The sequence below is a fragment of the Carassius auratus genome, chromosome 31 (assembly GCF_003368295.1).
Source record: "Carassius auratus strain Wakin chromosome 31, ASM336829v1, whole genome shotgun sequence".
NCBI lineage: Eukaryota > Metazoa > Chordata > Actinopteri > Cypriniformes > Cyprinidae > Carassius > Carassius auratus.
Window position 1 is genome coordinate 11,984,354 of NC_039273.1, and position 144,179 is coordinate 12,128,532.

The 144,179-nt window shown below is 36.5% G+C and overlaps 4 protein-coding genes and 1 pseudogene across 17 annotated transcripts; 3 read left to right on the forward strand and 2 right to left on the reverse strand.

The window, feature by feature from the left end:
- Positions 1-11,213: 11,213 nt before the first annotated feature.
- Positions 11,214-57,744, reverse strand: LOC113050553 (KN motif and ankyrin repeat domain-containing protein 4-like). 4 transcript variants are annotated; one of them, XM_026213600.1, is made up of 11 exons: positions 57,432-57,560; positions 32,575-32,653; positions 25,128-25,195; positions 22,466-24,871; positions 20,811-20,904; positions 18,882-19,115; positions 17,353-17,437; positions 16,958-17,177; positions 15,654-15,796; positions 15,031-15,231; positions 13,042-13,261 (listed from the first exon to the last, which is right to left on the reverse strand). In XM_026213600.1, the coding sequence occupies exons 2-11, from the start codon at positions 32,619-32,621 to the stop codon at positions 13,148-13,150; spliced, it is 3,612 nt and encodes a 1,203-aa protein (XP_026069385.1). In that variant the 5' UTR covers positions 32,622-32,653; positions 57,432-57,560; the 3' UTR covers positions 13,042-13,147. The 4 variants fall into 4 exon arrangements, with proteins under 4 accessions (XP_026069384.1, XP_026069385.1, XP_026069386.1 ...); XM_026213601.1 differs by lacking the exon at positions 57,432-57,560 and adding an exon at positions 56,861-57,382; XM_026213599.1 differs by lacking the exon at positions 32,575-32,653 and having other exon boundaries at positions 11,214-13,261; positions 57,432-57,744.
- Positions 57,745-60,131: 2,387 nt separating this feature from the next.
- LOC113050555 (ubiquitin carboxyl-terminal hydrolase 1-like) lies at positions 60,132-66,606 on the forward strand. Its single transcript, XM_026213614.1, has 9 exons — positions 60,132-60,287; positions 60,669-60,850; positions 60,949-61,075; positions 61,521-61,619; positions 62,794-62,960; positions 63,081-63,730; positions 64,393-64,557; positions 64,659-64,860; positions 65,085-66,606. The coding sequence occupies exons 2-9, from the start codon at positions 60,681-60,683 to the stop codon at positions 65,830-65,832; spliced, it is 2,328 nt and encodes a 775-aa protein (XP_026069399.1). The 5' UTR covers positions 60,132-60,287; positions 60,669-60,680; the 3' UTR covers positions 65,833-66,606.
- A 138-nt stretch (positions 66,607-66,744) lies between these two features.
- Positions 66,745-112,041, reverse strand: LOC113050554 (dedicator of cytokinesis protein 7-like). 11 transcript variants are annotated; one of them, XM_026213607.1, is made up of 51 exons: positions 111,910-112,041; positions 109,302-109,404; positions 108,957-109,132; positions 108,611-108,679; positions 106,437-106,566; positions 104,512-104,724; positions 104,324-104,409; positions 104,173-104,239; positions 102,059-102,208; positions 101,807-101,887; positions 101,545-101,707; positions 101,158-101,300; positions 100,871-100,964; positions 100,616-100,778; positions 94,103-94,220; positions 93,905-93,975; positions 93,535-93,673; positions 92,418-92,519; positions 92,082-92,168; positions 91,766-91,997; positions 91,127-91,291; positions 90,827-90,996; positions 89,959-90,051; positions 89,097-89,186; positions 88,570-88,665; positions 88,320-88,460; positions 87,747-87,860; positions 87,497-87,664; positions 87,228-87,379; positions 86,049-86,218; positions 85,786-85,940; positions 85,132-85,314; positions 84,754-84,910; positions 83,910-84,006; positions 79,183-79,279; positions 78,955-79,089; positions 78,621-78,773; positions 77,707-77,865; positions 77,529-77,629; positions 76,922-77,114; positions 76,684-76,827; positions 75,404-75,535; positions 74,215-74,229; positions 70,553-70,678; positions 70,330-70,419; positions 69,988-70,224; positions 68,835-68,978; positions 68,377-68,483; positions 67,851-68,018; positions 67,330-67,349; positions 66,745-67,198 (listed from the first exon to the last, which is right to left on the reverse strand). In XM_026213607.1, exons 1-50 carry the CDS (start codon positions 111,945-111,947, stop codon positions 67,334-67,336), a joined length of 6,393 nt encoding a protein of 2,130 aa, XP_026069392.1. In that variant the 5' UTR covers positions 111,948-112,041; the 3' UTR covers positions 66,745-67,198; positions 67,330-67,333. The 11 variants fall into 11 exon arrangements, with proteins under 11 accessions (XP_026069392.1, XP_026069390.1, XP_026069388.1 ...); XM_026213605.1 differs by lacking the exon at positions 67,330-67,349 and having other exon boundaries at positions 84,754-84,889; XM_026213603.1 differs by lacking the exon at positions 67,330-67,349.
- LOC113050556 (angiopoietin-related protein 3-like) lies at positions 95,931-99,536 on the forward strand. Its single transcript, XM_026213615.1, has 7 exons — positions 95,931-96,581; positions 96,813-96,923; positions 97,303-97,420; positions 97,640-97,753; positions 97,945-98,040; positions 98,219-98,491; positions 98,576-99,536. The coding sequence occupies exons 1-7, from the start codon at positions 96,069-96,071 to the stop codon at positions 98,749-98,751; spliced, it is 1,401 nt and encodes a 466-aa protein (XP_026069400.1). The 5' UTR covers positions 95,931-96,068; the 3' UTR covers positions 98,752-99,536.
- An 888-nt stretch (positions 112,042-112,929) lies between the features above and the next one.
- Positions 112,930-118,778, forward strand: LOC113051191 (cysteine protease ATG4C-like; annotated as a pseudogene).
- The last annotated feature ends 25,401 nt before the right edge of the window (positions 118,779-144,179 follow it).

Consider the following 144,179-nt stretch of genomic DNA (forward strand, 5'->3'; position numbering starts at 1 on the left):
TTGTCATAAACTCCCAAGCAGACTTTTTATTTTTATTTTTACACAGACTTTTTGTCAATTTGGCATAAATTGTGCAAGTGAATCTTGACTAATGAAGAGAATGCAGATGATAAACCAATGATAAACCATTTCTCTGAAATAGCTCAAAGGTTCATCTCATGAATCTTCAGTTGGAAAGTTTATACTGTATTGGCAGAGTACAACACAAGAGTTACACATTCTGAAAATTTACTTATTTTCATCTTTGTGCCCATATTTCTTTTTCCTTTTCTATATCACAATGGCATAGCAAGGTTTTTTTTTTTGGGGGGGGGGGGGGGGTGGTCAGACCACTAGTAAAAGTGTAACTGGGAATTTTATCCAGTCTCTTTCAATCATTATCCCACAGTAATGTGTAAATTTGTACTTTTGTAATGGATATATGGCATAAGCATATGACATACTGTTCAATACAGTAACTCATCCAAAATGTTTCTATAGTTTACATCAGAACATCCCTCCAGAGTACAGTTATATTGACAACATGACTAAGCAATTTGACTGTCTTATCCATAAACTATGACACAAGGACTTGTCATTCTGATGGCACTCACATGTTCATTGACACAGATATTTACTTTTGAGAGATGAACTAAGGATTTTGAGCAGGAGACTGGCTTTTGCAGGTAATCCATGGTGTTTTGCTATTTGTACGAGTTGTTTTGAGAAATTAACTTACTGTTTTGCAAATCTCAAGGATGATTCGAGAAATGTACCTAAGTGACTGAGAAAAACTGTCAAAAAATACATATTTAAATACATTTAATTAAAATACTGTCCTTCTCTGAACACACCTAAGATGTCTTAAAGTGCTGCCTAAGTAGTCGGCTCACTATGGAGAGCACCTGAACTTGTGTGATTAGCTGAGAGGGAAAAGGATAGGGGATAGGAACATTACACAGATATTTACTCCTTAGCCTCTTGTCCCTTCGTCCCCTGACAGTGAGATCAGCCTGATGTTTGACAGCCCACCAGAGATCACACTGCTCCAATAACAGCGTAATTAATCCTGATGCTCCAACACACACACATCCCCGCCTACTATGTGACAGTCCACTTGAGATTACACAGCTTGAATAACAGAGTAATTAATTTTGACCCAAAACACACACACACACACACACACACAGGAGCATGCACGCATACGTCCATGCAAAGCACTTGCTCACTGTTTGGCAGCCCACTTGAGATCCCACCGTTCAATATCATAGTAATTAATCCATCGACCGGAGACACAGTGGGGTGATCAACTGGAATCAAAGATTGTCTTAACCTTTGATCCCCGCGCTTCAGACGCCATCGATAGGGAGGTGGGTGTGCCTGCGTCCTTCCTCCTTCATCTCCCGCTCTCTTCATCTCTCTCCTGCTCTTACTGCCTGTGACACTCTGATCAATTCCCCATCAAATCTTAATGCAGCGGTTTAACTCAAGTGTGGCATCTTAATTAGGACGATAACTGCGCACTGTCAGGGTCATTGACTGTGCCTGCCACCGGCCGTTGACTCTCATCGACAGGCTGCTAGCCCACCGAACGAGAGCGAGGGAGAGACAGGGCCAGGAATGATGAGACAAGGAGACAAAGAAGTAAAAAGCAGAGACAGGGATTCAGGATCCAAGAGACAGCCTAAAGGAAAGAAGAAAACTGTGTAGATATCATGCTGGAAGTATATAAAAAAATGGCTTTGTAGGTCAAAATGTCAAGTTAAAATGATAAACCAGAATGCATTTGCTGATCACATAAACCCATATGAGTTTCTCTATTCTTGAGAACACAGAAGACATTTTGAAGAATTTTTTGATTCCAGTTACAATGAATGGAAACAGATGCTTTCAAACTTCAAAAATAATGCAGAAGCCCTACACTAGAATTACTAAATATCATAAAAGGTGTCCATATGGCTTGTGTGGTATAAGTTTCCATGCTTCTGAAGCCATGACAGTTTTGTGTGAAGAAATGTACACAAACAATCAGGGTCAGTAAGATTTTTAAATGTTTTTGAAAGTTTCTTATGCCCACTAAGGCAGCATTTATTTAATAAAAAAAAATACTGAAAATATACAAAAGCAAAATCAGGTTAAAATATTATTACAGTTTAAAATAGCTGTTTTGCAATGTTGTCTAATAGATAGATAGATAGATAGATAGATAGATAGATAGATAGATAGATAGATAGATAGATAGATAGATAGATAGATAGATAGATAGATAGATAGATAGATAGATAGATAGATAGATAGATAGATAGATAGATAGATAGATAGATAGATAGACATGAAACAAATAGACATCTGAATCAATATAAAGAGTTATGTCCATTGAAATATTATATAGGATAACAAAGAACATAAATAAGTAAATAAGAAAGGAATAAGACAAAAGTCAGACGGAACCTCATAGGGAGATACAAGGATCAATAAAGGAGACACAGTGTGTGGGAAATAGGACAAAGTGAAGCGTTTGATTTGAAATCTATCTTGCTGTCCACCCCAATGGATCATGAGAGGAATTCTCTTTTAAACATCAAGCAGTGATTTGCTTACTGCTGGTTTGTGTTGGTGAGCTGGCAGAGAGAGAGAGAGAGAGAGAGAGAGAAGGATGGATGGAGAGGGAGAGTTCTCTTCTTTTTTATGTGACAAATAAAGAAATCAATAAATCATTGCTGGCTTTGACAAGTGGTGGCAAGGCGGGCCATTTATCATTGAGTATTTATGAAGTTGTCGCCAGTACCCCCGCCCTCCTCCTCCCTCTGAAATATTTAAACGTGCATGTGTGGACAGCACCGGTCTACTGGGCCGCAGCGAGAGGAGCGATAGAGAGAGAAAGAGAGAGGTGGTAGATATTCAGGCGCGTTAAACAGCCTGCAGCTTTTTCCTCCAGGGCTCCCTAACGCATATTACACACTTCACACACATGGGCCGCGGCCGTCTGAATGCCCCCTTGAGTAGTGATCAGGTCTTTAAAGGCTGTGGAACGTATTGCTGTGATCCCTCACTTTATGTTTGACCCCAGGGAAGAAGAGAATAACCACACAGTCAAGAGTGTCAAGCTGAATACCTGGAGGGATGTGTGAGTCTGGTCATCCCTCACTGAAGCCTCTCTCTGAGAGGCGGAGGGCTTCTAAAAAAATAACTGTATCAGTTAAAGTAGGGGGATAATTCAGAAAGGCCACATGTACACACAGAGTTTAGTTCTTCACTAAGGTGACATACAAAAGTAAAGAACCAAAATAAAAAAGCAGTTGTTACCATGTACCAGGATGCCACTCTTTAGACAGTGACACCCTGGCTGAAGTATCAAACGTTAAAATCACAGAAATAAAATAATTTATGTCTTCATTTTGCAGAATTTGATATTCTACAAAAAAAAAAAAAAAAAAACAGGTTTAAAGTACAAAACCACAAAATATTAAAATGTTTTATCACTATGCCAATAGGAGTGAAAAGTTTGGGGTTGGTAGGATTTTCATAAATTTTTTTGAAAGGAGCCTTTTATGCTCATCAAGGCTGCATTTATTTGACTAATAAAAAACGATATTGTGAAATATTTTTGCAAATGAACCTGTTTTCAGGAATTACTGAATTTTCACCAGTCATTAGTCCAGTCTTAGGTGCAACATAAAATTATTAATGGTGTTCTTTCTTTCAAAAAAAAAAAAAAAATCTTACATTTTGAATTTTACACTTTTGAATATTCATATAGCGATAAGTCAACATATTTATTTTTATTTTAGTTAATGCAGAGAAAATACAAACATAGAGCATTCTCTTTTCATAAACATTATTTTTTAATTTCCCATTAAACTACCCTCCATGCTGAAGAGAACATATTTAACATTACATTGGTCAATTATCAGAATATATATTTAATCCTATAATATTTGTGTTAAATATATTCTCTGTAGCATGAAGGCTAAGATTACATAAGATCAGTTTAATAGGAAGTGAAAAAAGGAAAATGTTTATGAATTTCGCTCTAAGCATCATTTCTAATGTTACTGATATTAAGGCGTTGCTGCAGATATTGACCTATTTATGACATATGAAAACAATTCACAATATAATATTCCTGGGGGAATGAAATGGGGGTTAAATGACCTACTATTAAAGATGAGACTATCTATCGTTGCTCAAAAATGATTTAAATCAATGAGTGACCAAAAGTTAAACACTGAAAGGTAAACTCCAATTAAGAATTATGAATTACCATGTGATGGTGCAGTGTGTTAAATGAGTTCAGTTAAAAGCATCATAATGATCTGTATTTGAAACACTGGTAGATTGCTGATCGTTAATCTTTTATTCATATTCAGGAAATAATTTACTAATTAGTTGTTATCAAAGATAGAGGGTTACCATAGGAACATCTCAAACCATTCAGTTTAATTGTAGTTAATCCTTATTATCCTCAGTTTATTCAAATTATGGTGTGTAACCATCTTAGTGTGTGTGTGTTTATTAATTAAATATTTATTTGCTTGCTTGCAGTTATTTTTCAGTTATGACCATAATGTCATTCTCATGATGTTTAAAGGGCCCCTATTATGCAATTTCCAATACTGCCTTTCATGCAGTGTGCAGCTGTATATGAATGCAAACAATCTGCAAAGTTGTAAATCCGAAAATGCACGAGTTATTGTCTCCCAAATAAAGAATCGACTCTGAACATCTTAAATGAGTCATTAGTAATTCAAATCCCACTTCCGTGACAGCTACACGTCACTGGGTAACACATTTAAATAATTCTCAACTATGTTCTATATTGGCCGGCTGTAAAAACAGCTTGACCCCGACCACATACACATAATTTTACTGATGACTGCATGCTTCTCTATAATCTTAAGAAGTTCAACGCAGATTCTCAAAACACTTGATCTAGAAAGATGGCTCAGTCCCTGGGACAGCAGGTTCCACTGAATCACAACCTGTAAGTATGATAAATAATAGATGTTTATATTTTCTATTGAGCGTTCAAAATATGGAACTATGGCAATGGGTGTATCATTCCTGACAGGCACTGTACGAGGTAGACCAATCACAATAGACTGGGCCATCTGACCAATCAGAGCAGAGTAGGTTCACAGAAAGGAGGGTTTTAGAGAGACTGAATCTTAGAACTGCTTCAAATTAATTGTTTGAGAATCGTTGGAAAATATATGGTGATATTAAATGGATATTATGAGAAAACTAAAGTGTTTTTTGACCTTGCATGCATGCAATCTTACTGTAGGAGACTCTAAAACACTATTAGGAACCAAAATGGCATAATAGGGGCACTTTAATGTATGTTTAAATAGCTTTAGGAATCACTGCTTGTTTTTCTTATCAACATAATGTAATCTTAGGATATTAAATACATTTTAAATATACTTTACATTCACCAATAAGATTTGTTCAACATGTCAAACTTTCAGCATGTACTGTAGCTGCAGTGTTCCAGTGGTATGTCATACAAGGACTAGAGGGCATTTAGAAGCCTCAGATGTTGTTTAAAGGTGAAATAAATAAATAAAAATAGCAAAAGGGAAATAGAATATAATGAGACCAAAAAAAAAAAAAAAAGTGCAGCAATGAGGTAAAAATCTCTTTATATAATCTGTGAGCATATGGAAAATGTTAGCCAAGGGCCTAAATAAAAGCCCTTAAAAGAGCAGAAGCAAAGAGTTCATGGGTGGTGCTGCAGGGGCCCTGGTACGAGCAAGGAGGTGATGTGCAGGATGGGTGGTGATAAAAGATCACATAAGAACAAAAAAGAACAGAAGATGGGGTGAAAAACAAAGACATAAGAGAAACAGGAAAACAAACTAGGTAAGAGGATGAAATAAAAAGAGAGAGCTGGAGGCAATGCTGAGATTTAAACCCATTCTGTCTGAGACTCCATCGGATAACGAGCTGACTAAGCAGAGAGAGAGAGAGAGAGAGAGCACTTGCTATTGCAGATAGAAGAGTAAATTTATATTTGGTTCCATTAACGTTCAGTTAATTCTTTTCAGTTAATTCCATTACATTTTCTTCATTCATCGTAGGGATCAACTGCATCCCTGATTTCGTTTTCCTTTGTCTGGTGATTTTCGAATTCCTCAAGTTGCTTGTATCATTTTCCCAGTCCTGTGTTCCCTTCACTCAGCGCTGTAGGCCCCATGACCCCTTTTATATCCGGGCCCTTATCTTACCACTTCTATCCTGCCCCAGCTGCCAACTCCTTGACTCTTTAAGTCCTACTTTCACTTTCTCTGTATATACATAAATTATGTGGAAAACTGTAAAATATCATTCTATGAATTCCAGGAATAATAGGAAGTTATCAATCATTTCTACTGCGTTGACACCAGGGTCAGAAATTAATCAATTAATTAAGACTTGAGGCAAATACCACATAAAGTGACTCTCAGTTTCTGTGGTATAAATTGGCACTGTTATGTGTTTAAAAACACCCTCATAAAAGAAAGAAAGAAAGAAAGAGCTTCTCAAAATCAACTCTATAGATTAAATAGTTTCATTAATAATAAAAAAAAAAACATTAATGTCTTACATCATGATCTTGACAACAACACAACTCTCAACATGCATTTATGCATGTGTGCATTAGCTATGTGTGTGCGTTTGGCATGCGTGCGTGTGTGCCACAAAATCAGTTCATATGACAGAATGATTTTCAGTTATCATTTATCATGGCAAAAAAGTTCGTTATTATGTGCTAATGAAAGACCAACAGTTGGTTAAAAAAATGTGTTGTATATAGACGTTTCTAAATTAACAGTTTGCCGTCAGGTAGGCTACTTGTCCTTTTTTATGAGCAGGAGCCAGAGGCTGTCTCGTTTCATCTTAGGTCAGACCACCAGAATTATCACGAGCCCCAGTGACGGCTTTCAGCGCGCACCGCGAGCGTCCTTGGCGCAAGGCCAGAGCGTTTGGGACATAGCCTATGCGGAAGTTATTTGAATGAACACCCTGGAGTATTTCAAATTCACATCTACTACGTTTAACAGATTGCTTATTGTTGATTAAGTTAATTAATTAAATCTATTTGATATTTGGCCCATAAATGTTGCCTATAAAATCACTATGGCGACCATAGTTTCTAATTGCTATTGTGTAGTACAGCTATTAAAAAGAATAAACATAAAAAATAGGCCCTCGTTCAAACAGTGTTTGAAAGATGCTTTCATTGTCTTTCTGTTATTTTCTCTCATTGTTTATTTTGTTTTTCTTGTCTTGATTATAGTCTTTTTATATACTACATTATATACTTAGTATAGCAACTTTCAATAGTACCTTTAGGCTACTTTTACAAAATTTTAACAGCAGGCGTAGGCTGTTCTTAACCTTTTTATTTGTCAAGCATGATGAATTCCGTGTCCTTATTTTTGAAAGCCTGTAAAATAATACAGGGAATGGTTAAGATATACTTAAAATAAAAGATAAAATAAAATAATAAATAAATAAATAAACTCCTGTTTAACATGGTTTTGTTTGGGAACAGCGCCCTCATCAGGCCAAGAGTTGGTAATGGAGACAGGGCGGTGTTACCAGTTAACGTACTAAAATGAGAACCTGTACAACCAAATCACATTTCTATTTTATAGCAGGAATCTTTAAACAATATATATACATATGTGTGTGTGTGTGTGTGAGAGAGAGAGAGAGAGAGAGAGAGAGAGAGAGAGAGAGAGAGAGAGAGAGAGAAGATTTAATGATTAATGCATCAGGGCATTTATGCAATATACTCCACTTATACGTTTATTTTTATTTATTTATTTTTTATTTATTTTTATTTTATTTTTTCTGGCCATCCTGTTGCTGAATCCTTTCTGCTTCCTAGTCATCTTAACCTTTGAGTATGTACACACACACACACTATACACACACCCACTCTACCTTCCGCCTTGGTTCGTTCTTATTCATGCGATGACAGATATCCAGATGACTTAGTGTCTACAGATTTCCATCATGAATAAATAAGAGAGAATACACACACAATCTAAATGCATCCTCACTATCAGAAGGAGGGAGATACTTGGTGTCTTGATTCTTTGACACTCACTCACTATCACGCCATGCTTTATATCTGTGCACCTATTCATGCATTAATGTATTCATGTGTTTATATTTGTGCTCAGGAGACTGTGTGTGTGTGTGTGTGTGTGTGTGTGTGTGTGTGTGTGTGTGTGTCTGTGTGTCTGTGTGAACTGATTTTTTTTTTTTTTTTTTTTTTAATGTTTATTTGTTATTTACTTATTCTTGGGTCTGGACAGCATGACCTTTAAATTATGAAGCAGGCCCCATTCTTTCTCAGTGAAAAATAACATCTGTCCTGCAAATGGAGAGCTTGGTGTGTCTGTATAATTTATGGTAAAAGCCTCCAGAGTATGGCATAAAATATGTATATTGAGTCCTAAAACTAAACAAAACAAAACAAAAAAATAATAATAATAAAGCAAGAGACTGGGGCATGAAAGAAATGAAAGAGCTAGAGTGGCTTGAGATAATATTTAGTTAACTCCATGCTCTTTAGTAAAGATGTGTTAATGAGAGTTTGTTCAATAAGGCAAAATGTGTGGCTTTTCTTGCCCACAATATTTATTTTCAGAAGTTTATTATCCACATTTACAGAGACCTGAGGTCACTTGCATAAACAAGACGTAATAACTAGCTTGACTAAGCAGTATTTAACCAAGAGGTGACCAAACTTATTTTTTTGATGCAAATTAGACCAATATTAATTTTTACATAAAGGATTTTAAAAAAATGTAAGACTAACTTTTAAGACTAAGCACTTTATGCAACCTGCCACTGATCTTGACTTCACAACAAAATTCTAATCTCTGCCAAAACTTTTTTTCTTTGCTGTTTGAAGCATTTTATATAATTAAAGGTTTATTGTCAGGGGAAGTCTTTTAAGTTTATATATATATATATATATATATATATATATATATATATATATATATATATATATATATATATATATATATATATATATATATATATATATATATAATTTGAAATATAATTTATGTAATCCTGTAATGGCATAGTAAAAATTTTTAGCATTACATATTCAATGTAATCAATGTTAAAAAAGGAAGATCTGCTTATTTTTTGTAGAAACTGTGATACATTTAGAAAAGTTAGATATAAGTTAGAAACAAGGCTACGTTTCTGTGATATTTTGGGGATATCTAAGCTATACACCAACAGAACAACAGTAACAAGACCCAGAAGTGGGAGACTGAAGGCTGATAAAAAAATCTTGAGATACAACCAGTTAATTATTTTGATATTTCCAGATGTTATACTTTTTTTTTTTTCTCAGTTTTTCAACTGTATTTATTACTGAGTAGATATTCTGATATAGACTCTTCTGACTCACCTGTCATTAAAGCAGTGATCACAAATGATCAGCAAATATGCCATTAAGAAAGTCCAAACACTGTTCTTTTCTGACTTCTTTATTATTATTGTTATTATTATTATTATTATTTTCTGAACGTTTTCTCTTACCATACAAATAATTATTGATACATCCATCAGTTTTGCAGCAGGAAAAGTTTGAAGACACACTAGTCTGGCCAACAGTAACGTATGTGCCATTTGAATTCAGCAGCGCACAAACTGCATCCAATAGGCAAATCTTCTCCACTACTGAAAAATGTAAACCTAATCCAGAGAGATATGAGTTAATATACAAATTTAAGAGGACTGCATTTTAAATATATAGCCTGCTATCATTATATACATTAAGGAAATGTGTATAAAATAAAAAAGAAGATGAAGAAAAGGAAAAGAGGGGGAAAATGTAAACATTAATTAAAGAAAGAAAATTGGATGTCCAAAACTAACCTAAAAAGGTTTCATCAGTTTTTAATGCTGCACAATATTGATTTGCAGTGTCACACACAAAACACAGCAGCATGTGAACTGTCATCAAAAACAAAAATAAATCAGAGAATCATTTAATCAGGAAATACTGTATTCATTAAAACTAAACTTTAAATTACTGAATAATAATTGAACAGACTGTATTCCTGTTACTGTAGCATACCTAAGTGGAGGAACAAAAAGTTGAGAAAAAGTCCTAGGAACAATTTCATACTGAAAGAACTGTGGAGTAGAGTAAATGTCAAATTGAAAAATGTGCCGCCCAAATGCAAAGAAAGAAAGCATGGTTTTAGTGACTGTAGTTAGTGCTGAAGCAGCCATGTCAGGGGGATGCTGTGTGTATTAGGCAAAAGCACTTTTAGACTTCAACGCTGTAGGGCATACATAAATAATTCCTTTGATTATATTATTAATTGTCTTATTTTGCATTACCTGAGTGAATGAGTAAAGAGGTGAGTCCTAATACATAAAGAGAAAATGGCAAAGTTTTACGAAGAAAAAGTATAGTAGCAGCCACAATGAGATAGTAGTCTACAAAATAATAATGAAGTATAGGGTGTGAGCGCTGAAAGCTTATCAAACACAAACTGAAGTTTTTTTACTTATTTACATACGTCATAGTTTCTCTGTGCTGTATGATCTTTCAAATTTACCGCTCTACATGTTTTATGTAAATTACTAATTTACATTAGTACCTAGACTTTGCCGTTGATGATTTCGACTTCCAGTAAACTGAGAATAACTCTCATAAAAAAAATGACAAATACTCTACCATTCAAATGTTTGGGGTCTGTAAGTTTTTTTTATGTGAAATAAGCTTCTTATATTTAATATATATATATATATATATATATATATATATATATATATATATATATATATATATATATATATATATATTATTCTTTTTTTTTCTTGGGCAAAGCAGTAGTACCATTTTAACTAAACATTAGTCTTTATGGTCACATGATCCTTCAGAAATACTTCTAATATGCTTATTTGGCACTCAAGAAACTTAGCTTTTCAAAGGCAATGAAAAACATGGTTGTGCTGCCATTTTGAAACCCTTTTATTCAGGATTATTTGATAAATATATGGTTTAAAATAACAGCATTTATTTAAAATATAAATATTTTGGAAACAACAGACTTAGATTTAATTAGATTCAATGTATATCCGGTTCTAGATATTCTACCACTTTCTAGGACTTGCATGCTACATCTTACCCTTCAAAAACTGTTTTAGGTAGTAAATATTATTTATTATCACACAGAAAAAAAAGCAAAACAAACAAATACAAAATGCATGTTTTTATTAGGTCAATATTTGATCCATGCATACTGTATGCTTGTATATACTCAAAAATATAGAATTGGAAATAAATAGTGATTACATTTCAGGGTAATAATTCACAGCACCTCCTACAAGATACTGTTGCACAGTATACATATATAGGTTTATACTTTGTCCAGCGACTTATTGATTTGTCATTAAACATCTGTTCATAACATCTGGTGAAGTGTTTATTTTAAGCAGGCACAATGTACAGATAATGCAACTACAGTCCAGTCCATTATTATGTGCTGCTTAATTCTGTCTGAAGGGAAACTTGAAAACTCAAACAATTTGCAGGATTAGAAATTGTAGAGAGGTTAATATTGCAGCAGGTTAGAGTATATGGTAAACTTTGACAGTGAATAAATTATAAAGGACAACTCAGGCCTGATTGCTATAATATTTTGTCACTGAAGTTATGAAATATTCCACACCCCCTTTTCCTTGAGCGAAGAGAACAATAAGACAGATAAAACATTTTAAACCATTCAGATGTTATTTTACAAAAAAAAAAAAATATTAAAAGAATATGTCAGCCAAAAATAAACATTTGTTGAAAATATGCTCATCATTAATGTATGTGAATTTGTTTCTTCATCAGAACAGATTTGAAAAAACATTTGCATTACTTCCTCACCAATGGATCTTCTGTAGTGAATGGGTGCCGTCAGAATGAGAACAGCTAATTGAAATTAAAAAAAAAGTAAATGTCCACCATCTAATGTCTTGTGAAGCAAAAAGGTATGAAACAAATCCATCCATCAAGACATTTTAACTTTAAAACATTGCTTCTGGCCAAATACAAGTCCATAATACACAATAATTCCATAATACACAATTCCTCCTGTGAAAAAGTCCATCCCCTGTTGTCCTCTCACATCAGACATATTTGTTTAGAACTCTTTTGCATTGCTGTTGCTTGTGGGCATATTTCTCTCCTGATTCAGACGAAACGTATTCACTGGTTTGAAGTTAAAAACATCTTTATGATAGATGCGTTTATTACAAACACACATCATTGATCAACAGTTAACTGATGCACTGGAGTCATGTGGATTATTTGAACTCTCATTCTGACGGCACCCATTCACTGCGGAAGTGAAGTGAGCAAGTAATGTACAGTGTATTGCTAAATTTCTCTAAATCCGTTCCAATTAAGAAAATACTGATCTACATATTGGATGAGTACATTGACAGCATATTTTCATTTTTGGGTGAACTACTCCTTAAAGTAATTAAATAATTAAAGCAAGCTTCTACTGTAAATCACAATTCAAGTTCTTTCCTTTTTCAGTGCTTGGCTCTTTCTTGGGGTTTAAAGATACTAAGGGAGACATACTGGCATCACAACTGTGTGACTGTAAAACCCCTTTCCCTGTTCCACCTGTAAAGACAAGGAATGGTTCAGTACTGGGCCTGGCCCATAAACCCTCAAATAGGAAGACACATCAGGTTATAATAAGACAGACCTTGGATACATCTCAGGGGAAATATTACAGAAAAGTGCAATCAAAAATAAACATTGTGTGTATCTGATAACTTCTTTAATAACATTCGTAGATTACACTTTGTCGCCTAACAAAAATATAGTCACATTACCTGAAAATAGAAGGCCAAAACATGTAACAGTGTACCATGTCTGTTAAATAGCTACAGTAGCTGTTCTTCAGGACAAATGGGGACCTTCTGGGGACTTTAGGGCAGCCCACACTCCATGGCATCTTTGATTGGCATACCGAAGTACATTACCCATTTCTCGTACAGAGAATCTGCAAATTACTGATAAGTGCTGTCTCTCTATTGTTGACTGCTGGCTTGGTCAACGAGTCAGGTTGAGGCAGTAGAAAGATGAATCTGGCAGAACCAGTTGGACATGAAGACAAGGCCTTTGGGCTCAGAGTGGAGCTGTAGGATCTGTGACCGTGGCTGGATCAGCACGAGCTTTCAGAAGTTCAACAATCTCAGAGTGGGAAGCCTTCATGGCTACTGACAGAGCTGTGTGTGCATCCTATTAGTGATAGAGGGAAAGAAATGAAATGTAAATGATGCTGAAAGGCATAATTTGTGTAGATCCTATTGTGATTGTAAATGGACACATAGACTTTGGTGTGAAAAACGTGTAAGTTTGCCGTTTCTTCTCTTATATGTATACTTATAGTTCTTTGTGACCCTTTACAAACAGACCTTTGACTAATTTTTGGCTCACAGTTCAGCTGAGAACCACTTCAATAAACACCCAGTTTGATTAAATTACGAAAGATGCGTTGTTATAACTTCAGCCTGTTTGGATGAATAACACTTCTGAGAAACTGATAGATAAAAAACTGACATGAAGAGTTAATGGTGCATTCTTTATCAAAAGGAAACAATACTGGGAATTAATTATTAGTATTTAAGAAGTATTAAATAGCATTAAAGTGTGAAATAGTCAAGATTAAGATATTTTTGCAAATTAGGCAAAACACATCTGAATATTGATAATAAAATATACACTGCTGTTCGAAAGTTTGGGGTGAGTAAGATTATTCTTATTTTTATTTTTAGTATTTTATTCAGCAAATTATAATGTTATAAACAATATATATATATATATATATATATATATATATATATATATATATATATATATATATTATTTTTTTTTAAATGCTTCTCTTTTGTACTTTTTATTGATCAAGGAATCATGAAAGAAAAAAAAAAAAATCATGCTTTCCACAAAAATATTAAGTAGCACGACTGTTTTCAACATTGATAATAATAAGAGATGTTTCTTTAGGCCAAATCCGCAAAATAAAAAGATTCCTAAAGTATCCTACTAAAGTCTGTATTAAAAATGCAGTTTTGCAGTCCCAGGAATAAATTACATTTTGAAATATTTTAAAATAGAAAACAGTTATTTTAAATACTAATAATATTTCACTGTATTAATGTTTTTTTTATCAACTAAATTATTAAATGTAGACTTTTTGAGCATAAGAGAAAACTTTCAAAAACTCACCAAACCCAGAACAGTAGTGTATATATTTTATATATAAATATTTTTACTGAAAATATTAAAAATATAAAAATATTATAAAAATATTTTTTCTTAATAATGATACAAGAATGAATTTTTCCTAATAATAATAAAATCCAGACCAGTGAATAGTAAATAACTAGCTAATAAGTAAACAACCATGAAAAAATAAAACTGAAGTAACTACATTTACCACAGAGTGGCAGTGTTGCATTTTCTTAAAATAAAGTAAGGCCTAAACTAATGGCTTGCCAGCTTGATCTGACACTTTACTGAGGCTTTCACAAATGAATGTTTCAGGACCACTGATCTATAATATTATATATATATATATATATATATATATATATATATATATATATATATATATGAGAGAGAGAGATACCATTCAGTATATATATATCTATCTCTATATATATCTCTCTCTCTCTCAATGGTCCGAACTTATTTTATGCATTTCACTTTAAACTGTCAAACACTGTAAAAAGCAACTACACCGTAAAGTATTTCTATCTACTTCAGGTTAAAAACATTGGTTACTATGGCGTTTTTACAATGTACTTTTTTTTAAAAGCATAAACATGAAGAAAAATAGGCCTATCAAATTTCTAGTGAGGATTAAAAATGCTAATGTCTTATTTTTATAAAGAGTATGGGAATTAAGACCTCAAAGTAAAAGTGGTGTTTTTAAATGGCTGGCTCTCATTTGTCAAAGTTAGGTGTCACGGTTATAAGGTTTAATATATCAGTGTCTCTCTCACCTTATCTGTGAGTGATATGTCACACTCTGGTCTGTCCAGTAGTATTCTGACTATTTCAGTATGGCCATGCTCACAGGCACACATCAGAGCAGTGGATCCATCCCGGTCCTGTATGTTCACATCAGCACCGCAGTCCAGAAGAACCTGGACCATCATTGTCCGGCCATGACTAACTGCAAGCATCAGTGCTGTTTGCCCTGACTAGTGGGGAGTAATGAAAAAAAGTCTTATTACTGTAAAATAATCTGCATCGTACCATATAATCAAATAAATGGTGTACTAGATAACAGCTCGCTGCTGCATCAATAAAGAATTTGGGTTGCACTTTATTTTACAGTACGTGTACTTACATGTACTCATAGTGTACTTGTATTGTATTTATCTAAGAAAGTTCTGGTAATACAAGGTAACTATACGGGGTAGGGTTAGGTTTAAGGGGTAGGTTCAGAGTTAGTACCTAGTTATTACATAGTTATTGTAATTACTGTAATAAGTACATTGTATGTACATGAGGAACAGGACTGTAAAATAAAGTGCTACCAGAACTTGTATAACAAATATCAGTAGGCCTACATGAGTAACAAAGTTATGTTTTTTTGCAGTACAAAATACTGCAAAAGTACCTGGCTGGCTCGAGCATTGATTTTGCCCATTCTCAGTAGCTGCTGAGCCACCTCCATGTCCTCAGGACTCTCTGCCGCAGTAAGAGCTGCCAACATTATAGCAGTGTAGCCGGCCTTGTTCTGGTGATCCACCTCACACAGTCCTGGTGAATATAAAATTAAAGAGAATTGGTATATCCAACGGTTTGAAGTGAAAGAGAATAAGAAACAGAAGTCGAGATTTAAACACCACCTGTTTCCTTTCTGTAAAAATAATAATAATAATAATATACCAATGTGTGTATTTCAAACATATTTGATTGGTAAAATAAATGTAAATTCAAATAAGAGCATCTTCTGTGTCTGGAATGGATGTATTCTTGAGTCTATAAGGTAATAATAATATATTATTATTACCTTATATAAATATAAATATATTACCTTATATAAATATATACCATATAGTCCGGACTATAAGTAACTTTTTTTCATAGTTTGGCTGGTCCTGCGACTTATAGTCAGGTGCGACTTATTTATCAAAATTAATTTGACATGAACCGAGAAAAATGAACCAAGAGAAAACATTACTCTCTACAGCCGCGAGAGGGAGCTCTAAGCTGCTGAGTGCTCCTGTTGTCTACCCCTGAGCAGCATAGAGCGCCCTCTCGCGGCTGTAGATGGTAATGTTTTTTCCTGGTTCTTGGTTCTTAATAAATGCGACTTATAGTCCCGGGTGACTTATATATGTTTTTGTCCTCGTCATGATGTATTTTTGGACTGATGCGACTTATACTCAGGTGCGACTTATAGTCCGAAAAATAAAGATTACCTTGAAAATGGTTTGAAATGGGTTTTGCTAAAAGAACATTTTGGGTTTGTCTATACTACTAGGTACTTATACTATATTGACTGGGTTAAATAGAATTGCATTACTAAAAAGAGGCTAAAATAAAATTTTCACAGACTAAAACTAGACTAAATGTCATCAGTTTTCATTGACTAAAACTAGATGAAAATAGTCATGGATAATTCTGACTAAAATAAGACTAAAATGCTCAGACTTTTAGTTGACTGAAACTTGAGTAGAATAAAAAGAGTAGCCTAGGAACGTGACTAAAACTAAAATGACAGCTTAACACAAAAATGTAAATTTAAAAAGGCCGCCAAAAACAACACTACGTGCAGCTCTCTAGATTTTGACAACTGTCTATCAATAAACCCATATTGCCTGACCCCTACTTTAAATAATAATGAAAATTGTCATGAAAACTACTGATATTTCTCAGGTTTATCTTGTCTCAGCTATGAACATGCAGGACTCTCACCTGTGTCTAGTAACAGCTTTACCACACAGAAGTTGGAGTGGGACACACTGTAGTGCAGGGCCATGTTTCCATTACCATCAGCCAGGTTTACTATATAGCGCAGCAGGGTGGGTGTGTGGTAGCCCACCTCCCTCAGGTACAGCGTGACTGTCTCTGCCTGAGATTCCTTCTGACTGGACACGCGGAACCACTCCTGATATAACACCATCAGAACCTGCCTCTGAGATTCAAAAGAGATAGCTCACTAAAGAAGACAGGTTATAAAGTTAGATCTATATTGAGTTGTATTTGTTGTCATGCTGCATAGAAAGGACAAAAAAAACATTTCCTTCTATGTTGATGGTATATGTTGAAGGTAATCAGTCAAATTCAGTGAATCAACATTAACTGCTTACCATGTCTTTATTTGGGGCGGCAACCTCAGCCATGCGATCCTTCAGGAAATGACAAGCAGCCATGAAGTTCTTATCAACTAACTCACTGCAACAACACAGATTTAGCTGTAATTTAAATCACATGAATGCATTAAACTCATTAATAATAAGACAGGACATAGTGTCTTCTGTGCAATTGTTCCAGTCTAAGCCAGAAACTTTCAAACTGTTTACAAAAATAGACATAAGATATTAAATCATGCATCAGTCTTCCATGTGCATCCGCATTATATAAAATCATTGTCAAATACAGTTTGGCTGCATACCTAAGCCTCAAAAGAAAATCTGTATTTGATACATATGAATGTTGGTAACATTAATTGAGAAAGACTCATAATGCACTGGCCTCTCAAGCAAATTGTTACCAATACTTAATTCGCATAAACATCTTGAACATTTGAATGAGACAAACATCTTCATGTAATTCTAGCACATGCGGATTTTGGAAAAGTTCTGTCGCCTGAGGACTATGAATTATAATTTTACATTCTTCTGTGTATGTGTTTTTAGACGCTTTCTGTCCACATAGATTGCCTCTTACACTTTTTTGATACTAGTTGTAGAAGAATATCAAATAGGGGTGCTCCGATCATGATCGGCCGTTAATGCGCATCTCGTCAGTAAAGCCGGTTTTCTAATCAGCGGTTAATTCCATCAGGTGCGTGATTTCACATAGAGCAGCTGTTACTACACAGAGCCGTTGTTAACTGAGAAGATGGGCCAATAAACGCTGAAAATTAACGTGATTTGCGCATCTTCTCTATTAACAACGGCTCTGTGTAGTAACAGCTGCTCTATGTGAAATCAGGCACCTGATGGAATTAACCGCTGATTAGAAAACCGGCTTTACTGACGAGATGCGCATAACGATCGGCCGATCGTGATCGGAGCACCCCTAATATCAAATATGGTTTATTAACATTAACTTAGAACTAATGCATGATATAAAAATGTATATGTATCTTTGTATTTGGCATATGAAAAATCAGAATATGTGGGGGAAATTTCCATAGTCCCGGGTTTCCCATATGGCCAAGTAGCTTTAAATGGTTCAGCCTTTTGTTGTTAAGCAGTGCTTTAAGTGGACCAGAAACTGGGCATATTAAACTTGTCACTCAGTATTTGTACTTTCCTGCCAGACACGATGGGCAGAACAAAAGGCAGGATTGTGTCTGATTCATAACAGAGGCTCCTGCTTTGGGAAACATGCATGAAGGTTCACTGCACACTTTTATGTATTAAGCCAGCTCATATAATGAACTAATGAGCTTTTCACACCAAGCTGAAAAGGTAAAGGGGACCAGCACAAAATAAAACTCCTGTGGATCTTCCTTAAATACTCTTTGAAGTTACTTGACTTTAACACATATATAACTCCCATCAATCGACCACTTAAGCCATAGTGTCTTAGAAACAAAAGTGTTATCTTTTAGCAATAAGAATGTCAAGTCACTTCAGTCTCCTCTTTTCACCCTGGCCCTCCATCTCACCTGGCAGGCTGCTCCTCCTGGGGTCTCGTGGTGGACCGTGCAGCATCAGGCTCTTTAGGGCCCTCTGCCACCTCTGCCTGAACCCCATCACTTTGCTCCCCAGTAGCAGCAGCCTCGTCCTGGGCCGTTTCACTCTCCTCTCCCTGCTCCACCTCAGGCTCCGAGCTATCCACCTCCTCAACCTCGTCCTGATCCTCCTCCCCAGTGGAGTCCTCACTGGAGGTGGTCTCATAGCTGGACACACAGACAAATTGTGTCAAGAGGGTTATTTTGATAGTACTCCATTTTGCATTAGCAAACTTTTATATGTGTTTAGTTACGACTAATATTACCTGACCATATGTGTCTCAAAATCGAATTATGAGATAACAAGCATCAAAGTTTGATTTCAACCATTAATTTCATAATGGTTTCAAATTTTGACATGACCTTACTCAGTCAATATTAAATATATAAAGGTTATATTTTCACAGGAAGTTCTACATCTTAACGAAGAAGGATTTTATGTAGAAAACGGTAAATCTCAAAAAGACTTTAGCTGGGTTTTCACAGGCAGGGTCACATATGTGCTTCAAAATATATGATCACTGCTAATAATGTTGATGTTATGTTTATATTAATAAGATAAAAGGGTATTTTAAACAATATTCTACACAGTCCTGTACTGCTAAAGCCAAAATGAAGACCTCTGTGGGGTCCAAGGGGTTCTTATGTTTGGTGAACCTGTCTGAAGAATGCCACTCTTCATGGTTGTTTTCAGATAGGCAAGAGGAATGGCATCCCCATAATTCCTCTGGGACATGGGTGAATGGAGGCCTACGGGTGACTACACATTTTTTAGGGTGTTGAGTATAAGTGCTTCTTTTGACTACTTCAGATCAGAGACAAGGAGGCTATGCATTAGTTGTGTATTATGCTCTTCTGCTATCGTCTTAGTAATCAAGATTTTCAAATGTGATTAGTCTAATAGCTTATTATACGGCTTATAAATAAGAGAATTGGACAGATAATGAATATGCTGGATAGCCAAAGGGGGTGATTCAGCGTTTTGATACTGCTATTTGTGCTTGGCTGACTGTGACAGCACTAAATAACAGAATTAAATTATATTATGGTGGTTTAGGTCAAAACGGTGTGCAAATTCTGAAATCACCAGCTGTCATCGAACAACAGCAGTGCAGGGCCTTTCTCAAGGTAATCACAGTCTATCAGACTATCAAACCAACTCTGCCAACACCCCCACGCAGTCTTTTCAAACAATATTTCAAAACAGCAGTATAAATAAAAGGTCATACATGTATGTCACTTGATATTATTCATGATATAGATATTCCAGCATGGATTGGCATTCTGATAAGATAAGGTCCTAACTTGTGTTCTGTTTTGCATATTAATTATCATTCCTTATATACTGTATATACACACACACAAATATGTAACATCTGAAGAAAAACTTTGTAAACAAATCATTCACCCCACACGGTGACACAGCAAGAGCGGGGGACAGAATGAGGACTTTGTTCTTCGTGTCATCTCACTAGGCCTCACTCATCATGCAACAACTCTCACAGAAAACAATGCCGATACCTTATGGCCCATTTCTAAAAGAGCACTGTTATAAAGGATGAAACTGATTAAGGGATACAAAGAGGCAGGCCGGACATCTGATGTCATGGATGTTGATGAAATAGACTCATCCTTCAACACTTTACATGAAAACACCTGCAAATGTGATTCTGGGGCAACTAATGTAAGGCATAATGTTCATTTAGGTCCCCCATTAGACTTTTAGGAGTGTCTTAAATTATTTTTAATCACTTAAAACATTATTTAATAACTTCTACATAGATGGCACGTAATTTTATGAAAAGCATTACCATCCATATAAACTATTTGCTATAAAAATAAATATATAAAGTTAACACATACCCTCCATTTACGCCAACAAACTTCAAGTTCTTCTTCGCTCCACCATTGCCCTGCTTGTCAGGACGGTCATTCTTCTTCATGATAGATTTGAGGCCTTATATGTGGGAGATAAAAAGTAAAATGTAAGCCAAGTCTGCATTGGTTCATCATCCTTAGCACTGACTTAACTCACACAGTCCATTCTGTCCATCCAGAAAAAAAAAGAAGTCTAGGAAATATTACTTTTGAATGTCTTTATCAAAAGCAATATGAACAACAAAATGCTTAAATGTACGCTTGCTGTGCTCAACAGAGTGGGTAAGTCAGATGCACTCATTCATAATGTAGCACACCAAACTGTCAAAACAACTGTTACAGTCACAGAGGTACTTATATTTTAAAAGAAACAAAAAAAGAGACCACTATTGTTACCTACCACAATCTCATCAGTCATGTGATCGTAAAAGAGAAAGAACAGTACAGAGCATTTACAGAGATTTGTTCCCTAGTGTTTGTCTGAAACTGTTGCAGAGAACAGAGGTGTGTAACAACCAAAGGAGCCAGCGGATGCAATTACAACAAAACACAACACATCAATCAACAGAGTTTGAAAAGCTTGGGGATTATGAAAAAAGCTCAAAATATCCCATGACACTGTATAAATTACCCTGCACACAACGAGATCAAAATTAGCCTGGAAACTTTACATTTTAGTGACCGTAATTTAGTAAAGTAATCAATGAAATTGCAGAAGAACATAATTAGAAAAAAAAAAAAAAAACATGATTAACTGTGGTTACACAAATAACAATGGATGCCATTATTTATGAGACCGCATCATTTTGCAAGAACAGTAATGTGAGCCAGATGCTTTTAAACCATCAACGCACATCTCCTAAATGATCTTGGCATACGGAAAGCAACTTCAATATGAATGCCTAATGCCACTGGGTCTCTGCATTGCAACAGACGGGTTTCTGTGTCACACATGCATACATAATCAGACAAAAATATGCATATTTGAACGTATTATTTCAAGTTGAATTTAACATTTGTTTCAGCTCTTTAGATTGTCATCTCTAGCTCCCAAAACCTTCCCTTCAAACTCAGTAAGGCCTGTTTCACACAGCTTGTAAGCAGTGTGTATTCAGATGTATGGGTCAACTTCCTATGTAGAATATAATAAACTAAAATGTTTGCTAGTTGTTAATAGACAACATCATGTCAATAGTTTTTGAAGGTAAAAATCTGTAAGTAAAGTGTATTTACTGTGTAGTAAATGCATTTTTTGTATGATTGGACAGACACTGAAACATACAATATTAATAAACTGACAGTTTCTAGAATGTAAACCTTTTTACACTCGAATATATATATATATATATATATATATATATATATATATATATATATATATATATATATATATATATATATATATATATATTTTTTTTTTTTTTTTTTATTGTAACATGGTTGATGCCTAAATACCATAGCTTAGCTTACAAGCTGCACATGCAAGCTCTGTGAAACAGACCTAATACAGTACAAGAAATATCTAATACACAAGAATTATCTAAACATCTAAGTCAAAGAGACAATCACATCAGTCATCATTGTCTATTTAATGAGCTTACTAAGAAGGCACATGACTATGAAATGAGACCTCATCTTACCTGATTGTCGTGCAGCCCCTCCTTTCTGAACAGGTGAGTAAAAGGCAGACAGGGCACTAAGGGACCCTCTCAAATGGCTTTGAATTGAGCTTATTTTGGAAGAATGAGGTTTCTGAGAGCTCTCTCCTTTTGCGTCTTGGCCACCACTTCCCAGACTGGCCCACTGCTCATTAAGAAGGCCCTGTATACGATTAACAACCTGACCGATTGCAGCAGGAGAAGTTGTGGCTTCGGATGCCCTTTGAGACTGAAGGTGGGGTTCCTGTCCTTGTGTTTCTATTGGTTCTAGCTGTGATTGCAAACCTGAACTTCTTTCTTCTTTTGCTTTGTCTGTTTCTGTGCTTTCAGCAACTGGACTCTCCTGAGGTTCAGTCTCTAGGACTGTGGGCTTAGTGACTTCCTTTTCAATTCCCATAGTCTCAACCATGGCACTTTCTACCATGACATATTCTTCAGTGTCACTCTCTATAACAACAATTTCACTGACTTTGGTATCTATAATCTGACTTGACACAATATCTTTGATATCACTCTCTTGTTCTTTGTCTTTTACAGAATCTGTCTTCTCTAACATTTCAGAGATTTCCTGATAACTGTTACCTTCTTTATCCTGGACTACAGTCTCCAATGCCTGGTCACACATGACAATCTCTACCCCTACAATTTTGTCTGCTGTAGTGACTTGTGCTAATACTTCAATGTCTCGAGCTTCCACTATATATGTCTGAGTGCTCGAGCATTTAGAGTCTGTTTCTTTGGGACCCTCAGCTGGTTGAGGTTCTGTTGAGATTCCTTTCTCCTGGACACTTTTGCTGTCTGTACTGACCGATGCATCACATGTGACAACTGGTTCAGATAGCAGCTCTGGCTCGATAGGACCTTGAAGTTTCTGCTCTTTCACTTGATCAATCAGTTCCTGTATTCTCTCATCCTTTTGCCTATTCTCATCCATCTGCTCTCTCAGTAAGGCATTTGTCCTTTCCAGTTCACAACTGGCCTTGCTTAGACTCTCTTCCAAATTTTTCAGTTTTGCTTCCAGCTCAAGGTTAGTGAGAAGATTCTGTTCAGAAGGTTGGGCTGTTGTATTTTCTTTAGTTGCAATTATACTCTGTCCCTCAACAGTCACATTATCTTCTTGAGTGGATGTAAATATAGATGTAGCAACTGATTCCTCTGATTTTGAAATCCCTTGTAGCTGTGTTGACTCTTTTTCTTCTAATAATGTCTCTGATGATCTATCCTGCTTTTCTGCTTGCTCTGAAATACTCTTTGATACTTCTTCTTGAAGTGTAGACTCCTGCAATAATCCCTCTGCTTCATCTGGATCAGTTGGAGTTTCTGCTTTCTCTATGAGTATTACTGGAACAGACACTGGAGCTGGTACTTGTTCCTTCTCTGACTCTGTATCAGTCACTGGTTTATTGGTTTCTACAATATCCTGCACCACAAGATTTTGATCCCCTGACTGTTGTTCTGTGTTTTCGTTGGACTGTACTACTTGAACAATTTCCTGATCAGCTGCAGTATCCTTGTAAATGAAAGGAGCTTCTTTCTTTTCACTTACAACTGGAAGAACTGGCGCATCGGTTTGAGGAACCGCACTCTTATGCTTGGACTTGTGTTCTCGAATTCTTTGAAGCATTTCCTCTCTCTCTGTTCTAAGAGAGCATATTTGAGACCTCAACTCAGGAATGGTCCTGACTTGCTCTTCTAACTCACGCACCCTTTTCAGCGCAGCTGTGATTTGTTGATGCAAGCTGGCCCTCTCCTGGGGAACACTGCCTCTCCTGTCAACTCCATCCATTGGTTGAAAAAGCCTCTCAGCTGAGCTGTTCTGTGATTGGGAACTCTGCTCATCAGTTGAATCTGATCCTTTCCTACGTGGGACATTAATGGGCATGCTGGAGGCTCTTAACAGGTGAGGCCTAACATTGAGGCTCACGGGCTGTTCATTCTCAGATGAGGTCTGTTCTCGAGACTGCGCAGCTGCCTTTGGTGAGGGGAGGTAACTACTCCCAGGCATCTTTGATTGGCTGGCATGGGAGCTTCCACTGGTGCTACTGCTTCCACTAGTGGCATCACTGGCTCGGAACTCAAAAAGCTGCTGGACTTCAGTAACACGTGACTTAGGTTTGGACCCTAAAGTGGAAGTATTGGCCCATGTGTCTTTGGCTAGAGGTCGAGCGCCATGCCCAGGAAGGCTGAAGTTACGTGGCAGGGTGCTATACTTTGGGCCCCTGTTCTTACGCTGGATGTACACCCTCTTGATTGTGTTCCCTTTCTCTATGTCATCTACAAACTTGAGGAAGTCCAGATCCAAGTGAAACCCATAGGGGGTCTCTACAGAATATGGCAGCTGTTTACGCTGTACTCCACTATCTGTGGCCTTGGAAAGAAAGCCATTTGCTGAAAAACAAGTTACATATTAATCATTTTGCTTTCTGTCATAGTAATTCCAATTCAAGCAGCCACTGAATTATTGAGCATATGGAGCATAATTAGTCAACACAACAAAACGTTTATGGTGTTATCATTGTGCAAGGACTTGGAAGACATGAAATGCAAACACTCTTTTTGGTGTCAACTCTTGTATGAAGACAAATGGAAGGAATATCTGCACATTTAAAACTGGAAATGACTACAAACAGTCTGGAGCTCTTACCACTTTTCTTGTCCATTATTTCTGATTTTGCAGTATCATGGGTGAAATCTGTTGTAAACACTGAAAACCTGTAGACAGATCAAAATAAAGATTTAAAGATCTAACATTATTTTTTATTAATCTTCTAATGTCAGTCTCTAGTGTCAAACTCAATTCCTGAAGGGCTGGAGCCCTTCCGAGTTTAGCTTCAACCCTAATTAAACACATCTGATTCAACTAATCAAGTCCTTCAGGTTTATTTAAAAACTACATGGTAAGTGTGTTGGAGCAGGGTTGAAACAAAACTCTGGACAGGAATTGAGTTTGACACTCCTGATCTAATGGATCTGTGCAACAATAATTCCATTATGCATATACTGTAGGACATGTTGATTTATCAGTAAAATATAATACTGACTTCCCATGTAACATGGTTTACATTATTTGTTTGTGTCATTTTAAAACACCACACCACTATTAATACCACAGTGATTTAGTTCATTCTGTTAAATCTACTCCAGATGCTTCACAGTTTATGTGGGGTTGATTTAGGCAATGGAAAACAATTTTGCCATTTTAGATTTAAGATTCTTCAGGGGCTTACGCAAGTCTGCTGATCAAAATACATAATGTTAATACAAACTGAACACACCCTCAGGTTTCAGGTCTGGATATCTACTTGCTGAATGTTCCCATTGTGACCTACCTTAAAATCATCTTAATTTAAATAAATGTGAAAAGAAAGCTTACTGCAGGCCAAAGACAATCTCTCGTGACAGTGATAGAAAACTTACTGCTGTCTTTGGTTTAGCATGGGAACAAACCATTTTCAGCAGTCACTAAAGATACACTCAGATTTTAAGCAGCACCACACTATAGGTTTACCTTTGAGCTTTCCAACAATTATATAATATGTTGTTTATGATTACTATGCCATTTCTAAATGAACACACTGTATGTAGTACTGAAATGGTGTTGGATGTCACTTCACACAATGTATGCATAAGTGTCCTTGAGATGTGATTATACAGTTAAATTATACATGAAATGTGAACCTTTTTCTGGTAAAGATGATCCTTTTAAAACCTTTTGCTTTAATGGGACCATAGTCAAACCCCTCAGGGTGTGTTTGCAGATCTTAACTATGTACTGAACTTATGGGAGAAAGATTACTCAAAGATGTGTCATCTGGCTCTGATTTTAATTTTGTAATCTGAGCCAAAAGCTTGGAATTTGGAGAGTTTGGAAAAGTATATTCTTCAAAGGAACTATGTGACTATGTTTCATGAAATCTGGATCATTGGGTGGCTGCTGGATGTCCAGACCTGGAAAGACTGGTGTAGAATAAAATAGAATAGATGCTATTTGTTTTGCTAAACAAAACACAAAAACTTTTGACCTCTTGAAGTTACAACAAAATGTTCACTATGCACCATCAAGAACAGAGCCTATGAACAGATTAAGTTGTTTCTACCTGTTGGAGATATGCATTTCACAAGCAAGGATAGAAATATGCCTCGGTAGCCTTTTAGAACTGGGCTCTGAGCCACGGTTTGGTTGAGAAGTCAAATGTTAAGCATTCTGAAGCACAGTGGTATAACAGAGTGCCAATACAGCATTTGGTGATCAGACCATCAATCAGCTAGCTCCCATGATTTCTGTTCACAACACATTTACTTTAGAATATACAGTTTTAAAATCGATGTTACTGTCAAAAAAGAAATAGAGTGGTGTGGCATAGGTGAAAAGCTCTAGGGATGTTATCAGAAGTTTGCTGGTTTGGTCACCTCAAAGACCAAACCATGAGCAATCACTGTTGTGGCCTTGACCAAGGCATTTAACCCCCCGTTGATCCAGGGTGACTGATCTTTTAGTAAGTGTACTGTAAAGTCTGTTTGGGAAAGAGTGTCACTGTCATCTAAATCAGTGGTTCTCAACTGGTTTCACATTAGGACAAAGGTTTTATACTGGACATCACGAGAAAACACAACATTGTAAGGAACTACTTAAATTAAACGTATGCATTTAGCAGACGATTTTATCCAAAGCGACTTACAGTGCATTCAGGCTATCAATTTTTACCTATCATGTGTTCCCAGGGAATCGAACCCCCAACCTTGCCCTAGCTTGCTTGCTAACGCAACGCTCTACCAGTTGAGCTACAGGAACACAAACTACTTAACACATAAAATACACATTAAAACCTCAAAACTTAAGAAAATTAGAAATGTTGTAACTGAAACTAAGTTAAAGTAGATTGCACTGGCATCTGCCTAGTCTGACAGATTTGGAAACTGAAACTGACATCCTTGAGTTTGACTTGACCGCTATTAAGAGAAACCAGATGTCATAATGCTAAAGTGTTAAAGTGTCGTTGTTACAGTGGTAATTAAGGAAATATTGAGCATCATAATTAGACTCCTAAGTGAACAAACAGCCTATCCCCAGGATTCAAGGCAAAACCCCATGATAGTGTGAGTTTGAGCTTGACTGACAGCTGAATCCCCAGAATCCGACACACTGCAGCAAGCATGGAAAATGTACAGCTTCTTAAGTCCTCCTGGAGAAGAAGGGACAAGGCAGGGACGGCAGGGGATAAGCGACGTCTCCAACCTAAGAAATGTTTAATGTGATTCAAAATACACTGTCTGTCGTTGAGTCTTAATTAGCCAGAGCTGGAATACAGCTTGTAATTGCGGAGTCATTTATCCACATGGAACTGAAGAACACAACACTGCCTATTTAATTAGATGCTGAAAGAGAGAGAGAGAGAGAGAGAGAGAGAGAAAGAGAGAGAGAGATTGCAAATTATGGCCACTAGAGAGAAATTATATTAATAAGAAGACTTTCATGCAATCCTCTGTTGGCCTCATTTACAAGAATCTGTTTTAATTTATTAGTGGTGAAATTAGGCCATTTGAGTGAGTACATTTCAAGACTTCATGTTTCTAGTTTGTTTCGAGATCGCCTTTCTTTTGAAAGATAGTGTGTTGTGCACCAAATTTTTAGAATCAGCTGTTTGCATTGCATCCTAAAAAATATAAAAAATATTAAATTTGATTGCAATACCCCATGCATTATATACATTTAATTGGTTGACCTTTTTATCCTGCTTTAGCTCACGGATAACCCAACGAAACATGTACTGGTGAGCTTTAATGGAAAGTCACTGTTTATTTAGCTATTCACAGCAGATTTAATTCAATATAACTAATCAAATTGAAGTGAAGGAGTGGAAGTGAGGGAAGGAAATCAATCTCATTTGCTGTCTTTGTAACCGTGTAGGGGCAAAATGCACACAAACAAGTACACACACACACACATACACACACACAAATAATCCACCTGCAACTCTAAAATCTCAGCATCGAATCGAACCAAACAGAGCCAAAGGCAGCGCAAACCGCCTGAACATCCAACAAAACAACATCTGTGGGCATTCTCAAGGCATGCCAGCTGGACAAGCAGGGAAAGACTGTCAATATTCCACATGCCTGTTATTTGTGATCCTCGCCATAACCCTGAGATTTCAGGTCTGAGAATGCACACACACTCACCCAATTCACAGATTCAATATATTATCACAAAAACATAAGAAAACTTAAGGAATTTAAGAGCTAACCAACTGCTTTTACGTTTATTCCTTGCCAGGACAGGTATTTTAACCAAGATGTTCCTTTGATCATTTTAGGCACAGCTGCATGCGAGACACTAGCTATCTTCACAAAGCATGTGGGCAAATATACACATGAGCATCTGAAAGCGGATAGCAGAGCCCCACATGACATGCTGGAGGAAAAAGATATAGTGGTCACCAATTGAAAATGTATTCCTACAAATTATTAATTTTTTCCTTCATTTCAGTTAAATCACTACCATTTACTATTACATTTCCTTGTTAAACTAAATTAAAATGAGTGAACAATTTATTACAAATTAGCCAATATAAATATGAGAATGTATTTTTTTTTAGATGTGGTTATGAATAAACAAGTCATGGGAACTAATACTTAATTTGTGTCCACGATATTTCTTTCTACTTGTCATGTGCATGCAGGTTAAGTCTAAGTTAAGACATATCTATTACTTTAAAATAATTGTCATTGACATCACTGAATCGATGTGTATATTGTCCTCTTGCATTATTGACAAACTTATCCTGTTTAGCACTGTAAAGCTGCTTTGACAAAATCTGTATTGTATAAAGTGCTATATAAATGAAGTTGTTTTCTACAATTAGTATTTTAATTTGATTGACTTTGATTAACTTTTTGGTTGAATGATGCTAACAACACTTAGACTTTTTGCTGGTTTTGTTTGTGCATTCACCACAGACGGTCAAGTGACAGGATACTCCAGTAGGTGGCGACAAGTAACTTGCTGCATTCGAATGTCTATTTTCATACTTAACAGAAAGTGAAAAACAGTACGCCAAAAGAGTAGTAAGTCTGAAATCATAGTAATCAGAAGATGAAAGTATGAGAAAAGTTGCAATAGTACTTCCGCAGAGATTCGTCAGTTCGCATTAAATCGACACTTTACAATCCCATGAAGCCACTGGAGAGGAATTGTGAATACCAGTGAAGCAACACAACTGACACTGGTAGGTCACATGACATGGCAAATGTAGTATGTCTGAATTTCATTACCCATATTCATACTATATATAACATACCTTTTTTAATGGTTGCAATGTATGTTTCGAACCACATGTAGCAATTTGGTATCCAGGTACTGTCATTAAAAGTCAGTGAATCAACAAATCAATGATTTGTTCAGAATGTTGATTCATTCAGCAAATAAACACCGCTGGGGAGTGTTTATTCTGAGATGCACTGCAGATGATTCTACTTTGACCTCATTTGGAACTATTTTCGAGCAGCAACTAGAAATACTAAATTGTAAGTCACTCGATATTAACTTCTTTTTTACTGAACTGTTGTATAAAATCAATATTACACTAGCAATCATTTATGATTATGCCAAAAATGTGCTCTGATTTCCTCTCTAATAGTCACGATCATCTCCCACACTCTTTCTTAGCAGCTCGTCTCTGTTCCAAGCTTTACTGCTCCCATCTAATGACAATAAACAGATAGCGAGTGGGCTGTCTGACAGGAAGCAAAAGCTTGCTGCACTTCCCCTCATGATTGAAGGTTCTAGATCTGCACAAAGGGCTATGCAAAGCTCCATACATCTGGAGGAGGCTGAGAACACACAACATCTGTCCTGCTGAGATAAGAGGAAGCCTGGAGAGAACAGCACTGGAAGGAAGGTTAGACCACCAGTGAGGAAAAGTGTCTGTATTACTGTCCTATTCAATATAAACTTACCAATAATGAGCGGCATAGACACTCTCATACATATGGAAACGGATGCTCATATTTTAATTATGGAAGTCAATCAATTAACAATGAATTTGAATGAGTTACCTGATATGCTAATTATTTTTTTTTAATTTATCTCAACTGCTGGAAAACCGTAGGAAAATATCCATAATATATGTTCAAGTCAGGTGGTATGATCAAATGTTTTAATTTTGAATTTGTTGTTTTTCAATCATTAATATAAAGTTACATTTTTATATTATTTTACATTTACGCATTAGGCAGACACATTTATGCAAAGCAAATTTGGCATATTATATTGTATAGTATTGTATTATTAACGCTTTAGTTTAGGGAACAATTCTCCCTAAGAACGAGTTGCTTATTAGCATGCACACTATTACAATATTGGCTGTTTATTAGTACTTAAAGCACATATTAATACCTTATTCTGCATGACCATATTTTAGATCCCTTAATATACCATACCATACCTTTACTTAACAACTACCTTACTAACTATATATAATATAATATAATATAATATAATATAATATAATATAATATAATATAATACAATTTTATTATTATTAATAAATATTATATTATTTATTATTATTATTACAAAAATAAGACAATGTAAGAATTTCATTTATATCATTCAAAATCATTTATATTATTTTATTTGATATTATATTATAAATTATTTTACTTATATTTATATATTTATATGTACTATCTTTTTGGGGGGTTATAAAAATAAGATATCATGTTATAATTTATATTGATTTTATTTTTGATAGTATATATTATTTTATAATATATTATTATTTGTAGTAATTATCTTGTTAACCTCACTATTTTTAATTAAAAAAAAAAAAGTATATTGATGAAGATGCCCACATTTAAATGATTTACCTTCAGTTTCAAAGGACAGAAAAAAATGGCCTTAATTTATCCCTCAACCTTCAACAGCGTTTGGTTAGGTGAATGAGTGAAAGCAAATAACAGGAAGAGAATGTGCGAGAGAAAGAGAGCTTTCATTAAGGACGTGAGGCAAATGTCTATAAATTATTCAGTCATACCCTGTTTGTAATGCTACAAGCAGACCAGTCCGAGATTCTCATTAGTACTCAAAAGCAAGCAAGCTGAGAGGAAGAAACAGAGACAGAAAATGTCTAACCATTCAGAAACCCAATGTATTTCGGAGGTTTTTTCACAGAGGTGCACACAGAGAACACTGAAGTGAAGGGGGAAGGGATGGATGGATACAGGGAGATGACAGAGAGTGGCTGGTGGTGACAGAGAGGAGGGGGTTATCGAGCTCCAGCAAGTGACAGCCAGGTGCTAGCTCTGTCTTTATGGATCATTCACATCCCACGGGATCCACGACAGCAGACACATACAGACGGCCGGATTCCAACAGAGATTAAACCGATGCCCCATATTGATAATCATTTACAAATGCCAAACAAGTTCTCAGCTGTGAGAGTCAAACACATGGTGGGAGCCAAGCTAATCTACATACATTTTATACAAATATTAAACACCTAGTGGCTCTCCTGTTTTTGCAATCACTCTCAAAACACACATATGCAGACACAAACATATCATAACATTAGATGGTGCTTTTCCTTCGTCTTCCAGGAGGCTCCAGAAAAGAAAAAAAAAACAGCCCTACTTCAATGCGTCAGAAAGCTCTCATCACTATGTTCTCAAAGAATTACATTAAGCAAGGTCTTATGCACACATTCATACACACAAACAAATAATGGAGAGGAGATGAGTTGGCTATATGCCTAAGAGGAAAAAGGAGCCCAACAGTTATTCCTGCACTGCAGTAATAGCAGCAACAGAGCCATATAAAAACCCAGAGACACAGTACAAGCAGACATGTATGGCACAGATGCATATACATACAGAAAAAAAGACATAGAGGGCGATGACAAGCTGAGATTCTCACCTGAACTAACGTGCTACATGGCTCCCAGGCGTATGAGAGTGTGTGCTTCATCGCGATAGATGGAAAACGATAGAGGGACAGAAAAAGGGAAGGAGAGGAAGACAGATAGGGAAAGGGAGAAACACAGACAGCCCCAGAGTGATAGAGAGAGAAGGGGGAGGAAAGGAATTCCTCTTACCTCTCATGTGCTGTGAATGCTGCTCCCCTCCAGTCTACCAAAAACATGCAACCCTCCCTTCCTTTCTTTGAACTTCAACCTGATAAGGCAAGAGGGGAAAGAAGGGGGGAGATGGATTTGAATGCTATGGTAAAAAGAGAGAGAGAGAAATGACAAAAATACACTGAAGAAAAAAAATACCATTCCAAAGTTAGGGTTTTTAATATTTTTTTTAATATTTTCAAAGTATTTTGTTCACCAAGACTGCATTTATTTGATAAAAAAATAAAATATAAAAAATATTGTGAAATATTTGTAACATTTGAAATTACTATTTTCTATATGTTTTAAAATGTAATTACTCCTGTAATCTGTTAAATGTTTAACTTTATTTTCATTTAAAAATAAAAAAGGTTTGTCTTCTAGTAAAATATCGAAACGTTCTTGAAACAAGAATAATTTGATTAATCAGAAATAAGAAAGGTAATAATAATTTTCAAAGAATTTATTGAATTAAGTGCAGTATCAATGTGTTATACTGAAAGCATTTTTTTCAAGCACAAGACTCACTTAATGTATGTAAAGTTTTTAATTTGCCAACAGGATATAAAAAATAATCAAAATTCAAAACCTATTCTCTGCATAATAAAATAAGAAATTAATAGTAATCATGTTAGAGATGTTCAGATATTTTACTGGAAAACAAGACAATGAAAATAAAAGTGAATTATATTTCTATTAATATAATACTGATTAAGGAAATGAGTTTTACAACGCATAGATGCTGGACAATTTATTTGGCTACAGTGAGATATTGGTCCTGGAGGAAAAGAATAATGCATCAGAAAAAGCAGCAAAGAGGAGTCAGAAAGTGAGAAAACAGTCCTCATACTCTTTTGAATGTTCAGTCCACTGCTGCAGTAATTCTCCATGCCCTTCTTTTGACACAGACCATCTGAGAATTGAACTGAAGACGTCCAGTTCCTCAGATGAAATGACCCATGCAGGGGAGGTCTCATACTTTCTCAGCCTTTTCCTCTTGTGTAATTTTTTCCCTACACTCTCTCCCCTTCAATAACTTTTTCTCCCTCAATAACTTTGTAATAACACTGTTTTTCATGTCAGATTTGATGGGGGAGCAGTGTAATCATTAGTACTGGGTGGAGGTTAGCAAAGTAGGTGCGTTTACATGGACACTTTTTGCTTCCATCGGAATGAATTCATTCTGATTGGCGAATCCGAACGTAGTGTTTACATGAACAGTAAATAAAGTGATCGGGTTGATGCGTGCGTTTACATGTCACAAGCTTTTGATTGGATTTACTCTTTTGACATGTGCACACTGCATGAATATACAGAGTTTCCCACTGCTGTTTTAAAAAGCACACATTATATTTATCTACTTCGGGTCCTAATTAGGCAACGACCAGCAAATGAACTGTTGAGCTGCTTAACTTTACTTTAGCAAAAAACGAAAAAAGTAGTAAAAGTGCCCCTTCCTGCACTCAAAATTAGTCGTCTGTTGATGAAAGTCTTAAACGAGGACTGGTGGGACGTGATCGTGTTCAACTTGACATACGCTGAGTGAAAGAGGAGATTTATAATGACAGGACACTTATTTATGACACTTTATTCACCAGGTAGAACACCTTGTTCTGTGCGGCATACGTCATTATGCTATTTCTATGTGACTGCACATGCACAGTACTTTCCCGTTTTGGTTTTCAATCCGATTAAGTGTTTACATGTTCTCTCGCTCGGATTACAAAAGGGATAAACCAACCCTTACAATCCAATTGAAATTTTAGTCGGATCGAGCCGATTCAATCTGATTGACTTGTTTACATGTGACATTTTTATTCTGATTGTGCTTCTATTCCTATTACGATCAGATTAGAAGGGTCCATGTAAACGCAGCTAATGAACTTCAGCACAACTTATCTTCTCACAACACCTGCGCCTCAGCCAGTGCAGCTGCTCGATTGTGAGGTGCGTCGTGCGTGCTATATTAACATTCAAGGCTTAACAAAAATACGCTAGCCGCTATTTTCAGTGTAATTAAATTTATTGAAGCCTGGGGCTCCACTATGACAAACATTTACAGAAAAAATACATAAGAGTGGTTTCTATGAATTATGTGTTATCTTCCAGTTCTTTTGAAGCCATGTGATTTTGTGTGAAAGCAGACTGAAATTTAAGCTGTTATTGACTGCAAAATTATGACATCTGACCTAGTTCTCTTTGGCATGTTCACGAGAGTTCAAGAGATAAATAGCAAAGTCCAGTACTTGAATGAAACATTTATTTGAGTCAGATGTTTTGGGTCTCAAAAACGTTGATTGAATCATTATACGACGGATTTGGTTTGGATAAAAAATAAATAAAATAAAAAATTCATATGAACCACTTTCCTTTTTTCATTTTTACTTTTCTTGCTCATTAAACTATTCCTGTAAGCACCTGAAAGAAACATCTAATGCTGTCAAAATATTGTTATAGCTATTATTACTGAATTATACTTTTTGATATCTACACATTTTAACATGCATTTTTTATTTTAGTTTTTTTTTATGGAAAAAAAGGACTATTGTTTCGCTGCCCCATGATGATGGTATTTCTGTTAGCCTTGAGTTTAGTATGTGTATGTGAAAAAAAAAACAGAAAAAAAAAACAGAAAAAAGACATTATTACACTAAAAGGACATTAAAAATTAATAATATGTCCACTTCCATTTTTATGTTTTACATTGCACAATCAAGTCAATAGCACGTGTCCAAATGCAGTGATGTTACCATTGAAGATGTCTAAAAAACCATGGTATTTCTTTGTATACGTGCTTGAGATGTTCCTACAAATAATCCGGCTTGTATTCTCGTCACAGATCTTGCTATGGAGTATTCCTTTTGGCTTTTTTCATTTGAAGCCAAACAAATTCAAGTGGCCCCTTAAGGAGGAAGCTATTCAACACTGCAATGTGCTTGAGAGGTCTTTCTAATCAGGGAATTGAGATGGCCCTGCCATGACCATATTTCACCTGGGTCAAGAAAAAGTCATCGGCCAGTATCAGAGCCTAGATTAAAAGCAGACTTGAAGAGAGGTGGAGGTGTTGAATGCTCATCATATCTAGTGTACACTGCCAGTGAAATGCATCCTGTAGCCATAAAGTGCTCTACCTACTTCAGTCCACAGTAGTCTTGTAGACACTAATAAATGCGAGCATTCAAACATGCATACAAAACACTCACCCATGTATTTTCACTCTCTCTGATACAAATACAGACAGACAAACTCATGTTGATGCTACTACATGCATGCTGAAAAAAAAAAGATTTTTAGATCTACTGAGAGGCCATTTGGTGGTGTGCATCTTTGGCATTTATTTGGTATTGCGAGTTTGGGCTGATCTTTTAAGCAGTTTGAAAGTCTGAATCTTTACTCCTGCGGTTCATTTGACTGTCTCTTGGCTGAATTAGAGGGAAACGTGTGTTAACACACACGGCTGTGGGTCTAAAGGAAAGGAGAGTGAGAGTGAGCATATAAGCAATCTATATCACTAATGTTCAGAAAATGGGTCACATAAATACACCACGGCAAAACACAGCCATCTTTATCAGCCATAAAAGCCGACAACTTTACACAGCGCAGGGCTGCGTACACACACTTGAGAAACTTATGGCTCTATCTATTATTTCAAGGTGCAGGATATCGCATTGGCCCTAACATATGTCAGAGCCACATATTTGCACTTTTTACAGCATATTTTTCCATGTATAGTGTTAACAGTTTTAGCCAGACGGCATGCCCAAAGACCGCCCAGAGGCTCTTCATTCACTGAGTTATGTCTGCAAAATACTCTAGACTTACTATTTTTAGTCAGGCAGAATTTATGATCACATTCTCTGCAGGCTTTTTCAGTGTTTAAATTTTTTTTTTCTCCATGACGGTTTGCTATTTTAGTATTATCTGTTATGAAAAAAAAAAAAAAAAAAAAAGTCAGAACTGTCCTTTTTGGGTGAACTATCCCATTAAAACTGCATAATAGCTGCTATATCAATGTATTTAGTTCTGCAAAAAAATTTATGAAAATAAAAAAATAATATTTTAACAATATCCAGTGTAAACCGGTGACATCAGAGACATACTGCAAAATAAAGGCAAAATCAACACTGGTGCAAATAATAATATTAATAAATAATATCAATAAAATGCAACAGTAAGCAACAACGGATAGTGATCTAAGCCAAGACAAACATTTTTCTCTTACAGAAAGAGCAGCCTCTTGCAAAGAAAATTGAAGTAGACTGTACATGTTCCCCGGTGAAAATACAATTTCAGTAAACACTATGTAAACTGCTCTAACAATTGCAACAGCGAAGAAGCTTCTCAATACGTATACTTGGGGGACTCTTAATAACATATATATATATATATATATATATATATATATATATATATATATATATATATATAAAGAAAAATACTATAGAATTCTAATTATTGGTTACTGGTCAGAAGTGTATTTGATTTCTTACCCAAATTGTAATCTACCACAATATAGTGGATTGTGGTATAATCAAAACATACTTAAAATTATTTAGATAAATCAAGTAACCAAAATGATTAAATGACAATGAATGAAAAATGTATAAACTACAGTGACAACACACTGAGCAGTGAAAGCCCTCCGCTGGCTTTAACCACAATCCTGTATCAAATTCTGCTCCCTCCTTAAGGCTTCACTGCACACTGGCATCTGTTCCATGTGGCTCTCTCAAAGAGGAACTGATGTTGAAGTGAAGTTTTTACTGAGTATTTACTGAGACTGGAATATAGTAGGATTGGAAGGAAATACAATTATCTTTTATCTAAAAAAATAAATAAAAAATCATATTAGTTTTATAGCATAAAGTTTCAATGTTTTAAAATATTTCATACAAAAAATGTGTAATATAAAGGAGACACACTGCTTTCAAACTCTAGGTGACACAAGGGTGAAGCCATAAGATTGCAGAAAAGGTGGAATCTTAGCTAACAAGGAACGTTCACGCAAATTTATAAACAAACATTAATATCTTACAGTAATATTAATAGAACGTGTGTTCAGAGTTATTTTTTTTAAAGCTGCCAGCCACCGCCAACATTTTTACAAAAATGTCATGCCCCTGAGAATATTTTATTGCATGAAAACAAAACAAAAAAACAGGCCTATGCTTAAAAAACAGACATATGCTTTAAAAAAAAAACAAGAATCCTAGCATCATACATTCTTTATCAACAAATTTGATAAAACAAAACAAAAGTTTCATAAAACAAAACAAAAAAACAAAAAAATGTCAGATTCAAAATGATGATCAAAACATAGAAGAAGTAGATCACTTCCCTCAACAAACCCAAAGCTTGCGCAGTCCTTTAGCACTCTACATTTCATTTGGTAACGTTAGGTACTTGTGATTTATATGCCGTTTAATGTATTATGATTGCATTATTTTACATATGCATCTGCTTACATACGCGATCAGTTGTTTCATGCTTCTTCACTGTGTTTTGATCCAGAGACTAAGTACTCTTTCAGAAGATGTGTAATGGCTTCATTCCACATAACCGTGAAAACATGGGAATCAAGAAAATGCCATCAATGAAGGGGAAGCGTTGTCTCATAAATGTTGAAAAATTCCATTAATCGCAGTGAAAGAGTTATCAATAAACGTATGACTTTTAGCACAAAAATGTTATTTAGCTACATCATTTTTGAAACAATTTAGTTAGACGTCTAATGGTTTCTTAATGTTAGTACTTGTTTCAGATAGATCAGAGAACATTCAAAAGTGATGTTCCCATAATGTTTGCAAAATGATACAATTATAAACTTTAATATTCACATTATAACATTTTTATAACTTGAAGCAAAACATTCTTAGAACATATTTTTGTTAGATGGGATGTCCCATTAAAGGAGAGCGATAATCTCAAGACCCTCAAGGAGAAGGAGAAAAGAAAAGAACTAACATGACTAACTAACACAGAATAACACACACACACAAACACAAGAAGGGGAAAAGTGTGCTTGTGGGAATGGCTGGAGCTGAGGGAGGAGTGGAGAGCTGAGCGTGTGATAAAGAGAGGTTTGAACGGGTTTTCTGGGGAAGAGAGCAGTGTGAGGAAGACTGATAAGAACCTCAGGCTGTTTGTGTTCAAACTGCCATGTCTGGACCAGACCAGAATACAGACTAATGGAAACATCTGAGAAAGAGAAAGAGAGACCACAACAATAAAACTGTGTGGCCCTGTTAGGAGTATCTCGCATAGATTAAGTAATTGGCATGGAAAAGAGGCAGGCAGGAAAGCAGTTACACAGAAATTTGGGTTGTTTACGATTTATGGGGAAAAAAAAATATATATTCCACTGCTCTGCATGATACAAAAGAATGTGCTATAAAATGCTAAATGCATTGTGCTATACAATGCAAATACAATGAATTATACAAACACATTTGCCAAAACATTTAAGAGTCAAGACAGGGAAGACAAAAGGGCTAGGATTAGAATCCAATCTGGGCCACCATGGGCATAGGAGGCACATTAAGGCAGGGGTATTGATTTTCTCCCAAAAAGTGAGAGAGCAAAGCATCTCCAACATCCCCCTTTCCACCCCTTTAATAGAGGTGATGCCATTCTATGGCATATTACATATATTACATATTTCACCATACTGTAAGTCCATAAGCCGATGAGACAACAGTGAGAATACAGCAAGAATACACTGAGGGGTGAATGACTCAAAATAAACTGTGTCCACTGACAGCAGTGTTTATTTCCATGCACTGTCTGGCTTGTTTTCGCACCTAATTCACTAAAGCAATTAAGCAAATTAAGTAACAGCAAAATCACTGCCAAAAAAATGCACTGTATAATTTGAACAGCACAATTCTACAAACTGCAGTCTTTATCTGAGTACTGTACAAGTTTACTACAATTATTTTAAAAAATACATAGCACACCAACATATAAATAAAAGGGGTTCATAAATTTGCATTCACTGCTGGTCTGCAAAATATCATGGACAAAATCTAGGAATCTGCAGAATCAGAGGGCAAAAAAGTTCCTCGCACAGATTTTTCTTGTGTTCAAGATGTTGACCAACATAAAGTTGCTTAGTTTGAAAGTGACTTTTGTGTGATCTGTGCTTCATGCTAACACTATTAACTTGAAAAACAGTGTGTATTGATGTCTTTCCGTGGTTGAAACAAGATACATTCTGATGATTAATTCATGTTTATTTTGTTCTACTGCTAGTAGAGAGGAAGAGATTATTGGTTCACTTGCATTTTGAACTAAGGCACTGCAGTGATCCGTCAAGACACATTAAAGAGCCACAAAATGGAATCTATTGTTTACATTTCTAAGAAATGATGAGACTTTGTTTATACCAAAAGTGACCTGCTCTGTCTTGTCTGTTGGCACATTTTCAGCCTCCTCTTTGCTCTGCGATGTATTTTTCATTGTGTGAAAACGTGTGGTGTGACAGTGCCATGGCTTTTCGGACATAGAAGCATTATCTAAGGGGAGCAGGTCTTTGTGAAGTGTCAATTGCAGAGGCCATCCGTGGCACCTTAACATCACTTCAAGTTCAAGTTTTTAAGACACAGATTTCTGCACAAATTATGTGCAATTGTGCATTAAATACACCACTGTGTGTTTGACTGAAGAAGAGAGAAGACAGAAAGAAAACAGACTCTTTTCGTCATCTCCTAAATGGACAGGCTCTGTTTTGTGTGTGCAAAGCACATTCTGGAACTCTACAGAACTGCTGCTGGGGGCTGTTTATGCTCTGCTGCTGAGAATGTTGCCAAATTGCTCCCACTATCAATAATCATGAGTTTCCCAGCCAGGCATGTGTGTGGGGCTCTTAGCCTCAGCATATGTTCAGTGGATTAACCCTATTTTGACTCCCTTCTTTTCTTTTCTCAATGAATTTCTTATTCTTCAATTCTCTACATGTACTTATTATTTTTCTTTTGGTGAAGATTTTTATACTGTACATTTTCCTGTATAATATGTATAATAGAAATATCAAATTCCAATTCAAACGTTCCAGGCAAAAAGCATATTGCAGTATTTAAATAACAGCTTTACAGTTATTCTTGGCATTGTTTTTATTTATAAATAAAATAACAGCTTTACAGTTATTCTTGGCATTGTTTTTATTTGTGATAAAGGAGTAAATGCACACCGTTTTGGTTAATAGAGGCTGTCAGGCTGAGCACGAATAGGTTCCACTTATTTTAGTGTGAATGAGATTTACATAATGTAAATAAAAGATATCCATTGTACAATCATCTCAGTTACTATTTTAAATCAATATCTATCAAATCATTATTTTAATTAGAATAAGATTTTAAATAAAATAAAAATGATGTGTTAAAGAGTGTAGTAAAACGAAACAGCCAAACAGATATGCACTTATCCATCCTTTGGGAATTCCTTTTGTTTATGCTGTTTTTTCATTGAAAAAAAAAGAGCACTGAAAGAATTAATCTAGAAAAGTAAACAAGAATTTTCTTTAGATCATAGCTATTTAATGGATCCCACATGAGTAAACAAAAAAATTGTAAATAAAAGTGTTTTTTTTTTGTTTATTTATTCATACAGAGAGAAAAAAATATTATATATAAATATTATAAAAAAATGTAAATAAAATGTGTTTTATTGTATTTATTTATTCATACAGAGAGAAAAAAAATATTATAAATAAATAAATAAATATATTTAAATATATATACATACACACAGGTTAATGGGTTGCAGATAGCTCAGCATGAATAGAGATCATCCAGTCATCTAATCATGTCTTAGAAAGACAGACAGACAGACAAGCAAATAGACAGAATGATGAAAGGTCATGAGCAAGCCTCAAAATGTATTCAAAAACAAATTTATAAACATAAATGGGCAGCAGCAGTCTAAGCAGTCTAACTTACTCTACGTGCATGCCATGTCTGTGCCCCATTGATTTTCATTCGTGTTATCTAGATGTGAACATGGACAACAAAGTATGGAAGCTTGTTTGTGACTTTTTATCTCCCAATTCTGACTCTTTTTTTTCCTTGCAATTTTGAATTTATATCTCACAATTCTGTCTTTTTTTCATAATTGCAAAAGATATAGAATTATGAGATATAAAAGAATTGCTCTTTTTTATGAACTATCCTTTAATAAGTTGAACACATGTAGCAACGTATATATGCTAGGCAACTTTCTCTGAACTTTCAGTACTGATCAAAAAATATATAATTTGATTTTGTCATCCTTTTTTTGTAGAAGTAAAAATCTTAGTAGAAGCATTAATCAAATCTGTAAGCTAATAAATTAAAATAAAATAACTTTAAATAATACTTCATGTTCATGCATTCATCAATGTAAACATGGGATAAGCTGGATAATGACAAGTCAGTGGTCATTATTCTAAAGTAAACATTATAATGCGATATTGACTGTCAGCCTGTATACAGTATCATCCTTAATACCAAAATATGGCCTGCGAGTCACCATGGAGAGATGCTTTGGGCTGCACACACAGGGGCGAAGGTGGGATAATAAATGTGTGTGAGAAATGGGGCTGTCTCTTTGTTAAGATAAAGATGCTCTCAGGAAATGCGACCTGATGTCAACAGATGAAGAGAGGTGTATGTGTGTGAAGGCAAACTCATATGTTGCTTGGGCCATTTTTCCATCCCTCCCGCTCGATTTACTTCTTGACATTATACTGCTGTTTTCCAGGCCATTCCATGATAACTTACTGTCACTCTTTCCCTCGTTCTCAAGATGTGTATCCCCGTGCTCTGTCTGCTCCTCTCTAACCCTAACAGCCTGTCCATTACTAACATTCACAATGGGAATACTAAATGAAATTAAATAGTTAAAGGGACAGTTCACTCAAGAATTTAAATTCTGCTGCCATCTTTTACTCGCATCCATGTAATTAAAGGGATAGTCTCAGTAATTCCTTTTTTTTTTTTTTTTTTTTTTTTAGTTTGGTTCCTAACATTCTTTAAAATAATTTTTATTTTTGGGTGAACAGTCCCTTTAATAATAGCCACTTTTTCAAATATAATGAAAGTAAATTTGCTGAAAAAAAAAGCACCATAATGCACCATAAACAATGCTAATTTATTTATGAATTCCAAAGTTACTTTCAAATAAATGCTGTTCTTTTGAACTTTCTATTCATCAAACAATCCTGAAGAGAGGTATCTTGGTTTCCATGAAAATATTAAGCATAATAATAAGAAATGTTTCTTGGAGACCAAATCAGCATATAAAAGTGATTTCAGAAATGATCATGTGACACTATTGACACTAATGGCTGCTGAAAATTTTGTTTGTTATGAAAGTAATAATAACTTAATAAAAAATAACATAATATTAAAATCGAAAGTAGTTATTTTACATTGTAATAGTATTTCCCACTATTACTGTTTTTACTCTATTTTTTATAAGATAATGCAGCCTTGGTGAACAGGAATTTTAAATATCTTACAAACACTATACACTAATTTCTTTAATGCATACAAATACAGTATAAATCACTGGTTAAACACATGCATATTCTTTAAAAAACGCTGATAGCTTAAGATAGATTGCTGCTCATTTGATGTGGTGAAAGAAGTGTGAGAGCAGAGAATAGCCCTTGAACTGCTGTCATTGCATCATCCTACCTTTCACCAAAAGAAACACACACACACACAAACAAGCAGCTGCAAACAAGCATGAATGCTCATATAAAAATGCGATGACAGACAAGCAAAGTCCAGGTAGTTCACATGAGCTGTATCAACATATCTCTAAGCTCTGGCCACTAAGAAAAAGGCCACAATACAAATATACAAACAGACTGACGTTAGCAAAAAATACTGAAAGATAGGGCTGCATAAACAAATCAAAAATAAATATTTATGACAGAAGTGCGATAATGTGTTTTTGAAATGCTTCAGCACTTTGATGGCAGTTTTGAAAAATACGACAGACAAAAATATGCCTACAGGAGGCAAAACAATGATTCGGTTAAAAGCCCCTATATGCTCTGAGAACTTTTTATGCGACTAACTACTTGCTACTTTTCAGACTTGCAAATTTGCTGTCAACAGAATCAATCTCAAAACGCTGCATGCTCTTTTGTGTGCTTCTCGCAATTACGAGAGAGAAGGAGTGAAAGAGAAAGTAAATTGATTTTCCCCTCTTAGCGAGTGGGAGTCATTTATCTGGTTTTGGTACCTCTTGGCTGTCAGCGGACATTTGCACAGCTAGTGGCGCAGAATGTACAGGATCGAACTGCCTGAAAAAAGCTTGCATACGAGTTCTCAATTTTAACTGCTACCAGAGCTACTTAAACTACAGTACAACACAAACAATTAAATTCCTAACGAAACATGCATTAGACGTGAATGTTTTAATTCTCAAAATGGAAGGTCTTGTTGCTCAGCTTTTTACCTTCTAGCATTGTGGGAAATAAGAACCTGGCTACATTTCAATGGGCAGTACACAAGACCGCTCGGAGGGAACTAAAATGTTGTGATGCAAGAGCTCCTGCCTGATGTTCTCTTCTTTTGCAAAGAGAATTTTCTAATAAACCGGAGAAGTTTTTCTTGTCTGCAGAGATTGGTTTTCAGGTTAATTAAACCATCTCCAATACCTAAAGCACCTCCAATGCGTTTCAGAAACAAATTGCTCACAAGTTATTGGGAAAGTACAAATGAATATTAATATATTAATATGCTTTAGAAATATTTCAACGTTACTTCTTGAAAAATGAAGCTTGGAATTTCTACAAATTTCTACAAAGTTGCAACCATAACTTTCCCTCTTTGACCCACAGCTCACAGGCTTTGGCTTCCTTCTCCTCCATCAGACAAGCAGCATTGTGTTGTTCTTTGATCTGCCTACTTCATCTTTCTCTTTTTTTTCTCCATCTTGGCTATCCTTATTGTTCCAAAGGCTGGAAGATTCCAGAAGTGAATTATTCAGATCGGAGGCATGAGAATGTTTAAGAAGTTAGATCCAGACACAGTTTTTAAAGGAATCTTCTCTCACACCTGGCACCATTCGACTAACAACCTGAACTTAAAGTGCTCTCTGTTATCTGAAAATGGCATTTGCGGTATATCTGGAAATGTGATAACATACTTGCTGGAAAAGGGTCTGGATGATTCCTGCTTTGGACACGTCTGAGGAAAATATTTGACATCTTAACAGTTGACATGGAAGGACCATTGAATTTCTTGCTTTAATAAATCACACAGTGCTATTGATTCTGCTTATGGATCAGTCGGCTAGCTGTCTGCATAGAGTAACATATGCCAGATATTATGGTATCTAAAGAAGCCATTTTCAAAGCAATAACTACAGCGTTTTATATTAGCATTTAAAGGAACACACCGTCCATCCTCTCATAATTCCTGGTGATAGATATAAAAGAAAGTAGGTGGAAGAAGGGGAAAACAAAAAGAAAAGGCCATTTGAAATGCAAAACTTCTCTAGCTTAAGAGGAAATAACACAGTACAGAGTTCCCAAATTCACATTCGTGTAGTCCGGCCCGTCTCTAAGGAACTGTGGGCAAGGCTTCTATTCCATTTCTGCTGATGGTGATACGTCTGATCATTACGTCTCCGATTGACAAAATAAGAACCACTGAAGACAATCCCATCTAAGCCAACACTAAACTATGTTTTAGAGGACTATTACAAAGCAGCTGTACAGCAGATATGTACAAATGCATATGCAGTGAACATTCAAGTATTTTGAGAAATCAAAAAGGAATATAAAATGTTTAAATAATTGCTAAATGTCCCCGAATATATATTTTAAAACACAGAAAAACAAAAACAATGACTGAGATCTAAGGTCTTCCAATAGCAGAAATATGACTGTGGTTCTGATAATTCATAGTAATAAAATCTTTAAGGGATCGTTTTGTTCAAATGAAGACTTGCTATTCTTTCCTAGCCACAGAGGAAAGACTAGATCAATTCTTCATGTACTGGCATTGTCAGCAGGTTTCTTGACACTGTTTTAACCAGCAGGTTCAAGCCACGGGAAGCTGCTTGTTTCTAATTTCACAATTACACAGTGCTTAAAATAGAAGCTATCATCAAGTTCCTAAACTGTAGGCGTAACACTGTCCTTTTCCTGAACTTAAAGGGAAATTCAAGAGTCATTAGGAGGTCAGAGGTCTGAAGTATACATACTTTATAGTACTGATTTGACCTTATAGCTTGTGCACAATAAGTGATCTGATTATTCAGGATAAGATATTTTAAAACATGGAATACATAAACATTACTAAGTTGTCAAGATGACTTATTGAATCAGCAATACATTTAATAATAATTGATACATTTGTCCTCTTTTAGTACACTGGTCTAGCTAATGCACAAAAAAGAGGAGATGGCTCTTTTTTCAATTAATAGCTGCTATTTTACAATTTCTCCCATTCATTTCTTACTCTAATTATCTCTTATATAAACATAACTATCAACAAATGAATTCATTAATTAGCCTAGAACACAAAAGTGGTTGGGAGTGTATTCGGTCAATTTGTTCTCACACACAGGCATAAACACATTTACTATTTGTGGTCTGGGGTTTAGTTAGTGTTCATCTGCAACAGGAAGCATCTGGCACCCTGAGGATCTTCCATACTGAAAAGTCTGATGCATTTTTAAAAGGCCAAAGCAGAGCTAGAGGCAGTGCAGCACGCTGCATCTATATCTTTTCTTCATCACTCTGTCTTTCTCTTGCTCTCAAATCCAGTGATGCCATCTTATTCTTATCAGAGCTGCTTTCTGAAGCAATTTCAGTTTCCCACTCATGTTGCTATCTGTTTTCTTACTGTTCTTTCCCTCTGTGTCAAATCCATCTCGAACCGTCTCAAACTGCTGTTCTAGATAGTACAGGTTAGATCAAGGTTTTATTTCAGAGAGGAAAGATTTGTTATCTAAAGGCAGATCGATGGTTGGAACAGCGAGAGCGGTCAAAAGCAGGTGGCCACATACTTTCTCTGCGGTGGTGACCGTAACTCTGAATGGAAAACAGATTTGTTGACCTAAATTACAGCTTGAATTCCTTTTCTACAAGGTTTTTCTGTTAGTTCGTGGGAAAGGGCACATATTAAACAAAAACATTTTGCAGTGTAGACTTCCCTACTTTGTCTCTTAGAGTTCTGGTCAGAAATATATATATATATATATATATATATATATATATATATATATATATATATATATATATATATATATATATACACACACACACACAGATTTACATTAAGTCATTTAGCAGACGCTTTTATGCAAAGTAACTTACAAAGGAGGAAAATGGAGGCAATCAAAATCAACAAAAGACTAAGAGCATTACACATAGCAAGGGCTTTTAAATAATATAAAAAAGAAAAAGAAAACATAGAATAGAAAAAGAACAGAGCAAGCTAGTGTTAAAGGTTTTTTTTTTTTTTTTGCTTTTTTTAATAGTATAATACATGAAAAGAAAACAGAAAGAATACAAAAAGATTAGAAAGCTAGTTAGAGATATATAAGAACAGAATTAGAATAGTGAGTGCTAAAGTTAGAGGGTCAAATAAAGAAGGAATAGATGTGTTTGTAGCCGATTCTTGAAGATGGAAGATGCTTATATATATATATATATATATATATATATATATATATATATATATATATATATATATATATATATATATATATATATATATTCCTTCCTGCTGGATTTCAGAGGACACTGGACGCTTGTTATTACTTCAACTATTGGCACTCAGAAATATTTCTCAAGGCTAAAACCTCATTTTTAGACTCGATATGGTCAGGTATTTTGTTTATTTTCACTTCACCAATTAAAAGTGTTCAGAAAAAAATTAAACCTGGATCAACTGTTGCATGTCGCCAGTCATCTCACAGACTGACAGTACTATTGTTAGTGTTAACTAATACTAAAATGATTAAAAATACATAATGATAAAAAAATAATAATGACAAAAGCAATATTCAAAATATTAATAAATACTAAAATAGTGTATAAATAATACTACAATAACTGACATTCCATCTAGAATGCTGTGAACACGTACAAACAGGATAAGAGAAAGAGTGAAATGTTCCAATAATATCTTGGAATGTTCCCGTTCAAATATACAACACAGAAGCAGTGTTCTAAGTTAAATAAGCATAAAGGAATAACTGATTTTTGAACAATACTCATGTTATTTTAGAAAACAATATCAGTCTCGAAATGAAAAAAAATGCATTAGAAGATAATGATTAATAGATGTGAGGACAGTAACATGATCAGCGGTGGAAGTGTTGGTTCCATCTGCGCAGCTGTTAATGTGTATGACCGTCCCTTAGGATTAGTATCCAATCAGTTTCATTGCAGCTTTCCTCTGCATTAATCTAGGATGATTCAGTCAAGCTTTCTGCTTTGCAGAGCAATTTACGTCTCTTCATCACAGCACTATCAATGATACATTTCAAGCCGCAGAAACACTGAGGTTTTTCAAGTACTGTTCAGTGGGTGATGCCACTCATTAAACAACTATAGAGATATGAGGTATATAATGTCATCGGACATACAGAAAGGCCAATGATACAGTGTTTAAAAAAAAAGTGGTATAAAAGGCTGCTGGATTTTGGAGGTTGGATTTTGATTTTGGTTTTCCCATTAAACACTGCTATTGGATCTCCCGTTTCCTGTGTGCATTCGTAACAACAACAGGATATGAAGTGTAACCTTTAAGATATTTTGACTAGTTCAAAGATCAACATGGCAATTTCTCTCAACAATCTTAAAATTTTGTCAATAGCCCAAAGGTATGAATCACACATCATCAAACAAGCTCTTAGTTTATACCTTGGATTATATAATGCATGTTAAAAGCAGATCAATTGATTTTACGGTTACTAAGCCTCAGATTACTTTGCAGTGCAGCCAGGAGCAAACTCTAATTACACCAAATAGTAAATCATCCAAATTATTGAATTTGTATTGATATTTACATTTTAAGGCCTATACTCAATCATGGCACAATTAAATCACTGTAAAAAAAAATAAAAATAAATAAAATAAAAAAGAAATCACCAGAAATCACCAGAAAAAATACAGTGACAATATTTAAGATGCAAACATATATGTGATATACACTCACCTAAAGGATTATTAGGAGCACCTGTTCAATTTCTCATTAATGCAATTATCTAATCAACCAATCACATGGCAGTTGCTTCAATGCATTTAGGGGTGTGGTCCTGGTCAAGACAATCTCCTGAACTCCAAACTGAATGTCAGAATGGGAAAGAAAGGTGATTTAAGCAATTTTGAACGTGGCATAGTTGTTGGTTCCAGACGGGCCGGTCTGAGTTTTTCACAATCTGCTCAGTTACTGGGATTTTCACACACAAGCATTTCTGGGGTTTACAAAGAATGGTGTGAAAAGGGAAAAACATCTGCAGCAAAGCCACAACACACACAACCTTGAGGCGGATGGGCTACAACAGCAGAAGACCCCACCGGGTACCACTCATCTCCACTACAAATAGGAAAAAGAGGCTACAATTTGCACGAGCCCTCCAAAATTAGACAGTTGAAGACTGGAAAATGTCTCGATTTCTGAGTTTCGATTCTTGATTTCTGTTGAGACATTCAGATGAGCGTCAGAGTAAGAGTCAGAATTTTGCGTAAACAGAATGAGAACATGGATCCATCATGCCTTGTTACCACTGTGCAGGCTGGTGGTGGTGGTGTAATGGTGTGGGGGATGTTTTCTTGGCACATTTTAGGCCCCTTAGTGACAATTGGTCATCGTTTAAATGCCACGGCGTACCTGAGCATTGTTTCTGACCATGTCCATCCCTTTATGACCACCATGTACCCATCCTCTGATGGCTACTTCCAGCAGGATAATGCACCATGTCACAAAGCTCGAATCATTTCAAATTGGTTTCATGAACATGAATGAGTTCACTGTACTAAAATGGCCCCAACAGTCACCAGATCTCAATCCAATAGAGCATCTTTGGGATGTGGTGGAACGGGAGCTTCGTGCCCTGGATGTGCATCCCACAAATCTCCATCAACTGCAAGATGCTATCCTATCAATATGGGCCAACATTTCAAAAGAATGCTTTCAGGACCTTATTGAATCAATGCCACGTAGAATTAAGGCAGTTCTGAAGGCGAAAGGGGGTCAAACACAGTATTAGTATGGTGTTCCTAATAATCCTTTAGGTGAATGTACGTATAATGCTAGCTATTTGAACCAAGTCTTTTCTTTTCTTTTAAATTTACTGATAATCACCAATATAATACAGGTGTCACAATAGAAAGCCACATGATGAATCAGAGCTGCCAGTGAACAAAATAAATTTAACAAGATTAAAGAAAATGTAGTACAAAAAAAAAAAAATTGTACATTACCGATAACAAAAGTAAAAAGAAACAAAACTGTATATATTGAGAGAGACTTCTGAGAATGACCTTTTACTGTTTTTCATTGTAAATTGTACAGTAATTATCTGCTTTTTACTTCCAGAAAAATGTATAAACATTTCTTATACCGTAAAGCCAGACTAAAACTGGTGTGACAGTTTTCATGAACAGTCTGGAAAACTGCTGACAAGTCAACTACACTGCAGCTCAAACAAAACTTTCAATATCTTTTTGTTGTTGTTGTTGTTGTTGTTGTTCTTTAACATTTGAATACTGAGCAGTAAATATAATGTGCAAAGTGTTGTCAACATCAGTTTTTCATGCCCATAACCCATTCCCCCATCATAAATACAAGCAGCAGGTGTAGACATCAAAGACAAACTAAATGAGAAACAGCTGTAATACACAACATAGCAACACAGCAACAGATGCACATAGTTCATATTAATGTTCAACACCTCATGACTGACAAATCTACTATGTTGGCAAGTGTCAAATTGTCTGACAAGAAGCTTTAAAAATCTGACCAAACTAAAGCTCATAACATCACTAACAATTTCTGGTTTTGTTGCCAGCATGCCAGCATTTTACTAGGTTATGCAATATTCTCATAACAAAGACACATACAGAGAAGTTTGGTGCCAGACAGGGCATTAATTAAAAGGGATCCTTTAAAAACATATTTACATATGACCTACATCTCTGACACTACTACACCACCAACAATCTGGATACATTATTGGAGTCCACAGAGAAATAGTACACAGCATCAGAATGTGCATACTAAAATCTCAGCATTTATAACAAGATTCTTCATGCTTTTCTCTGCACTTCTGCTGATTGCTGCATCAGATCTCTCATGGAGACTCATGCTGATGTCACTGCATTTAAAAGTGCAAGAAAGGCAACAGACAAACCCCTGTCCTCTGAAAATTCCACAGTACGTGACAGATCATATCAATAAAGTCCTCTATATCAAGCCCAAGCTGTGCAGAGGTGAACACGAAAGAATGATTTGGTAAAACTCATGTAGCACTAATTGTGTATTTCTAGTCTGGAGGGTAAATCTTTCTGACTTCCCTTCATAAATGTCACTGTTATCATGGAATGATAATGAAATATGTAGAAAGACTATGTTTTGAAGGTTGCGCAAGTGTCTATTTATCGAAATAAAAAAAGGAAAGAATTCAGAAAAAGAGAAAGATAAAAAAGGGCAAAAGCAGACGCAAACACAAATTATTGCCTGAATAGTTCAAAGGGTTTAAACTCCTCCATTAAGCATTTGTGTAGACCTCTTTTCTAAGCTATTCTAAAGCTGGAATCTGCAGCTTAAGGAAATAAAGCTGAAATAAAATAAAATATAAATATTAGTTTAAAAAAATTAAAAAAAAAAAAAAATCTTAAGGTCTGTTCTCACAAACGACAGACAATTTAAAAACTGTGAAGAACTCTTTTCCAAGCTTCTTTATCGACTGAAGAAAGGAGGATTGGTGGAAAGGAATGTGTAAATGTTCTGTATTCATTATCAGTATTTATTATACAGAAGGCAAACAATACCCAGGTGACACACTGCATCTGCTGAGATTCTGATTCAGTGTGCAACCAGCAGGCCATCTACTATCCCATGAGTCTATAAAAGCTGCAGAGCTTCAAATTTGGAAAAAGTGATATAAAAAAAATGGTGGTATGGGAATTTGGATGAAACCAGAATACCCATGCGGTTTTTACTGGTCCAGGACACAATGTGAAGACATTATATGCCTGGATGGATCTCATCAATTGAACTGAACATTTGTTCGAAAGATCAACCACAAGAACATACTTAAAACCCAGCAGTGTCCTTACATTTGCATGCATATAAACAAGCCAGCACACATAAAGAAGTGCTTGTTTGTTTGTGAAAGAAGTGCAAGGCTGCATGTATTTGATTAAAAATACAGTTAAAACAGTAATATTGTAAAATGTAATTGCTGTGATGGCAAAGGTGAATTTTCAGCAGCCATTACTCCAGTCTTCAGTGTCACATGATCCCTCAGAAAATCATTTTAATATGCTGATTAGGTGCTCCAGAAACATTCCTGTTATATCTGTTGAAAGCTGTTGTGCTGCTTAATATTTTTGTGGAAAATGTGATACTTTTTTTTGAAAAGTTTAAAATAGACATTTAAGTTGATGCATTAATTAACAATGAGTTAATAATAATATGAAGAATACGTTTAAGAATTCTTATCATTGAATGCATTTATACTTTCTGGATAAATGTATGAATTTCTTTAAAAAAAAATAATAATAATAATAAAATAAAATAAAAATCTTACTGATAAACATTCTTGCTCTCTTTCCATGCAATGAATGTACACGGGGAACAGAAATTGATGGTCCGTAAAACTCATGCATTACATTTCAAGACCTCAAAAGTCATATGAAGTGTGAATAAATCATCATTCTCTGAAAATCTTGCTTGACAGTTATGGTCATCGTTCACTTATTGTACACTCTTAAAAATAATGGTTCTTTATTGGCTTCTGGTTCCATAAAGAACCTATAACATTCATGGAAATTTCTTTGAGGAACCCAAAATGTTATTTTATATCAGAGAAAAGACAAAGTCTTGTGGCCAAGATAAACTGTTGCTACATCTACGTGGTCACATCCATTGGACCCTCAGGGATTTCCTCACATGAAAACACAATAGCATTCAAAATCCGGTCAACTTTTGTTATTCTGATACAAATCTAAGTATCAATTTATGAAAACAAGAGATCCGTGGAAAAGCCAATATACAACCACAATTTGCTTGTCAGATGACTTTCCTTTGAGCAGTTCTTTTTTTCCACATTTGAGGAATACATCTAAAGGGCAGGCGCAGGCTGCAAATGTTATCAGCCATTGTTTCCATCTCCGTTCTGTGAGAAATGTCCTTCAGCAGAAAACAATGGACAAGGAATCGCCCCCACAGAACCTCAAATGTGAACCCCCAAGAGACCTCACTATGCCAAATTCCATAACCACCACAACAAGCTCTCTCATGCCCACCACTTCAGACATCCAAGAAACTAAGAAACATACAATACAACCATTTTAGTGTAACAGCAATAGTCAAGAGACTATCTGGTGGATCCACAGTACCTCAATATGTCTTTCTAGAGACTGTTTCCACGAAGGGCCTGTTTCAGAGCTCTACCAGATCATGGAATTACAGTCAATGGTGCAAAAAAGCCCACATTACTGATCACAAGAGCAAAAACATGACCATTTATCTCTCTAGTAAATGTCTCCTCGGTTAGATGCTACTTTAAAGGTCCACAGATGGGAATAATCAAATAAATAAATGAACACATAAATCAACATATATAATATATAAATAATATACAAATGTATAACTTAAAGCAACAAATACATTGGCCTACATCACAATAAATGATGTCATGGCTTCTGGCCAGCTGTTATGGATAAAAAACTAAAAAAAAAAAAAATTTTTAAAGGATTTGACCTGAAACAACACAGGACCAGCAAAATCACATAGAAAGGCTTGATATTTCTGCAAACCCCATAGTGATGGTAAACTTGCACACTCCTGGGTGGCCCTTAGGTCACATGTTTAATGTACCTCTGCATTCCTGAGAATATCAAACAGCCTGTAGGCTCTCAGGGAGACATTACATGTGAAAAGGCAGTGGGCCAGTTATACAAAGACTTGCAAGGGGGTTGATAATTTCACCATTTTTAGAGGAATTTTTAGGTCAGGTCAACTATGAGAATGTAAAGGCAATTTTGTAAAGGCAGCATGCCCTTGGTGGAGACCACCAGTATTGCACAACACACATTAGGCTGCGCAGTTAGCTAAATAAATTATTCACAGATTACAACACATGTTTTGATATACTTGTGATCTGCAAATCTATAATAAACTAATAAACAATGACTAATAAAGAAAATGTTTGCTTTTTTAATGATTCACCTGAATGACTGGGACCTAAAGACTGGGACCCCAAACTTGGCAGGATGATCTCAGTCATCAACTGCTACTCAGACACGCATCGTCCATCTCTAGGTAGTGCTATAATAAGGCAATTTGCATTTTGGATCATAACTTTTAAAGTTTTCACACCCATTTTTGAATTTTTTCTTGGTCTGATCTTAACCAGATTATGCAGACAGCAGCTAGTGATAAGAAATACTTGTCAAAAGAATTTGGATTTGTCAAATCATTGTAAAATTATTAGTGAACCAAATGCCTGGTGTTGCTCATTTTTCATGAATTGACCTATATCTTCTGAATGCAATCTCAAACTATAACAAAATGTGATGCAAATTGACCTAGGATATTTTTCAGAAGCACACCAAGTCACATTTGGATATATCTGTTAAATAAGATATATCAGTTTCCATTAGTTTGAATGATAAATAAATGCCTAGAACAATTCATTTGTAGGTGCACATGTACATGTGCACAACTCTGGTGCACTGGTAATATAGTTTTATATCATTAGTTTACTAGTAGCCTAGTTTACCTCCTCTGTTGAAATGCTAATAGAATTTATTTTAAATTTTATGGATCCCAATAATATTGAAAACATATTTGTTAAGTTTCTAGACATGAATAAATATGTTGCTTTTATTTTTGCATTTACTTGTTCGTAATTTTATTTTATTTATTTTTTTATATTATTTGTTCAATTGAATTAATTTCTTTTAGAATGATATGTATTATAATATTTATATAAATATGTTTATTTAATGTTATTGTATGAATATAAAAAAAACACTGCAAGCATAAACTGCAAGCATACAAGTAATTACACAAATAGCTCAACTAACAATTTGTTCTGTGTAGTATTTCTCCATTGCAGTAGCTATATTACATATTCTAATTTGTCAAAAAATTACATGGTTTATTTGAAAAAAAAAAAAATAATTCTGTTTGCTTTTTGGTTAAATTCCCCAAAACATGGCATTTTAGGGTTTAAAAAAAAGGGGTCAACAAAATAGCACCTTGCCGGTGTCCTTCAGAGTTTAGCTCCAACATTAGCTGGTTCAGGGCTCGTATTCACAAAACCTTTTATCTTACCACTAAGAATTCTCCTAAATCACAGTAAAAAAACAACAACAACAAAACAAACGGTGTGTTTGATTAGGGTTGGAGCTAAACTCTGAAGGACAATGGCCCTCCAGGAGTCAGGACTGAGTTTGGTGACCCCTGGTTTACACAAATAAATCCATTTAACCCTCTATGGTACGGAGTTGCCATATGGCAATAATTAATTTATACCCATTTATTTGTTATTATGAAAAAAACTATGATATATCAAATTATGGAAAGTAAAAGGGTAGGCCTTAAGGTATCCAGTAAGGTATCCACACATATGATAAAAGGCAAATTGTGTACTAGAACAGGCTCTCATAGGTTGTTTGAAAAACACTATTTTACATATATTTTACATTATCACAACCCCTCTAACCCCTGTCTGGCATGAACGTCTCAAATAGTTCCTGTATCAAATGAAGGCCTGCCTTCTGAAATATGAAATGTGCTGTGATTGGCAGCACTTGACGCCTGGTCGGGAAATGTCATGCCCTTTACCATAGCCAACTGCGAGCTTCAGTGTAAATATTCAATAAATAAATTAAAAAAAGTAAATAAAAGTCAAATAAATTTGAGCGCGATTTAAATCTGGATGATTGTAACCACTCTAAGTTCATCTGCCTTGGGAAATCTAGTGCTTCTCCGACATAGTGATAACACTCATTGCCTTCTCTATTGCTGCTCAACCAGGTGTCATCCCATTCGTTAATATTTGTGATATCACAAATCTCGGAAAAGATGCGTTGTAGTCGTTCATTGTAGTTTTTAAAGTAAAACACTGTAAACTTTCCCTCACATCCAAAAACACACTTATTTGGAGACATTCTCGAACAAACCCTGCAGCGCTGCCGACGGTCTTGCTCTACTCTGGTAAACATTTGCGCAGGCACGCTTTTATGAGAAATGCTCATATAAGGAGTTCAACCATGGTCTACGTCATTAGATCCATGAAAAAAAAAAAAAAAAACTTGTACCAACCCAGAAGTAAGATTTTCAGCACAGAAATTCTCTGTCATTAGTCCAAATTATTATTATTATTTTTCAACTTTGGCCACAGTTAGCATTAGAATCCACCTCTTTAACATTGTGAACAACTCTGAATACATGAAACACCATTGTAGACCCCTTTAAAAAGTGATTTCTGTTTAATAAAATATCTCATTTTGAAGTGGGCTTTTTTGTAACTTGCAGATCTGTTTTATGCTCAACCAACAACATTACAGACTAACTAAATTTGAAAAAGTAAAAAAAAAAAGAAAGAAAAAAACGTAATAGGACCCCTTTAAGAGAGAGTTATTTCCTTTTTGTTTTGTGGGGTACATGCCTTAATTAAGGGAATATGACACCCCTCCCCCATCTATGCTCAATAATCTCCACACTGAAGGAACTGACCGTCTATAATGATATATTTTTTCTTCTTCTTCTTTTTTTGTCAGGTTTAACTTACAGGTGAATAATATTTGGACTCTCCAAAGCATATCCAATTTGTTTTTGTAGAAACTGATTGACAGTAAGCAATTCGTGTTGCTACAGTCAATTTAGCTACAGTTTAGAAAATGCATTGCTTAATTAATCAACCTAAATGTGTTAAGTATAAATACATGCACAGTGACCGTAGCATCTGATTCTGTTGCGCCTGAAACAAGCAGGAAAGCGCGCTGCATGCGAAATAAAGAGGAGCCTTTCTACATGGCAGCTGGAATATCGAAGAGATCTCGACCAGCTGAGCTCACCGTTTCTGGGTCGCTGCAAATGAGCCAGACAGCATCGCGAAACAGCCGAGCCTGAGCTACTGAGCAGCACTGCGGACGCGCAAGCTCTAGCAGCCCAGCGTCACGAGCGCAGTGCTGCACTACGGCACGGGTAAACGCATCGCTCCCTTCTCGAGGCTCTCTGCCAGATTGACACGCTGCTCGACATTACGACAACCCAGCAGGGAGGTAAACTGAAACTGCACAGCCAAGCGCGAGATGAGATGATTTGTGCTACGAGACATGGGCTGCCCGCCTAGACAGCATTTAGGTGTCTATGATGGCCAGAAATGCTGTCAAGGTGGCAAGATTACTATAAAAACAACCAAGGTCTGCAATCAAAGATGTAGTCCAATCTTATAATATTGTATTATTACTAGAAGAACAGCACATAATAGAACTGCCTCAAATGCGCTACAAGAAATGAAAAGGGTGGTTTTAAGGGATGTTGGGTGGGATATATAAAAGTGTGCTGCATTTTCCAAAGGTAAACAAGAGAAAAGTTGAATAATGGAGCTGACAGACATGGAATGTATCACCTCACATCACTTACCTCAGTCTCTGGGGGGCACTGCAGAGGTGAGGCAGACCTTCAAGGAAATCCAGCACAGTAAGGAAGCCGCAACCAGCTGCAACGGAGGCACTCCTCACTCCCCTAAAAACACACACATACACACACACACTCAGCCTCGGAGGCTGGGATATGGTTGTTACTGAGGTTTGTGGAAGGGGACGGCAGAAGGCTCTCATAACAAGCGCTATACTGTGAGTCTGAACACACCCCCTACCGCAGAGCTCATCCAATGGCAGTCAGAGGGTCAGACACAAAAACACACAGCAGCAGCCAACACCCCCCATCTAGCTTCTCCATCACATTCAAATGCTTGAGGATTAAAGTAGAACAGCTGGCTGATAAAAGATTAAACTGGTGTTTAAGCACTTTGCCTATATGTATTCTACTTGAGCTCTGCCTCAAGTGCTGACATCCTCTGTGTGTGAGCCTGGAGTGTATCGCGTGTCACTGACACAGGCTTGGAGTGGTAAAGTGATTTAAAAAACAGAACACAGCTCAGCTCAGTTGGAGCTGAAAAGAGTGCAGGACATGCCTCTCATTCTTTGAACTCGCTGGTCTATTTCTCAGCATTTCCAGATTTAAAAGATCCTTCCCATGGCTGATTTTCCTCCGACAGAGACTGCATGGATTCACGGTTAACACTGTAGGGGGGTGAAAAGAGGTGGATTTCCTCTACATTCACAGATACAAGTACACAGTTATACAATAGTTTATGTTTGGTTTATAGTTGGTTTATAATCCTGGGAGACCAGGATTGTCACAATCCAGTGAATATTTATTATATTTTATTAATGCATAATACATATGCACGAAATTAATGTATATATATTCTTGTAGTTTCTGTCTGTAAATTTAAATGCAAATACAATGAAAAAAAAAATAAGACAAAAAAGCCAAGCCATTGTTTTTGGCCACCCGAATATTGTAAAAAAAATGAATGCATTCTACTGTGGTTACTGATGTATAACCTTTTTGACAACTACCCTGAGTCTCTTATACATAAAGGTGCATTCAAACACACAAACACACACTCACAAAGAAATAATGTTCTAAGTAAGTAGATCCAAATGATCAGCAGATGCTGATTTGATCTGACTTGCAAGCACATCTGTAGATTAGATGCCTCGGTACAATATGTGCATGAGCAGGACAAATGAGATTCCACTGCAATGACAGCTGTGTCCAGTTGTGTAATCTGCTTCACTCCATAGAGATCTATACACACGATTTTCTTTCATCATTGTTATGCATACAGTAGTATGACCTCTTACATTAACCTCAATTATTAATTTGTTACACTTTCGATTTTAATTCATACACATTTTAAAATACAATCTCAATATTGGGGGGAAAATTGAGTGGGGAAAAAATAGAACAAGGCCTATTTCGAATATGAGAATATGAGAACCCTGCAGGATAGGGGCTATCTGAACAGCATCCTTCAGGTATACTGTTCAACTTACTGTTCATGTATTGTTTATGACACTGTTCTTAAGGCAGGACACCGCAAGTGAATAGGGCGAAATTTTAACCAATATATAAAATCATAATGAATGAATAAGTTATTTAGCATTACAGGGTTTCTGAAATGTTATGTACAAATATGTAAATTGTCCAATATCTGATTAAATATGCACTCATTTGTACTTTAAAATAAATAAAGTACTTATAGATCAGAGGTGTTCAAACTTGGTCCTGGAGGGCCAGTGTCCTGCAGAGTTTAGCTCCAACTTGCCTCAGTACACCTGCCTGGAGGTTTCTAGCATGCCTAGACCTTGATTAGCTGGAATAGGTGTGTCTAAGTGTCTTTGGAACTGAACCCTGCAGGACACCGGCAATCCAGGAGCAGGACTAGATGTGGACCACCCATACACTGTTCATGATGTCCATCTGCTGGTGAACTATGAGAAATACTTCTTGCACATTTAATTATAAATAAATACAACTCTATGAAACTATTTTCATATTTTTATTTTGATATTATTTTAGAGGGGAAAAAAGAAAACGGGAATTCAATGTTTATTATTATTATTGTGTTTATTTTTTATGTTTTAGCTACGAATTATGTTGTAGTTTCTGGCATGCAAGTTTTTACATTTGTCATCACTAATAACAGTGCAGCCTTATATCTAGCCTATATGATTTCTCTATTATAGATCAGTGGTCCTAAACAACATAAAATAAACATATATCTCGTTCTCGGTCTGCGTCATTTAATCAATACTTTGAGACAATTTTAAAGACATGTATACTTCGGATGAATTAAAATATATATTATATATATATATATATTTGCACTTTAAAATATTTTAACAAAATAATCTATTTATTTATAAGAAAATGACCATCTACGCTTCCACAAGATCCGTTGTCCAAACAAGACTGTTTCCTGTGAAGCTCCTTATTTTACGCTGATCCAGATTCAGCGTTCTATTCACAAACCCAAACCGCAAGGAGTTTACAAGCCCACACTTTACTGATCTCAGATCGTTTTAAAATGGCAGTTTGCACGTATATCAGAGGGCGTAGTTGTCCAAAATTATGCCAACATTAATAAATTGATTTTTATTCATAGTTTTGAAAAAACAATATTTTATTAAACTAAAAAATACGTATTTAATCAAACAGTTCATGGCACTGATCATTCTTTAATTTCACACAGTTTATTCTACCACGTCCTTTTGTTCAGGCAGTAGCGGAGGAATCTCAGTCGCGGAAAAAGCGCCAAGTTCTACAGCAGGCGCGGTTGTCAAGTTTGTGTGTATTTAAACCGAAACTGCGTACTTGGGATTGTATTTTTCGAAAATGTAACGCGTGCATAATAAGACTTGTCAGGTAAGACCATTAAATGTAGATTTTTTATTTATTTATTTCGTGACTCCAAAGTACTCTTGATGAAATAAACGCGCGTGTTGTGTGGGCTGGGCGGCTAACGTTACTCAATTAGCTACGCTGCTATGTATGTGCCTTAATGCATATGAATAAAATAAATAAACTAAGAGTCTCGAGATCATATGACGCGAGTATTCAAGATATTATACATATACATAAAAGGTTGGTAGTTAAAGTCATATTCGTAGCAGAACACGCTTCTTTTACTTTCTAGGGCAAATTGAGCTCAAGGCTTTCACGCGGTACGTGGCTGATCGTAAATGTTTTTATTGAGTTTGTTTCGTTTTCTGACGTTTGCTTTGGTTTCTCTTTCATCTTCTATAGCGAATAGTCAAAATGCCCGTGTTGCATAGTGAAGGTGGAGTGGTGGCTGCAGTTGGCAGTCCTGTGAAGAAGAGCAAACTCTCTCTGAGGTTCTTCCAGAAGAAGGACACCAAACGAGCCCTGGACTTCTCAGAGGCCCCGGCAGAAGACACCAGTACCGCAGAACCAGAAGAGACTACGAAGTATGAAATGTTGTTGTTGGGCTATCAAATACAGCTTGTATTTCAAAACACCATATTATTATTTTTTTCCCTAATTGTTCTCACTTGTCCCCGATAAGTCATGACCAGGTTGTGCCAGTGCCTTGCCCATCATCTCCTCTTACTTGTGAGAAGTGTGAAAGCCTGGTACCCTTCGTTGGGCTTAACAATTTGGGGAACACCTGCTATCTGAACAGCATCCTTCAGGTATACTGTTCAACTTACTGTTCATGTATTGTTTATGACTGACACTGTTCTTAAGGCAGGACACCGCAAGTGAATAGAGCAAAATTTTAACCAATATATAAAATAATAATGAATGAATCATGTAGCATTACAGGTTTTCTGAAATGTTATGTACAAATATGTAAATTGTCCAATATCTGATTAAATATGCACTCATTTACATTCATATCCAGAACATAAATCTGTTAAAATTGTTCAGTTTAATTTTGTTTACATAAAGAATTTTATAGAGGGTATTTTTTTTTTCATTTATAATCCATAAAAATACTAGAAATCAAACGGCACATACACACACATATAAATATATATGTATATGTATGTACATACACAAAAAAAACATTACAGTAGTTTGGATCCGATTAAATTTTTAATAGGTTTAAATGTTTTACCCTTCTTACATTTGCAGGTTTTATATTACTGTCCTGGTTTTAAAGAGGCCATCAAATCGTTGTGTCTGTTGGCTAAGCTGAAAGACAAACAGCAAGAAGATGGTGCCAAAAATGAGGTTGGTAAATTTAATCTTTTAAGAAGTGTTTACCCTTAACATTGCTTATGTATGTAAATAAATATATTAGTACTAATTTGAGCTTTTGTCTTCAGGTAAAATATTTAGGATATATATATATATATATATATATATATATATATATATATATATATATATATATATATATATATATATATATATATATATTAGGGGTGTAACGATACGCGTATTCGTATTGAACCGTTCGGTACGACGCTTTCGGTTCGGTACGCATTATGTATACCGAACGGTTCGTTGGAGTATTTAATTATATTTGAAAAAAAAAAAAAAAAAAAGAGAGAGAGAGAGAAATATAATGATATGCGTTCAACAAGGTAGCCCAATAACCCAAACAACGTAACAGGCAACGCCCCTGACACTCCCGAAGAAGAAAAAAACACCATCTTATATGTTTATGTTAGGCTACTCAGCAGGCGCTCGCTCACTCAGTACGTGCTGAAGGCTCGTTGCAAAATAGCCAATGCGTTTAACAGACTAGAAATGAGAAGATCCTCCAATAACCAACAGGTCTGGTGTTTGGGTGCACTTTGGATTCCCTTTAAGCTATAATGGTGATGGCAAGAGAGTGGTTTCCTTTCCAAAGCGCTCGGGCAGAAGCGCTCATGAGGCGTCTGTCTTTGCTAAGCAACAATGACGTGCTCTCTCCATGAGACGCGGAAATTTCAGCGAAGGATAAATGGATTTGCAGCTCTAAAAATCGCTTGCAGTAGCTCTGCAACTAAATTTATTTCAAAATTGCAATCCATATACAACTATGATCAGCTGATCCTTCATCTTGGCTGAGCTCTCAACGTTGTTACGGGAAAGGATGAAGCTGATTGGTTGGTTCTTGTCACATGACCCGCGGTGCGCTTGCGGCATTCTGAAAAGTTGAGATGTTTTTACATTTTGCTGTATCTAAAACGTATCGAACCTAACCGAACCGAACCGTGACATCAGTGTATCGTATCGAACCGAACCGTGAATTTTGTGAACCGTTACACCCCTAATATATATATATATATATATGGGTTAAAAATCGTAATAACAGGCAGTAAAATTCTTAAATGAAAAATAGGAAATATAAGTCCCCTCCTTTATGTGAGATATTTTTTCCTTTATTATAATTGATTACATGTTTTTATGTTATCAGGGGGACACTGGTGAGAACACACTACCTGTTCCCATGGAGCTGCTGGGTAGTTTCCACAGCCTCATCTCTTCTGTGGAACAGTTGCAATCCAGCTTCCTGCTTAACCCGGAAAAATACAGTGACGGAGAACTTGCCACACCACCTCGAAAGCTGCTTAACACACTCAGGTAATGCTGTGGGCCAGAACATCATTCAGGAACATTTTAACCTCTCAGGGAGTTTTTAAGCATTTTTTTTCATGAGTTTTGTGAGTTTCCAAACAAATCTGTATGATCTCTCCATTGCAGGCAGCTTAATCCAATGTATGAGGGTTACTTGCAGCATGATGCACAGGAGGTGCTGCAGTGCATCCTTGCTAACATCCAGGAGGCCTGTGACAATATCAAAAAAGAGCAAACAGACAACACGATAAGCAATGGAATGGGGGATCCCACCCATGAGGATGATGGGAGCTCTGATGGCCAGTTGAGCGGAAAGAGAAAGAGTGACACGGAAGCAGGCAATGCTAAGAAAAAGCCAAAATCTCAAAGCAAATTAAAGAAAAATGAAGAGAACGTGCCTATGACCCGCTCAAAACGAAAGTCCTCCAGTGACATAACCACAGAGAGTTCTGACCAGAGAAATGGAACAGAAGAGCAAGAAAAAGAGCAAGAGAAGGACAGGGGGAGCACCACAGAGGAGGAGAAGAATGACAGTCCCCCAAAAGAGGTGGGCAAGAGGACAAGGAGAGGGAAGCTGGGCTGGTTGAAGCCATCTGGGAAGCAGCCTAGCATCTTCTCGAAGTTCCGCAGCATGGGACGAATTACTTCACATGTGGGAGGAAAAGGGGAGACCAAGGAGAAATCGGAGTGTAGTGTCCAAGAGAAGCTGCAGAAGGATACCTCTGAGAATGAGAGCAGGACTCAAGAAGATAAACAGAGTCTGGAAAAGAATAAAGGTAAATATCTTACACAATCAAAATTGGGACCAATTCCTAGCTGCTTTTTTTTTTTTTTTTTAATAAGTATTGGCAGATATTATAAATTAAACGATAGCAAATCAATAAACATTTAAATATTATATTTTGCAATATAATGTGTTCTATTAACTGGACAAATTGATCGTATGTATAATTTTGGAACTGAGATTGTAAATTATTGTAAATATATGGTGGTAAGGTGTAAACTGAGATTTTACAAAAGTTAACTGCAACGAACCAATGAGCATCAATGAAACATTTAGCTTTTAAAATGTTATTTATTTTTTGTAATTTGAATGGAGCCCCAGACATGATGTGGACAAAAATATATTTTTTGTGTCTAAAAATGAAGGATTTCTCCCCTAGTTTTAGTTAAATCGTGGCCACAAACAGAATTTGTTCCCACGGCCACACTCTACTAATTTGTTCTCGTTTTAATTAAAAACAATGGAACAAATTAGTACAATGTAGCCACAATTTACTAAAACGAGGGAGCAAATTCTTAATTTGGGACCACATATATATGTGTGTGTGTATGTATATGTGTATGTATATATAATATGTATGTGTTACGTGTGGGGCTCTCAATTTGTGATCAATAACTTCCATAACTAAAGAATTTGTCAACGTTGTGTAATTAGAGCAGTCAGGCCTGGATGTGCTGAAGTGGATGTTCCAGGGTCAGCTGGTGCTGCGGACACGCTGCCTGGAATGTGAGTGTTTCACAGAGCGGAGAGAGGACTTTCAAGACATCAGTGTACCTGTGCAAGAGGACGAGAACAGCTCCTCTGACTCCAGTTCTGAGAGTGAGTACATTGACAGTGTATGAATCCATCCGTGTTTGTCTATCAGTCAACACTTTAGGATGCTGGTTAGATACTTTTAGAACTGTATCCTCCTTTTTTAGTTTCTCCAGATCCCAAGCCTGAGCTGAAAACTCTAAAGTGGGCCATATCCCAATTTGCGTCTGTGGAGCGGATTGTGGGTCAAGATAAATATTTCTGTGAGACCTGTCATCACTACACAGAAGCTGAGAGAAGTCTTCTGTTTGACAAAACACCAGAAGTCATCACAATCCACCTGAAATGCTTTGCTGCCAATGGCTCCGAGTATGTATCTTCTTCTGATTTTAATGCTTCTTTCCGATCTTGGAACTATGGAAGCCCTGTAGGACACAGTAAATTGCCCCCCCCCCCCCCTACCCCTCATATATATATATATAAATAAAACAGAAACAAATCTGAAATAGCAACTTGAGACAATATTATTTTTCAGTCTTTTTAAAGTTAACAATGTGCATTAAGAAGTTGGTAAAATCATCTTCACTGTTTAGGATGGACCCTTATGCTGGCCTTTCCAAGGTGAATACTCCTCTGCAGACCCCACTCAAACTTTCCCTGCACGAGTGGTGCACTCAGCCTGATTCTCCAGACCAGAGTCATCACTATGAGCTCTTTGCCGTGGTCATGCACAGCGGAGTAACCATCAGCAGTGGTCACTACACCACTTACATCCGCATGATGGATCTCCATCGTACCACTCTCAGGCTTCAGTCTCAGGATGAAGAGCAAAACCGAGACCAAGAGGAAGACATCAAACCGAAGAAAGAAGAGGGACCTCAAACAGAGTATGATGACGGTGAGGTCTCTTTCAGCTTGTCTGGCAGAGGGCGAAATGTGGCTAGAGCGAGCGCAACAAGCATGTCCAGCAAATCAGGAAGCAAGAGGTGCTCTGAGGGTGTTGGGCTTTTAGGAGGACAGAGGAGCGTCACCAGTTATGAGCTCAGCAACAGCAGTCAAACCAACCCTGAGAAGGCTTCCAGCTTAGCCAGTCGTGCGGCAGGTTCTCTGCTTCAGAACGCAGTGAAGAAAGAGGAAGAGGAAGTTGAAGCTATGGGCGATGGGACCCAGGTGAATTTTGACCTCGCTCTGCGAAACCTTTTGGACTTTGAGGGAAAGTGGATGCTGTTTGATGACTCTGAAGTGAGACTCTTTGAAGAAGAGGACTTCCTCAGAGCCTGTTCCCCTGAGACGTGCTCCACATCTACACCCTACCTGCTCTTCTACAAGAGAATCTCTTAGTAAAAACAGCTGATTGGATATGGACACTCCACTCAATTACTAATTTTCACTGGTAAGACATGGACTATGAAAGTACATTTGCAGGTAACTGGAAAAGCAAGTCGAGATGTGTTTGTGTAACAAATGTCAGTCAGTGAAAAGCCGATGTGAATCTTTCAAGGCGATGACATTTTTTTTTTTTTAAATCTATTACTGTTTTTTTAGTACTTTACTTTCTCTTTGTGTTCAGTGAGTTCATGTCATCTGCTTTTCAGTGACCCTTATGCAAATGCAACTTGGCACTTATTGTAGTGCATATTACAGTTTTCCTATACTTTCAAGCATTCCATAGAAACTCTAAGATGATTTCTTGTGCACTGAAATTTTCTATATATTTTAAAAATCGTTTGGGTTTTGTCTCAAATATAAATTCACATTTTTGAGGTCCCTGTTTTGGAAGGTATTATTAATTGCTTACAAACCCAGAGATTTCACAGTGACCTCTTAATTTTTATTTTATTTTTTATACTAGAAGGCACAGGCAATGTGGTCTGTTCCCCCACTGCAGATCATTTGCACACAGATAATCAAATTTAGTTTGAAAGCTGGTCGGCCTCACAAGTGTATTAATTGCCTATTAATGACCACAGGGATAAAGTGACCTATTTTTCTAGATTAAAGTTTTATCAGCCATACCTCGGTCCAGTCTAAGAAGCTTTTCTTTCCCATCTTGTGAGAAGGCCCTGCCATTACATTGTGAACTCTATGAGCAATAAATAAGTAAATTCAAAATAATCTCTTACGTTCTGTTGTATATTTGGGACAGGGGAAATGTAAATATGTTTCTATTACACGGTAATGTAGATTCTTACCACATTAAAACATCAACATAGAAAAAAGTATTTTGGTGCAGTTTCTTTAACAACACAGTGGAATGGTTAAGAGTATTTATTTAGTAAAATATTTAAAGTAAACAAAAGGTACATAATGCTGAAAAAAAAGTTCACCTTTTTTGCATTTTCTGTAAGGATTAAATAAACTCTTTAAGTTGTACCGTAAATATTGAAAATGCACTGGGATGAAGTAAAAAATAATAATAAATTTAAATAAAAAAAAGTGCACACAGTAATTGAATACAGGTTTGACACATTGTATGCTAAATTCATCATCAGTACTTAGGATCATGTAACAGGCCTTTTTCGTTAACTAATACAAAATTGGAATGATGTACCAAACGTCTTAGCACTTGACTTTTTTTTTTCTATGGCAGAAACACTGATTTTGTGAGGAGGTTTGATATATACAAATAAATAATTGCATTTGTTCTTTTTATTTCTTCAGTCTTCACATGTCTAGCTTGCGAAGGCTCATTCTGCTAAAAGAGTCTCTGAAATAAAAAGAAAAAAAAAAATGTTATAAAAGGATTATTATATATTCCTGAGGAAACAAAACTTAAATGGTCAACAACTTTTATTTATTTATTTTTTTTATAAATATGCCCGCCAACAACTTGACTACCTTCTCAAGTTGTCCTTTTGCTGCTTGTTAAAATGGAAAAAAATAAAATAAGTAAATTTAAAACACATTTTTGGAAAATTATGTAATACGAAGAAGTATATCCAAGTGTCATCCAATATGAGCAACCAACATTGTCGTTGATGTATTTCACAAAATAGACCAAGCTATGAAGGCCCATTTCCTGACTTATAGTTTTAATTCACAAGGCCTCAATTCAATTTGATTTAATGATGGAATTTCTATTCATTCTGCAATATTTGCATTGCAACTTAGATGACAGTGTTGCTTTAATATTAAAGAAACTCTTAACAAATGTGTGCTTTACAGTGAACCATTTGATGATGTATTACTAAAATATTAATGGCCCATTGATTCAAATATTAAGATTTGAGGAGGCAGCTCCTACCATTATTCCTTCATACAAACGTTAGTTGAGTAAACCAAGTTCCTGCAAAATAAGCTAGTTTATCGGTATAATAGGACATTCTTAACAGCTTTTGACATCATTTTAATTGTCTGACCTATGTGAGTTGACCTGTAACACAGGTTTGTAGAGTTGTGGGATCTTCCTGTTAATGAGAGGCTGCAGAGCTTCTTTCAATCGGTGGTAGTTCCTCTCCAGTTCCCTCTGATACTCCTTCTGGTCTGGACCAATCAGACTCTTATTTTTGCGAAGGGCATCTTCACATCTAGGGGGGTTATTGAAGGTTACAGGGTTAAATTCAGGCCTCCTGAAGGGAAATCAGTTCACCCTATTGGAAATGTAACGTGGCATTTTTCCATGAAGGCAATTACAAGTTCTGATTGTATTACGGACCACTGTTTTATTAACACTTAACAATGTTGCTGCTTTTGCACGGTTGTATGACCACTTGTCATAGAACCGTGCAAAAGCAGCAACATTCACATGGACTGCAATAAAGCAATTCTTTTTGGGAGAATAGTTGACCTGGATACATACTGTAATATTTTATGATTAATGTGATGGTTAGAAGTTGGACTACTGGAGTCAATGGTAATATAGTGTGAGAGCATCTGGAATCAAACCTCTTTGTGAAGTCTTTGAAGCACAGTCGTAGTTTATTATGGTGCCTGTAGAGTTTAGGATCGCTTGGGATCTCAGACAGAAACACCTGGGCCACCTCGAGAGGGCCCTGTAGAGAAGTATAACACATACATTGGTTAGAATCATTCAAATTATTTAGTCATTTCACCACTGACTCTTCCATCACGCATTTTGCACTGATATTTGGCTGTTGGACAAATGGACAAGTAACTGGTTAAAAAATTATGTGTGTGAGTGTTTTAATTATTTAAGTAACTACATTATTCAAATAATGGGCAGTACTACATGCCAATGAAATATAATGCACATTCTGGGGGTTGAATTTCCAGATAATAAGTTAACTACCATTACTGTGTCATTAAAATGTTCAAATTAATCCAGGAGGTAAAAACAGTGATACATCATATGTATTATTAAGTGAACAGGCTCAACTAGTCACCTGGTTAACAGTGGTGCCAACAGACCCCTGCAGAACCATCTGTAACATTTTGGCATCAGATGGGTCCTGATGAGTTGCAAAAGCCAGCTCCTGTGTCTTCTTCTGCATATCCTCAATGGCTACTTCAATTGGAGTGGAGATGATCTGAAAAACAAATACAAAAACTTACAAAAACACTGTGGCATTCAGTCTTATTAAAATTGAAATAAAGCTGAAGTCAAACTATATTATAAATATTTTCTGAAATATTTATAAATAATAGATTTTTATAAATGAAATTAATACTTTTTTACAAACTGAAATACTAAAATTGAAATAAAAATAAATCTAAACAGAAATATGTACTCGAGAACGAGTCAATCTTTCATTCGTTATCTGGCTCGGTTCAGTGTTCATCTTCAGTTCTCTCTTCACAGCAGTTCAGTCAGTGTACTGTTTGAGTGCATGCATTACTCCAGGATATTGGTTTGTTTGAACTCAGAGGGAGTGTCAGCCACAATTAAAAAAGTTAACAGCTTAAGTCATTTGTGGATTAATGCGTATTGGATACATGAACCGTTTAAAACGATTCAGTTCGATTTGGTGAACTGGTTCAAAAAGATCCAGTTACATCGAGCGATTCGTTTGCGAACCGGATATCACAAACTGCTGTGTTTTGAACTCTCTAACAACAGACACGGAAGAGAAGACAATTCTGAATAAAGTCATAATTTTTGCTATTTTTGGACCAAAATGTATTTTCGATGCTTCAAAATATTCTAACTGACCCTCTGATGTCACATGGACTACTTTGATGATGTTTTTATTACCTTTCTGGACATGGACAGTATACCGTACACACAGTTTCAATGGAGGGACAGAAGGCTCTCGGACTAATCTAAAATATCTTAAACTGTGTTCTGAAGATGAACGGAGGTCTCACGGGTTTGGAACGACATAAGGGTGAGTCATGACATAATTTTCCTTTTTGGGTGAACTAACCCTTTAATACTGAAATAACACTGGGCATTCATTTGGTATACCACGGTACTAAATGAACAAGTACTATATTTATATTCCATTGACTTTTTAAAGGCTCTTGATACTTGTCATGCAATTTCCATCTAGCATGAATACCCATAGAAGCTTCCCAAAGCATGTGTGTTTGAGTTACCTCCTCTTTGTGGATGATGTTGATCCGGGTTTTGATGTAGGGGAAAGCGTGGGAGGTAGTGAGAATGGTCTTTCGTTTGAACTGTTCATGCAGGTCACCGTGAGCTCTTCCATCGAGTGTGAACGGCGTGCAGTAGACGAAGCGGCGCAGGTTGTAATTCTTGTCGAAGTACGTGATGCGGTCCTTCATTTCATAAGTGTCAAAATATGGTTCAACATATGTGATCTGAATGAAGGCCTATTATTGGGGGGGAAATGATCTGTTATTCTCTGTGCAAAGCATTGCAATTTAATTTCCACAATTTTTAATGTTCATAAAACTGAGCGCAAATTTTCAATGCACCTTGTTTGGGTCCAATTTACACTTGTCGACTGGATTGGAATCTTTAATGACTTCCACTTGGTCCTCACCAAACCTTTCACCATAGAAACCCTGGAATTAAGAAAAGAAATAAGACATTGAGAGGTTACGTATGTGTGCTACAAAAAATATGCGCTTTCAACAGAGAATAAAATCAGAGAAAAATGCACCCATGCAAACAATTTAAACGCAAACGGTCTTGTACCTCAAGCCGATGTGAGATTTCTGCCAGTTTGGTGATAGCTGGCTCCTTGTAGACAAACTCCTGCTCATCCAAGTCACCAAATTTAGAACCGTAAAATCCAACTCTGAAATAGGTGCCAAACATCCGCTTTCCATCCTGAAACAAACAAATGTGTTAATTACTAATGTGCTTTTGCAGTAAAGCTGCCATAAAAAAAAAAAAAAAACATAAACATGCGAAAATACATCCTGTTGGTACTCACACTTTACACTTTAAAACACTTGCTCAAAGAAAGGTAAAGTGCAACGAGGCAAATGCATTTCTTTTTCTTGGCAGCAAGTTATCAAGTGACAGCAGCAATGTAAACATTGTCTGGTTCATGTTTACATAAATAACCTGCATTCAACACACTGGCATTTAAACAGTGATGCAATCAAATAACAGTGAAATACAGGAAAACAGACACTAATACAGTAGCATTATCATAGTAAAAACACCTACCATTTGAGGATATCTTCCTCAGGCAAAACTTTTTTTATTATTATTACTCCAAACTTCTATATAGTTGCACAACCGTTCAAAGGTTTTCTTTGAAATAAATAAACTATTCATCTATGCATCAAATTAATCAGAAGGTACAGTAAAGCCATTGTTATGTTATAAAAGACCGATATATTAAAATAGAAAATAATCACTTTAAATTGTAGTATTTCAAAATGTTACTTTTTTACACTATATTTGATTAAAGAAATGCAGGCTTCCAGAGCATAAGAGACTTCTTTCAAAAACAACTATTTTGCAATGGTATATATTATTATTATTATTATCTGTCATAAGAAGAAATAGCAAAGAAAGTGAGCATCTCCACAGCAGACACAAAATCTGAATTCAAAGAGTTTGAGCCAAGCGTGAGGACAGCGATGCAAGAAGCAGTTCTGAACAAAGTGGGGACTTTCTCTGTAAACTGTATTAGCAAAGAATGACACAAATGAAGACGACCTGAGACAACCTGATGTCCTTAAAGAGGAAGTGAACAACTGTCCTCCAAAGAAGAGAAAGAATGGAACACAAGTAGCAAGCTCCTCGTGAGAAAGCAAACGTGCTGCTTTATCCTTATACAGAACGTCAAACTGAAACAATTATGCCAATAGAAATAGAATGTCAGATAGAATTAGCATGTGCTGGAGACACCGGTTTGGCCATAGTAGCATAGTAAGAAAAAAGCAAAGAGTGGTGGGTATAAGTACAGAGCCGGGAACATGTCAACGTGTGCTCTTCACACAGGAAGTGAAGTATTAATCAGGTGCGGATACAGGCTGAACCAAAGCAGACCAACCTTAATGCTAATATAACAATAAAACAAACAGCCTCAATATAGACTTTGGTCAGTGTCTTAACAAGACATAAAAAAAATGTCCATGATAATTCTTTAACTTGTGTCATATATCACATGTATTGTAACCACTTAAAGAATAACACGTTAAAAATAATACCATGACTATGTAATGTAGGTCAGATTGTAAAGAGCTGGGTGTAAACACAAATGATCAGTAATCCTAAATGGAAAATTTGTTAAACCGAGCTACAGTAAGCAAATTCAAATTAGTAAAAAATGTAAAAAATAATCAGTAAGGAGTAAAAGTGTGTGAATGCTGGACATTTCAAGAAAATCTGCAGAGTTCGGATTGCGCGTGGACCTGGTTGGCAGGTGTCTGAGATGGTTCAGCCCTTCTCCGGTTCACTGTGATGTTTTTTTTTTTTTTCAGTCATAAAAGTTGCAGAAATAAACCCTCGAACTATGAACTTACCACAAGAAACAATAATTAAAGTGGGAAGAGGAGGGGTCAGCAACCAGGGAAATAAAAAAGGAGAGAACAGAACATTTTAATCAGGAAACCAGGAAACTCTTGTACACAAAACAAACAGCAATACTAGTATAAATCAATACTATACAAAGAAAACAAACAAACAAACACAAAAAGACTATAACTCAACAACAAACATGCAATCAGGAAGAAGCAGGCAGAGAAAAGTGCACTTAAGTATCTTTATTAAATGGACAGTTAAGAGACAGTGCACTCCTGCTGTGATGCTGCGATACGTGTCAAATACGAAGGTTTTGTTGAGTCATTGCCATGCAATAAATTAATAAAGTGAAATTAATACTAGTAGACAAATTGGTGTAAATGAGAACTCAGGGGTCGATTTAGTTGGCAATGAAATTAAAGCTCATATAGAGAGAAGGTCACTTGGACGTCACTTTGAATGTGAATGTTTCGAACTGATGATCAACATGACATCCCTTTAGAGGAAAAACAAGCATAGTTTACAAATAAGCATCTGGCCCTTCTTCAGTCGTCAGCTGATTTTCTAAATAGTTAACAAAGTTAATAATTCTGTCATTGTTTACTCACACTCATGTCATTCCAAACCTGTATGTTCTTTCTTTCGAGGAACACAAAATATATATTTTTGAAGACTATCCTCATTGCTATTTATTTTTTATTTATTTTTTTGTGTGTGTGTGTGTGAATATCAACCAAATAAAAGAAAATGGTGAAATATAAATTTATTAATTTAAAGTTGTTAATTTAAGAAACAAAACTTTGTTGCAAAATATGCACATATATATATATATTTTATTATTTTGAGAGCATAGGGAGGCTTACTTCATTGCATCATTCGCATTGCTTCACTTTTTTTTTTTTTTACCAGAAATTCAGCTGTTAATTTTTTTTTTTGAAAATGTGAAAGACTAAAGACTTTAACAAAAGCATATGCCATCCATTAGCAACCTCTGAGCTCGCAGTAAGTTCTCATTAAAACTCGATTCTCCTATGGAGAAAATCATTGGGATTGTACTTCCAGAAGCTGTTGACACTCTATAATGAAAATAAATGAGGACTGTTGGTGTCAAGCTGTCAAAAAACAAAACAAGGGAAAACAAAGTGACAGCAAAATGATAAAAGTGTCAAACTGTTATTTTGAGGCTGATCTTTGCAATGACTTAGCTGATCCAGTTCACATGATATACATGACTAATTTATGAATCTGACTCATTAACTTTTCAAGTTAAACTGACTCAAGGATCCAGTCATTAATATTTAAAATATCTTCGTATATAATCCATTCTGATTCTGATTAGATAATATATTATATGATTCCATAGAACAAAGAAAGTCCTACACATTTGGAACAACGCAAGGGTGAGTAAAATATGATCGGACTTTCATTTTTTGACAAACCAGTACCCCAAGGTTATCCACATGTCTCGCATAAATCGAACCCTGTGCTTTTGAGACATGATAAGAAGACATAGATGGCAGTACTGACGAAACAGAGTGAGAGAGACGGATGAGGGAGTGAAATGAGGCATTCATGAATAAATCTGTCATTAGTGCAACAGTGGCTCCCATGCGTGGCCTGTCAAAAATGACAATGTTAACATCGTTTCTCCTCAAGAAAGAGAAGGGAAAGAGAAGAAGATGAGAAGAGGGAGAGGGACGCTGCTGCCCACACACCACTGGCAGCAGTGCCACAGAAACAGAAAAGGAGGGATGGACGAAGAAATGAAAACGTCCATTAAAAAGGTTAATGGGTCAAATTCACAGCAAAGAGAGTCATGATAAAGCCCACAGCTTGCACGTATGGGCCAAGCATTAACCATGAAGTTCAGCACCTACCTCCCAGCCTGTGCTCTGTATAACAGAGAGAATACAGCACAAATCAACATACACAGGTCACAATCACCCCCTTCAGAAGCCCAGACTCACTGCAACACATCACGGGAAACACTGGTCTATCTTTGTTCATCCCTGTATACTGCATGCAATAATATAAAATAGCTATATTTAACTTTTTTTAAGAAAAATAAATAACGTGATTGCTTGTTGAAAGGTGCTAAGTTGTTCTGGGTTGTTGCCAGGACGTTTGTATACAGTTGCTAAGGTGTCCTGTGTGTCTGCTTGTTAGCCCAGGTCAAAAGGGTCACCCCTATGTCTCGGAGTCACCTCATTCAATGTATGTAAACTTCAATTATGACTGCTCTCAAAAGTTATAACACACTTCTCCTAAATTAGTCACAATTTCAGGCATCAATCATATCAATAACCTCAATGGAGCAAGACTAGTTGTTCAGTGCTATATATGAGAAATATATAAGGGCCATTTCCACAAAGGACCTTAACTTTTTAATAACCAGTTTAATAACTTTTTAATATATATATAAATTATTGCTCTTTTGTATGTTTGATTGTTTCTATTTTCCTAATTTGTAATTGCTTTATTGGATTGGATAAGAGCGTCTGCTATGTTACTAAATGTAATAAATAACAAATAAAAATTATAAAATATAACGTAATTAATTAATTAATATAATTAATGTTACCAAAATGATAACTTATATTTCTATACTATAAAAAGCCAATCAGAATCCATCAGACTGTAAAGAGCTTCAGCATTTACAGTAGCAGATGGCATAATTATTATAAACAGACTATGTGTCAGTGTGGACTCTAATATAGTTATCGTTATAGTTATTTTTCTCAGTGTGAATAGTATTCATAACGCTCAGGAAATCTCACTAAACGAAGCCCACATTCACAGCACCACACAGTCACTCTGATGTAAAAGAGATCATCAGTCATGCAGTTTTGATAATGCAAAGTCTCTTTCACGTGTCACACGTAAATCACGTTGATGTGTATACACAACCAAAATGATGCCAAGTTAGATATCTGAAAGGTTGTTGCTTTCTATTACTGGGGCAATAATACAAAGTCCTGTTCTGCTTTACAGCATAAGGAGGCTAAACGGAGCATTTATTTTAGGATCCAAAACATTCAAAACTACCCTTTTAATAAAAGCATTTACCTGGTGTACAATTTTGCCAAAGGCTTCCTGAAGTTTACCATGAATAGTGGCTAGTTTCTTGGCATCCCTGTTGGCCTCGTGAATAGGAATGAGCACTTTGTAGACTTCGTTCACTGCTTCATACATACCAGCCTGGAGACAAATAATGAAACACTGCTTTAACAAGCTTAATATCATTATACAAAGCAAACAACTAAATTAATAGTAATAGTTCACGCAAAAAAAAAAAAAAAAAATACAACAAATTGCTGAAAATGTATACACCCTCAGGCCTTCCAACATGTAGATGAGTTTGTTTCTTCCTTGGAACAGATTTGGAGAAATTTAGCTTCACCTGCTCACCAATGGATCATCTGCAGTGAATGGGTGCCATCAGAAGGAAGAGTCCAAACAGCTGATAAAAACATTGCAATAATCTACAATTGATCGTCACTCCAGTCCATCAATCAATGCTCCATTGAAGAAGACATCAAATCCACCAACATATTTGTTTGTTTAGAACTGTTTTTGGACTATTTTCACTTGTAAATGTAGCGTGGTCTGTGCACATGTCTCTTTTGACAACTTTTTTCAGTGGAGAAAGAAAAATAATGGTGTAACGATAAAGACTTCCTATTCATCGGGAAGAAGGAGGCGGGAACCGGCGCACAATCAAAACATAATTTTAATAATTCAAAAGATAAACAAAACAGCGCGTCAGCCCCTCACGGCGACTGACACGCACAAATAAAAAGCAAACACATAAAATAATATCCCAGGCCTGGTCCTCTCTCGTCCTTCACGGTCGTCACTCCAGTTTTATATCCTTCCATCTCCCACGTGGGACTCGATACTGGCGGTGGGGCGCAGGTGTAGCTCATCTCCAATCACTACACCTGGCCTCACTCCTCGTTCCCACGCCTCTCGGCCCCGCCCCACTCGCCACAAATGGATAGAGGACTTTTATTTTCAATGCAACGATTTGAAGTTAAAAAGATCTTAATAAATTTATTTATAACCAAACACATAGCTTTTCACTTCTCAAGACATTAATTGATGGACTGGATTCATGAATTATTGTGATGTTGTTATCAGCTGTCTAAACTCTCATTCTGACGGCACCCATTCAATTCAGAGGTGAACAAGGGAAGCGAAATTTCTCCAAATCTGCAACGATGAAGAACCAATTTCAAATACATCTTGAATGGCATGAAGGGGAGTAAATTATAAAAAAAAAAAAATATTTTGGCGTGAACAATTCCTTTAAAACAGACAGAATTGAGTCAAAGTAAATAACACACCATAGAAAAGGAGGCTGCCGCCTGTTCCAGCAACCCAACTAATCCTGCCTCCGTGAAGTACTTCCCAGAGCAGATGCCTTCCTCGTCTGGGGACACCACATCATCGGACACAGCAGATTCTTCCAGCACATTAGAGGAAATGTTCTGTGGTGTGACAAACATCTCATCTAACACATATAACAATTAAAAGAGTAATCGACTGCTCTTTATTCTCTGTGTCACAGGGTGCGGCAGGAACCTGAAAGGTGACACAGCCCACAGGAAGGTACTTGCGGTCCTCCAGCATGCTGAGGTACTCAGCCACCAGGGCGGCGCTGTGTACTAAGCACTGGGCTGCCTCTGCATGATTATTCCTCTCGGAGTGCTTCCCGGACATATTTTGCAGCCAGGTCAGTCGTAGATCTGGGGATGTCTGGTAGCCCTTAGCAATCCTACATAACAGAAAGAATTTTATATTTTGTCTTGATATAAATGCTTAAGCACACCAAGTCTGCATTCATTTGATAAAAGTACAGTGAAAATAGTAACAGTTTTCAATTTGATATATTTAAAAAGAAAATTTGTTCCTGAGAAACTGAATTTTCTTAATTACGCTGGTCTTCAGTGTCACATGATCATTCAGAAATCATAGTAATTTACTGATTTTGTGCTTAAGAAATTAAGATATTTGAGGAAAGTACAATTCATTTTCTTTAAAGATTATAAAGTTCAGAAGAAAAGCATTTATTTGAAATCGAAATCTTCTGTTACTTTCTAACTATCTTTAATAGATACATCAATACCAATACATTCTCTTAATAAAACAATGTGATGTTAAATCCATTCTGCAATGCAAGAAGCAATACCTGTACATCAGATCAATAAGCATCTCTGGATCCTCTTGATGTTCCTTCATTTTTACCGTGTCCGAAAGAATCATGTGCAGGTTAAACACCAGATCTTGAACCTGAAACCAGAGACAAAATCAGTGTTTTGTGTCAGGAATTAGTAAACAGATGGTGGAAACAGATCTCTGGGCCTCACCTGGTCAGGAAAGGTGGTTTCTCTGAGCTCTAGGTCCTCTTCTGCATATGTGAGGATGGTCTTGAGTGAACGCCGCAGAAAATCCTCATTGAAGTTCTGCGATGTACCCACCAGAGACGAAAGAGACATGGTCACCTGCATTTTCACTCGTGCAAAGTTCTGCAGGAAAGAGAACAAACACACACACACACACAATATAAACAGAGACTAAATACTGTTTAAAAAATTTAAGTAATAAATATTCACAGAAATATAATATTTAGTATATATACACACACACACACACACAATACATCGTTTATTCATATCTATTTTATAATGTAATATACATATCTATATTTAATCAATTTATAAACAATATGTTCTCATATTTTAGAAATATACACTTTTGTTAAAACATGAGTTAGAAGATTTAGTTTATTTTTTTTTAAGATTTTTTTTATTCAGCAAGGATGCATTAAATATATCAAAAGAGTAAAAAAAAACAATATATTTATATTTACAAAAGATTTATATTTCAGGTAAATGCTGCTCTTTTGAACTTTCTATTTACTAAAGAATCCTGAATAAATGGTTTAAAAAAAAAAAAAAAAAACGTATATATATATATATATATATATATATAAAAGCAGCACACTGGAGGATCATGTGACACTGAAGACTGGAGTGATAGCTAATTGCTACTTTCCCATCACAAGAATAAATTATACTCAAAAAATATATTCAAATACAAATAAGTTAAATTCTATTAATATTCTATTAATGCTATTAATATCACAACATTAATGTATGTCTTCAGTGTAAACTTTTGAATAGTATTGTATTAAATAATATAATAATGCAAAAAATGAGCAACGTCATATTTGTCTACATGAAATATTTATGGCGATTGTGACAAAGTATGTGTTTCTCACATTTCCAATCTCAAAGTTCTGTCTCATGAGGAGGTAGAGGGAGGCGCTGGCGTGGGCTCTGATGGTGCTGATGCTACTGCTACAGTTCCTCAGGAGCCGCAGACACAGGTCAGCACACTGCTCGGTCTCCTCCTCAAACAGCAGCTCTGGAAACTAAACACACATTAAGACTTATACACTGCCACAACAGATCACATTTCAGAAATAAAAGGTGCCCTATTTTATTTTAAGAGAGTAATCAACAAGCATAATTGCGTAAATCAGCTGCAGCTAAATTGTTCAATACAAACTCAATTCCAAATTCTGGTCTTTGACCTGATCGGCATTCACTCACCTTTGACACGAGAGCTCTCTGAGTAGCGAAGCAGTGTTGCAAATATAGGGCACTTTGATTACATGCCATGCTGTGTAGCAGGACCTTCAGAACCCCTCCCAGAATGCTTTCTTTGGACTCGGTCACTGACACCGTCTGCATGGCACATAGAGGAACCATAATGTAGTTATGATAAATCTCTTCTGTGGTAAAATATCGTGAGTTACTGATAGCAGTTGGGATCATTACCTGAACTATTATTTCTAGCGTATCCAATATGATGAGATTAGCTTCAGTTGCCAGGTTGCCATCAATAATTGCTTCATGCTCCAGCTCAGCCCTGGTCCTGACAAACAATGGGGTAATGAATGTTTAGAATGGTGCAATATGATAGGTACAACAGCAAGCGGATCCTTGAATGCCACAGCAATCTCCACACAAGCATGTATACAAGAGTGTATACAGATGAAGGATGTTCTCTTCATACAGGCCAAATATATTTTGATCCATTTGTACACGGAGTAATATTTTGCCCTTGCCTTATTTGTAAGAATCCTTTTAATGTTAACCTAAACTTTGATTTATATACATTACTTACATCGATATTTATGATTAAAAAAATATAATGATAGTAATAATAAATAAAATAAAAAATACAATATATTTACAAATAAATACGTTTAAATCTGTACAGTACAGGCCAGAATTTTTACCTATTGACTTAAAATGGATATTTGATGATGATCTTAATAATAATACAAATAAAAAATGCACTAAATGTGTAAATATTAAAACCAAATATTTAAATACAAATATATAAATATCACTAGAACACATATTCAAAAATCTATAAATAGTTTTTTTATCTGTAAAATATATACTTGAACTTTCTTCATTGAAGAAATGAAATGTAATAAAATAACAATTAAAAAAATGGTTTAATGCACTGAAAAATTACTAGAATATTAAAAACAAAAAATGTTCTTTAACCTAATTTTTGTAGGTTTGAGTTTGGCCTAATAATTTAAAAGAGGTTTAACCATTCACGTGATCTGTAGGTGTGTAAGCATATCCTAGGGAGCTTACAAACCTAACTAAGAAGGGCTCCTGGCTTCTCCCATTGTGCAGAGGGATTCCCTTAAGCCTGTGTGGTACATGATTCATTCAAAAGAGGCCACACACAAACAGCTGTATCATAACCCTTCATAGGGAAGGAGAGAGCCATCACCGTGTAACAGACTTGGTTGATTACTGTTAGAAGCAGAGAGGGTGGTCTGTTGTTAAAAGTATTATTTTGTTGCAACTCTGCACCTGGAGGTTCACGGTGTACATATATTGTGCAATCCGTGATTAGGCTTTACGCCCGTTTCACACATACTCCGTCAGCGGTGCGTATGCGTTGCGTAATTTTTTACGCACCCATGTTAACGGATCAGAGCGTTCACACTGCACACGGTTGTGGTCAGTCAGTCCGTTCCAGGAGCAGTGCGTCTGCAGCAGTACAGCGATCATTTACGTACAGACTCTATTTTTGCTGTGCTGCATGCGTTGAATTAAAGTGACAGCGCGTTGTTCGCGGTAACAATTAACATGGATTGACAAAGAAATGCAGTCATTTCACAATAAATGTGTACTAATAAAAGCCTACTGTGTTTCACACGCAACATGAGTTTTGGCTTGATTTAAAACAAGAAAAAGAGCAACTTTAGAGAAACAAGGCTACATTATATATGCACTTTTATAGAGGCAGAAAAACAAAGTTATTTAAGACCCGTTGGATTGCGTGTAATAAAGATTTAAATGCAAAAGGCACGAGAGTCGACTGTTTCTGTCAGCGGTGAGTTTTAATTTTACATTTTTGTGATATCCTAACAAGAAAAGTAGGCTAATGTTGTGTTTAAATGTGTTGCAGCTTGTTTCAGCAACTTATTATAAAAACCTAGCAGTCAAATGCATGAGCAATACGTTGTTTATATGTCTATGAAAGATTGTTACTGTACTGTGATGAAAGAGTATCACAATGCTGAAAAACTTTTTTGATATGTTTTTTTTTTTTTTTTTTTTTCATGCTTTGATATTAAAATAATGGACAAATGTTGTTTTTTGTGGCTTAAACCGACGCGGATCAGTAGAGGACTGCAAACGCGTCCTGTGTGAAATCACAATGAGTCCGTGCTGCTTCAGCACAACATATATGACGCACACGGACTGCAGACGCACTGCAGATGGAGTATATGTGAAAAAGGCGTTACTCATCAAAATCCTTTATTTTTTACAAGCTAAATGCTAAATTAAACTTAAGCATTTATTATAGTAAGTTAGACCCCAAGGTTTACTTTAAATGCAATTTAATACTGAATCTCAGTTTGCACACAGTGGCACCAGGAGCTAGAGTAGCATTTTAAAAGTAATATGAATTCCCTGTAGGTATTCATATTCATGAATACAACATTTATTTTTAGAAAATATGGGATTAGTTTCCACTGTTATGCTGCTGATACTCAACGCTATATCTCAATAAGACCAGATGAAACTTCTAAATTATCTAAGCTTGAGAGTGTGTTAAAAATAAAGTGTTAAAGATTGGATGAACAATAATTTCTCCTATTAAATTCGGATAAGACTTTACTTATTGGACCAAAAAAAACAGTATACAGAAGCTAGTAGATTACAGTTTGCAACTAGATGGATGTACTGTTACTTCATCTACAGTCAAAAATCTGGGTGTTATATTAGACAGCAACTTGTCTTATGAAAATCATATTTCCAATGTTACAAAAACAGCATTCTTCCATCTTAGAAACATTGCCAAGCTACGAGAAATCTGTTTCTGATGCAGAAAAGCTAGTTCATGCATTCATGACCTCTAGACTGGACTATTGTAAAGCACTTCTAGGTGGTTGTCCTGCTTCGTCAATAAACAAGCTACAGGTAGTCCAAAATACAGCAGCTAGACTCCTTACCAGGTCAAGAAAATATGATCATATTACCCCAATTTTACAGTCTCTGCACTGGCTACCTATCAAGTTCTTTATAAATTACAAATTATCATTACTTACCTATAAGGCCCTAAATGCTTCTGCGTACCTAACTAGCCTTCTACCACGCTACAACCCATCACGCACCCTAAGGTCACAAAACGCTGGACTTTTGGTCGTTCCTAGGATAGCAAAGTCCACTAAAGGAGGTAGAGCTTTCTCACATTTGGCTCCCAAACTCTGGAATAGCCTTGCTGATAATGTTCGGGGTTCAGACACACTCTCTCGGTTTAAATCTAGATTAAAGACACATCTCTTTTTCCAAGCATTCAAATAATGCACCTCATAATTTGTGACTGTAGTTGCATCTGATCAAATGCGCATTCTTATTCTGTATCTTTGGTTAAACAAATTAATTTTACGTTGTTGGAACAGCAGCTCCATAATGAAGTCTCTATTTGTTTCTCTGTTTTGCCACAGGATTTACATCCCATGGTAACTAGGATTTACACAAGCTCCAGTCTGGATCCAGAACACCTGACCCCATGCTGACCCCTCAGAGGACCTCAGATGATGCTAACCCTGAATCAACAACAGAACTTACAAATATTGCTGTAAGTGTGATTGCATCATATAATAATTGCTGTTAACAGTGTTTATCGTCTGTCTGATTACGTCTTGTATACATTTTTCCGAAAATTTCTGCCATATGCACATAAACTCACAGTCAACACAGAAAAGCTACTACTAAATATTGTAGAAACTTAATTGCCATTTGCCAAGTAGAACTCAAAAACAGCAAACAAAAGCTTTTACTATAGTTCATAACCTAGACAATTCTTTGCAGAGAAATATTAAATAGACACCAGCAAACCCTGCATCTCATCAAGACAACACTCTTAAACATTCTCATTCATTGTGTTGTGTTAAGCACTTCTAACACAAAAAAAAAAAAAAAAAGTTTCATACAAGCTATGTTAAAAATATATTTCAAGTAAAGAAAAATGAGAACAAAGTCAAATAGTACGATATCAAAGTCAAGTTCTCTGGCAAAATCTCATTGAAGTTATATTTTGTAATAGTACCTTTTAACCTCAAAATGGATTACTTTTACATGAAAAACTAAAAAATATTCCTTATCACACACACACAAAAAAGTGTAGTTTTACAAGGTTTTAAGCAGCTCTGTCTCACATAAATATGATGAAATGTGATGAATCTCCAAATGAAATCACAATTATATACAGAATGTGCTTGGAAAAGAAGTTAAAGAGCAATATGACAACTATAGAATATCCTTCTCATAGCTCATTAACTTGAGAGTGAATATTAAGTTAACCACATTAAATGTAGAAAATCACATACTACATGTGTATGTACCTTTATGACTAAATCTTGGACCTGAGAGGCTGGTTAAAGAGCCATGCTGCACTCTTGTTATAAACAAACTGGTTATAACAGAATCACATCATTCAAGCTGCATCCAACTCCATCTTCCCAAATAAACACACAATTATTGGCCTGAATCAGATTCTGGTCAGTGGTCAGTAATAACTGCATCCAGACCAATCCAAGCACCAGTCAAGGAGAGCAGAACCAATGCAAGAGGAAGAAGGCTTTAAAATTCAGGTCTGAAGCAAAACAAGAGTCACTGAAAGCAAAACACACTTCAGCTGTACAATACCTGACTGATCTCTGGCCCCTAAATACACAATACATGAAAAAAAAAGGTCAAAAAAGGGGTTATTGGAAGTTAAACGGTTAATGGGTGTTTCTGTATAAATATGGGTTTTATATATATATATATATATATTTTTTTTTACACTCTTACTACTGGACTTTTCTGACCAGATTACAAAGTTTGTACTTGTATCAGTGAAGTTATATAATTGAAATAGAAGTCAAAGTTCACCCTATTTTAAATTTAGCTCAAGAACACACTAAACAAAGAGAAATAAAAATAATAAAAACACAATAATATATTAAATAAAATCATACTTGTCCATCTTTTCGCTGGTCTGACGCCAGTGAGTCATGTCTTTTCTCCAGCGCAGGTTCTCCTGGCTGCCAAAAGCACTGCCTGATGGACTTCTCTCTGTGGAGGACAAAAGACAAAAAGAGGGAAACACACACAAGTTATGTCAACCAAGTCACGTCCAACATAATATTGTTTATATAAGTGGTGTGGGGGGGGGGGGGGGGGGGGTTCTTTATGAGGCACAGTTCTCAGAGTTTTCTATTTTTACATTAACAATGTAATCAATATTCTATTTAATAATGCCAAGTATGAATCTCATCAAGTTAGTGTTTTTATGGATTTTACATTTATTCCGAAATAATAACTCAAGGCAGCAACAACTGAAACAATATATTTTGTTTGTGAACTTCTGTTTAATTATTCCTTTTTAATAGTTATTTTTTTCCTATTTCTTATTTTTCGTATCATCAGTCATCAAAGCTCTGTAAATATCAAAGCTAATTTTCTTGTCATTTTAAGCCTTTTTTTTCGACATAAAGGTGGTTATATCTTAAGTGTGCGAGCTGTTCACTTTTTTGAAATTACTCTTCTCATTAACACCTTTACACCGTTCATTCAGAAGCGGAATGCGCACAAACACACAAACTCAATATATCGCGTGACTTTCCCTCATTCATTCTCAATGTCAACCAATATTTTAAGGAGAGATAATTATTTATTATCCAAAGCGACTTACAGTGCATTCAGGCTAACATTTGCTCCCTGGGAATCGAACCCACAACCTTGCGCTGCTACGCAATGCTCTACCACTTGAGCCACAAGAACACTATATATATAAAATAAAAAATAAATAAAAAAACTAACCAAGCTGCCCCCGGCTCCGTCGCACCATCTCCTGTCTGGCTCCAATACTGCCTAGGATGGCTTCTTCCAACTTGGCCTTCATGTCTTTGGATTTCTTAAAGGTTAGACTGTTCATTCGTTCAAATGCCTTTTTGCCCTGCATGAACAAAAAATGGGCCTTTTTGTATGAGATGGATGGATAGAAACACAAACATTAATTAATTTCACTTGGTTTGTGAAAGGACATAGCGGAGCAGACTGAGTGCATTTCTTTAGGGATGAATGGAAATTAAAAAAGATGTGAAAAAGACAACAGATACAGATATATTGCTACTAAGACATCCACACTTCAGATTAATACCTGGTATTAGCTCCCTATACTATGACGTTTATTCAAACCTTGTATTCGAAGCAGGAGACACAGAGGTAGAGCAGATCCAGCAGCCGATTGAGCTGAGAGACAGACAGGTCAGTGAACCATTTCTGGAGCACCATTTCATCTGCATTCTTCAGCACCCACAGCAGACAGATGAGCAGACTACGACTGGACTCGGCTGAGAACGAGCCATGCTGACGGGTGGCCTGGAGAACAAGGTCGAGAGATTTTAGTGAAGGACTGGGATTCTACTTTTGATCAGACATTGCATGATGTGTCTTTCTTGCTGTATAACTTTGCTTATTCAAACCCGTTTCATTCGGAAGAATTACTTTTATTATGGCAGCTTAAGTTTTAGAAAGTTAAAAAGGAAAACCAGCTTTACTTTAAATTCGAAGACTGCCGTTACTGTCCCTCCACTGCATGGATTACCATACTTCCTTGTCAAATATAAAATATTCCAAAATATTTACTTAACCTTCAGAGATTAAACAGTGTTTATGTTTTAAAAATTACCATAAATGTATATGTATATAATGTAATATAGCAATGTATGTACATGTAAAATAATAATAACAATAGTTATTATAATAAAATAACTTGTTATATTAGTTGAAATAAATAAGTAAAAGAAAAAAAAAAGGATTCAGCTTATCCAAATAGTGAGGTCACAATACCTGTGGATTGAGCAGAAAACTACTAGGCCGTGACATCTGTGGTACAGAGGTCCCTGCAATTGCCATGGCAACAGTCTGGCTGATCATACTGTTGCCCTCAGCTTCCTGCTCCTCGGTACCTGGACCACCAGGACGCCCCCACTGATTATGGGATTCTGTGATGGCAAAAGAAAAAGTCTTGAGAAAATGTTGTTGGTGAATGTTGCTATTACATGAAATTTACAATACAGCATGAGCCAGACAAAAAAAAACTATTAACATACCGGTGAAATCGTGGAGCTGGGGAAGGGTTTCCATCACAATGCCTATGAGTGGTAGGTAGAGCAGGGCAACTCTAGCTTTGACCTCAAAGTCAGCATAACGAGGGTCTGAGTCATGACTGGACAGCAGATTATGAACCACGCTGATGACCTTCTTATGAAGACCAAACATCCTACAGCAAGAGCAGAATAAATATTGAAGAGTTGAGTAACACTATTGTTATAAATAATTAAAATACTTAATTAGTTATATATACTTAGTTATTAATTGTTATAGTTATATAATTGTTTATTTTTATAGTTTGTGGTTATTAGAAGAAAAAAAAAGAAAAAAATTATATATATATAAGGTCATTGCACACTGAGTCCAAAATTTTCGCATGCGTTTTTTCGTATTAGTGATCCGAAAAATTCGTCATGCACAGAGACCTTGCACACTGAGTCCGATGCATATTAATCAATGCGTTACGGAAAAAAACGCAAAACAATAAAGAATGACGTCTTCAAATAGTGAGGATGATTTTTTTTGGTCCTCTCTCTTCTTAAAAGAGAAAAAGAAAGGAAATATCGCGATCGCATAGAGTGGAAGGAGAGTTCCACCTCCTTATCAAGAAGAGCGGGATTATCCAGAACGATTCAAAGTTTACTTTAGAATGTCAATGGCTCAGTTTGATGCTTTGCTAGTGATACTGGAGCCACATATTTAAAAAAAAAAAGACCACCAAGGTCCGTGAATCAATTGATCCTGATAAGAGACTGGAAGTATGTCTAAGGTACCGCGCGCACAAACACACGGTTTACAGGGACTTGATGTGCTATAATTATAGCCATGATATAATAATATTTGTAGTATTTTTGATACAATAATATTTCTATATATAATTGTAGGTATCTGAGCACTGGCGATTCATCACCACCCTTGCCAGCAGTTTTACGGTGGCTCTGAGTTGTCAAAACGTCTCTCAAAATGCATTTTTATTGCAGTCTATGGTTTTGACGGATGCGAAAAACACAGAAAATCTAACCTGTTTACGATTTTTTTTTTGACGGACGAAAGTTTCGGAGGCAGTGAGCAAGTGTGATTGACATAACATGAGGTTGAATTAATTTTTTGACGAGCAAAAATTTTGCATGTAAATTTCGGACTGTGCAAAGGCCTTTAAGAATTGAAATGGCACACACCAAGGAACTGAGCCATCAGCCTCAGGGTCGAGTATTACAGCCAGCTCTGTCAGAACCAGACCAGCGAGGTAATGCTGCTCTCTGAAGGGCACAGACAGCTCAAACATGTTGGCGATCTTTTGGTCCTGCACTTGGGTAGAGAAGCCAGAACTCTTGTGGGAGACAATGAGAAAGAAAAACAAAAATATAGGACGAAGGTTTTTCTAAATATCAATTTTGGTGTAATTTAGAGTTTATTATAGTTAACCTTTCTCAGTTAGAGTTCATACCTGAGACGTGGCAGAGGAGACTGAAGGAGAGGGGGAGGCTGGGGGTGTAAGTAGACTGAAGGGCAGGTTTAGAGTGACGTAGTGTTCATGGCTACAGATGATCCTCAGGAAGTCTAGTCTCAGAGACTCTAGAGTGGGGTTCTGTAGTGCATAGAGCTTGGTGGACACCTGTTGATAGAAGGAATAGAAGATCATCAGAAAAGACAATGTGTAAAAAGCATAACATGTTTGGAGCTGAATTGTAATGAACCTGTTTCCAGTAGGTTTTGATGAGGGAAAAGACAAAGCCTCTATCCATGACTGACAGGAGATCATTGAGGAAGAAGGCCAAGCTGGTATTGAGCCTTTCCACCAATTCAAGATCCTAAAGACAAGTAAAGACAAATGTGAAACAGCAACCTCACCACTTTAGAATAAACAGACATACTGGACAAGGTTTTTCTTGACTTTTCACCTGCAAGACTTAACTACTGATTTTAACATACATACAATAATTATGCAAAATATATATTTTGTAACAATATAACAAAATCTTTTTTTATCACTTTATTAACATCCTTGATGAATAATAGTATGAGAAAAAAAAAGTACAGACCCCAAACTTTTCAAGCTTACAAAAAAGATTAGTTCTACTTTGAATAAATGCTGTTCTTTTTTACTTTTTATTCATTTAAGAATACTGAAAAAAGTATAACAGGTTCCAAAAAATATTAAGCAGGACAACTTTTTCCAAAACTGATAATGCTATTATGTAAAACCAAATAAAAGTTGACAAAAAAAGAACAAACAGATCGATCCATTCATGTTGTTGCCGTTTTCTCACCTTCTGGAAACGCGAGACGATGTCACCTGCGATGGTGCTGACCAGAGCGGTGATGTCATCCATGAAGCGCTCAGGGAAGCGGTTCTTCCGGGGAGACTGCAGGCGGTCAGTAAAGTACAAATGATGAATGACGCTCTTAACCTGAAAAGAGAAAGATGATATTTTTTTCTCTCACAACCTCAAAAACAGATGCTACACTTTGTGTCAAAAATGAGAAAGCATGGGAAATTATGATTGTGGTAGTTCTTACCATAAGCTCAAAGAAGAACCAGGCCTGTTGCAGGGCTCCCTCCCTCACGCTGCCACTGCTGACCACCCACTGCAGGGCAAGCTCCTCATGAAAGAGCTGAGAACAGGAAAGAGCCATCAAAGAACCATTCACCATCAAATACACTGCATCTAGCTCAGTATGTCTTAGTTCTACTATGGGATATGATACGGTCCTTTGACATAGGGTCCACTGTGTTGCTGCAAGAGTGGGGAGGATTCATTATTCTACGGATTCAACATTGAAAACATTGATAAACATCTCATTTGAACACAGTACCCATTACTGGGCAGAGACCAACAGGGTGCTCTATACCATAAGTGACAAATCATTCCCTCTTCAGGTGCATTCATAGTAAAGAGAAGAACAGAAACTCAAGAGTCCACAAAAACATGACAACCACAGCAACAAAACAATATCAACAACAACATCCAGTCATTACAAGACAGACAGTTGCAATTGAGGCGACGAGAGGGTCAGCTCCTGCCTTCAGAGGATTGGGTCTCTACCTTTTTGGTCGGCAATCGTCCTGTTAATGTTTGCAAGAAACTGGCGCTCTCAGTGTGCGATGACATGCGATTGCCACTGCGCTCCATGGCCTATGGGTGGGGATGAATGGAAGGGTGACAATAGATTAGTGTGGAGGACAGGAGTATGTGGTGCCATTCACTACCAGTATCTACACACACACACACACCTTCAACCCACACGCACAAAAAACACAATACAGAACGAGACTGCACAAACTGTAATATCATAAGAGATAAATAATTAATAATTTTTAAAAAAGCAATTACTTTTTAATTAAACAATTGGTTTCCTTCAAACAAATAACCATCTTGCCGGACATAGCCTACTCAACAAGGAGACTAAAGAGAAAAAAATAATAAATATATGAATAAATATATAAGTGAATAAATAGATATGCATGTATGCTTTAATGAATCAGATTATTACAGGCACTGAGTAATGACGAAAAAAAAAAAAAAATTAGCCTTAATCAGGTGCTGGTTATTAAAATAAATACAAACATACAGACAAAAAAAATTATAATACATTCACACACACGCATACAAGTACATGCAGCATATCATAACATGCCAGGCAGAGAGAAAATGGAAATTGGTTAGTTATGCCCATGCGATGCTTTTTAGAGTGAAATGGTTTATGAGAAATGAGGTGGCTTCGGAAATGATGGTTTAAGAAGAGTGTATGGGGTTGAGGAAGTAAAGAACAAAAAAAATGAAAGAAAAAAAAAAGAGAAGGATTGTGCCATGGAGTTTTTAGATATTCCTGTTAGTGCTACTGGGAACAGCTGTGTGAAATGGTGCATTCTGCTTTGTATTTGGGGGTCGGGATAGTCAAAATGACCTGCTTAGCATCGGACGATGAGCCAGGGCTGGTCCCCCAGGGGGCGCTTTTGCACCCCATGGTATCCACCCAGGAGTTGGAGCGATCTAAGCCCTGCAAGCCAAGGGTGGTGTCAAAAGGATCACGGGTAGACGCAAGCAAGCCAGGGAACAGTGAAAGGTCAAAGTTACAGGTAAATGAGATCAAGTCAGCGAGGGTGCAAGTTAGTTTATATTAATTTCACATCTTTGAACAGCAACAGGTTAGACTGTCAAGCATCTTTTAAGTGGTAACGAAATCAAAGGATTAGTTTGGCACAGTTAGCACAGAGAACACATGATGTGAAATCAGGCTGAGAGGGGAAAAGGATCACTGGTTAGCATCAACAATTCTTAAGTGTACCTCAAATAAAGCATCTTTAAACATCTTCGTAGCATTTGGTACATTATACAATTCCTAAATCATCTACACTACCTTTCACAAGTTTGGGGTCAACATGAGTTTTCTGAAATTTATATTTTTATTCCGTAGAGATATAATATAATATAGTGATATAAAAGTCTCCTTTTCATCAAAAACTCTACATCAAAAAAATCATGAAAAAAGTATCACAGAAACCACAATGTTTGTTTTGCTGGTGAGCTGTAACATTGAGAAATGCTGATGATCAGATAATCAGCAATGTGCAGCTGGTGCAGAAAGTCAATGACCGACAAATGCATTCATAATAATAAATACAGTTATTTACATCCAGCTGGAGCAATCCAATCATGTCTTAATGGCACTAATAAAATATATTTTGATGTGTGCATAAACTACGACGATGCATCTGTAATATTATTAGAAATAAATTATAACCAGCAGAGCTGCTGAAAATGTGACTACCTACCTTGCTGCCAATGATGGAGCGTACTTCATCATCTGGGGAAGTAGGAGTGCCAGAGATGTCTGGGTTGCTGTTGCTAAGGCTACGAGAGCGGTTGAGGTTGAGGCTTGCAGGTCTAACAACAGAACGGGCCATGGTGGCATAATGCACTGAACCGCCCAATCCTCCCGGGCCTATTACGCCAAAAGCAATAAATCAACATTTAAAACACACTGGAGTAACAACTAATTTAATCTTATCTTAAACACTCCAAAAGCTGCAGATTTAGAGACATAAAATCAAAAGATCAAGCTGAAACCTGACCTGGAGAGGGGGAGTTGGGGTCCATGTTGGGCAGGCGGAAGACATAGTGGATATATGAGGAGAGAAGGCTGTTTCGCCCATGCATATCTTGACTAGTGTCCAAGTACTTATGTAGACGGTTCACTATAGATGCCATCACTTCAAAAGAAGCCTGACCAAGATTCACTACAGCCGAAAGAAAATAAAACACAAGATCTTAAAGAAACGACAGCCGAGGTCAGGAAACTAACAACTATTTTATGCACTTCTCACAATCAAGCTAAATAAAGAGAGAGAAAGATAGATAGAGAGAGAGAGATTTTTTTCAAATGGAAAAGATAAGTTAAAGAGAGTCCATGAAACACTGAAAATTCGGTCATCATGTTGTTCCAAAACTGTATGCATTTCTTTCTTCTGTGAATTTCAAAACTAATTTTAAAGGATGCTGGAAATGAAACAACCTTGGAGCCCATTAAAAATAAAAAAACATAGATCTTTTTTATGTTCGCCAGAAGAGATCATTCAGTCATATGGTTTAAGAACAATATCAGGGCGAGTACATTTATGACGCATTTTTTTATTTCTGGTAGAACTATCCCTTTAAAGTAAAGCTGTTCTGAGAGTTTTGTGAGATTATGTAGGTTGGAGGACAGATGGTACCTATCTGGCCGGCTATGACAGGTGGCCGCACCATCAGCAACACCAGTTTGTCCAGCAGTAGGTGGAGGAAGTGCACAACAGGCTCCAGCTGAGAGGAATTCAGAGCTGCTATACTAGTCTTCAACTCTGCCTCCAGATTATTCTCCATAATGCGCATGTCTCCAATCCTCACAGGGAACATGTGCTCATCCAGCGCGTGCACCAGTGCAAAGAACTTATCTAAATACTGGTCCTGGGCAGAGGAAAGAACCTCGTCAGAGAATGCATTTGTTTGAAGTGGGCTATTAATCAGTATTTTGATTTCACTTCTAATGACCTGTGTGTGGACGGTGGATGCAGCCACAACCTCTACATTAAACACCCCTCTGTGGTTATCCACCCATTTCATTCCAGGAAGAGGAACCTACACACAAATGCATGAATGAACTTGCAGCATAATTTCTTTGTATTATTACACATTGCCACCCTAAAATACTCTCAAACACACTTCCTGTAGTTTAGTCCCACTGTAGTGTTTATGAAAAATAACAGCATTGCTAACGATATAGGTATCATATAAAAAAAAAAAAAAAAAGTAAACCAATATTTAGAATACATTTAAAATACATTTTCATATATAACTATGCGTGTTGTGTGCCAGAAATGGCCTTACATCAGGAGAGAGAACAGAGTAAGACTGAGGCGGTTTCTCCAGAGATACTGGGAGGCAGAAGTGACCTGTTCTCAAGCGTCCATTTTGCAGCATGGGAATCCACTGAGGAAAAATAAGAGGCATAACATTTGCTATAGATGTGAACCTTCAGGCACATCATGATTAGATTAGGTTTTTATTCAGAGTCAGGATCCAGCGGCCAGCTGCATAAACATCACTATGTTATCACTGTGTCTGAAGAACTAGTTTTATTAACAAGATGTCAATTTAGACCAATCAATGTTTTTTTTAACTGATTTAAAAAAGTGTACCTACTTTTTCTTGCAGAAAAAAAAGTGACATAAGCTGTCTACACAACCAGCCACAGTATAAAAAAAAAATCTTGATGCACCTCATTCGCATCTTCGTTATTGAATTAAGGAGGCTTGTTACCTAAATCTGTACACAGATTTATGGAAATATTCTCGATTAGCACTGTGTGACTGCCAAAAATTAAAAAAATATTATAATTTTTATTTTATAAAAACAATTTATGCTCACCAAGGCTGCAATTATTTTGATAAAAAATACAGTAATACTGTACAAGTTCTATTATAAGACAATCCTTCTAGTTCTATTTTAATGTTTCAAAATGTAATTTATTCTTGTGATGGCAATAATGAATTTATTCCAATCTTTAGCGTCGAATCATCCTTTTGAAATCATCTGATATGCTGATTTACAGTTAAAAAAACACTTGTGGTTGTGCTGGTTAACATTTTTGTGATTTCTTTAATGAACAGAAACTATGAAAATATAACTGCATTTATTTGAAATGTAATTTAATGTATCCTTGCTGAATAAAAGTTAATTTATCATGTGTGTGTACTTGTATATATGGTTCATGAGGACACAATGCATGGGTACTACAATGTAAACATGGTTTATAAGGACACTTCCTGTGTCCCTGTAAAACAAAAGGCTTAAAAAAAAAACATAAAAAAAACGTGTTTTATGAAATTCAAAAATTGCCAGTACTATTCTGTAAAGTATAAAAACAATTACACCGATGAAAAACCCCATGAACCACAAATGCAAGTGTGTGTGTGTGTGTGTGTGTGTGTGTCAAACTATGTACCGTGTATCCAACAGGCGTCTCCAGGGGAGTGTTCTGTTTCTGTTGACAGCTAACATGGTAGAAAGTAAAAAGGATGTGATGATGGTCGGTCAGTGAGGCTGGTAGCTTGATTTTAATTTCATCATGGAAATCTGGTGATCTGAGGAAACAACATTTGATATACGAAAAATAAATCTGAATCAAAATGTTCAAATGTCAGTGTCATTAATCCATTTTTATACAAATGCAAACATGATTAATCATCTGTTGTTCTAAATTCACCTACAGCTGACCCTGCCACTCTGTGAGCTGATGTTTGATCCCCTGCTAAAGACTTCTGCATGATGTCATGTAAATGAGTTTTTAATAAATGTTGTAGTCTTTTACTCACCGATTATGATAGACTACAGCAGTATATGCCTCCCTTGAATACTCTGCACAACTGGATTTCCCGAAGATTACCTAAGAGACCAACGAGTGAAGAACTCTAAGTATGTTATGCCATTTCACCAAGACAGGCGAGTGCTTCTCCATGATATGTATGGTAATTTGAAGATTGAAAATTGATCTCTGCATTGTCAAAACTTACAGGCATAGCATTGCTAGGATCTTCCCCATTCATGAACTGTACTTTAACTGTAATGTTGCGGGCTGAGCCTTGACGGTTAGCAAAGTTCAGGCTCTGTGGGTTCACATATAGCAGGTTCCTACACACACAGGTAGACAGAGATTATATATATTTTTAACACATTTAGAAGTTCCAATAAGTTTAATATATCTAAAAAGCAAATTAAGTTTAGAAAGGATTCCTTAACTGAAATTTTAACAGTCCCTTGTTAAAATGAACAGGAAACATCTAATTCATTTTAAAATAGCATTTTTAAAAACTCCTGGAATTTACACCAGATTTAGTTGCACAAAACAGAACTTCAAAAAAGCATGTGAAAACATCTTTAACATTAACATTAATCCCCAGTGATCTTTTCATTGGATAGATTTTTGTTGCACAGTCGTTTCCGTTCTGCGGTTACAGTAGCTGCAAGAACAGAAAAAAATACTGCATTGACGTGCATCGCACTCTCCGGGGAGACTGCACAGACCGCAAAGTTCACAGACTTTCCAAGGAGCACAGATCTCTCAAGCTCTCTCTAAATGATCTCCTCTCTAATGTGGAGCAAATATTACATTTATTTCATACAGTGATCTTTTGTTGAAAAGGAAAATATTAGTAAGGAGAAGTGAATAATGATTTTAGCATTGTACACTGAAGCATCAACAGTGTATTATTCCATGAAAATATTTAAAATGTTTCCATATTAGTTGCCTTTTCACATACACACACACAAACAAGAAGAAGAAATGCAATAAAAAAAGTGGAGCAATTCCAGTTCAGGAAAACCCCTTTAAATAATAATGGGTTAATCATTTTCTATTTGGCACAGGGTGTAAGAGGGGACATTGCAGTCCTCCCACCCATACCAGTGACACACAAGCTCCCGGAATGGCCTCTGGGTACACAAGGGGAGTCCGGTCATGTTCGCCGTGTACACTAATATGGATTGAGAACAAACTGTCCGGACCTGTCTGAACAGGACCAGTCAGTCTGAGCGTGCAGCAGGGCATCGAGAATACATCACTGGAGCAGACATAAACCAAGTTAGCTCGCTGGCAGGCAAATAAAAATGAAATCTAGTTTGTTTCAACTTTTATGTATGTATGTTAATATGGTCAATCCTTAAAATACACTTTGTTTTCAAAAATTTACTATCATCAGATAAAAATATGTTTAAACTGTTAAATGCGTTTTTATCTCACATGCAAATAAAATCTGTATGCAACAGTGTTGAATAGTCCACAATTAAAAATGTATATATATATATCACACTGAAAGCTGATGGGAGATTAATATTAAGCAGTAAATACAAACTTGTGCATATCAGTGCAAATGGCACAAACTCCCCCAACTTCAGTCATCACTCATTTTTTATTACTGCCTAAGCTGAAGCATCCTGTGATTCAGTGACGATTCTGCTTGTACATGCAGACCCTCTCAGTGGCACCTGAGAGTGATGATTCGCTGATTCAGGTGACCATTAAATCAAAGCCAGAACCATAAATCGCATACTTTTATTATTAATTCCCTTCCAGCGGTACATGCACAGTGCACCAAGTGACCGTGGTGATGATGTGATCGATCGGAGGGATGATTCATCAGCATCGTTCATCTTGGCTTATCAGAGGCAACCAGGGGCCAGGTTATGGATGTGTGTGTGTGTCTAAGAGAGAGAGAGATACTGTAAATTTTCTGCACCGAGTAAACTTTCCAGATTGGGAGGAGGACACTCAAGCACAGCCAGCTTAATAATTACCAAATGCTCCCTCCCCCTCTCAGTGTAGCTGTATATATCTTGAGGAATCTCTGCTGTTTTTGGCAATGTTCTCGGAGTAGGAGATTAGAAGAGTAGCGAGAAAGGCAGGCTAAAAGAGACGAGTATCCAGACAGGCATTGGGAACGCACTGACGCAGTGAACAACTCTGCCTTCAAACCATCTGAAATGATGCTGATTTTCCTGCTTTTTTGGCTGAGCTTGTCAGCAACAAGCGCAGCTCCTAACCTAAGGAAAGCACCCACTGAGGCACCTATTCTAGTCACCGTGCCGCCAACTGAGGCTAGATCGCACTTTGCCATGTTAGATGACGTACGACTCCTGGCTAACGGTCTGCTCCAGCTCGGCCAGAGCCTCAGAGAGTTTGTGCACAAGACCAAGTCTCAGATCAACGACATCTTCCAGAAGCTCAACATCTTTGATCGCTCCTTCTACCAGCTCTCAGTGGTCACCAGTGAAATCAAAGAAGAGGAGGAGAAGTTGAAGGAGACGACCATTTATTTGAAGGCCAATAATGAGGAGATCAGAAACTTGTCTCTGGAGATCAACTCCAAAATTAACAACATTCTCCAAGAGCGAAGCCAGTTGCACAGCAAGGTTGGTGGGCTGGAGGAGAAGCTGAAGGGCTTGTCTGTGAGCATGATGCCGTTGGAGCAACTTCAAGAGATTACTGCGTTAAAGGTGAGTCCACGAAGGTTAATTCAGAACTTCCGTTCGAAATTGTCCAAACCCATTATAACTAGAGGGCTTCTCAGAACCAGTTTTAAATTGCATGTCTAAAGGTGCATGTAAATCTTGTTGACAAGAGCAAAAACGAAATGAATGCATATCAATAAAACTGATCATATACTGGGATCTCTTACAGTTGAATCCAGTTATGCATTTACTGCATTGACAACTTGTCTATTGCAGGATGTGATTGAAACACAAGAAAGGACCATTACTGATCTGCTTAAATCTGTTAAAGAGCAACACGAACAGCTCAATTACCAGAAGATCAAAATTAAGAGTCTTGAGGAAAAGGTATCCATCCCTTTTTCTATAATGTCTCATGTTATTTCCACTAGAAATTTAAGATTATACATTTTGAATTTAACATTCAAAGCAATTCTAATGAAAAGAATTAGAATTTTTCACATCTTTGACAAATCAATTTACAATTACAGTACACATCCTATAGAGATTGCACTAAGAACTATTTCTAGCTTACAAAATATTTATAAAATTATGTATATTATAAAATGTATTTGACTTCATAAGAATTTAATTTGATTATATTTTGCTATATCTATTTTTTATGAATTATATTGAATTTTAATAATGTCAATATCAAGGGATTACAATTTGAAATAATTAATTCATTTATTTCCATTTACTGAGAATAAATATTAATTTATTTCAGCTGAACTATGATTCTTTTCAAGAAACAGCTGAAAAACCTTTGGATTTAAACCCAGAAACACCTGACCCTTTTCGTTATTTAAAAATTAACTCCACCAATGGAACTGCAGAAATAAATGGTAAGAACACCACAAAATCATAGTCATTTTAATTGCTGCTTTAATAAATCGAAAATCATCAACTGTGATCTTTGCTTCTGCTTTAAATCTGCTATTTGTGTACTTTGCGTATGTTTATTCTGATTAATTTTTATATTGTAATGTACAGCACTTTGGTCAATTTCGAGGCAGTTTTAAAAGTGCTTTAAAATAAACTAAACTGTGTGTTTTGCTGCACAGACTTTCCAAAGGACTGCAGTGATGTGTTCAAAAGAGGCCAGAGGACCAGTGGAATTTACCCAATCAAACCCAATCAATCGGAGCCTTTCTATGTTTATTGTGAGATAAGTGCTGGTAAGAGACCAATAATGTACATCTAATCAGACTTCCTATTGGTATCAGATACAAAAATTCTGACAAGTAAAAAGAAAGGGCACAAGAAACTCAGGCAATGTGGCTCCTTAACTAAGAAAGCTGTACCTTTACAACTATTCTAATCCAGCTGAATACAATATACTCTTTTTTTACTTTTACTCGGTTTTAAGATGGTGCAGCCACAGTCATTCAGAGGAGGGAGGATGGTTCTGTTGACTTTGAACAGTCATGGGAAAAATACGAAAATGGATTTGGCAAACTGGAGAGTAAGTATGCCCTTATATGTCGTGCAAGATGTCAGCTTTCGATCTAATTCTCTCAGTTTACACAGATTAAAAATAAATTAAAAAAAATAAGCCACTTTGATAATCCATAAACAGCTTATGCTTTTGTATTATCATACATCTTTGGCTGGAACTAAGTGGAAATGTCCTTGTGTTACAGAGGAGTTCTGGCTTGGCTTGGCGAAGATTCATTCCATTGCTCAACAAGGACAATACATTTTACACATCGAACTGGAAGACTGGAAGGAGGAAAAGAGATTCATAGAGTACACATTCACCCTGGAAGGTCCAGCATCTGATTATGCTCTTCACGTGGCACCCCTCTCTGGAGATCTGCCTGATGCCATGAGCAACCACACTGGCATGAAGTTCTCAACCAAGGACAGAGACAACGATAATCACGACGAGTCAAACTGCGCCCGGAACTACACAGGTATCACATGGTCACAATTAAGATGTAATATCCCTCAATATATAATTTAATATTCCTTGTATATTAACTGTTTGTTGGTTTCAGGAGGTTGGTGGTTTGATGCATGTGGGGACAGCAACCTAAATGGGAGATACACCTGGATGAGGTTGAGAGCTCGGCACCAGCGCAGGAAAGGAATCTACTGGAGACCAGCCAAAGGGAGCTCCTACACCCTCAAATCCACAAAGATCACCATCAGACCATCAACCCAGTTTCAATAATCCCTGACCCTATATTCTCCATTGTGTAATTCAGAATCAATCCGAGGGGTCACACAAAGCTTTTCCCTTTCTCCACAGACAGCAGAAACTCAATGATGCAACTGCAACAGGTCATTGACTCTGGTAGAGGGTAAAAACCAAGTCAAAGGGTTATTGCAACATGCATGTGCTAGTTTGCAATCTTCGTAGATCAAAAAAATGTAAAAATATTATACTTATACTGAACAGGTTCAAATGGTAAAGACCCATGGCGGATCACACCTCTGGAACAGGATCTGATGCATGTCATTATCAAGAGTCAACAAGAATCATCAATTAGTTTGTAGACTTATATGGATAGAATTATAGAACTACATTGCACTCAACTATAGAGCTTCTCAACATCATTTCACATACTGTATGTTAACTTAATTATTTAAGCAATTTACACAAATTTGCAACGGGTAAGCAATGGGTAACACTTTGTAATAACTTTTATTAAATCATGACTACAATGGTTATGAACACATCCCTATTACATTATATTATATTATACAATAAATAGCTATTTGTCATTTTGATATTATAAAATTATTACAAGGTGTAACCAAGAAATGTGCTGTTATGGTTGAAGTTGGATCTTTTGCTTGTCTCTTTCTGTTACTGAGTCATATTGACTCCTAGTTATGTTTTGTACATACTCAGCTGTACTGTATATATTTAGTTTACACAGTGTTTCTCAATGGTAGTCAGATGCATCGTATTTATAACAACACAGTTAGACAATAAAGCAAAAATAAAAACCAGTCTTTCTGTAAATTATTTCACAGCACTCTATTCTTTGATTCACATGGCAAACTTTTTTTTTATAAATTTCACTCCATAAATGAAACAAAGTTGAGCATTATCTTCTCAACAAAGAAAACATTATATGAACAACTGCACTGCAGGCTCTCGACTGAAATAAGTTTCCAGGCTGGCACTACTGTTAGTTCATGGGGAGGGGAAATAAAAAGTAACTAATAAATAAAGATAATAAGATAATAAATAAATAATCCAGCAAGATGATCAAGATTAACCTGTGTGGGAAATCAATCCTTCATAATTAACATGTTATACAACCTGTATATTCTACAGACATGACAAGCGTGATAAATCCAGAACGGGAATGTTGTCAGGAGTAAATTATGTCCCAATCTGCCCAGGCGGCACCACTTAAATCAAAGCTGACTGTACGGCGTGTCCGGAGGAAGATAACAAAGTTGGCACAGGCTGTGGGTGAACAAACATGCCCTCTGAATGACAGGTTATATCAATATGCAGAGGATAAAAATCTTTGTCTGGTCAACCTTGACTAAATAAGTAAGCTTAAATAGCAGCGTTAGACCATACAGCGAGGCTGTCTACTCACAAAGGAAGTGCTCTGATTACTTACTAAAAGAAAAGAAAAAGAATGTTGTTTACTCCGCTGCTCATAATAGCAACAAATTCATTAAAAAACACAATATATTGAGCCATGTTCTGTTTTCTATCATATACTGTGCACGTTTGTGATGACCACAGTTGCATTGGGGTTTTCGACAGAATCAAAAGAGTGTGAAACCAGACCAACGCTGCGGGGGATGTTGGGAATAATCACACTCGGGTTTGAACCACAGCAAACGAGCCCAGTGTGAAAGAAACCTAAAAGTTAAGCTTAAATGTGTGCTATGAATAAAAAGTACTACACATAAAAAGCCTAAATTTCAAGTCTTGAAATGTAGTAGAGGCTTGTACTCGGACACAGTGCTTGTTACGTCACAACTTAGCAAGCGAATAGGGTGCCTTTGAATATTATTGTGTTGGAGTCAAAAAGGTTGAGAATTACTGATCTAGACATTTCTACCTGTAAGTGGTGTTGGGCACATAAACGTCCCTGGCAGGGAACTCCAGGATCTCTTTTGTTGGCCGCACTCGACTGTCTGGGTAAGGCTTCACTTGGAGCAGATCAGGCGTCAGGCAGTAGTGAGGGTTCTCGGGGGCTGGTGAGATGTCAATCTTCAGCTGGGCTGAAGGCATTTAATAAATGAGTAACATAACTCATTACATAAATGTAAATATGGCCAAAATCCATTGCACAAATATGTCAAAAGAGCTCTACCTGTAATGGGCCTCAGTCTACGTAGCACAGAGGATGGCCGCCGCATGTCGGCTAGGAACTTGTAGAGATCTTCATCACTTAGTCGATCTCCTTCCTAATATAATATATTAATAAAATATGAAAATATTTTTACATGTCAACAGCAGGGGTATTTATTAACTTTAATGGTCCAAACTATGCAATTACTGGTAACTGGAGGACAGTGAACTTTCTATGAATGAGATCAATACTGGGATGTTTTTTTTTTTGTTTTTTTTTTTTGTTTTTTTTTTTTATAACAGCGTGACCTGTTTGAAGAAGTTGGTGACCGTCAGGGTGGCTGGTCTAAAGCTAGTCAGACTACATGATTCATCTCCGCTGGTGGTTCTCTCCAGCGAACGACGCCCCACAATACTAGAGTTCCTCCGTTCAGACCAAGAGCCTTTCCGTTCTGTGTAATGATGCAGAGTCAAGTAGTTAAACCTCAGTACTACAAGATCAGATAGGACAAAACAAGACAAAATGGGCAATTAATAAATAAATAAATGCTGTGGTATGGCATAAAGAGCAAAAATAAATCAAAATTGAGATTAGACTCGTCTTCATCACCCATTCAAATGTTGTTCAGAAGAATCATTTCAAACTACAAGTACAAGATAAATATGCACGACCATCTGTGTCTTTTAAAGATTGACCTGACAGCCCCATCTCCAGCTCTGTGTCTCTCTCTAGGCTGCCGGCACTGTTCACTATGTTCATGAGGTGTATGGCTGTCCAGGCAAAGGGCATCCGATAACGCCCTAGTCGCTGGCAGAACTGTTCAGACTGACTGCGCAACTTCTCAAGCTTTTCCTTATTCTGTGGTACCAGAGAAGAGAAAATAAAAACAGTCACCATGCTGGACACAATTCCACCAGGAGCTGGTGTACAATGTATAAACTATTAAGAAGGGCTTACTTTGGCAGCATCAGATTCTTTGAAGACCATGTAAGGCTCTGCACATTCTCCAATGTCTCCCTGCTGAAGCACCTTCTCAAGCTGAACCCAAAAACAGTGGAAATGAGCAATGTTTTGTGAAAATTATGATAAAAACATTTTTTTCTGGATGCATTGATAAATAGAAAGTTCAAGTACAATTATGTATATTCTGCTCATGTTTCATGAATAAGACTCTGAGTGTTAAGAAGGATGCTGAATAATATAACCAACCTTGATAACAAGGAAGACGTCTTGAGAAGGGTAGGTGATTGAAAAGACAGCAGAGCGGGCCAGGGTGGAGATAGCAGCAGATGGGATGTGAGGTCGCAGCATGGCCTTCGTTTGCTCAGAGTTCAAATCAAAGTAAAAGTTCTCGGATATCTGAGGATTACCACAGGAAAACGTTAGGATATGACAGTGTCTAAAATCCTCGAACAGGTGACTACTACCTGTACACATAAATGGAACTTGTCTTAAAACTATTAGAAATCAATGGGGTAAAAGGTAAATAAATAAAATATTCCCATCAAATTTGGGTTTATAAATCCAATTTTAAAACACACAATTTTACAAATAAATAAACATAATGCAATGCACAGCATAAAGGAGTTCAACCCCTCTGAAACTGAAATTCAGTAATTACTCTTTATTTAGAAGAAATGTTAGGGTGTGAGTTTAAAGCAATTTTTGATTGAAAAGTAAGTACGTTGTTTCAAAACTTTTTAAAGGGAAGTAATTTCATGACAATAATTAAAAATGTTATATAGCCCAGTGAATAATTCTTAGACTTAATACTGACAACAATGGAACCACTTGGGAGAGAACTGTCAGGAGACTTATTTATTAGCACAAAAGAGCACAGTGGAACAAGAGGAATACCAAATCATTGTTACCAAACAAATAAAAGTGTGAAAATATAGAAAACATTATACAGAAATTCAGAAGAATTTATTTTAGTGATGAGTGATTTTTTGCTAAAGTACAACAAACTCATGTAACCTTTTCCAAGTCTCATATTTACAAATGTCCGGGTACAAAGACTTACAAAGACATCCGGGCATCCATACTCTGTTCTCATGAGACCAAGTCGATTTTAGGATTTTACAGCATCTAAAATGTTTTGGTGTTTCTAGAGGAGGAGTACTGTGAGAAGTGCCTGGTTCCCAGTAAAGCTCTTATATAGGGATGCAAGAGGAGTTGTGCTTTATCAATGCGGTCGTGAATTCACATACAACTGTGTGATGTAATACACAAACTTAAAACAGAAGATGTTAAAATCTCCTCATTCCTTGTGTTGTTTGGCATTTTTTCAACATGACAATGATGATGTGCATTCTGCCGAGGTGAAAATACTTTAGTGGACATGTATTTCACCCAATCACAAACGTGGAGGATTCTTTGGAGTCGAGTTGAGCAACACTCCCATTGCTTTTAAGGAGGTCATCCTCCAGGAGTTAAACAGGCCAGATGGGACAGTTTGTCATGAACTTATACACTGAGTGTCAAGAAGGCTCAGAGCTGTAGACTTTAAGCAATGGAGGACATACTAATACAGGCATAATTATATTTGTTGAATTAAATCTAGGGTGTTTCAGCAGTCCTTCATTTAAACTAAATTGGCTAATGTATTTATTTGACAGATATACAGATATTTAATGCCACATATTTCTCTGTTTTTATGAATTATATGTTTATTACATTTCAATGTTGCCATCTCTCCATGAAGTATCATAGAAAAGTACATATTTTGTATTTATTGGGGGGTGGGGGTACTCATTTATGCATTTATACCTAGTATCAATTCTGTCGTAAAGAAATGGCCAAATATGAAATATTAAAGTGGACATTTGAATTAAATGTTGTTTAGTCAATATTAAGCAAGAATTAGATTAACACTGTAAAGTGTAAAAACAATCGGCGGGGTGTTGGTGCCCTCTGCAGACATTTGTTATAATGTGTAATGTACATTAGCTCTATTTTTTATAATACATAATGTATTTTACCAGTTTTGTTCAATAAAACCATATGATTACTTGCTTTTGATTCCTTGCTTTATTTGAACTTATTATTATTGCCTCATTGCTATTATGCATGTATTTAAGTAATTTTAAAGGCTATTGTTAAAGGCCTAGGTCTATTTTTATTACCACAAAAACAATTAATTATAAATATCTGATTACTCGATTAATCGTTGGATTACTACATTACTCGATTACCAAAATAATCGATAGTGAAAGCCCTACTTGCAAGTGTGATGTAGTCGATTCTTTCTATTTTTAATGACACCACACATTTTTCCAAAATTTTTAACTCATTAACTCATTACACGGGAAATTACAGCTCACCTTTTTCTTTTCTTTGACATCATATAAGGCCAAACTTGCAAATATTGGCTCAATTTCAATCTCAAACCTTAAAAGGGAGAAGAGAAGCTTATCAGCAACACTCTAGCCACAGATGTTACATTTCAGTCCACAAAAGCTGTTCCCCACTTACTTCAAGGACAAGCACTTGACAAGAAGCCTTTGACCAAAATGTTCTTTTGGAACATCAGGCACACAGTGGCGCTCAATGGGTTCTTCCTACAAGAAAAAGAAAAAAAATGATTAATGCAAGAAGTGTTTTGGTAATCCGTATATTTAAACACAATATTGGAAATATTGAAACAAAACGTCATACTCTACCTCATCCAAAGCAGGATGCAGTGCGAAGAGCTCTCGATGACGGTTTGATTTGCGCTGGTCCTCATTGTGGTGGTCGATTTCTTCATTGGGTACTCGATCCAGAAGATGAGGCAGCAGAGCATCAGGCTGCGAGTTCTTCAGGTCAAATATACTGCAAGCCCAGCTGCCACGCGGAGTGTCATCAATTGACATGGACCTTCGCTTCAGATCATCCTGTGACATGCAAAAGTCAGTGTTTTAGGGCTGTGCAAAAAATCGAATGCGATTTTCATGCACATCTCATCAGTAAAAACGCTCGTTTAATTGGAAGTATTATCTCCAGCACGTGTGTTCAGATCAGGGTTGGCAGGTTTTCACAACAAATCCTGCCCTGTTGCTTCTCAAAACTAGTCCAAAACTAATCATGATTCCAGGAGGTTCCCAGATAAAAAAAAAATGCTTCCCGGGGTTACAATATACGTTTTGTTTTTTGGCATGGTTGTCTTGGTAAAATTCGAATTTTAGGGGCTAAATATCACGTTATTGGTATTGGGATTGCTTCAAACCGCGGACATGAAAAACAACCGCAGACTTGGCAACACTGGTTCAGGTGGAGCGGCAGTTACTAGTTACTACAGAGCCGTAGTCTACCGACAACTAACACAAAATCGCTTTCAAAATGGACAAAGAATCGCCACCGATTTTAAAATTGATTTTGTGTAGATTGTCAGTGAATTACGGCTCGGTGTAGTAAATGCCAACCAATGTTGCCAAGTCTGTGGTTCTTTTTCATGTCCGCGGGTGGAAGCCACCCCAATAGAAATAACGTGATATTTAGCCCCTAAAATGCGAACTTTACCAAGGCAACCATGCCATAAAACTTACATTTTAACCCCGGAAAGCAATTTTGTTTATCGGGGAACCTCCTGGAAATGCGAAACGCTAGTTTTGGACTAGTTTTGAGAAGCAAATGAGCAGGATTTGTTGTGAGAACCTGGCAACCATGATCTGAACGCACGTGCAGGGAGATATACTTCTAATAACAGGAGCGTCTTTAAGTGAAAGTGAAAGTGAAGTGACATTCAGCCAAGTATGGTGACCCATACTCAGAATTTGTGCTCTGCATTTAACCCATCCGAAATGCACACACACAGAGCAGTGAACACACACACACACACACACACACACACACACTGTGAGCACACACCCGGAGCAGTGGGCAGCCATTTATGCTGCGGCGCCCGGGGAGCAGTTAGGGGTCCGATGCCTTGCTCAATGGCACCTAAGTCGTGGTATTGAAGGTGGAGAGAGAACTGTACATGCACTCCCCCCACCCACAATTCCGTCCGGCCCGAGACTAGCACCCACAACCCTTCGATTGGGAGTCCAACCCTCTAACCATTAGGCCACGATTACCCCCACTTTTACTGATGAGATGTGCATGAAAATCGCATTCGATTTTTTGCACAGCAAAAGTTTTGCACAGTTTTGAACCATTAGGAAGTCGTGGCCTAATGGTTAGTGGTTGGACTCCCAATCGAAGGGTTGTGGGTTCTAGTCTCGGGCCGGACGGAATTGTGGGTGGGGGGAGTGCATGTACAGTTCTCTCTCCACCTTCAATACCACGACTTAGGAGCAAGGCATCGAACCCCCAACTGCTCCCCGGGCGCCGCAGCATAAATGGCTGCCCACTGCTCCGGGTGTGTGTGTGTGTGTGTTCACTGCTCTGTGTGTATGCATTTCGGATGGGTTAAATGCAGAGCACAAATTCTGAGTATGGGTCACCATACTTGGCTGAATGTCACTTCACTTTCACTTTCACTTTTCACTTTTCACTTTTTACTTACAGTGTTTATATTCAGTGATTTCAAAAAGACGCTCAAAGGGATATTGTGCAATCATCAAAGTCTTCACATCACACGCAACAGTAGCAAAGACAGGTTTACCTGATCATCCTGATAGCTGCTGTGATCTGGCAACTCATCAGACTCAAAAACCTGCTTGGGTAGACCTCTCTGCCTCTCCTTCTGCTTATCCAAAGTGTTGGGATTGAATGCGGTGCCCAACTTGTGGTACCTGTGCATTCAAATATTTTCAAAGCCTTTTTAAAATAAGTAAAAACATACATACATAAATAACAAAAAATTGACATGAAAAGCTTTATATGATAATTATGAATTAAAATAAAAAATAAAAATGTGTGCCTGAATTAATTTTCTAATAATTATTTTGTTATATATATATATTTTTTTTTGTGTGTGTTTGTGTATGCGGCGGGGGTGGGGGGGGCAAGAGACTAGTTTGATCATAGTTTAAATTATTACGTGTTAAACAACTACTAGCTATTTAAAATTAATCACTACTCAATTTTGTATAAACAAGAAAACAAAATTAACTTAAACTATAACTTTTTTATAGCATTAAGCATTAAGCATTAAGCTCTATTTTATGTAATGAGTATTTTACATACAGTACTAATGTTAAAATTCAGTTCAGTGGTGCTTTGTCAATGATGGATAAAATTTACAGAAAATCAGTTTACATAATTATATAAAAGTTTGTAGGCTTAAAGGGGGGGTGAAATGCTCGTTTTCACTCAATATCCAGTTAATCTTGAGTACCTATAGAGTAGTACTGCATCCTTCGTAACTCCAAAAAGTCTTTAGTTTTATTATATTCATAAGAGAAAGATAGTCTGTACCGATTTTTCCCGGAAAAACACGACCGGCTGCAGGCTGTGGGCGGAGCTAAAGAATCACGAGTGCCAGTAGGCTTTTGCGTTGAGAGCGTTTGAAAGCTGTGACATTATCGTGAGGGAAAAACCATCATCCAAAACAAACCATGGCTTACAGTCAGATTCAGCCATTTATTTATGATCCAGAATCAGATCCCGAGGCTGAAACTGAACGAGAGCAGCAGCAGCAACGACTCGCTCCGAGCGGGGCTCGAACCCGGGTCTCCGATGGGAGGCGGACGCACTAACAAGGAGGCAGAGATATTTTAAGCAGTTTTACTCAACGCCTGCGGTTCCAACACACGATCGTGACCCTTTTTCGTTGGGATTACAGCATCCTTAAGAAATAAACGATACGCAAATCCGTCGTCAAACTGGGCCTTGTTTGTAAAACAAGCATCTTCGAAATGCAGGGAACAAACAAAAACACTTGCACAACTCCGTTGATGCTCTGTAAAAATAAACTCCATCCACTGGTCCCTTAATGCTGTTTTTTTTGGTAATCTGTGCAGGGTTGTCTTGCCCTGGCAACCAAAAACACACTTCTTTTGTGACTTTTCCCGACGCTCTCGCTCTGATCAGTGAATGCCTGTTGTGCTCTCAGTACTCTGCTATACAGGAGCCCGTGCTCTTCCGGCAGAAGTGCCCTCAGGACCCATATAAGGAAATTCCGCTCCATCTAACGTCACACAGAGCCATACTCTAAAAAAACTTTCCAAAACTTGTGACAAACCGGAAGGAGTATTTTGGGAACAAAAATACTCCTTCAAACGTACAACTTAATTTTTGAAACTTTGTCCATGTTTAGCATGGGAATCCAACTCTTTAACAGTGTAAAAAACTCAGTATGCATGAAATAGCATTTCACCCCCCCTTTAAAGTAAACTTTCAACCTTAATGGGAGTAATATCATCACTTCCATTTACTTTTCTCATAAAGACTGGGTGATAATAATCATTATATGAAGAGTTTGGGCTTATCAATTAAGAATCACCAAGGTAACTGATTCACAGTAACTTATGAAGGTCCTATAAATATCTCAGAAGCTGCTTGAGTTTGCCTCAAGAGTTAAAAGCCCCAGTGAAAACTACCATAAAAGCAGCATGTTGGAGAAAGACTGTTAGGCAATATACACTTGAATTCCTCTTTGTCATTTATGAGCAAGCCCACACAAAATTTGTGCCTGCAGAAATCTACAGATAGTGTTACAGATACTGTACTTCCTCAGGATTGAAACATCTGTCGTCAAAAAGAGGCACCAAAAACATAACACTTTCAGCTTCATATTTAAAATCATGGATCAGAATCCCACGCATCAGAAAAAAAAGCTGTATTATTTCTAAAGTGAGAACAGATGTAAAAAGGAAATCAAGTGAAGCATCATACCTGCGGTTAACAACGGCCCAGTCCTCAGTGTAAGACCGGACGCAGTCTCTGACATGTGGATCATTCTCACTGGAAAAAGAATTTAAGAGGAAGAACAAGTCAAATATTTTAAAGCAGTATGTAACAAAAGAACAGCTGTTTATGTTCAAACAATATGTACAAAAAAACCCTTTTAAGCTTAAATGACTATTGAGATAATCACAAAATACATTTTAAAACTGTTCACAGTGACAATCTGATTCATTTCGTTCCATTACGCCTCTCGCACTGTGTACATGCTGGTTTGCAGAGACATACTAAATGTATTCCTCAATTCTTCGAAACAATCCTCCCTGAACACACTCACCCCTCCTCAGGCACAGCCTGGCCAAGAGTTCGGCACTCTCTTGGCGTGTAAAGCACTTCAATGTCATCTGGAGGAAACTCAATCAGATCTCTCAGTGGTCCCGACTCTATGAGGGGAGGGTGTGTGATCAAATACTCTTCAAATTCCACTGGCTCTACAGCCTCTGTCAGAGGAATCTATAGGGACAAATCCAAAGAGGAACAGAAAGAGAATGTGAGAACTGTTGCAGCCATCTCCCAAGAAAGACTGTCACACTAAAGGGGATAGTGGTAAATACCCCTTTGAAACGTCAATCTCTCAGATTTAACACCGAAAAGTATATTCTCTTTAAAATGTAGTACTCACAGCATTACTAGTTGCATTCCCACCCACACTGAGGTTTTTGAGAAGTTGAGGTGAGCCTCCGTACTGACCAGCAATCTGCTTCCTGACCTCAGCCGCTACAGTCCTGGAGAACAAGACACAAATACTTAGCAACAAAAGCCAACAAAGTCAAGAAAAAACTTGAAAGTTGAGATTTTTTCCACATTGTTTGTCCCACTGAGAATAGCTTGATAGAACTGTACAGTACAGAAGTACTCCATCCAAGTGTTCCAATGATGTGTAGAGTATACAAACCAATTACTGCTAAAATGGTACAAGTATTATGCTATTCCAAATATAGCCAGAGTCTTATGATCTTTTTCATGGCCTAAGCTTTTGTAAATAGCAACAATCAATGACACATCAAACTAATACTGGCAGCATACTGGGCTCACAAAAATAATGCACTGAAATATGTGGCTATTATTTTCCATATTTTTCATTCATTCAGCAGTTTTAGTTTATGGTATAGGAAAAATATATTGTGACTTTTAATCTACCTTAAATTTAATTGAATACAAAATCTATACTAACCATGCACAAATCGCAATTTTGCAGGAATATTCAAAAACAAAACAGCATTAAAACAAAAAGTCAACACAAAAAACATACTAGCAAAACTTGTGAAGAGACAAGTCTCTGCATGTTCACATTACAATACACCTAAGCCCCTCCAGTAGGTTAGGTTGAAAAGGTTCGTTACTGTAGAGTAATGACATAAGATTGCAACATATTTTTTATTCAGTTTTACTGTCCTATAAAGTACAAGCAGAAAAACTATCATCAAGGTTTATATAAAAGCAATGTGTCTACAGTAAGAAGAACTAAATTTACAATATTATCACAATGTCTTTGTTGTAGCATAGAGTCCAGGTCGATATCTCTAATCAGAATCCTCTTCTAATACACTGAAACAAAACCCCGCCCCCAGTGCCCTTATTGGTTCTGGAGGGACCTTTATTTAGGCTGGACATTCCTGAAGAGGGAACAGATGATTAGCCCACGCGGATGTGTTGTTTACCAAGGCACCGGCTAACACCATGACTTTCAGTGAATATTTCACACATCTCTGAAAACGTCTTGCACTTAAAGTAAACAGAGCCATGAGAAACAGCTTCTGTGACTTACAAAAAAATTATAATAATAATTAGATTTCATCTGAATATCTAATTAGCAAGTCATTCAATAAAAAGGGGTGAGCTTCAAGATTTTTAGTGCTTTCAGTTTTGCTTTGTGTATAATAAAATTAGATAAGACATTGACTTTTTTGGGGCTTTTTGTATTCTATATTATGGGTAAAACCAATATTATCTTATGAATAAAACAAAATGCATAGCTATTTCCTTGATCATATCAATAAAAGGCATTTTTCTATTTGGTTTAATAATAAGTAATGATTGGAATCAAGGGTGCAGGTGCCACTAAGTCTATTCTGAACTAATCAAATCATCCTATTACATGTCACTGAAAAGACAACAGCATTCAGCGTCTGGGAAATGCCAAGACTGTGGAAACCACCAGGGAGCCTAAAAGGTCACTTCCTTTTTTAAACCCATATGAGGTCTAATCTCTGATTTAACACCACAAAGGAAATCTAGACTGAAAAGAGATGTTTTTAACCAATTATGAGACTTAATTGTACTGGTAGTCTATTATGATAACCCAGGGACCCTGCTCCACAAAATAGGCCACTAGCTAAACATCGATCACATAGTGTCTTTACAAGGAAAAAAGAATATGCTTGAAATTTACTTATGCATTATATTTCAGGACATACTGAATATCAGTCTGAAATGGTCTTAAAGGCTTTATAATAGCTGCATGACTACAACAGCAATGCAACCCATCAATATCATGCAAGGACATCTGAGCACTTGTCAGCTGATGATGTTCTCCGTAATACACCAGAAATTATTATGCATAATTATTATTAATGATCTCCGGGTTTAAAGTCATTGCTTACATTATTTTTAATTCTCGTTATTTACTTAAGAGTTTAAAAGCTGTGGTGGACTGTGCATATACTATAAGACTGCATATTGACTATTATACTAGTGTACCATATGACTGCATACTGACAGCATAACACCTCAAGATCCCGATGTGTCAGTATGTCAAGCCATCATCTCACAAACACTAAACACTGCATTTCATTGAATCAGCCTAGTCTGCATCGTTAAATCTCTAGATGGATTTAACAAAAGACGTATTTATGTATTATAAACCCAGGGATAAAGACTGATTTTAATGCACAGAAGCACAAAGGCATTATACTGCTGTCTTGCTGTTTAGGGTGGGTCGCTCGGGCATCTCTATGGATGCATCTCAAAACCTAGTAAGCTGCCTAACTAGACGGCACTCCAGTCGCGCCTATTAGACCATACCGAGCAGTCTGGGTAGGCAGCTCCCTAGGTTTTGAGACACAGCCTCTAAACTCAGCGTCTGCTCAAGCTAACTCAACGCCTAGGCCTTATTTGGGAAAGACTGGCACGCTCGCCAACTGCATGAGGCAGAGGACAAAGAATGGTCGCAGGGCGCTGGGAGAATATATTTAAACTCAATAGCTTGGAGGTGCGTTAGATATCCTTACCTGCTGATTTTCTGGGCAAAGGCGCGGCGCTCAGCCATTACTGTAGCCGCTGAGTGCTCGAGTAACTCCAGCGCTCCAGTCGCGATATTCCTTCCACCCCCCGTACCAGTATTTCCACAAGCCCCACCTCCTGACGCCTAAAATAAGTCTGTGATTGGACAGTTGAGAAGTCACTCATAAAGCCGTAGTAACCAGAGCAGGTCAGAGGCGGGACTTGTCGGAATACGGATGGGAAAAAATAACGCGCTCCAGACGAACGAGAGAGGAGAACGTACCGTAAAACTGTAAAATAAACGCACATCATCTTTCAGTCTCTCGGGATCGTGGGTCTGAGTCTTCCCGGTGATTCATATCCTGTGCGAACAATAGAGGGCTCTTGTACAGGAAGCCATATGTCTAGAGAAAAGTGTGAAATGCATCCGTTACCACTTCCACTAATCGTGTAATCTTTAGATAATGACAGCTGTATTTTGGTGTTAACAAATCTAATTTAAACTTAATTTAAACTCTTAAAGTAGCTACGTAAACGCTTAAATAATAGACAAACAGATTTCCTTACCTACTTATTTCATTTGATAATTAAACTAGATTGTTACTAGTTGAAATAATGAATTAAGTCTAGTACGTATTTCAAAGGCATCAGTCTTTCGAGATCCCTGAACGATGTCAAACTCATAAAAGACAAATAACAAACGTCTTACAAATGAAACACACTAAAAATATTATTTCTTAAGACTTGAATGTACGACAGTTTTTATCAATACACATAGTTGCTCTTGATAAATATTTTATTTTAACATAACAAAAACCTTCAAGTCTTGAGATGTAATCGGTTTTAAAAGGAACCACAGAAATCACAACCATTCTTTAATGTTAAACCTTGATAAGTAGGTTATATACTATAGGAGTTCTTAAGTGTAACAAGACATGTGAGCAGGTATGTTGTAAATGCAATGGTTTTGCATTCTTTGCTTGTGGTGGAAATGTCATCTAAGCATTAGGGAAAGAAAAATCAATGACATGTTTCCAAAAACGATGTACGTTAACTTGTATTGGTCGTATTGAAAACTTGAAAAGCCCTACTGAGAGTTGTACTGCTGAAGAATTACTGTAGATGAGAGTGTTGTTACAGGTAATGTTGATGGATTTCGAAAGGACTCCTCCTCATGAGTTTGGCTGACCTATCGGGAAGAGTTCCCTGCCCTTCCAGGTTCCACTCTCACTTCAGACTATATATATATATATATATATATAGTACAGACCAACACCTTCTCATTCGAAGAGTTTTCTTTATTTTCATGATTATGAAAATTGTATAGTCACACTGAAGGCATCAAGGGTTATTTGACCAAGAAGGAGAGTGATGTGGTGCTGCTCCAGATGACCTGGCCTCCACAGTCACCGGACCTGAACCCAATCGAGATGGTTTAGGGGTGAGCTGGACCGCAGACAGAAAACAAAAGGGCCAACAAGTGCTAAGCATCTCTCGGGGAACTCCTTCAAGACTGTTGGAAAACCATTTCAGGTGACTACCTCTTGAAGCTCATCAAGACAATGCCAAGAGTGTGCAAAGCAGTAATCAAAGCAAAAGGTGGCTACTTTGAAGAACCTAGAATATGACATATTTTCAGTTGTTTCACACTTTTTTGTTTTGTATATAATTCCATATATAATTCCACATGTGTTAATTCATAGTTTTGATGCCTTCAGTGTGAATCTACAATTTTCATAGTCATGAAAATAAAGAAAACTCTTTGAATGAGAAGGTGTGTCCAAACTTTTGGTCTGTACTGTATATATATAAAATTATATCTGGCAATAAGAGTTTAAATCATATATTCTTATTTTTAAAGGTATTGTTCATCCAAAAAGGAACATTATTCACCTACAGGCAATCCAAAACTTAGATGAGTTTGTTCTTCGTTGGAACAGAGTCCAAAGAGCTGATAAGAGCCTGATTCCTGTCCAACAGTTAACATCTTGTGAAGTGAAAAGCTGTGTGTTTGTAAGAAACAAATCGTTAATAACATTTCCTTCAGTGAAAAAGTCCATCTCCCATAGTCCTCTCACAACAAAATCCACCAACATATTTGTTCAGAACTGTTAGTTTGTAGACCATGCTTGATCTGTGCATATTTCTCTCCTAACTCAGACAAGATAATTTTTCACTGGAGAAAGCAATATTATGGATAGAGGACTCCAATTTTGTCCAGAAATTATAAATGCCTTAATGATTAATTTATTATTGTTACAAGCATGCAGCTTTTCATGTTAGATTGGATGGACTAGAGTCGGTTGGATTACTTAATTTTTCAAATTTTTATTGTTGGGTGAACTATTTATTTATTTAAATTAAATTGTAGCTTTCATATGATAACTGTCCATGCAAGAGCTGTAAAAAACAGTTCTGTGTTTGTTTGTTGCTTAAATGTATGTAGGCAAAGTTTTTATCTCTTCATTTGCATAGTGAAATTCTGTATTAATTTTTCACTTCAGAAGCTGGGTATTTCAGTGTTAGAGGTTGTCAGTCTCTAATGAATGAGTTCTCTTATGATTGACGGAGGGCAGTTTTGTGTAATATGGTGAACAGGCCACGACATTTGGCAGTTTAATACCTTCATTCAAAAACAACATTGAAGCATCATCCAGAGCCCACGTCTGTAATGAAATATGTCATTATAGAAATATCTGTCTATAAAGTGGCTAATGGCTAATAAAATATACTTATTAGCCAATTACAGGCCTTGACAAGTAGCAAGGTCATTGTCTAATGGCCCCATAGCCAGGTCCAGCACCTTTATGACCCCTCAGCACTTGTACTTACTCTATTTCAGACAGCCACCTCTGTTTGTGAGGATAAAATGTGATAAAAGTGAAATATTGACTATGCTGAATATCATAATTGGACTTTTGTTCTTAAAGCACCACTGCTAAGCTCCGCTGTCTATTTAAAATTTTTAAATATCTCTGTCACTCAGAGAAATCTAGGACAGACTTTTAGGACTTCTGAAAGACTTCTGCTCCATTGTTTCTTAGTGGATATAATTTATGAGGTAATTAACAAAATAAAGATTATAATTGCACTACCGGTCAGAAATTGTTATCTTTTATGCTCACCAAGGCTGCATTTATTTGATGAAGAACAGAATAAAACAATCAAATGAAACATTATCAGAATTGAAAATTCTAACAGTTTTCTGTTTTCGTTTTTAAAATGTAATTTATTCCTGTGATGGCAAAGCTGAATCTTCAGCAGCCATTTCTCCAGTCTTCAATTTCACATGATCCTTTCAATACCCTTTTTTTTAATCTCTTTCATAAGACTGGACCTGGTCAGAAGCACTGACCTTGGAGCCCCTGGATACGGAGACATGGACCAGCAGTGCAGCACGAAAACTGGTGGCCACATTAGAGGCCTCCATTCTTCCCCTTAGCGCAGGTCAACCAGCAGCCTCTCTGTGCTGCTCAAGGAGGTGCTGAGGAGGCTGACTCGTACCTACAAGAAGCATATCACCGCACCTTCATGTCCTGGTTTTGGGACGGACCCTCAGCCCAGCTGGGCATCCACAGACTAGTGCAGCTAGGAATGACTTCCGGAAAATGTGCAGGAGATTGGTACGGCCAGCAGTGGTGGCACACATACTCCGGTAAGAGTGCATTATAGATACTTGTGTGTGTGAATGTGTATACTGTATATATGTTATGGGTTGCAAGACTACTGATTTCTTCTAGTCGATTTTTAATAAAAAATACTCGAGTTACTCGACTACTCCTGGTTCATGCTGTAAATGCAAAGACATTAAATAGTTTTTATCAATAAATGCTTATTAATTCATAGCCTTGTGCAAAATTTACATATATAAATTGTCAAAACTTTATAATTATAACATGACATATTTAAATGTTCATGTAACAGCCAGTATTTTTATCTGTTTTGTATCTGTAACAATCACAACATTCTTCGTATCTTCATTCTGATACAACGTCATACAGTTACTTGATAAGACCGTTATGACCATCTTTTTTCATAGTTATCACTGAATAAGTATGTTGTGTTAAACTAAAATAATTATACATTTTTACAATTATATTTATCATGCAAGCAGAGAGATGTCATGACAAACATTTAGTGATTATTTGAACATGACTGCATCAATTCAATGCACACATTTTAATTACATTAACTCTTTTTATTAAGTTTATATTCATTCACTTCATACTCTGTGATTTTAGAGGTCTGTGTATAATATTGCGCTGATCTCCTGGCTCAACTGTTAAATAGCAAACACCGGACTTGTTTGTTATTAGTTTTTGAAGTCATTATCCGCGCCACTCCAAATAAGGTATTCTGCTTCAGGCACACCCCTAATTATTACATTACATATTTAAATTTTACATGCAACATAGATAAGGTTGTATAAAGTAAATGCTATACGCAATATTGTAATCCTAAAACTCACATCGTACTTGCAAACTCTTCACATGCATTGTAGTTAATGCATGCTCGAGTAGTCGAATGTTTCCGACAGCACCGAATAGTGGTTGAAGTAGTCGATTGTCTTCAGTGTACAGTGCTGATGTTATTGATACTTCACTACTGTGGTCTTATTGACTCTCTTTCTCTTTTCCCTAGAGCATATTAAGCTTAGAGTACTGTATCGGCATCTTTAGCGGAAAGCCTAAACAGGCCTACTTTTTTGTTGGATTTCAAGGTTAGTCTTTTATAGGAGACAAAATAAATGAATGCACGCAAAGAGAAGGTCATCGCCATCAGAGAAGCTTATTTTATTTTTCCCCAAACCCAACAAAAACGCTACACCATTCATCATGCAAGGGTATCAGAAATAGCAGGCTTTTTTCATTTACATAAGCAGCTTGCATTGCCATAGCCAACTCTCCATCACTTTCAGTAGCCAGTGGGAACCTTCAGTTGTACATGTAGGTAGTCAATATTTACCCATTTACATTTTAGCAATTTGAAATCCACCCCGCGATGATGTCTAAATGACAAGTAATACATTCTCCCTGCCAGGTTCAGCCTGCCGTCTGCATTCATCATATGCAAATGATCTAATATAATTGCGTGTTTGTAAAGGTAATTTCTCTACACCCAAATTAAATGACGGCCCCCTTTCCGGCATAAAGAATGTGCTTGTACAACCAGATTCGGTTATGCAGCATTTAATCCATCCAAGTTTAGGAAAGGCCGAAAAAAATTCTCGTGTTTGATTGTTTGAAACCCAGCGGAGGTGGGTGACTTTGAGCTGCTCTGCATAGAAATTGGGCAAAGATATGCATTTTAATAATCACTGTGTTTTTTGAATAACTTGTCTTTTGTTTTGTCCTTGCAGATGACAGCTTGATTTACATGGATCCTCATTACTGTCAGTCTTTTGTGGATGTCAGCACAAGCGATTTCCCTCTGCAGGTAATGTGGAATTACAAAAAGCTGACCGCCGCACAGTGATGTGAATTTAATAGTTTCTGTACTTAAGGGTATGAATCTGAAAGTAGACCTCCACGCTCAATTACCGAACACAAGAGATTTACACATTCTTCTGTACTTTGTATCAGCGGCAACATATTTTATCTAGCTCCAACCATTTTATATCTCAGCCTCATAACTTATTTTTATGCTTTTTGTATGCTGTAGAAAGTGGCCTGGCAAAAGACAGAAATATTGGTCCATACTTTTAGCTCAGCTGTCTAAGCCTTTCAGATCTCAGGCAGAATTGAACATTTGTCAAAAAATGTGTCTAAGTAAAATCGTTTATTTCTGCGATCTGATTGTTTCACATGAACATGCATTGCTTATTTGGAACAGAGCTGGCTGACCAGTTTAACACACCAAAATGTCCAATACTTAAGCTGTGCATTTGCATGACTGTGATTACATAAACAGAAAAACAAAAGACTTCTATTTACACATTTTAAAGGATATTTAAATTTTCTTTTCTTTTTTAAAGTCATTTCATTGCCCATCACCAAAGAAAATGCCTTTCAGTAAAATGTATCCAAGCTGTGCAATTAGAATCTACTCGAAAAATGTTGAACACCATGAAAGAATCAGTACCGAGCTGTCAATGGTGGGTAAATCTTTCAAAAATGTTGTTTTATATTGTTTTGATGTACAAAAAAAAAAAAAAATGGCACGTTAACATTTATTTTTAATCTCATTGGTATGCTTAAAATGACAAACTTAAAAAAGAAAAGAAAAGAAAATTGGCATTTTAAGCTGCAAAAAGGCTGTTATTTAAATGTCTATCAGCAGGTGGCAGCATTTCACTACGTATTTGCAAACTGTAAGACTAATGTCAATGCTTCCAGCACAGACTACTGTTAGAGGTTTGTCGTTCTTTATTAGAAGTAACAATCTGCTGTATCTACCTTTTAATTAAAAAGAAAAGGCTGATAAACTGTTTGTTAATGTGACAGATATTGCAGCCTTCATCGAAAGAGAAGTACCCTCCATTCACTTTTATGGTGGGACACGGGAAGGATTATGAACTTTCAGTTGCAGTAGAAAAGCGAAAATGGCCTTTTATCAGGGACACACGGAAAGCAGGGACAACATCAGGAGACTTTGTGCTGCTCTGAGACTTCACGCCAGTAATCCAAAACCAAGTGATGCACCACAAATCAAGACTGGATCAGTCTGTATTTACACTGTGGGTCTAAACTATAGGATTCTTTTCTACACTGTTCTTGTGTCATTTCAGAAAAAGCCTATTTAAAAAGACTGCAAGGAGTGTATGAGTTGACCATTTCACTGAACTCATACTGAAATCAACACATCCATGAAAGCAAAGTTTGATAAAGAGATAGTCAAAGTCTGTAGTGCCAATGGACCACATTCGATTTGATTACAATTATATTTACAACCTAAACATGCAAACATTTCAGTGTGTTCATATAAATGCAATGTATGTGTACTCAAAACTTTTTTTTTTACAAGAGAAAGTTCTCATTCATGTTTCTTTTCTCTGGGTATATATAGTTATTTTTTTTTAAACAATGATTCAAATCACCTATCTAGTCTACTTTTTGAAATGTATACATACTGTAGTTATTTAACTTGTTTGTTGACATGTTTTATGTTATGTTAACCGGAAGGATAATGTGCCTTCACAAGTAAGTAGAAATCACTGTATCACATATAACTGAATTCAAAGCCTAAATAAGTCTGTAATTATATTTAGCAGTGGTAGCTATGTTGAAAACCCTCTCTGCCACCAGGTTTTAAAGCAATATTAAATCCAGAGAAGCTGTGCTGACTAATATAAGATTTTAGTTTTAACAACAAAACAGTGGTATAATGGCAATATGTGAAAGGATCATCATTAGTCTTTGGTAGCTCAGTGTTTTTTTTTTTTTTTTAAGGTGTAATGGAAAACCATAAACCAACATGAATTAAGGAAAATATACATATAATTGTTGTGATTAACTTTCATTTTTATTACAAACACCTTTGAACCAAAGCACTATGCATTGAACAGAACTGTAACACTTGCTGCAACACCAGATATTCACATCTAGTATTTAACCAGCGTAAATGTGTTTTCTGTTATTTATGCAGACCTAGTTGTCAGTTTGAAGGGTTTTGTAATTTACCACAGTGTGATGTTATATCATGCTTTAATTGGCAAAATCACAAAGAACATTTCAGTTTTAAAACTGCTGATTTCAGAATGTACAATAAATCTGTTTAAGTGATTCTACTTATTTATCTGTAACAACTTAAGTTATTGACCTATTTTCAATCTTTTAACTCATCTTCCCCAACAAACACTGCAAATGAAAACGAGTCGCACTTGCTAACTCCCTTTCATAACCCATTCAACCAAATGGAACAAATCTGTATCTGGTGATTACGCCATTTTCCGGGGGAAAGAAAATATCCTTGTGTTGGACTCAATGTTGCCATGGTTAATTCCTCTGTTTCTGTTCCATTTGAGCAATGCTTGTGCTATTTTCATGTTAAATCCAAATTCTTATATTAATAAGGTCATGGCCTTCAATTACAGGGTCTGGTTGGGGGAACAAGTTACCCTTCTGTGGGACCAAACAGAATAAGTCACTGCTTGTCTCACCACTGCATGTCGTGAAGACAGAAGCAGCGGAGCACAATAACCCCATCGTCTCATAGTGTTTTCCGGTGTCTGTGATCAGTAAATTCATACTGGGCTGTATTTAGGAAACAAGGCATGGAGAACAGAGAGGAGAAAAGGAAGTTTGGGACATTAGGGCTGAGGCAACATGCTGGCTTTTCCGTCAGTGTTATATGAAAGGGCACTTGTGCTGGGAGGCATTGCGGCTTTGAGGAGACTTTGTGTTCTAGCTATATTTACGATGATGCCTGTATGAATATTTGATTAATGAGTCACTCATGCTCTCCAGGGGGGGAATGCTGTATCCCAGCAGCAGCTACAGCACGATACCAGACCTCATCGCTCCATTATAGCACAGCTGCCAATAGTGCCATTGATTCCAGCAGATGCCTTCAAATCTAATCTGCACCAGCGAGCGAATTCCACAGATGAAAGAAGCGGATTTCTGTGAGAGGCTTCGTTCTGTGGGCAGTTTGGATTGAATAAAGTTTTCTCACTTCTCTCTCTTTTTGATATGCATTTTGACAAGATGGGATATGACATAAGGTTTTTGATGCAGGCTGTAATGGAGAGAGCGCAGTCATCAATGCTGAATGGACTATCAACATCAGTTCAGTGTTTATTCTGTGTTTTCTTTAATGTCATTCTTTTCGTTTCTAAGACCATCTCTAAGACCACCAGCCCAAGCTAAATTAGGCCATGCAATTAATTATTTCCTTCAGATGGAAATGGACAGACAATAACTGCATTTACACAGATTATACCAAGTCAAGGAAAGTCTGCTAAAAGGAAAAAAAAAATGTGAATGTAAGAAAATTAAATCATTTAAATCCAAAGAAATTCATCTGTAAGGTTTAACTAGTAAAGTTTTTCGACTTGACAAAGCCTAGTTTCAAAGTGTTTGAAAAAGAGAGATGGACAGACAGATAAATAGATTTGTGGGATTTATATGCCACCTGCAGTAGGTCACTAGAGCTTAGCTTTTTACCATTTTACTGTAACTTAACTGGTGTGATAAAACTCACAACAAGTGTTTAGTGTATTCCCATGTGACCGTTGGTGGATTATACATGTAAATTTACACTGACAGCACGTATGTCTAAAGTAGAGGAGTGTGTTTGGCATGAGCTCAGGTGGCAGCAGGGTTGGGCGTCTTGCACCAGGTGCTCTGCTGTTTGATTTATTCCCCTTTTAGAACTCTGGAATGCTGGGAATTTTCAAACAGGTACATGAAATTTCATCCTGATGTTATAGCAGTGTGGTTAAAATGTCTGCTTGTTAATGTAAATACTACTGTGTGTGTCTATCTGGCTATACAGTATATGTGCACAGTTCTTTCAGAACAGTTTTCCAGGTCCAAGCTGATTTCTTTAAGGGATAGCTCACCTGAAAATGAAAATGCTGTCATCATTTGCTCAACCTTAGGTTGTTCCATTTGTATGACTTTTCTCTTGTATGATTTTCTTCTGCTGAACACATGCTATTATATTCCTGTGTGGTTGACCAGACAGTGAATGTCAATGACATTAATCAGGAATGAAAATAGTGAAAAAGATGTGAAACGCTCTGGGAGTATGCAAATTTAAAGCTGATTTTATGTATGTATGTATATATTTATGAACTATCAGCTTTAAACTTTGGATTGAGGATTTATGATAAAAACCTTCCCTGGACCTTATATATGGATACATTTTAAAACAGAGTTTATTAAATTTAAAGAATTACCAAATCATTAAAGAAATATATATATAATATATATATGACACTTTTTGTATTATATTTAATAACTTGTTTTTTTAGGAAACAGAAGTAACACTAATATTTGACATTTATATTATTATGTTAATTTCTATTTACTTTCAAATATTAAATCATAGAGCTTTTATTTTCCTCACATTAATGAACAACTGAGACATTTTTTTCTAAATATCTTCTTCTATATTCCTCAGAGGACAGAGGAGAAAAAAACATGCAATGACACTTTTTATTTCAGAGTGAAGTATTCTTTTAAAATACAGTTTTTTTTTTGTTTTGCTTATTCCCACCACTATTGTACCATTTCCCTCCACTGAGCACCCAAGCTTCCCCTGAGGAGTGTCTTAGGCCAGCCAGAACCCCATCCCCGCTCTGCCATGAAAACACGGGGCGCCGGTTTGGATAACAGATGTGTGTGTCTGTTTTCATATGCCTTTCAGGTGACAGGACATCACGTGGGCTGTTTCTTGCATCTCTTGGGCTATATGGAGCAAACACTTGTTTCCTCATTCCCCTCTCCTCTCAGGCATGGCCGACCCCCTGTCACGATTTACTAACCAAATCCATCCAGAGCTGGCGGGAGCAAAGGCTTGAAAGCAGGGGATATTGCCTGTTGTTGGGCCTGTCGAGTCAGCTATGTGTGCTCCTCAGTTGAGATGGAGGCTTTGGAGGGGGTTGGAGAATTGTTAATGCAGACACCGACATTCATTCCAATGAGAGGAGACACTTCACACCACAGAGAGGCACAACATCTATCTCACAGAAACACTTTTGTCAACCAGTGTTCCTTTGCAGTCATAAAAACATATTCAAGGTGTACAGTTTGCACATTTTATTTGAAGTTAGCAATGAAAATCATTTTGCTTGTCTCATTACCTTAGGCTCCATAAGGAAGCAAGACACTGTAAAACTCTGCTATTAATTAACAGGGATATGACAGTAATTGCAACAGTGAATAAACTTAATCAGCGTCTCCCCTAAAATTTCCACTTGATGTTACAATGAAACCTCTGCAATAAATGGAAAATGGAGAGAGATAATGATCTATTTCTATATAGTTATTTTAGCCTATGAATATAAAGTGTTAAATGATGACTGTAAACATAAACGTCAAATGCTTGAAAGTAAAAATTCATATACAGAGCTAAAAAGTCACTGTGTATATAAGTGTGCAACACCTATAGAACCGTGTGGGGCCCGGGGCCTGCAAGGGGACCTTAAGATTACGTTAAAAAAAAAAAAAAAAAAAAACAATAATAATGATATATATATTGCCTACTCTCTAGACAGCTTCCTACTGTCTAGAAAAACCTGGATACATGAGGTAGCCAAATTTTTAATTAAAGTGTTATTTCTAGACTTGTAAATATCATGTATACGTATTACTGAAATCTTAAAACTCCCTAGACATCTTTATGAAAACAATTTTTTTATACTTATGCCTAAATTATGCTCTAAAATATTTAATCAGGTTTAAAAGAAAATATAAATATATATTTATCCTTAATTCTTACACTGTAAACAACTGGGAAAACAGAAAAAAAAAACATGGGGCCTTTTTAATATTGTTATGGACAATATAGTCTTGGAGTAAAAAAAAAAAAAGGTTAATAACCACTGGCACAAAAGCAACTATTAACATTTGTTTACATCTTAGTCTTTTCTAATGGCAATTAATGGCTTTGCTTAATATAAAATAATTAATTAAAATGCTATTTATTTTAACTATTTTTAGCAAAATCAAATGAGCAAGCATGTTGCTGTTCCAAATATTAAGGAAATCTGACATGCAGATATTCAGACTGTGAGATTTATACAACAATTCAATAATCAAAAAGTTAATATTGAGGAACTTACATTTTAGAAACAATATTTTCAGTTTCAGTTCTATTTTTCCTCCGCCAAAGAAAATAGTTCAAAACAAAGTCAAAGCAGTCTCAATTGTTGGTGCCTTTGAGAAGTGAAAAAAAAAAAAAAACATTTTATCAGTCAATGATTCCAATTAATTATTCAAAGACTCATAATGCACAGACAAAATATGCCTACTGACATAACAATGTTACCTGCAAAAAGGATCACTGAAAAATCTCCACCACTAATGTAATGTACTAATGTTTATGGCGGCATTCTTGTAACATTGCTCAGCCAATCAAATCCAAGGACAGAAGGAACTGTCGTTTAAACAAAAAAAAGTTAGGCTATATGTAATATGTATACATGTAATACATGATGGGCACACTCTGTTAATCACAAAGGGGACTAAAATAGCATCCTACAACGAAAAGGAAAAAAGGCAAAAAAACATTATCTGTTAATGATCCATTAGTTTGTGCTGCTGAAATATTGGCCTTCTCAACACATGTACCTATATACTAAAAAAGGCCATTTAAAATGATTCAGTGGCCCTGTGTGGAGGCATTAATTTTCTGTACTAAAAATATATTTTTAAAGCAGGTCTCCGTCCCTACTTTTTCTTGTGTGTAATGCATAATGGATTTCCATCTAATCCATTACAGCTGTGGCTCCTTGCCTCACCAAGGTTTTGTCTTTTTTAAATGAAGTTTTAATAAAGCACGACCGAGGGTGTCCAAGGTCAATTATAATCTGCCTTTCCCCCAGGTACAGATACTTGTGCTTAGTTAACCATAATATCTGTCAGTCAGGAGGCAAGAGAAGGCTGAAGCGATCTAACAGAAATGCTTTTGCGTGTCAGTGCACGTATACGAGTGTGTGTGTGTGTGTGTGTGTGTGTGCACATGTTGACTATTTTTCCCTTTGATTGGCATGTAAGGTCGACTTTTCCTGTTAACAAGTGGACAAAGAGGCTCACATCATCCACATCATTTACAGTGCATGTCAGCTTTGGGAAATATATCTCTATGCCTCATGAATAGCTTGAGTCAAGACAGAAAATGGCCAGGAGATAATAATTCAATATTGAGGCAGAGAAAGTGTATGTGATACTGCAGTCTGATCCCCTCTTTGAGAAACATTTGATTTAGAACTAGTATTTACCTATTACAGTTTACAGATTAAACTAGGCTTTATTAGCTTTAGTTTCATTTACTGCCTGCCTAAAAATGGTCATAGCTAGATTGCAGGCTGGTTGTAGAGGGGTTTTATGTATAACCATTATGCAAAAGTTGCTTCAACGGCATCTGTACATTGAAAATAATCTGATTTTCTCTTTTAGGCAGCAGATTTTTGGACAATTTATAGATTAAATGTATAATCTTTACGAGCTTTAGCCTCCTAAATACTATAGGTTAAAGTAAAGGCTATTTAACAGGTTAAAGCAAACGTTGCTACAATGGCAGTTCAACATTGAAAACTATTTGATTTCTTCCATTAGGCACCAGATTTTTTGCAAATTTATTATTATTTGCTTTAAAAACTAATTTAATAGGATAAAGCAAAAGTTGCTACAGTGGCATCTTAACATTCTCCAATAAGGCACCAGGTTTTTGGCAAATGTATGGCTTGTTAATATGATAAAATCACCTGTTCGTTTTTTTTTTGTTTTTTTTTTTTTATTTTATTTTTATTAAAATAAGCATGTTTAAGTAACAATGTGCAAGTTTTACCAATAATCTTCTTATCCTTTAGGACATTCATCCTCACCAAAACTCCACTCTCTCTCCCCTCTTCTCACTCCTTGCTACAGATGGGTCTTTGACAGGTCTACAGCTGTTCCCCTAATTGTTCATTAAGTGTTCTATTGATTCCCTGATTCACAGTACATGTGTGTTTCAGACTGGCTCTGGTCTGAAGAGACAGACCCACACATCCAGCCCCTGAGATGACAGAACCGGCTCAAGCTGAAAATGCAAGCTGTCACTTTCGATCCAGCCCGTTCCCCTCTTATCTGAGAACGTGCCCAGGATTGCCTCCGATCACCTGCTAGCTTTTTATTAGCTAAACTTTTAGCATCAATCAAGTAAAGGCAGTAGCATGAAAAAAATATTTAATTCCTTGTTAGGCCGGCCCGTGCCTCAGATTGCACCTGGCTTTTGGGAGAGGCTTTACGACGTGAGTGTTATCAGAGCAGGGAATCAGTTGCAATTACATGGAGTTTACTTGCCACACTCAGGAGAGCTAAAGCAAGATGGCGTACATACAGCTTCCCCATGCAGAGGATATAGAGAGAAAGAGAGAGAGAGAGAGAGAGAGAGAGAGAAGCTCTTGCTCATCCACGCCGTCGACTCGAGGCAATTTTTAAAGAGATAAGATCATCTCCAATTGTGGATTGTGGCAGTCAAGCTGGTCTCTCCTCGGGCTGTTCTAGATTTAATCTCCAGACGGGGCAGATCAGAAACAAGGATGCCCTCACAGGCTGCCCATAAATCTCCTGCCTAACAAATAGAACCTGATAAAACTGTAAAAGTTATTTAAATTCTCCTAATGGACAGATTTATCCATCCTGATGCTCTCGGCATGCCGTGCTCAGTCAATGCTCGGTGCAGCCTCTTTGACAAAGTCATCATTTCCTATTTCGTCTTTGCAGATAAAAAGATTAAAAACAGACACACACTCTGGGAAGAAAGGAGATGTATTCCTCTTATAAAGCTGAAAGAAAGACATAGGACATAACAGTGCGTCATTTTCTCCTCACTGTGAATATAAGAGAGAGCAATTGCAACTGTGGTCAAGAATAGAAATGAAAAAATGTCTCAGTCTCCAATTTGGCTTTAAGATTGGATGTACCTGGACTAAATCAGTTAGAGACTTAGAGGTCTGTGTGTATCTGTATGTGTGGACAGGACTCTAATGCCACTGAGGGACTGATAATGTTCTCTGTAAAACACAATCAGTCACCCCTGCCTCCTCTTTAGATAAGTCTCCAGGACCCCAATCAATACCACACAGCCTCTTGTTCTGTGTGACATGACCACACCTGATTTGTTATAATGGATTACCAGTGGGATGGTGGAAATCCAGGCGCTAAGGAACTGGGATCATAATACAAACTTGACTGATTTGATCTAGTATCTTTATCTTTATATCAGTTTAATTGTGGTAATTTTAGTACTTCAATTAGTTTTATTTTTTGTTAGTTGCCAAGGCTACATTTCTAATTTTCACTCAAGTTTTTAAAGTTAAAGTTTTTAATCTAATTTTTTTTATTTTATTTTAGCTTTATTTCAAAAATTTGATTTAGTTAAAAAAAAAATAACAATACAGTCACTTTTATTTCAGCTTGAGTAAATGATACGTTTTTAAATAATTTATTAATTAATTGCTTCATTCCTTCATTTGTTTATCTATTTGTGTATTTATTTATTTATACAAATTTTGCTGTGAACTGTTCCTTTAAATGCTAACACTGCTAAATGTTTATCACATAAATTCTGAGAAGTACAGTATAGGCTTGACTATTGTTGTTTAGATCACAGACAGTACATCCAAAACCATTTAGGCCTAGGCATTATGATTTGTGTCCTTTTTCTCTTTGTAACTTTGGTCACTTGCAGCAGAGTTTTATTTTCTCTCAGTGCTGAAGGCCGTGACCTTTAGGTTGCTAACTGCAGCACCCTAAGCTGACCACACACTCTCTTTCTCTCTCACAAACACACACACACACACACGCACGCACACACACGCACGCACGCACGCAGAATGATAGGTGGTCATGAACCATTGCTCTATGGCCTTGCTTGCCTTTGCAATTTTGTGGCAATACTTACAAGGCCATTTGATTCTTAACTCTTCCTTGCCAGCTCTGTTATAAACTGCTCCACATATTATAAAGAAAAGAAAAATGAAAGGTTGGCACATTTGTTTCTGATGTTATCCTTACAATTCCACATGAGCTGACTTTTGGTTCTGTTTTCTTCACAGTATTACATTTAAATTTATTCATTTAGCTGACACTTTTATCCAAAGCAACTTACAATTGCTATATATAGCCCCTTTCACACTGCCATTCCGGCAAATACAGGGGTAAAGTGTTCCTGTAATTGTTTCCTGGTCGCTAGATTTGGCACTTTCACACTGCCAGTGATGACCCGGTATATGTGCGTGCTTTCACACACAACCCTTGAAGATCCCGTAACGACACGTGACATCAGCGCGTGACGTGTAATGTACGAGTCGACAAAGCTAGGCACGTTAAAAGTGAGGAACTAACTGATCTGAACTCTGCTTCATTACAGTTTGCACATATGTTTTCGTCGCGAATGTTGATCTTCCTTCAAAACAGCCGGTAAAAAAAGTCACGCGATAACGCGCGTCATCACTTCGATACCGAATTAGATCTGGCTTTGGTTCACACAGCGCTCGTTCCGGATCGATTACCGCAATGTTACTATGTCCCCGACCCGGGTTCGATTCGGTAATCAATTCCGGGACGTGGTTGCTTTCACACAGAAGGCGACCAGGCAATGTTACGGGAATATTGCGGGTCCGACGTGCAGTGTGAAAGGGGCTTATGTCAGAGGTCACACACCTCTGGAGCAACTAGGGGTTAAGTGTCTTGCTCAGGGACACAATGGTGTCACACAGTGGATTCGAACCCGGGTTTCTCACACCAAAGGCATGTGCCAACACCACCCATAGTATTTAGTATGTACTAAAATAATATGATAGTAATCATGTAAATACTGTACGCTACCCATATTTTTTTCAGATACTAATAACCAACCACATATTAAGAAATACAATAAACAACTACAATAAGTTAAACTAAATAATGCACAAATGTCCTAAAAATAAAATAAAAAATCAGTGTATAATTTTCTCAGTAATTTAATTAAAACATCTGGTTCAATGGTTACTACTTGATATTTATATCCTTGTAAATGATCACAGAAACATATTATATTATATTATATTATATTATATTATATTACTTAAAGGCAGGGTAGGTAAAAAATATATAAAAAACTTTTTTTTTCAAATTTGTTTAAACTTTATTTATATATCAATACATAATTAAAATGTAAGTACTCTGAAAAAGAAAGTATAAAAATCGAGTGTATGTAGACCTCTCACGACAGCTCATTATTTCCATTCACTCCACCCCCTCCTTTCTGGGCTCCTTCCAAAGCCACGCTATAGCTATCATCTTGAGCTAGGCCTATAGATTATTTATCTTCTCTACTACGGCTCGCTAAGTAATGTTATGTTAGCTATATTATGCAGCTACGTGTGCTAATGACACATGCTTCATGAAAAAATAAACAAAAAAATATGTATGATCAAAATACAAAAATAAAGATTTACCTGTCCAGCAGAAATCAAGCCATCAAGCAGTCACTTTTCAGCCCCTTGAGTTCCCTCAGTTCTCGCATCGCTGGAAAGCCACGCCGATATTAACTCACGTTTTATTTCTTTGTTTATCCAAAGACTTTTTGTTCATTGCCTTTTCTTGTACTGTTACTGTCTTCCTTTTTTTGCCTGGTTTGCCTTCACTAACTGCATAGGCCAGTACTGTGAATTTTGCTTGCTGTTTCTCTACTATTGTTTTGGTATTCCTAGGATCCGTGCCTCTTGAATTCCTCAAATCAAACGTACGCGCGCAAGTGGGCAGGTCATGTGTGGCAAAAGTGTGGTTGCCATGGTTGCGAGAGAGTGACAGTCGCCTAAGCCAATACTATGTTTCGTCCCGAATGGAAATAATGAGCTGTGTTTAATACAGATTAAACGGTCTAGAGTCACTCGATTTTTATACTATTTTTATCAGAGTACTTACATTTTAATTATGCATTGATATATATAGAAAGTTTAAACGAATTTGGAAGACAGTTGTTTATAAATTTTTTACCTACCCTGCCTTTAAGTATATAATACCAAGTTCACAGTAAGTACAGTAATATTATAATGTAGTGCATAAACAGGTTACACATATTTAATCACTTACTATCTGCTTATTAGTAAGAAATAAAATGAACAACTTAATTATGTTAAACAATGCACAAATATCCTAAAAATAATTTAAGAATTTCAATTTAATATAAATAATTTTATTCAAAGTTTACTACTTTATTTGTTTCCATATATATATATATATATATATATATATATATATATATATATATATATATATATATATATATATATATATATATATATATATATATATATATATATATGCTTTTTGTCTTTAGCCCAGGCGAGATGCTTCTGACGCTGTCTGTTGTACAACAGTGGCTTGACACAAGGAATGTGACAGCTGAAACCCATCTGTGCGTAGTGGTTCTTGAAGCACTTACTCCAGCTGCAGTCCACTCTTTGTAAATCTCCCCCACATTTTTGAATGGGTTTTGTTTCACAATCCTCTCTAGGGTGCAGTTATCCCTATTGCTAGTACACTTTTTTCTACCACATCTTTTCTTCCCTTCGCCTCTTTATTAATGTCCTTGGACACAGAGCTCTGTGAACAGCCAGCCTCTTTTTCAATGAACTTTTGTGTCTTGCCCTCCTTGTGCAAGGTGTCAATCGTCGTCTTTTGGACAACTGTCAAGTAAGCAGTCTTGTGTAGCCTACAGAACTGTATACATATGTGTGTGTGTGTGTGTGTGTGTGTGTGTGTGTGTGTGTGTGTGTGTTTGTGTGTGTATGTATATGTGTGTGTGTGTGAAATTATATTATATTATATGAAGTATATTATAATACCGAGTACAGAAGCACTGTGCAGTGTCCAAGTTGCAGAAATAACAATTAATTACAACAAGACAATTTTTTTAATAGAATCATATGTCATGTTTCTGAGCAAGAAAAATCTAAGCGCTTTCTATGAAATGTGAAACTCGCTGTTATACATATAGGATGTGGTTCAGTGGAGTGGATCATAATCATCATTGCAAAAACAAAATTCAAATTCAGCACTGAGATCCAATAAGGTGGAAGTGTTGCCCCGCTAGCCTTTTTTATCAGGAATAAGAACATAATTAGATAGTTCCATTCTCTCTGTCCTAAGTGTCATCTGTTGCCCTCTGTACATTCAGCATCCCCATGCAGGCTAGCCTAGGCTGTAGTTAAGGAAACACTCAAATTTGCACTTGAGCCCCCCCCCCCCCCATACACGTACACACTCACACACACACACAATCACAAGTGATCTAATGTTGAGTGCATGGGCTGATTGGAGCTGATCTTAAAGAGAGCACTCCAAGCCACTGTTTACCAACATTTCAGTTTCTATGGCTCATCTATCAGAGACTGGAATAAAAGAGCGGTCAGAGGGGTGTTGGACTTGTCTTTAACCTTGATGATGTTTCCAGTGAGGCCGTATAATGGGCTTCTAATTGCTTTCGCGGAGAGGGGGACATGTTGACATTTCCTTTTGTGCTGGCAAGAGAACTATTATGCTAATCCAACCATTATATATCCAATGCTATTTATGGGCCTGACACAAGTGATGTTGCAGGTAAAGGGCTGTGAAATGGTCTGTAAACAGAAGGAATTGATTCCTGGGCTCTAGCGATGGTCACAGGCTCTGAACAGAGAAAGACTTGCCATCTTCACACTCGTCCGAGCCCTAAAATTGCCACAGATGGCTTCAACAGGCCTGTCTGTTGCATGGATTAAAAAAAGAGGAAATGTGAGAGCAGATCAGCTGACTGTGTTTAGAAATCACACCACATTCAAAAGAGATTGATAGATGCTTAAACAATGTGGATGTATAAAATGAGTGCGCTAGGAACTTAAATTCCAGTTTTAATTCAAAGTTCTAAATTAAAGGAAGGAAAGAAAAAGGTGCAGTTTATGTTGATGTTATTAGATGCTTTCCAGCCATTGCAGAATATATTGAAATGAATTCATTAAATTTAATTTTTATGACCAGCTTGAAGCAAACCCTGTGAATTCCAAATTCATTTAGCCAAGTTTCTGTTCACTGCCCTGAGAAGATTGTAAAACCTCTTCATTGTTGATAGAAGCACTGTACAGAGTTGCACTGTATGCTGACCTCCTCTAAAATTTCTACAGTTTTTCATCTCTGAAAGTATTTTTATATATAATATCATGGCCACAATCTTGCCTTACTATTATTTTTTTATTTATTTTTTTCTGAATAAGAAAAATATTAATCTGATATATCTAAACAATGTGGCTTATTCAATATTACTGTTTTTGTCCATAAACATCTTTATTTATCTTTTGAATCTGTGACACTATTATAGTATTCATATATAATTTTGTTTAATTTTAAGTGACCTACGTAAACAAGTGCCAAGTAAACCAGTCAAAAGTTTTTGGAATCATTAAGAATTTTTAATGTTTTTGAAAGAAATAGTTTATGTTAAGGCTGCATTGCTTTGATCAAAATACATGTACAAACACAAATTATGTAAAATATTATCATATGGTTATCTACTTGATTATATTAAAATGCAATTTAATCCTGTGATGGAAAAGCTTCATCATTCATTTTCAGCAGTCACATGATCCTTAAGAAATCCAGTTTCATGATCTGATGCTCAAATATTATTAATTATAATTGTTGATCAATTATTAAAAATGTTTCTTATTATTATCAATTTTAAAAACAGTTTTTCCTGCTTAATAAAAAAATTTAATCTTACCTATCCCAAACTTGGTAGTGTATCATTGTTTTGACAAAAATATTAAGCCGCATTGATACAAAGATAATAATAAGAAAAAGTTCATAAAATCAGCTCATTAGAATGATTTCTGAAGCATCATTATGTGACACTGAAGACTGGAGTAATGATGCTGAAAATTCAGCTTTGGCATCACAGGAATAAATTTATATAAATATAAATATATATATACATACAGTGGGGATCGAAAGTTTGGACTCCCTTTGCAGGTTCTGTGAAAATGCGAGTAAGTGAGTAATTAAAAAAAAAATAAGAGATACATATATATATTTGGTGAAACAGACTAGGTTAACCTGAGTAATATTTGAAAAACTGACACCACACCCAAATAGAATCCAGCACCTTATTCAACATAAATGTCAAAAGCAGGGTGTCTGCCTTAATTACATCGATCTATATGTGCTAAAATAATAAATCTGCTGGATTAATCTAGCCAAAGCTCCAGCATTTCCCTGGTAAGATAGAATTTTAATAAGAACTACAAGGCTAATAAAAGATAGCACTGTCATAATCAATCAGCCAGACCAGTGTCAGCCTGGCACTCTCTCTTTCTCTCTCACACACACACACACACTGCAGGTAAGAAAGTGGCTTCAAAATGAGGCATCTGAAAAGGAACCTTAAGCAAATTTTTTTAAATTCAATATAACTATTAAAAAGAAAATAATTTACCATATTATGTATCGCCTTGAACTATATTCAAATGAAAACTATGATAAAAAAAACAAAAACAAAATTCACACACACCACTAAAAGGAATCAATTTAAAGTGTGTAATAAATAGTCTCTTTTCTATGTCCATCATTCTTGATACTTCCTCAGGTGGAATCTAGTGCATTTCCACACTGAGATTAACTTCTGAGACAAGCGGCAAACCTGCATTCTTTCTCTATTCAGCGTCAGCCCCAAAGGGACACAAGACAGATTTGCATCTCCGGTTGTGTCCTCTGCTGCTACTTGCTGTTAATGCATTATTGTGATGAGGATGATCTCTCAACAGCATCCTCACGGCACATCCTAGCGAATACAGGCACACACACCCAATATGAACGTACGCAAATAGTACAAAATCTAAATCATCAGTGCTAAACACAAAGAAATAAGAGTAAGATCCGAGATACAAAACCAGCAAAGAACATGCATTTGTTTACCTCTACAGAGGTAATGGACAGAGGTCACTGCAGGTACCTGAACTCACCTTTCCCTCGTCCCCATATACATGACTGACCCGGTCTCGCTGATTATCTATTATCTTGTTATTGGACATAAATTTAACAAGCTGCTGAGAGTGTGGCAAAATCAATACCTTTTAAATGATGTTTATGTGTGATTAACTGTTAATATCCTCACAAATTATTTAATATAATAAGGTCATTCGTCTTTCACATGGGCTCGGTACCTGGCAAAGAATAATAGAATAATAAATGAGGACACTAGTAAAGAGGAGATTTTCAGATGCTTTCCCCAGCTAGTTTTATCACCCATATCCTCTTTACAGCCACAAAGCAGCACTATGGTTATTTTATGCAAGTAATAAAATTAGCCCGAGATGGAATTAGCAGACTCGGGGCTCTTTATAGGTCAAGCCGATAGTTTATGAGCCTGTGACTCCCTCACACTATTGTCAAGAGACTAGTTAGAGGGGTCTTTAAGCATGATTTAATATGTCCATGCCTCGGAAAATAGTGAAATAGCTAATTAAATGGAGGAGTTAATTTACATATTAATTGACCTTCCAGTAATATTTATATTGATTCCTATATGAGGAGCCCTTGTCTTCATTGCTTTTCATCATAGTTAGTCTGAGCAAATATGGTGTAACTTTTTTTGTTTAAACTCCAGTTGCTCTTTATCGGTGTCGGAAGCTCGCGCCGAGGAACACCACGCAGCTGGCGAGGGGCTTGTGTGGCCCTGCCGCCTTTTGTTGTCAGATAATGGGATGGTGCCATAAACAACCTTTTGAAACGGTCTCAAGGGTCCTCCAGAGGAGAGCTGCACAGGGAATGAATGAATGAATGGACACTGGCAGAGGGTGGGGACATGCTGAGAGGGTTTTCTGGAACACTGCCTGTGTCAAAGATACTCTTAATTATAACACTGATCGCTAATCAGCCTCTATGCTGAACAGTCCCCTGAGGCATATCATTACCTCGGCTTGTCAAGAGCAGGCATAACATTTTAGCTGCACTTATACGGCAAGGTTATCAATTGCCCTCAGTGCTCCAGTGTTGTTGTTTGTTGCTTTGAAATCCAAAAATAATGGAATTGTCTCTTCGGGTTAACTAAGCTTACGTCAATCTTTCGTTTTTCCAGGAATATCAAGTCTTTAGTAGTAGCAGTGTCATCGGCGACTGTTGTGCCATGAATGCTAATGTTTTGTGCTAACAATGTCTTGACAGTTCTGATTGATACATTGTTTGTGTCTAACTCCTTTGGTTGCTTATATTGTGCGATTGGCAACTGTGTTCTTGGGGTGTATCATTAGTCACCACTTGTCCCTCTTTTTGTGTCCACCATTCTATCCAGACAATATACTATCTAAAGCATTAGCATGCTGGCCATGTTAGACAATAGAGAGACTGAATGGATCTCTAAAGCCTATTTAAACTGCTAATGTGGTGACAGATCGATGGTTCTGACACTATGAACTATTGTATGTATTTTGCCCTTCAAGTCGATATGAATTCAAAACTTATCCTATTTATTTTATATCTAATACACTTGACTGGATTCATGGTAAATATTAAAGCATGCTATTCCAAAGGAAAAAAAAATGGCCTTAAGTTTAAATTGTAGTAACTTTTCCTCTGAAATTATTTTCCTCTTCTGCTGTCACAGATCACACTCTCTACTGGTTAATGTTTAAAAAAGACAAATAACTCCTTTTATTGCATTGTTTTAGTAAATTCACATTTGCCTCTCGGTACATGAAACAGATTTTGTAAAAATAAATAAAATTACTGATATATAAACTCATATATAAAGGAATATTTGAAATATGATTTATAATTTGAAATGATTTATACACACACACACACACATATATACTGTATCTGTTGATACTGATATTGGATATTTAATTATACAAGCTCTTTTTCCTTTATTTTATTTTATTTTTCAGATAACCTTTATGATCATCTAACACTCACTTAATCTTTAACAACATTGCTATTTTAATAACAGTTTTACAGCTTAAATATAATTTAAATATAAAAAGAATTTAAAACAAATTAAATGTAATATTTCGCAATTCTTTTTTTCATAATTCTACATTAAAATATCACATAAAATTTACATTGATTTAGTATTTTAATTTTATATATTTATATAGGCAAAATAATACAACATTTCAATATTAGCCATTACATGAAAATAATTATAATTTTTGTTGAATATCCAAGATTTCTTTATTTTTGTCTGTATAAGGAATTGTCTATATTGTGGATTATCTTAATGACCCTTCATCAGAGTGTGGGAGACTAAACTGATGTTACAACTCCTCTTCATTAGATCACACTCCTGCTGATTTTCACAAAGGTTGAGAAATGTCTGATTCTGAGCCAGCTGCTTCAAACAACTTGCTCCACACCAGACACTAGCAATTACTAAAGACACCTGTATATCTTCATATATAAGCACAGGAGCATGTCAGTATCATATTTAGATGAAACATTCTTTTTATAAAATTTGTTCCACTGTACAAAAACGGGAATGTTAGTCCAGTTAGTTTGGCGAGCCTAAGTGTAAAGTGCACTGATGGATTTACAGCCATTTGACAAGACAGCAATTGCTGCAGCAAGGCTCAGAAATAAATTCAGTGGAGTTATGGGCTTCAGTCCAGCCTTTAGCCCATGGCATATTTGTTATTGCTATAGTGCAGGCTCTTAGCGGCGAGGATGCTAACAGTAGCTATATGGAAGTCAGAGGTTCTGGCTAGGGCAGAAGGAGGGGCGGATGAGGGCTTTCTGAATGTGTCAGCTGCACAGGAACAATAATCGCAAGCCTGGTCACCGGACCGAGCAGCTAGCCTTTTTCACTGAATAACTCTATAAAATGGGCACCTGCCACCGCAGCCACATGTATCACTGGGGGCCCCTGTGAACGCAAGCCTGCACAATCGGCCGTGAGTCACGGCTAGTTGCCCACAGATATATCAGATGTTAGCTTCCCCGGTGCAGGGTTCAGCACCCCAGCCAAATGTTGGAGTTATTTGTTCTTGTCATTAAACTAAACTTTATTGTGACCCTCTCAGGCTGTTATTGCACTGGTAGCACTTCTTCTGAGCTGGACTTTATCATTCCTACCATCTATGAATCTCCCAGGTTTTGCCACTGCACTCCGGCGAGCAATAATTCCTAGGTGCCCTCACAGACTGCGAGGGCAGGAGCGAGTCAGAGCAAAAGGGACACAACAGATATTACAAGATGTTTTCTCCCCCTTCGCTCTATAGTCTTGATTTGCAATTTAATAAAACTTCCAAAGCATGTCCTATAGTCAGCCGTTTTTCCTTTGCATATATGTGTGGCCTTACAAACACGGTTTGCTAGACACGTTTATTATTATTTATTTATTTTTCTCTGTGCTCTACATCAATGGCCATTTAAATGTACATATTGAGAACAGAAATAAATAACAAACAGGGTTATTTGAATACACTGGATTTTGTATTGTTAAACCTGACAAAGATTGACAATAGTTAACTAAAACAGATTAGTCATTTTAACACATTAATCACAATGAATTTAAATGCATAAATAAATCATTTTACTGTGCCTGTTTTTAACTCAAAACTATTTTTAATTTGTGTTTAAATGTGGCGTTCATGGTGCGACATGCTGAAAAACAGTTGCATAACTATTTATACATATCCATCCATCTATCTACATAGAGATTTAATATTGTTTTAAAATTAAGATTTATATTTAAATAATTTGTAATTTGTTCACAACCCTAATAAATGTTTTATATAAATTAATAAACAAAATAACAAAGCTGGATAACTGATTATCTCTTTTTATTATGTGAGTACGTTATAATGTATTTATAACGTAAGTGTTTGAACCATTGTATACCTTAATGACTACACATTTCAGTAAAATAAAGGGGATACATGCATTTTTGTGAGTGCAAAATAGGAAAACATCCAGGAGAAACTATCGAGCTATCAAGAGTATTTCCCAAATGCTCTTGAAAGATACAATGTGGTCATAGAACATATAAACTGCAGATAAACGAGGTGACATAAAACTGTAGTCCATGTCCTGTCATACTTGGGTGCTTTCCAAGTCAGGAAAGATAGAAAGAGCAATTTAATTTACCAAATATGAATAGCTATCCTATCTTACTTGCCAGGGCTAATATGATCAAATTCAGATGCAATTAGATAAGGTGTAGATAATGTGTAGAATGACACTACAATGTGACTTCATGGACATAATCTGACACCCTGTAAAAGCCTAAAATGTTTCCTGAAATTACATTAGTTATGCTAGAACGCTTCAACCACTTGGTGAGTTTATCACAGACGGCACTGTTTTGGCAGATGGCCCTTCACTTTCCCTATCACCTTATTACCAATCAGGTAAAAATGGCAAGTTTTTGCTCTTTAAGATGGCGGGACATAACCTGTCTATGGAACATAAATGTGTCAGGTCTTTTTGTCTAAGATGAACTGAACCCTGCATGCTTGCCTTCATAAAAAAGGTCTTTAAACCCACGACTAGGTACTCTTTCCGGGGAAGCATGAGATTAAAGAACAAGGGACTCAGCTTGGTAAATGTAATGGATTGCCAGCGAAAGTTTAAATGCACCATGGGTCTGTGGTAGGGGGAGGAAGAAGGCCATTATGCAAAAGAGAGCCACGCAAGTAATCTGCACCTTGTCTCTAAAGCTCAAAAGACAAAGAACACACAGCCAGACGGGCCTGATTGCTTCTTAAGAAACCCTTACACACAGACGCCATGATGGATTCTCATATTTTGACTGTTAATGTGTTTGAATGAAAATTATTTATCCATTTCCCGCAAGGCTTGAATGCATGCTTAGTTATTACTGTCTACACAGATGGAAGTGGCGGTATCTGGGAGACGTTTTACCAGATGAAAGCCTGATTGCAGATCAAAATGAGTCCTGCGTGGACCGCTTTTCCCGACTCGATGACAATTCTGATGCCTGACAAGACTTCTTCGTATCTTCTGTTATTAATGCACTCTGCGTTGCAAATGTGGCGAATGTCTGTGTGCGAAATGCTTGCGTGGGGATTGTGCTCGATGAAGGGTGTTTAATACATTCTACCATGGACGGGAAGAGGAGATCCTTGGGTATTTTCATCCACGAGCTGATCAAAATAGAATCACAAATGCGAGATCTACATGCATGATAATAATGCGGTCAGCCTCAGGCATTCATCAGCACATCGAATCTCTGGAAAAGATGAGAGGAGAATGAACAACCGAGGAGAAGACAGGTGGAGGGGAGAGAGAGGAAAAACAGATGACTTTTTCCTCTAACATATGCACAGATGCAAGGACTCTCACACTCTTTTATGCATGCATTCTTCATAATGGTGCTCAAATCAGATCATGGGATTCCTGTGTTCCTCTGTTTAGCCTGTCTGAGGTTATCAGTAGGCCCACAGTGATTTAATTTTTTATTTTAATTTTTAAATGAAATGGTACTTTAAATATTAAAGTAAAGCCGTCGGGAGAGAACAACTAAAGCATACAGTACATTCAACTGATTCATTCATTTAGAAACAAAGTATGTCACTGGCTGCGTCCAAAATTACATACTCACTTGAAAAATAAAAGTATGTTCTGTGCAGTATGAATGCGTGTTGTATGATTGTAATCCATGTATTTGCCATATTATCAGTGAACCCTACAAGCTTCAGTTGTGGCACTTCAGTGCCATTCACAATTTTTCTCCCATGACCTCATGGGATAGCATAGTGTCCACTGGATGCACACTTGTCATCCAAAGTATAGGTCATCCGGATACTTTTTACGTACTGTTTTATGAATACTGTGAATTTGGACATACTACTCTTGCAACATACTGTTTAGCGCTTATATAGCAGGGAAGTGTTTGATTTCAGATGCAGCCAATGTCATTATGACCATTAATTCACTGACTCATCAAATCGGTTCAAAAACACGGATTCATTCTGTAAAAAAACACAGCGGTGTGGACTTGTTTGGAACTATTTCGTTTGCAAAACTGAGCAAATCAGACATATTGTGTTTAAATTGTAACGCACATTATTAAGTTCTGTACATAATCAATATCATATTTGTAGTGATATATGTGCTTCTGTGAGCAAGACAAACAATCATTGAAATAGTTCACTCAAATTATGTCATTATATTGAGTATATATATATATTGAAAACATAAAAAAATGTGCTAAATGTATTTCAACAAGGTATATATAATTAGCCTGTACTGTCAGCGTGAGAATATTACAGCTTACCGATTCCAGGTCTCTAAGAAAGTGTAAATTTACTCTAAAGCTAAACATCGTAAGCAGAGGCAACGTCAAAACCTCCACCTATCTGCCTAAATCATCCACTCTAAGTTCCGTCTGGTCCCCAGACCCCTCAACCCTGCACTGCATCCCAACATCAGACAACCCCTCAGGCTGCACCCCTCTTTCAACCTCCCTTGACAGTTATAATCGCTCTGAACCTCATCTCTGGGCTCCGGTTTAGACCTGATTTGAATACGGGCTTGTTTTATGGAGGCAGGTAATTGGAAGAGGCTGATTTACTACAGTGTATACAGGGCCCGCATCCAACAAAATATCTGGAAGCAGGGAATAATCACTTCCCCAGCCGTCGTGACATTTATCTGGACACAGGTATATTTTAAACACCCTGTGTTGACAGTGTTGACTATTAGCCGGGAAATAAATTATTCACCACTTACAAGGGGAGAAAAAATGAGAAAATTCTCCTTTCTGCAGCCATAACAGGACAAATAGCATGCTCAGGAAAAAAAGAGGAGTGAGGGAGGCAGTCATTTTTCGTTCAATTACAGAAGGCAAATATTTATTATTTATAAGTACTTGCCTTGTATGGGCTTAAATGTTATTTATGAACCTGTTGCATAGCGATTTCCAATGTAACTCATTATTTTTCGCCAGAGGGTGTTGTAAAGGAGCAAGGATATATTTAATGACACTCTGCTAGTCGGCGCAATTACACTGTAATCATTATGTAAAATGTGCTATTAATTAAACCAATTTTCTGCTGGGAACTCTCTTTTCTTCGGGGCTTCATCTTCATTGCTCAGCATTGTCTCCTGTTTTTTTTCTCCCCTCTTCTATAATGTTGTGACTTGGGCACATGCATATTTATAAAATATATTTTCATTAGCCCCCCTTGTTAATATAACCATATTAATATGGAGATGTGCTGGGCAGTTTTGTAGATAATAAAATTTTAACTTTTTAATGGCCTCCTTTTTTTTAAGTGGAGGCAGTGCTGTTGTGGTAAACGGGTATCTAGCTACCCAACGAATTAACTAAATGTCCATTTATTCGTTAAAGAAATTTCAAAACATCTCCATTACAACATACAACAAGAGAGACACAATTGTTTTTCCAAGGTCCAAGTGTTGATGGTAACCAGCACCTGTAATGTCAGCAAAACATTACAGATACAGTAGTGAAACAGATATAAAAGATACACAATCAACATTAACACCATGGCTGTAGCCAGCTATGAGGTCACCTAGGTCTGGATGTCTGGATGTTAACGAGCAGCGATCAGGGCAGGCAGCAGAGAATCAGAGTCAGTTTAAACAATCCAAGATCATACACAGGAAGAACAAACACTAGCAAAAACGCTCCAAAATGTCAGACAGGCTAAACAAGACTGTGCTGCTTTATGTGTATGTAAATGAGGTGCAGGTGTGGCAAGGAAATTGGCTGATGAATGAGGTGCAGGTGTGGCAAGGTGATTGTTATGCAGTGACTCATGGGGGATGTAGTTCGGGTGTGGTGCAACAGTATAAGAGGTGCTAGTGTCCGAATGACATCTGGTGGTTGATGGGTGGAATGGTCCTGAGTGGAGTGCCCTCTACTGAAGTTCATGGGCACTCCATTTAATGATCGTGACACCGTGTTGCCAGATGCAGCTATTGTAAGAGTTTTTTTTTACTTGTTTTTACACTAAATTTAATACTTTAGAAAGTTAACAAAGTATGAAGTTGCGGTTAGGTTCAGCGATAAATGTATCATATCTAATTTCCAAAATATTTGAAATAATTTCAGTTTATTTTAATAGCAACATCTGGCAACATAGCATCGCTGTCATTAGTCTGGAAGTAATCTGAAAAGGCAGCGGCTATTTAAAATAAGTGCAAATAGCAGCATTTTTTTTTTTAGATATGCTTTTTACACTAAGTGCAAATATCTATAGATTCTATTTATACTATGTTAAAATAGCAGAATTGTCTGCTATTTATACTACTTAATGCAAATAGTGGCAATTATCTGCACCTCAGAATTGTAGTACATTATAAAACAGTATGCAGTAATAACTTATTGAGTGTAAATTTAATGGATGCCACCTTATTGGGAAAATAAAGCCCTCCCTTGACCTACCCTTAACATTTTGATTACTTAATTTTCACTGAAAATAAATGCTTTTCTCATGTGATTTGAAAAGGCAGATTCAACCCAGTGTCGATCACGTCAAATTATGTATAACACATGTTTAACCTTCTGCACCATTGGAGCTGACAGTAAGGTATTGTCTTTTGTATTCTTGGGCAATATTAACTATGAATAATAAACAAATGATAAAATTATCCACCCCATAAATACAGTAATAACTTTGTAACTTTGATGCAATAAATAGGTTATGATTTAAGGTTTTTGGCATATCCTGCGTTTGCTCTTAACTGAAACAATTCAATATTTCAAGCACAACCTTTACTTTACAAATGTGTTGTTGCTGTTTGGACAGATTGAAGTTGAGGACTATGGTGGCAGAGATCACATCAGGTTCCCTGTGCAATGGCCTAATGTTAACTCAATTATTTATACATTTTTCATGTGAACCTTCCACACAAAGAAGGGAAATCAGTAAGAGTCAGTAAGACTTTATTTAAAATTCATAATACTTTTCTTTAATAAGGATGCATTAAAATGATCAAAAATGACAGTAAAGACAGTAATGTTACAAAATATTTATTTTTTTAAATAAATGCTGTTCTTTTGAACTTTCTATTCTTTAAATAATTTGTGCATATATATATATATATATATATATATACACTTTAATATATATATATATATATATTAAGTTACTTAGTTATTTTTTATGGAAAGTAATGCGTTAAGTTACTATTGCGTTGCTTTTGCATTTTTTTTAAATGAGCAAGGCTTGATTGTTTTTAATATAAGAAGTTCTTTCACACCAAAAAGTGTAATGAATAAACCTCTTCTTGAGCATCATATCAGCACATTAAAATTATTTCTGAAGGATGATGTGACACTAGAGTAATGGCTGCTGAGAATTCAGTTTTTTCATCACAGGAATAAATTACACTTTAAAATAGGTTAAAATAGAAAACAGTTATTTTAATAATAATAATATTTATATTATAATAATATTTCACAATACTACTGTATTTTTATCAAATAAATAATGACTTATTCAAAATTATAAAATCTTAGATCTCAAGCTTTTGCAAGGTAGTGGAGTACATAACTACACACAAAATACACACTATTAAGACCCCATTAGAATCTCTATAACCCACACTTGATTTTCTTAGCCAACATAAGGGTGGGCTTTTGATTACATCAAGGAAACAGCCATGCAATAGCATGATTTTTATCGCAATCTTGAATTACAATATTTATCTTGTGCAATCTGTTGCAGCCCAATATATGAATGTGCTGATCCCATTACAATCCATGTCCCTACAGCCTAGTGTCACATCAGACTACAACATGATTAATAAACTAACATCAAGACTATATTATGACCAGAGAGTTACCTCGAGAGAGGTAGTGAGGGGAGGACACAATTGTACATGGGGAGCATTATGTACATGATCATCCTCGCCTTCGTTCCTACAGATGAGCACATTATTAGAACACTCAGTATCTGTTTGGATAAGCAGAATGTATGCGTGTGATGGATGAGCCTGTTTACAGATGAGGTGGGATAATGTTAGAGTGAGCTACACCACCGATTGTGCTGGTAATGAGCCCCTGGCTGGTCAGGTGCACAATGAGGGCCAGACAGATTACACCGCCCCGAACGGCACAGAAGGCAATCTTCTAAACAGCTGTAGATTGATAGAGTTACCATCCAACACTTACCAATTGTAGTGAAGTGATTCCAGTTTACTTTCCTTGGCAAAATATGAAATAGCTTTGTAGAAGAGTATGTGGGGTAAAGTATACTTGCGATCATTTTATATGTAATAATATCTGCATAAAAATACATCTTTTGCAGTCACAAATGGCTGTTACAATATATTTAATAAAGGTTCATTTTAATATATTCATTATGGTTATACATTTAGTCTTGTATTTTGGGGGATCTTGTATTTTTGCCCTGCCCTGTAATGTTAGGAGTTCAACATTTTACACACACACACACACACACACACACACACACACACACACACACACACACACACACACACACACACACACACACACACAGATAAATAGATAGATAGATAGATAGATAGTGCTACAAAAACAAACTTTCATTACTACAATTACTAATCTCATCACTCTGGAATTAGTTAATCATTTGATTGTTTGCATATTACAGTTTAAAACGTTATTATTTTTTTTTTTTTTTACACGTTTCTTTACA

What these genes read in the sequence shown, in the direction of transcription:
- LOC113050554 (XM_026213603.1), bottom strand. Translation starts at nt 111,947, where the DNA reads ATGGCTGAGCGCCGCGCCTTTGCCCAGAAAATCAGCAG. An exon ending in GTGCCCAACACCACTTACAG is followed by an intron (nt 94,221 to 100,615) that starts GTAGAAATGTCT and finishes CTGTGTGTGTAG; the next exon opens with GAACCTGCTATATGTGAACC. An exon ending in CGGCAGCCTCCTTTTCTATG is followed by an intron (nt 75,536 to 76,683) that starts GTGTGTTATTTA and finishes ATTTGTCTCCAG; the next exon opens with GCTGGTATGTATGAAGCAGT.
- LOC113050556 (XM_026213615.1), top strand. Translation starts at nt 96,069, where the DNA reads ATGATGCTGATTTTCCTGCTTTTTTGGCTGAGCTTGTCAGCAACAAGC. An exon ending in TTAAGAGTCTTGAGGAAAAG is followed by an intron (nt 96,924 to 97,302) that starts GTATCCATCCCT and finishes AATTTATTTCAG; the next exon opens with CTGAACTATGATTCTTTTCA. An exon ending in TGGAACTGCAGAAATAAATG is followed by an intron (nt 97,421 to 97,639) that starts GTAAGAACACCA and finishes TTTGCTGCACAG; the next exon opens with ACTTTCCAAAGGACTGCAGT.
- LOC113050553 (XM_026213599.1), bottom strand. Translation starts at nt 57,628, where the DNA reads ATGAGAGCCTTCTGCCGTCCCCTTCCACAAACCTCAGTAACAACCATA. An exon ending in CCGCCCCAAATAAAGACATG is followed by an intron (nt 17,178 to 17,352) that starts GTAAGCAGTTAA and finishes TTTGAATCTCAG; the next exon opens with AGGCAGGTTCTGATGGTGTT. An exon ending in AAAGCTGTTACTAGACACAG is followed by an intron (nt 15,797 to 16,957) that starts GTGAGAGTCCTG and finishes TATATTCACCAG; the next exon opens with GACTGTGTGAGGTGGATCAC.
- LOC113050555 (XM_026213614.1), top strand. Translation starts at nt 60,681, where the DNA reads ATGCCCGTGTTGCATAGTGAAGGTGGAGTGGTGGCTGCAGTTGGCAGT. An exon ending in GAACCAGAAGAGACTACGAA is followed by an intron (nt 60,851 to 60,948) that starts GTATGAAATGTT and finishes GTCCCCGATAAG; the next exon opens with TCATGACCAGGTTGTGCCAG. An exon ending in TTTGCTGCCAATGGCTCCGA is followed by an intron (nt 64,861 to 65,084) that starts GTATGTATCTTC and finishes TTCACTGTTTAG; the next exon opens with GATGGACCCTTATGCTGGCC.